The following is a 142220-nucleotide window of genomic DNA, read 5'->3' as shown; positions in this document are numbered from 1 at the left end:
GACACTGTGGCAGTGCATGGGAAGAGTAAGACACTGACTTACTTACTTTTCCTGTGGCTGTGATGGAAAACCCCTAACAAAACCATCACAAATCAGCAATAGGGGCGCTATCTAGCAGAGTCAGGCAGGGCTCAGCCTCAGCACCAGTCAGCAGGTGGGACCAAGAGGGACACCGAAAGAAGTTCTCAGTTGTGCCTCTCTCAGAGAAGCAAAGATCAGCAAAGATGGGAGACCAACAAGCATTGCTCAGCTAGCTCTGCCGGCAAGCCAGCTCAGCCTCCTTCCTGTCTGCGGAGTCCTGCCTACCGTCCCTCCAACCATCACAGGGCTCGCCTCAGTACGTGAGTCTGTCTCAGCTGACATCACTCTGTCAATCAGCCTGAGTCTGCAGAGACCGCAAGAAGCTGCAGCACACCTCCAGAAGTTTTCTTTGGTGCATTTCTCTCTATGGAGTCCTGACAAATGGAGCTCAGCTATGCAAAGTAAGGCTGACCAATACATGTGTGTCATTAGTAAAGGATCCTTCATCACATGTCCTTTCACCTGCGTCTGCTTCAGTGAAACATTCATTCACAAGTCTGCCTTAGCCTTTCACCCGTGTCCACTTCAGCGAAATGTTCCTTCATGTGTTTGCCCCAGCAAAACACCATCCAGCACAACTGACTTTCCAAAGAACCCTTAAGTTTTTACATCACTGACAGGCTGATTTAAGCTAAATAGTCCCTCAAAAATTGTGCCTGAAGACTTGTCTTCTAGGTGATTCCAGATCTTGTCAAGTTGGCACTCAACCACAACCATCACAGATATCATTGAAGGTCACCATGTATCCAACAGAAGCAGTGATGTGAACCACACATTATCATAGACTATTCACATACACAATACCCCCATACATAAACACACACATACACACACATACACACATACCTGCCTTGAGGAATGGATCTTTCCATTTTCTGGATTGGGAAACTGAGTCCAGAGATATTTTCCACTTACCCAAGCTTACCAAAGACAGAACCAGAGGAGTTTATACTCCAGAACTGACTTCTGGGGTTGAAGAGGGCAGCAGATGCCAGGTCTGCACAAAAGGTGATCCAGCCCCCTATTCCTGAAAGAGCCCTAGACACGAACAAATGCAGAGGCACATGTCTAGGCCTGGGCTGCCTCTCACAGACAGCCTTCTCTGTCACACCACTCCATCATCAGATGATATTTTTAGTCACCTGTACCATGAGGTGGCTGGCTAATCATTATGATCACTGTCCTGAGTGCCACCAAGAAGCTTAGTTCCTTTTCTATTACTGAGAAGAGACACCATGACCAAGGCAGCTTATCAGAGAAAGAGTTTATTGGGTACTTACAAGTTCAGAGGGTGAGTTCATGACCATCATGGCAGGCAGCAGGCAGCAGGCAGGCAGCAGGCAGCAGGCAGGCAGGCAGCAGGCAGGCAGGCAGCAGGCAAGCAGGCAGGCAGCAAGCAGGCAGGCAGGCAGGCAGCAGACAGGCAAGCAGGCAGGCAGCAGGCAGGCAGGCAGGCAGCAGGCAGACGGGCAGGCAGCAGGCAGGCAGGAAGGCAGGCAACAGGCAGGCAGGCAGGCAGGCAGCAGGCAGGCAGCAGGAAGGCAGACAGGCAGGCAGCAGGCAGGCAGACAGGCAGGCAGGCAGGCAGGCAACAGGCAGGCAGGCAGGCAGGCAGCAGGCAGGCAGGCAGCAGGAAGGCAGACAGGCAGGCAGGCAGGCACAGTGCTGGAGCAGTGGCTGAGAGCTTACATCCTGATATGCAAATAGGAGGCAGAGAGAGAAAGGTACCTGGGGAAATGGCATGGGCTCTTAAAAATCTCAAAGCCCACACAGCAGGGACACACCTCCTCCAACACAGCCACACCTCCTAATCCTTTCCAAACAGTTCCACCAAGTGGGGACCAAAAGTTGTTCGTTCGTAGATACAAGCCTCTGGGGGCCATTCTCACCAGCACGCTAGAGCCAGCTGCAGCCGGTCCTGAGCAGAGTGCAGGAGAGGACAGAGGAGTAGGCCTGGCAGAGCTGCTATTTGTTTAGGCTCTGGTAGAGACACTAAGTGAGTGCTTGTAAATTATAAGGCACAGTTTATAAATTAAGACATAAAAATGGAAATGCAGATTACTTTGGTTTGGTTCCAAGATCTTCAGCAGTTTGAGTGGAAAAAAATGTAATAGACAATCAGAGAGACACAATCTGTTTCCAGGAACTTGTAAGAGTTTGTGAAAATGTAAATGTCTTCATTCAGATGGACACTTGTCCTAGTGAGGCCTGGCGCTATGACTGCCCGGTCCTGTAGTGTAGGAAATGGTAGGACTCCTATTTCTTTTTCTGAAGTCTAACACTGTCTGTACTTTACATCACTGCACATGCTTCCACTTCGGAACTGCCTTCATTCATGCCCCTGCACTCAACCAGCAGTCAGCACTGACTGGGAGCTGGCAGGCCGTGATAAAGTAAGACCAAGACAGACACACGCCCTACCTCCGTTGGAGACAGGCAATAAATAAAACAATGTACAAATGGACATGCAAATACAAATAGAGGACAGGATATGGGGAGATCTAGCTCCCAGGTGAAGGAGACAAGGAGAGGCTGAGACCAACGAAGGGGGGGAGGGGTGCAGGCAGAAAGCATAGCACGTGCAAAGGCCCAGGACTGGGAAGAGCTGAGTGCCTGTGCATATATGTACCACATATGGCATATTCTGAGATAAAGGATGGGGATACCATGAGCCCTGCAAGGTAGGAACAAACAAATCACACAGGACTCTGCAAGCCAAAGCAAGGAGCTCGACCGCCATTCCCAAAATGCTGGAGGGAGCCATGGAAGGACCTGAGTCAGAGAATTGGCATGGCGTCATATACTTCCGAATAGTTGATTCTGACTGACAAGCTTATCCAGGAAAGTGACAGAGGCAGCTGGGCTCAATCTACAGCAGGAAAGAAGAAGAGTGGCGTCATTTCAAGGGGCGTCCTAAGGGAGGGAACAGCAGAGCTCGCTGTTCATTGCAGGCTGTGTGTGTGGATGGTGGCGTCGCTCCCTAAGATGGCAATGCCTGAAGAAGACGAGAACTTAGTGAGAGAGGGGTGTCAACAGTTTGGTGTCAGAGACATCAATTTTTAAATGTCCAGGAGGCATCCAAATAACGCACACACTGAGTGGGTCTTTAGCCGCCCAGTCGTACTGGTTGGGAGGCGTTTGGGAGGTAGCCTTCACATCCCCTTGTGAAGCCTCGGTCCTTTCTACATTCTCAGTGTGCTGTTGGTAAATTGCACAAATGGGAGGGAGACATTTTAGGTGTACATTTGCGAGAAGATATCTCTCAGATGTATTCAGCCAGGAACAATGCATATTACAGAGAACTGTGGAGCTAAGAATACTGCAGTTGGGGGATGTATTTTTAGATCACAAGTAATCTTCAAATCCTAAACTGACTATAATAAGTCTTTTTAGAAACTTTCTCATACAGTTACTCTCCCTCTCCGATTTGCCAACCAAACTCTTCCCATAGCCCCATCTAAGTGTCCCCACAAAACCACAAGCCTTGGAGAGCTATCCCAACACCCAATGCTCCTGACTCCCAAGCTTCTTGTAGCTTAGAGGGAAGTTGCCCATTCAGACCTCAGAGGCACTTGGTTTGAATGACTGCACTTTGATGATTCCCCAGGACTGTCCTCCCTGAAACACACACACACACATACACACTGAGTTTGCCAATCCCAGTTCCAATCTGCTACTCTGTGTTTGGCTGCTGATCAAACAAACACAGAAGCTATTACGGGCTTCCCTCCGCTGTTTTTCATCAAGAAACCCAGTGGGCCTCCCAGACTGGAACCCACTCTGGATTTCAGTCACGTCCCACAGGACTGCCTGTGGATGTCTGTCTTGCCCCTAGCCAAAAGGACCCTAGGACACAGGCAATAGCTTTTAGTGACCTTTGTCACCTCGTCCTCACCACCTTGTAGTGGAAACTTATAGATCTTTGTTACATGGTCTCACGACAACAGGACATAATTTTGAATCATAAAGAGTCACGCCTTTTTGACCACATGGCTCACTTGAAGGACAACTTCATCTTCCATTTCAGAGATCATCTCCACCAAGTTGCTCCAGAACACTCTGTTCGCCAAGCCACACAGACTGAGTAATTGATTGGTGACAGTTAGCATTAAATGTCAATTTCATACCAGGGAGGCAGGTGTTGGGGTACATCCAGGAAGACTATCTGGATAAGGTTAGCCTCTAAAAAAATGTCTGAAAGAAATTGTTTTGATATGCTACTTGACATAGGAAGACACCCCCCCACACACACACACACACACTGCGAGCGTGACCATTCCCTAAGCCAAGGATCCTGGACTATGTAAGAGTAAAAGTTGGGGCTGGAAAGATTGCTCAGTAGTTAGGAACTGCATTACAGATAAAGAACGGAGTTCAGGTGTCAGTGCTCACATTGTCTAGTTCATAACGGCTGGTAACATGAGTTCAAAGGGAATCCAGGGTGTCTGGCTGGGCTCTGTGGGCATCTGTACTAACATGCATAAACTCAAATACAAACAGAGATGCACGTAATTTTTTAAATTAAAAAAAAGGGGGGGGGAAAGGCAGGCATAGTGGTAAACACCTTTAATCCAGCACTTAGGAGAGGGAGGGAGGCAGTTTGTGAGGTCAAGGACGGCCAGAGCTGTATAGTGAAACTTTGTCTCAGAAATAATTACAACAACAGCAATAATAAACAAACATTTAAAGAAAGAGTGGTGAAAGTGAGCTGAGCACTTGTCTTACTGCAGAAAAGTCCAGTGGCTTCAAGTACTGAGCCTGGCGGCTTTCCTGGCCATGGTCAGCCACGCCTTGAACTGTGAGCTGAAATGAACCCTTCTCCTTTAAGTTGCTTTTGTCAGGCAACAAGAACAGCAACAGGAAAAGAAACCAAACATAGATTTCACAAAACCCTTGATGAGCACTCTCATGAAACAATAGGGAGCACTCTCATTTCTAATGACTAGGGATCAGGGTTACTGAGAGTAGGAGAATCCACACATCAAGAGCACAGCTCCACCTAGAAGTGGGCTGCTGTGGCATTGTAAAGATCTCAAGTCAAGCAACCCATTCAAGTGTTCAGTTATGTGAGATAATCAATATCCCCCATTGGTTAAGTACTATGAGTCAGGGTCAATCAAATGGGTCCAGCTCTTCTCTTTGGCCATTACCAACAGCAGAGGACAATCTGCGGGGACACTGAGGAGAATCCCAGAAGTGGTCAAAAACAAAAGCCAGGCTCCTGCAGTTACCTCATTTTGTCATTTGTTTGTTTTGGTGCAGGTGTGTGCACACATGTGAGCAGGTACACGTGTATGTGTATGTGTGTGAGGGTTTGCCAGGGCCAGAATTCAACTGTGGGCATCCTCATAAATGATTCTCCACCTTATATTTTGAGACCACATCATCTCTTATTGAACTGGAATTCGCCAATTTAGCTGGACTAGCTGGCCAGGAAGCCTGCGAGGACCCTCCTATCTCCACATCCCAGCACTGGGACTGCAGTACATCGTGCTCAGGTTTCTGCAGTGCTTCTCGGGATTAACGTCAGCTCCTTGCATAGCTATCACTACTGACTCCACCCCTCCAGTCTCTTCTCCCAGTTCTGTGACATCCTTTGTCAAAGAAATTTTAATCACATGGTGGTTCCATTTTTACCAAATCTGCATATTTATATTTATTGTGGCACTATTTAACAGTTGTCAAATTATAGGGCCAACTTACATGCCCATCAACAGATGAGTGGATAAAAGAAAATGTGGTTCAGATATATTGGAGTTTTATTCAGTAGAAAGAAAAGAAAAACAAATTCGGGACTGGCTCAGTAGTTAAGAGCACTGGCTGCTCTTGCTGAAGATCCATGTTCAGTTCCCAGCACCCACAAAGAGAGCTCACAAACAGCTGAGATTCCAGTTCAAGGGGATTTGTTGTTCTCTTCTGGCCTTGTACAATACTGCATACACTTGGTATGTATACCTACACTCAAGCAAAACACTCATATACGTAAAATAAAATCTTCATTTAAGGTACAATGAAATTGTATCATTTTCAGGAAAATCATCATGTTAAATGCAATAAGTCTAACTCAAAACAGCAAATATCATATGGATTTCTTCTTATATGTGGAATATTTATATGCACGTGTATATGTAGTGTATATATGTGCTTATATGTGTACTATATTTGATAAAATGAGGACAGGAGGAATAGAGGGGTGAAATAGAATAGTGGATGGAGGATATCAGCAAACTGTATAATGTGCATGCACTGAAAAGATATAAAGTTCCCATCACCTCGACAATCAATATATGCTAATATTTTTAATTTAAGTTAGAAAAAACAAATGCGCACACTCAGCAGTGCCCTCCCTCTGCTTCTGAGCAGCATTTCTATTCTGGTCATTTTCTTGGAGTGCCTTTATTGACTTGTTTTCTTCTGCTTTGTTTTTTCCAGGCTTTGACCCTATGTAAACCACCTATTCTGTCAGGGATGGCTGTATTTTTTACATCTATCTGTCTGGAATTCTGCATTTTGTAAAATACTCGACCAGTTGCAGTTGCTTTATTATTCAAGTCACCTTATCTTTGAGTTACTTTATATTTATAAGCCAGAATACCCTTGATTATATTCCTACTTCTAGGAGAACATGCTAAATCTAGTTGGGTTAAATGGGTAGAAGCACACCCAAGAGGTCATGCACAGTGGGTTCATGACCATGTCCCCTAAAACAAGCAGAGTATTCTGCATGAAAAGTGTGAAATCTCAAATTCCCGTGACAGTTTTATGGGCTATCTCTGCTCTTCGTAGTGAGCACGCTTAGGAGAAATTTTACTTTATCAGAACGAGTTGTGAAGTAGAGATTTAACTTAGATTTATAATAATGGGCCTTAAAATAGCCTCTAAGCTGTTCTCTTATCCTAAATCAAAATGAATCCTGTGCTGTACATTCTGGTCTTTTATCTTCTCAACATTCATGCTTTTGGAGTAGCCTTTGGTCCCTACTTATTTTTAATCAAATTTGAAACTTAATAATTTTTCTGTTCCACAGCATCTGAGTTACTCTGTGATTATATGCTCTTGATCAGCTGGCCCAGCCCACATCAAAACATGTTCTGAGGAAATCCTCTGAAAGGCCCCACATGTACCCCAAAGACTGCCTCTATATTGAGTCTCCTTATATTATGGTTCAGATCTAAAATGTCCCCTAAAGGCTCCTGCTATGAGCATTTGGTCTCCAGTTTGTGGAACTATTTAGAAAGCTGAGGAGCCTTTAGGAGGCTTTAGGAGTCCCACTAGGGATAGGCCTCAAAAGGCTGTAAACTACTTGTGCTTCCAGCCTAATTCTTTGCTTCCCTGACCACCCAAAATGTGAGGAGCCCAGGCACATATCCTACACCTGCCACAGATGCAGCTGCCCATTCTCAGTGCATTCTTACCACAGCTGCAGCTGCCCTACCCTTCACCACGGAGGCAGCTGTACCTCCTCACCATAGATTGTTCTGCTCCACAGTCAGACCTTTCCCATTCTAGTAAACGGAAATCCCTCTGGAGCCATGGGCCATAATAAACTTTTCTTTCTTTGCGTTGCTTCCGGCAGGTATTTTGTCACAGTGCCAAGAAAAATAGCTAATGCAAAAATATGGTACCAGGAGTGGGGTTGTTGCTGTGGTGAATCTGACTCTATGGTTAGTAGGCTTTATAAATGGTTTGCACTAGGAATGCAGAAGACTTTAGAAATGGAGGCTAGAGAAGCCTCAGAATGCTAAGAGTAGAACTCCATAGGCGATATTAGTAAGTGTTCAAGAGACTAGACTTGATTGACATGAAGAAACATAGGTCTCAGACCTAAGCCAAGAGCCATGGTGAGGCAGAAATACATTCCTGACTTCAGAAAATGGACTCCGTTTCCCACTGCTCCTAGCTGTGGTTGTCTCTTCTTGACTTCACCTATGCCTTATAGGAAGAATTCTTCAGAAGAGAAGTAGGCAAAGCTTATTTCTGGTACCCTCCACACACACAGAATCTTCATTTTCTGGGCACTTCAAAATGTAGTACTATCAGTCCAATTAAGATAATTCCCAACACACTTGCCTGCAGCATGTCTTTATGGAAAGAATTTCTGAGTTGAGATTCCCTCCCCTCAGATGACTCTAGGTCAAGGAGCACTGAATATGGGATCAGAGTTGATGGTTTGAATGCCATTTCCACTGTGTCTCTTCAAGATCTTGATTTTGTTTTGAAGGTGGGAGATGACAGTATACATACCACCTTGTTTCTAGGAGGATTCAGTAAATTCCTTATATGTGATACAAGTTAACCAAACAGCAGGTTTGTCTCTATTTGTTTAAGAGCCATAGATCATCATAGATACAGATACTATGATGTATGCACTGCCTAGTTTTATGTCAATTTGACCTAAGCTAGAGTCATCTGAGAAGAGGGAACCTCAGTTTAAAAAATTCCATCCCTAAAATGGGGCTGCAGACAAGTGTGTTTGGAATTTGCTTAATTAGGGATTGATATAGACAACTCGAGCCCACTATGGGCAGTGCCTCTCTTTCACTGCTTTAGGTTCTATAAGAAAACAGGCTGAGCACCCCATGAGGAACAAGGCAGTAAATAGCACTCCTCCACGGCCTCTGCATCAGCCCTTGACTCCAGGTTTCTGCCATGTTTGAGTTCCTACACTAATTTCCTTCAATAATGAATAGTGATACGGATGTATAAGCTTAATAAACCCTTTCCTCCCCAAGTTGCTTTTAGTTGTATTATTTCATGGCAGCAATTGTAACCCTAAGACAATGGGTAACTAGGTATAAACATTGGTTGGTATAAATCTAGACACAGATAATTTTCCTCCAGAAGCTTCAAATATCTCCAGGAAATTAAGATTCTCTTGAATCGGAACAACCCTCTGAACTCTCAGCAGCACCTTAGCTCTTTCTCATCACTATAGCTTCCAGAGATGGAATTTATGTGTCCAGCTGAAGACTATAGGGTGCCATCTTCTCTTTTCTAAGTGGCTCCTATGGGCCTGGCTCTATGCTAGACTCTGAAATCCACTGTAAACAGTGTGATGTCTGCTGCCTTCAGACTTCCTTCCGTGTCAATGAATCTAGAGGACACTTTGAAATCTGTAACTAACAGCTGTCCCACTTTCAGCCAATGGGACTATCTAAGTGTTTTACTGCTGTGAACAGACCATGATCAAGGCAACTCTCATAAGGACAACATTTAATTGCGGCTGGCTTACAGGTTCAGAGGTTCAGTCCATCATCATCAAGGCAGGAGCATGGCATCACCCAGGCAGGTATGGTGCAGGAGGAGCTGAGAGTTCTACATCTTCATATGAAGGCTTCTAGCAGAATAGTGGCTTCCAGGACGCTAGGATGAGGGTCTCAAGACCATGCCCACAATGACACACCTCCTCTAACAAAGGAACACCTCCTAATAGTGTCACTCTTTGGACCAAGCATATACAAACCATCACAGTGGCTCACAGGATCCAGTCAAAGGGCAAGATGGTAGAAGTGCAAAAAACCCCTCATCCCACCACTGCCCCCATGCCAGAGCAGCACCAGACTTGCCACTGCACAGAAACATATTTCCATCCCTTAAGCAGGACAAATCCTCCTGGTTCTGAGTCTTTTGATGACCTTGCAGCTTAGAATTTATGTGGCCGCTAAAGACTGATAATTTGTCAGGCTATCGGGTGATCCATCACTTATGGAGGGGCAAAGTGTCTTTCTATGGACCTTATACCTGTCATACAAGAGGAGGAGATAGTCGTGAATCCCATGTTTGTCCTCAGCAGGTCATCTTGGTTCATATCACACTGGGGCTAATTTTCTGTTATATGGAAAATTCTGAGACTCTATGTTAAAGCACGAAGTGTTATTGAGATATTTACCTTATCTACTCTCTTTGAAGAAGAGAAACAGCCCTTGAGGGCACAATGACAGTACCTGACACTTACATGGAGTACTTACAGTTTGTAACACCTTTTACCTTCTGATCTCAGCAGCAGCTCCTGATAACAGAGGAAGAAACCTAGGCAAGTAGTTTGTCCAGAATCAGACAACTAGAGTTGCTGTGTCAAACACTGTTCTGGCTGCTAATGCTTTCCACATCCTAGAGAAGGCAGACACCTGGCTATTCCTTCCTCCTTGCCCTGGCTATGTTGACGGCGTCTTTGATATTAAAATTTGTCCAAAAGCAAGATGAAGTATGACCATTCATAATCATCCCCAGAGAGCAATGTGGCAGGATATTTGATCACCTGTGAACTCTGAGGCTGATTGTGTTGTTTCCTGGAAAAAACTTGTTTCTAGTTGTGATGTGGCTTACCCTTAGCATACATACACCTTTTGTCTCTCTGGCTGGAAAACTGACATGCCGTGAGTACACACCTTTAATCCCAAACAATGAAGGTAAACTTAGTTTGTAAAAGGAAGTAACCATGTTTGAAAGCAATGTCTAATTGAATGGCAGACAAAGCAACAAATCAGAGAAAGATTTGACAGAATAGGATATTCCCAGCTCTCCAAGAAGGGGCAGTGCAGAGAGGAGAAGGAGGCAGTTTTATCAAGACAGTTGTACAGAGACAGGTTACAGAGAGAACAAACTAAACACAGATGAAGACAGAACAAGCCAGAGAATGAGAAAAAGCCAGAAGATTAGAACAGATTGCTAGAGTTAAGTTTGAGGCCAAGCAGAACAAAAAGTCAGAGACCGAGAAGGAGCCAGATTGAAGCAGTCAGCTTGGAGAGGAGTTTGAGCCAGAACAGCTGAGCTGAACCAGCCAGCCAGAGCTCAGAAAGTGCTAGGAAGTGCGAGCTTATTCAGCAACAAGACTCAGACACTGAACACATTCTAGACCTAGATAAGATTAGGCTGGAAGATTCCAGGACTAGGCCTAGGTTAGCAGACAGAGGCAATAAGGCTCCGAGACAGCAATTACATCAGGTGAAATAAAAAATTACTTTTACAGAGTAAGTCTTGACAACTTAGACACATGGGAACACAAGATGACCGTGCCTAAATGTCCCTGTAGGTCCCAGCTGAGTGTTTGGAAAATGGCAGAATGAATGTTCTTTACAAACTTTCTCCAGGCAACTAAGACCTGAAAAATTCTCCAAGAACCAAGACAGTGCTGCCAACAGTGGAGAAGAGCAACAGGGAAGATAGTCCTCTTGGAGATCACTCTTGGGGGGCCAGCTGGAAGGCTGCCCCAGCTGCCGTCCACAGCCCCCGTGATCCTGATGTCAGCCTAAGCACCTCCCAAGGGGCGCCATCCCAGACAGCCCTCTTTATTTTTATTTTTATCCATTAAAAGAAATAATAGAATTCATAAGTAACGTCTTGGTTTTAGGCTTGTTTGGGAAATCAGAAAATGTGCCTTGAGAATAGCATACTCTGATTGATTTTACTATATTTTGGACAATGTAATTACAGCTGGATTCCCCAGAAAGATTCTTAGCATCCTTTCTGGTCTATGGACAGGCCACTGGAAAAGACATCTGATGACCTTCAGAGAGGGTCAAAAATTGCTGCTCTTATTCCTAGATCAGTGTGGAGTATTCTTGGTGTATATAAAGCATATATATATGCTTTATATTGCATGTATATGTATAGTGGTACATGTCTCTCTCTCTCTCTCTCTCTCTCTCTCTCTCTCTCTCTCTCTCTCTCTCTCTCTCTCTCTCCCTGTGTGTGTGTGTGTGTGTGTGTGTGTGTGTGTGAAGTCAGAGGACAACTTTCAGGAGTCGGTTCTCTCTTTCCATCATATAGGTTCCAGGGATCAAATTTCAGGCCTTTGGCCTTGGCAGCAAGCATCTTCAGCCAGTGAGCCATCTCAGCAGCCCACAGCAGGATATCCTGCGCCTTCATCTGCTACAATGTGCAGCACTATAGGAGCGTCGTCTGCTCTTGAGCTCACTCCAGGCTCTCTGGGACCTCTGGTGTGCAGGGAGTGCTGTCAGACATCGCTCGGAGGCAGACCTGATCTGGACCGAGAGGGAGAGCCCCACCGGGGAGTAGAAGATGTCGAAGGAAAGGCTGAAGTAATCCGGGCAGGGAAGCCATCTATGGCAGGATAGGCATGAAGACAGTCTCCACCAGCCCATTGGAGAGCTGGACACAGAGTTGTCACAGGAGAAGCCCCACGTGTCCAGTGGAAATGGCTGGGGTTTATACTATCACCTCATTCAGTCACAGTCTGAAGAAGGATCTCAGCTCACAGACCGAGGAGGATCCCATGAAGTAAAACAGCTAGAGGCTGTCAGCTAAGCACATGGCTGGACCCCAGCAGCTAGTCCTTTGGTGGGGAGCCATCTGAAGTACCATTTTCTGGTTCTGCTGCAAATGGTGAAAGGCTTCTGGGTTGGGTCGGCGGACATACACATAAAGGGCCTCAGTGACACTACTCTAGGGCTCTCTGACTAACAGAGACATTGTTCCTGGTGCTTCACAAGGACCCCATGCTCTACAGGACTTAGTTGCTGCTTACACTTACAGAATACTAGTTGATATTTCTGCTGGCTTCACTGTTCTATAGGAATGGATCACAGGTCAAGAAAGATGGAAAAGGAGACTTAGGGTGTAGCTCAACAGTAGAGTGTTTGCCAGGCAGAAGGGCAATGAAGACCCCCATCTGTGCAGTTACAGAAAACAGGCCCTGGCACATCACAGGCCAGAGATTCAAGCTTCACCTGCCGTCTTCACCATGAAATAGGGATAAACTGAGAACAGAGGTATTTAAGGCCACCACTGAAGAAGCTACAGAGGACACCAATCCCAGTGAAGGTGGTTACAACCAGTCAAGAAGGCCACACCCAGTGAAGAAGGCCACACCCAGGTGAGTTTTAGCAGAGGAGGAGCCTGAATCAGCAGCCTCAGAGTTTGGGGTCCCCAGATGGCTCCCCAGCCAAGTGATGCCCTAACTGACCCATTAGCCATGCCTGGGGACTCTGCAGAAAAAGAGATCTCAGAAGGAAAAGCCGACTGGCCATCCTGCAGGAGAAGTGTGACAGAGGGCAGCTCCCAAGGCCACTGAGAGCTGAGCCCATAAAGTCCGGGAACTTGAAGCAAGCCATGAGCTGACTGCACAGTGGCAAGGTGTCTGCTGGGAGAGCAAGCTCAAGGCTAGATCTGCTTCTCCTGCCCCTCAGTGTGGTGGGTTGGCCTGGTGTTGTCTGCATATAAACATTAACTAAGTGATCCTGCCCCCGGTTAATTGTGGTTGGTAGCTAAAGACGCCAACAGCCAAGAGCCAAGCAGAAGAGACAGTGGTGGGCTTTATAGGTTTCGCAGGCTTGTAGTCAGAGGAAAACGAGAAAGAGAAAGAATGTGCAGGAGAGAAGGACCGATAAGCAGCCATGGTTTAAGGGGTCAATGTCGTAGCCCTAGGGCTGCCCAGCTGGAGTTCAGAGCAGCCCGGAGGGAACATATTAAAAGATACCTCGGGGACGTTGATAGGAAAGTAGATTCTAACAGCATGGAAGGTAGGCAGCTGCCCAGCTATTGTGCTGCTTATTGTAAATGTAAGAGCTGGAGTGTGTCTTCCATCCAGGAAGTCAACGATCAAGGCCTGGGGTGGGGGTGGGGGGGCCGTAGTAGAACCCACCCCCCACCTCCCGGCTCAGTACCTACCGTGCCTTTTCTGTGAGGTGCCGTGCACAGGTGTGTTCAGTACAGCATGAGCATCTCTGTACCAGAGTCAAGTGGCCACCCTGGGGGGCATGTCTGGCATGATTTCCTGATTCTCCAGGACAGCACGTTCTCTCCTGCCTGTTGACCTGCTTCCCAGAGCCAGGTGACAAGAACCCTGTGGCCCCGGAGATAATTAGTTTGTGATCCAGCAGTTTTAAGAAATGAGTCACCCCTCCCCGAACAGATGAAGGACTCTCGGGAGACAGGAGGAATGAGAGCATGTGTGTTGGGGCTTCCTTTCTGTCACTCGGTGACTGTTCCCAGCATGTCGCTATAGTCTCCAGCTAAAGGGGACATTGAGGCTCTGGGAGGGACTCCATCCGCCAGACAGTGGATGGAAATGCTAGTAAGATACAGCCTGCCATGCTGACAAAGTTTGTGCCCATGCCGATGCCAAGGACTGAGGTGCCACGAGATTCCAGTTCTGTCTCGTGGCCTGTCTCACCTTCGCTGAACATGGCCCACCCCTCGCCTTGTTCACACCACCTCTCAGGAGAGTCTCCCGATTTTAAATGGGCCTCTCCTGTCCCTGCCATCTTCTGTTCCCACCCTCATCTCTATCCGGGTACGCAGCTTCTGGTTCCTAAGTAGTTCCCATACTTGACATTTTTGTTTGTGTGATGTCTGCTGTCTCATAAGAACAGGACCCTTCTAGAAGCTGAGCCCTTGCTGTCTTGTTCTCTGCTCAGTCCTGAGAATGAGAATGTATGAATGGCATCGAGGCTGCTCCTGCAGACGTCTGAGGTAGTGGCTTTCCAAAGCCCCATCACCCAGCACAGCCCACGCTGGATCACAGCCTCGAACGTTCATTGACTGACTAAAGGAAAGAGCAAGAACTCATGTTCATCCCAGAAAGTGCTAAAGAGGGAGGACCACACAGCGAGAAGTCAGGGAGCACCACACAGTGAGAGGTCGGGGGGAGCCATGAGATCTCTAGATCGCTGCGGTCCTTCAGAACTCTGGTCTAAGAAAGGAAAGAGAAAGGAGAAGAGCTGGAAGACGGAGAAGTGGGGGTGGGGGAGAGAGGAGATAGTGTTCAGATGTAACAGGCTCATCCCTAAGCTGTCCTCAACTGGTTAAGCCCTTGAATCCTTAAGTTAATGGCTTACACTAAACTTGCAGTTGGACATAATATCATTTCCCAATAGGCTGACGGTCTTCTCTACAGTTCTGTAACTATGGTTATTTACCACAGCGCCCCCTATCAGCCTGGGGTGGGATTGCAGGAAGTCACTTCTCCCTTCTATTCCAGATCTCCTCAAGTTAACAACTGAGATAACTACCATAGATGTTAGATAACTGTAAGCAATCTATGCATGTGCAGGCCATACATCCCATAATTTTAAGCACATGTATACCTCATCATGCATACATATGAGATTGTAAATACGTTCTGTTTTGCTTTGTTTTGATTTTTAGACAGGTCACTTCAAGGCTACGCATTCTTTATGCCAGTCCCAGGGACCTCTATTCTGTGGTCCAATACCATCTTCATAAGAGACATCAACACATAAATGGGGACCTTGTTTCCCTCAGAGTCATATCCCAATGCTGTGGGTCAGACCTTTGACATATGAACTTTGAGGCGTCCCCAAATCAACGCAGATATTCACAAGATGTTTTCATTTCAATCTTCTGATCAATATGAAAATATTGAGCTACTTTATTTTCTTCATATTAAGTCATTGAAACACAGAGTTGAATTTTATACAGAGGCATCAACTTTAGCGGTGTGCTTTGCAGTTAATGACAGTTTACACTCACAGTGCTAAATTCTCCTCAGCTACATTTTATCTATGTTTGCTATTTAACACATTTCTAGCTTTAAGAAAAGAAGCATATGCCCAAAGTTTCCAAAACATGCTTCAAAGTTGTCCAGTAACTGAACTGATTACCTAATGAACCAGTTCCTTTAACTGTTCTGCACGAGAACACACAGGGTGTCTTTACCCACATAGGCTGCTACCACGTCCCCCCAAAACTACAAGCTACATAAATTGCTAGCCTTTATTAAATAGATGATCTCAGAGATTTTGTTATAGCACCTGATCATCTAAAGTAGACTTTTAGGGGAGAGAAACTATTATCTTAGCCATGGACCAGCAGGTCTGGAGACACTGGCTCCTTCCCTAGAGAACCCAGAAGGCCTATTCTCATAGAATATCCCACTAGTCTTCATTCCTTTCTCCCTGATAAGAAGTCAAGGCTCAGAGAGGTTGAACAGCTTGTCCGGGTCACACAGCACGTTTGCTTCGTAGATGCAAAGCTTGGAAGTACAGATGGCAGTCTCATAGTTTTTCAGCCTCCCAGAGGCCCACTGTAGAAATCCTGGTGATGTCTGCTTCTATCTCCCCTTGAGTTTTGTTCTGGCGTTGATATTTCTGTAGGCTTCATATCTCACAGGAAACATAAATACTCGTGCAGTGAATACGGGATCCCAGGTGAACTCACAGATGGCCTCTGGACCAGAGTGTGTTGATGGCTTTCTGGTGTAGAAGGATACCAGCTTCCTGCTTGGCTTTCTCCTCAGACCACAGGCGTTCAGCTGTGCTGGGTGAACTTAAGCACCTTCTAGCGTCCTAAGAAATGCTTTGTTCTGAACCAGGCTGAGGTTTCGAATTCCTGCTCCCCACCATACAGTTGGCAGAACCTGCGCGGACTGTTCACCCTGAGTGAGGGAGACAATAGCAGCGAGGTTTCTGGTGCTGCTGTTCCATGGTTGTAACTCAAGCAAGCACGGTTTTAAAAATTAGGGAGCAATAAACGTGTTAAAATGCGAAACATGCCTCCTCAAACTCCAAACTGGGGAAACCACTGTGGTGAGGGGCTCATTCATTTAACAGGCATTGATAGAGCACCTAATGTATGCCAACAGACATTAATAGAGCACCTAATATATGCCAGATTCCGTCCCAGACTCTGGGGCTGTGGGAAGTCAGTATTTGTGAAGAGTCACCCCTAGGTTTGGAAGCTAGCAGGTCCACACCTGCCGAGGAGTATCCCGAAGGCATACAAGGAGATGGGTGGTATTTAGGAAGCTGAGTAACTGCAGGGACGGTCGGGAAGGTCATTCTGCACAGAGGGGACAGAAGGCAACAAAGGCCTAGGGGCAGTTGAGGGCTTGGTGTGCACGCAGCCAGACAGAAGGCCGAGGCAACCAGCCCTGACTGTGGAGATCAGCAGGCTGACGTGAGAGCAGTCAGAGGGAGCTTGCAGGGCACAGGGGACAGCTTGGGGTTCATTTCAAGTACAGCAGAAGTCTCTGAAGGAGAGGAAAGAGGTGACACGCTAAGACACGCAGCCACTAACAGGCTTCCTGCGCAGGACAGACCCAGGCAAGCACGAGGAAGCAGGAAGAAGGTCAGGCTCTAGAAGGGTCCCGAGGAAAATGGCCAAGAGTTTCCAACCCACACTATCCTCCTCATTTAGTAACCACAAATCCTGGCGGTACCTAACATGTAGCTAAGTAGATACAGCACACAAGCATTGAGCTAATAGCTAAAAGCAGACAGATAGATAAATGTGCGGCTCCTGAGCTGGCTGTGTTATGCCAAGCCATTCAAACTTCAGCTCAGCTCTCTCAGGTGAGAGGGGGAGAGGGAGGGAGGGAGGGAGGGAGGACACCAAGCCGGTCAGTCTTTTCCCACCAGGAAGCACAGCGCTTCCTGGCCACAGGTACCTGGCCTGGGTGTGAGGGCCCAGGGCAACAATTCTCACGCATTAGCTCATAATGAATGAGATAAGTAGTAAACCACGGCATGCCATGAATAAATTATTATCAGGTTGAGGTGCTCTCCAAATGACAGCCAGCCAAACTGGTGTTTGTTGAAACAGCAACAGAAATAGCACTTCAAACACTTGATGCCAGACGCTTGCTCAAACCCTATCAACCTGAATGGATTTGACCTGCAAAGATTTGGCTGCTTCAGGCTGCAAAGCTGGTGAATCAGACTTCTTTAGTAAGGTTTGAGAAGCACATGAAAAGGGACGTGAGAACCAAATCAAGGACACGCCAAACCACTCTCCTAACAGAAGTCCACGCAGTTAAATCCATTACTATTCCGGGATTGCCACTATTATTAATCTGGTAGCTGGGCTGTGGTGGCGCACACCTGTAATCCCAGCACTCTGGGAGGCAGAGACAGGCAGATTTTTGAGTTCGAGGCCAGCCTGGTCTACAGAGTGAGTTCCAGGACAGCCAGGGCTACACAGAGAATCCCTGTCTCGCAAAAAAAACAAACCCAAAAAACAAAACAAAACAAAAAATCTGTAAATCCAGGGTGTTGAGGAATCTGGCTCTCTCTGTTTTTCTTTCTTCTTTTGATTTCCTTTTCCCTAGAATGGAGAAAGGAGAAAGGAAAGGGGTGTTGGAGCTATGGGACTCTGCCATTAATTAGGCTGTAGAAACTCTTGCAAACCCATGAGCCACGATGACGGGAAATACCCTTTTCATTCCCACTTCATTCATCTGAACCAAGCCGGCTGCCTTCCCTGAGAACATTCCTTTACTCCCATAAGACATTTCTCGTCACTAGCAAATAGCATCCCGGTGATGCCAAAACAGTACCAGAGCAAAGCAAGTGCCTACAGGTTAGAAAGGACATTTGTCAGGGCGCCGCGTGATTACCTGCTGAGGACAGGCAGTGGGCTGAATGCTGTCCTGTGAGTGAAAAAGCAAGCTTCTACACAAGATCAGTGTCACAACCGTGAGCACAGCCCCTTCCCCAAGACCATGCTAGAGGACAAAACTCCCCGGGTTCATGTGTGCTAGGCAGGCAGCCTACACTGAGACATGAGGCTAACCCGGGACATCTTTAAATGCATGTAGTGTGGGTTTTAATTCATTGGGCTGCAAGGCATCACCACTGTCATGGTCTTGGCCATTTGAGGTTTCCTTGGCCTCTTTTGAGGAGGAGTTGCTATCGGGAATAGATGAGAAGGAGGCGGGGCTGGATCATCGGGGCTGGAAAGCCATGCTGGTGTTTGGCCCTCCAGCTGGAAGTAGGAGAGGCACTCCTGTATTTTCTCGCCGCTATGCCGACGACCCTCCCAAGCCAGCGCTTTGCCTGTACTTCACCCTGCTATCTTTCTGCTGGCGCAGAAGGCTATGGTCAGTCCTCATCTTCTCTCTCCCCGAGAGGTTTCTGTAGGCTCCACAGGAGAACCTCTGCCTCTTTTGCATCTTCTAAAGGCTTCTGCGGTCCATGGCTGGGGGCCCTTTCTCATAGTCAAAGCCTCTTATCGTTGCTACCACCTCCTCCCTAAACCAGGCTCCTCCTGGCCCCTGCCTGCGTCAAGGCCCCAGTGACCCACCGAGCTCTAGTGACCCAGAATCATCTCTCCATCTCAAAAGCCTTCGTTTACTCTCAGATAGAAAGTGCCATCTGCCGAGGAAGGTAACCTGTTTCCAGTTCTAGGGTTTAGAGTGTATGCATGTTGGCCTGTCTGCCTCAGAGAGGGAAATAGCAGGTTAGCAGGAGCAGGGGCCTGGGCAATACCCAGAATGCCTCTCACCTTTACAACAGCTTTCCTAAAGTATGTCTTAGTGAAGGCTCCAAGTCCTGGTGGCTTTGTCCTTGATCCATCTCTTGCCTGTTTTACTGTTGTTATTGTTTTGTTGTGTTGTGTTGTGTTTAGCTCTATCCAAAGTAGCAGTTTCTGGAACTGCCCTGTCAGAAAGCTGTGGTATGTGATTAGCAAGTAAGAAGGGGGGGAGGGAGAGGGGGAGGAGAGGGGGAGGGAGAAGGAAGGGAAGAGGGGGAGGAAAGGGGGAGGACAGGGGAGGAGAGGAGGAGGGGGAAGGAGAAGGAGAGGAAGAGGGGTAGGAGGGGGGAAGGGGAGGGGAGGAGGACAAGAGGGGGAAGAGAGGGGGAGGGGAAAGGAGAGGAAGAGGGGGAGGATAGTGGGAGGAGAGGAGGAGGGGGAAGGAGAAGGAGAGGAAGAGGGGTAGGAGAGGGGGAAGGGGAGGGGAGGAGGACAAGAGGGGGAAGAGAGGGGGAGGGGAAAGGAGAGGAAGAGGGGGAGGATAGTGGGAGGGGAAGGGAGAAGGAGAGGGAGAGGGGGAGGGGGAAGGGAAGGGAGAAGGAGAGGGAGAGGGGGAGGGGGAAGGGAAGGGAGAAGGAGGACAAGAGGGTGACAGAGAGAGAACTGGCATTTCCATTCTCCTCTCATCTTGGGCTGTCACCCACTGTCCCCTGAACTCCAGCATGCCACCAAGCCACACCCACCATGGCCCCAGCTTCCTATAGACAGCCCTGACCCCTGAGCTCTGGTAATGTCGGATTGTCATGGATTCCTTCTGAAGACTGTCTTGTATTCCTGCTTTTGCTAACTTCTGAACTATCTCTCTGTGGCCTTTAGACTTCTCACCCCCACCCCCACCCCTACCCCCACCCCCACCCCTACCCCCACCCCCACCCCAGCCCCCACCCCCCACCCCCACCCTCACCCCCACCCCCATCACTAGTATGACCATTTACTTCATTAAATTCCTTCTCTTCACAAACCTAAAGTGGTTTGTTTTCCTGGGTGGATTCTGATTCTGATTCTGAGTATTCATGATACTCTCACTATCTAAATTAAAGTCCTGAAACTCCTCTCTCTGGGAATTGTCCCAGCACCAGGTTTTCAAAGCAGACAAAAAGGTTCCCAACCAGTCTGCCACCTTTTTAAACCTTTTTAGATAAATGCCCACTTAGAATCACAGAAAGGGATTCTCGGCCCTGGAGCCTAGACATCTGAAACCAAGGTGTCAACAAGGCGGTGCTCCCTCCGCCCACCCTAGGTGTGTAGCTTGGCTCCTGGAACCCTGACTAAGGGCTGCGAGGGCATGAAGCTGGCGTCAGATGGGTGGAGCACTCTCAGGTGGAAGAGCATCTGCTCCTGCAATGACCCAGAACCTCAAGGTGTTTGTTATAGGTGAAGGGCTAGGTAGTCTCCTTAGGAGGCCTCTCTAGGTAAACAGTCTCAAGCCGCGAGAAAAGAGTTCAGGAAGAGGAAGCCACAGTTGCTAGTTATTGTACACACTGACGGTGATAGTCTGGAGACACTTGTGCAAGAAGAAGGCTTTGTCAGTTCAGACCCTGACCTATATGGAGGAAGGCTTGGCCGGTTTCCCATGGATCCAAGGTGTTGGTCCTTGTCATGGCTGTGCCCATGTCTACAATGCACACTCACTCGGGACTTCACTCACCCAGGACTTCACTCACTCGGGACTTCACTCACTCGGGACTTCACTCACTCAGGACTTCACTCACTCAGGACTTCACTCACTCAGGACTTCACTCACTCAGGACTTCACTCACTCAAGACTTCACTCACTCAGGACTTCACTCACCCAGGACTTCACTCACTCGGGACTTCACTCACTCAGGACTTCACTCACTCGGGACTTCACTCACTCAGGACTTCCTCTGCTCACAGCCCAGAAAGCTCTGAGAGAAAGGACCTGTGGCTTCTTGCAGCATCTGGAGCTACAAACATCCCTTGGTCTGCTGTTGCGTCTTCTAGTCTTTACTGCCATCCTGACGGGCTTCTCCTCTTTGGTGTCTCTCTGTCTTTCTTCAGCAAAGATACGTGTGATTTACCTGGACTTTTAAAAAAAGCCCTTCAGGGTAACCCAGGATGGTCATCTTTGGAATATTCCCAACTTAATCACATCAACAAATACTCTGTCACTAGATGAGGTCACAGACCCCTGATATTAACATATAGATACGGGGGCCAGCGAGAAGGCACAGTGGCTAAGGAGCTTGCTGCCAAGCCTGAAGGCCTGAGGTCAGTTCCCACAACCCACGTGGAAGACTGAGAGAACCCACTCCCACAAGTGGGCCTCTAACCTCCACACACACTCACATAGACACACAATGAATAAGCGTGTTAAAACTTAAAGCATTTCTAAAAGATACAGACACTCATTTGTACAGAAGTACCACTCAATCCACGACAACAAGTTGACTGCTATAAGACACATTGACAATATCTATCTGTGTGTATGCGTGTGTTTATATATAGATTAGGTAAGTTTCTTTATATCTGTTTATGTCTGACTATCTCTCCATCCCTGTTTCTCTTTGTCTCTCTGCATCGTAATTATTATCTCTACTTCTTTTTCTCAATATCTCCCTCTCTCCCATCTCTGTCTCTTTCTCCTTGATCCCCAAGTAAATTCTGTCACGTCACTTCATCCACTAAACTTAGCATCTTTTACAGTTCCTGAAGGTCAGCTCTTAAAGACACACAGTTTGTGCCCAGCAGATACTGAAAAGCATTCTCTGTCCACATCCCCAGAGCTGGTCAGCGGAAGCAGGAGCCTTTGAATGCTGCCGTAGCCTTGGCCAATGCCAGTCAGCAGGAAGGGGGCTGGGGCTTCTCTGTGAAAAGTGTCAAGACTCCATCTTCACCCTTCCCTGCCCGCCCCGCAATAGCTTTTCCTCTTTTTAATCTAAATATATGCTTCCTAGTTTATTCTTGGTAAACATTAGTCTGCCAGGCGAGAGGTTGGCCATCGGTGCAAAGTTCCTCAGAGTCATCCAAAGGCTTCACACACACAGGTGCCCAGGCCAGAGTCGATGACGTAAATGAATGCCTCAGATGGCTTCTCTGAGATCAGACCCAGCTAAGGGTTCAGAGCAAACAGAGGTTCGGACTGAAATATCATTATACTGACTAATGCTCACCAAGAATAAACTGGAGAAATCATTCAGAGCAGAAATAGAACAAGTAATTGCCCTAAGTTTTTTTTTTAAAAAAATGGAAATAATGTGTTTCAAAGATGAGTCAAATTCTCTTTTTTTTCCTTTTACGTAGGAGATAAGCAAGGTCTGACACAGAACATCTGTACAAACTCTTGCAGTGAAGGAGAGATAACTACTTCCAGAGCACAGCCTAAGTCAAGAAGATCAGGAATTCAAAGCTAGCCTCAGCTACATGGTGGATTCAAGGCTAGCCTGGGTTACGTGAGATACTGTCTGAGAAAAGCAAGAAATAAAAGAAAGCAGAGTTCCCATGAGTCTGTGTGAATAAACCTGCCTTTCCCCTGTGTGTGGACCACGCCTTACACAGTGCTATGTATATATTTGCTGTTATCCTAAGGAAAGAGAACAACAGGGAAGCAAGAAGGTAACATCACTGGGAATGGACTCTAAAAAACAACACTACTGAGGTGATTTGAGTGAGCATAGCCCCACAGGCTCATGCGCCTGAGTACTTGGTCCCCAGCTGGTGGACCTGTTTGGAAAGGATTAGAAGGTGGGGCCTTGTTGGAGGAAGTGTGTCACTTGGGAGAGCTTTGAGGTTTCTAAAGCCCGTGGCATTTCCAGTTAGCTCTTCCCACCACCGGGGACTTGTGGCTCAGATGTGAGCTCTCAGCTACTGCTCCAGCACCACACCTGCCTGCCCGCTGCCGCCATGCTCCTCACCATGATGGTTTCAGTAGCCCTGAAACCATAAGTCCCCTAGAAACTCTTTTATCTCTAAGTTGCTATGCTCATAGTGTCTCCATAGCTATAGAACATTAACTAAGACAGCGCACTTCTATGTAGAAACAGATGATTATCAAACACCATCTGTGGTGGTACACACCTGTAATCCCAGCACATGAGAGGCTGAGGCAGAAGATGGACCTACAGGTCTGGGAGCCCAAGTCTCGGTGACATATAGAAACCTGACTTAAAAGCAAATAGTAAAATAATTTTAAGAAATAGACAATAATAAGGAAAGGAAAGAAAGGTTGATCATGGGAAGGAGAGAAGCTATAAGCTAGCCAACTCAAATTGTTGTTGTATTAGGGGTGACATATGACTTTGGATGCTGGGGTGGAGATGGAGAGAGGGGCAATATGCTTGACCAAAGCAACTTAAGAGAAGAATGGATGGTTTTGAGGTCACAATGTGAGAGACAGCTGGGGAAGTCATATCCACAAGTGTGAGGTTAACAGGTCACATTTCGTCCACAGCCAGGTGGCATCAAGCAATGAGTGTTGCACCCAGCCTGATTTATCCTGTTTATTCAGGTCAGGACCTCAGCCCATGACAGGAGTCATCCACAATTAAATTGTGGATGTCTTCCCGCCCAATTAACAGAATCGAGACAATCCCTCACAGGTGTATTCAGAGGTGTTTCCATGGTGATCTAAATCCCAGCAAGATGACAACCAAGAGGGACTTCTTTCTTTGGAAAGAGGATATGGCAACTAGTTAAGAGTCTGGAAAAGAAGGTATCCTGAGCCTGGAATGGATCAGAAATCACATGAAGAAGGAGACACCAGACACAGAAAAGACCATGGAGCTGAGACAGAGGCTGGAGTGACAGGTCTGTAAGTCACGGAGGCTCGGGGTGGGGGGAGTGGCTCCTTCTAGGACTGTCGAGGCAGTTGCGTGCCGCCCTTGATTTTTGACTTGTGACCTCCAGAGCCATAAGGGAGTAAGTTGTGATCTTCTCACAGCAGCTCTGGGAAAGCCATCCGATGGAGAGAGGCCGGAGTGGATGGAATGTAAGGATCAAAGGGGAGGAAGGATGGTTCCAAACAAGAGGCCCATTCCTTGCGCTAAACAGACAAACAAAACTAGAACAATCTACACTGGCAGATCTTTGCTGACTTGCTTGGTGTTCTGGGGTTGAACAGCAGCCACAATCAAAATGGAAAAAAAGAAAAGGAAAATATCACATTAAAACTTTCAAACGTTGACTGTGTGTCCAAAATGAAATGCTTTTAAATATATCGAATTGAATGCATATTAAAATAATTATATTATACCTTCTAAAATCTTCCAATATCAGTTTTTTATTCTTATTTTTCATGTGTTTCACCTGCACAGATGTATGTGTGTCATATATGTACCTGGTGCCTCCAGAGGGTGTTAGATCTCCTTGAACTCGAGTTGTAGGTCGTTGTGAGCCTCTGAGGGAATGCTGGGTTTTGAACCTGGTCCTCTGGAAGAGCAGCCAGCTCTCTCAGCTCCCTTAACCATTAAGCCATCCCTTCAGCTCCATGTCATACTATGTGATCCTTCTACTGAACAGTTTCCAGAGGCCAGCAAACATGCCCTTCCCCCACCCAGGTCAGATCCAGCTCATTGCCTAGAAGATAGTATTGCCTGTAAATAAGGTTTTGTTGGCATATATCCACAGTTTCTGGCTGCTTTAAGGATAAAGATGTACTGAGTAGACTCACCAAAAGCCACATGGCTCACAAAACTTCAGCTGTCTGCTGCCTGATCCTTTGCAGCAAATGTCAGAGAGACAGTCATTCGAGGATGGACCCACGTCTCTGGCCAGCTCTTAGATGAGGAGAGCTGTCCACCCAGCCTGGCCCATCCTCCTATACCTTAACAGCTGACTTTGAAGCCTGTATAGCTTTGGTGAGTGCCCCAAGATGAATGATTGCTGGCGGGAGACTAGAGCACAAGTCAGGAGAAAACATGCTTAAGCTGGGCTGGGGCCCAGAGGAGTGGGATGTCTCTCTGGGGTTGGTAACTGTCTTAGTCAGGGTTTCTATTCCTGCACAAACATCATGACCAAGAAGCAAGTTGGGGAGGAAAGGGTTTATTCAGCTTACACTTCTGCATTGCTGTTCATCACAAAAGAAAGTCAGGACTGGAACTCAAGCAGGTCAGGAAGCAGGAGCTGATGCAGAGGCCATGGAGGGATGTTCCTTACTGGCTTGCTTCCCCTGGCTTGCTTAGCCTACTCCCTTATAGAACCCATGAATACCAGCCCAGAGATGGTACCACCCACAAGGGGCCCTCCCCCTTGATCACTAATTGAGAAAATGCCTCACAGTTGGATCTCATGGAGACACTTCCCCAACTGAAACTCCTTTCTCTGTGGTAACTCCAGCCTGTGTCAAGTTGACACACACAACCAGCCAGTACAGTACCCCATTTGGAGAAATCCTAGTGATTATAAGGCCACACAGGTTAATCACCAGATTTTCCTAAATGCTTATACACAAAGCATTTTAAACCCCTGTAGTGGCTATTTTTGGTTGTCAACTTCGCTACATCAGGAAGTAACTAAAACACAAATGGCTGGGCACACCTGTGAGGGAATTTTTTTTTTAAGTAAATCATTTGAAGTGGGAAGACCAAATTCTAATCCAGATCTTTTGAGGTGGAAAAATCTACCTTTAATCTGACCCATGCATTCTGCTGGCTGCCTGTGTAAAGGATGTGGAGAAAAGGAAGCTTGTTCTCTTTGCCTGCTGCTCTTACTGACAAGTTCATTCCTTCACAAGAGCCTACTTCTTTGGGATTCCAACATATACTGAAGAATAGCTGAGATATCCAGTCTTGTGGACTGAATAGCTACTGGCTTCTTGGACCTTCCATTGGTAGCCATTTTGGACTAGCTAGATGACAACCTATAAGCCATTCTAATAAATCCCCTTTAGATAGGTAGGTAAGTGGGTGGGTGGATGGATGAATGAATGGGTGGGTGGGTGGATGGATAGATAGATAGATAGATAGATAGATAGATAGATAGATAGACAGATAATGGTAGATACATAATAGATCAAAAAGATAGTAGATGAAAGATAGGTAATAGATAGGTAGATAGATAGACAGATAGACAGACAGACAGACAGACAGACAGATGATAGATTCATTCTGTGTAAGTATCATTCCTGCAGAGAACCCTGACTAATACAACACTCATCATCACTGGGTTGTGGGTTGTTTAAAGCTGCTCAGAAACAGCAGCTGTCTTTGAAAACAGACCCCTAATTGTGTAGCCAGCCCTTTCTGCCAGGCTTAGCCAGGGCTGAGGAGCTAGGCCCCCAGGAGAGTATGACAAATGGAAAATGTCCAAACACATAAGCCAGGTGCTCTCTCCTCGCCCCATCTCCCAGGCCGTGAGATTCCCCTTTGCAGCCTCTGCCTCCAGCTTGGACCAGAACCTGTCCCCTTCACACCACATTTGCCATGCAGTCATTTACCTGCATCCCCAGAGACAGCAGTGCCCCAAGTCATCAATCCTGCTTTCCCCAACATGCCTGAGAAGGCATCCTCTTCAGCCCGTGGGAGAATTCACTCTGAGGTGAAGGCCTTACCAGACAGCATGCAGCCCGCAGGCCAAGCCCAGGCCCCTCCTTTTTTCTTTGTATGTAAATGATGGTGTGTGTCATCAATATTGGAACTGTTTTCTTGAGACGGGGTATACTCTGTGTGTGTGTGTGTGTGTGTGTGTGTGTGTACAACTAATTTGATTATCTACCATGATCCATCTGTTTGGAGAGGGGGATACTCTCCAAAGATAGTCACAGAAAATCCACACTTTGAGTTTGACCACTTACTGCCCTGTGTCATCTGCACAAATTCCAAGATGGCATTTCAGAGATGGGTTACAAGCAGTGGCTGCCAGGCGGCGCTGCTGGTCCCCCGGGTTGCCACATCGACCCAGCTTCCCTTCCTGGGGGCTTCATTTTTATGCCCTGAGACTGATGTGGGGGTGGGGGTGGGGGTGGGGGTGGGGGGTGTAGGTGGAGGGTGAAGGGGGGAAGGCATTCTTCCAGACTGCTTCCTCGAACTCACCACCTTAATATCGTCAGTGGGGCTTCAATTCAATGATTATTTTGTTCCACGCTTTAAGAAGGTCCAACTCTTTTCCCCAGTTCAATAAATTTTAACTTTAATCCTTCTGGAATCTATGGGTTCAAAGGGGAAAAGAATTAACTCTTCAATTATTTCAGGGGAAACGATTAGGTAAACTGGTATTTATGTTCTCTCCTGCAAAATTATTCGGTCATCGTGTTAGTCCTTTTATCATATTCCTCCAGCTAAAGTCCTCTTCTGCAGTCTCCATTTATTAACCAGCCTGGACTGGTTGCAGAGGCCAAGCTTTGGGTGTTTTTTTCTTTTCTGGAACATATCAAACCCCACAAGCACTCATCCCCTCACACGCTGTGTCTATGCGACTCCTCCCCTCACATCCCAGGAGCCCTTCTCTTACATGTCTGTGTCTGGAGGCTGTGTCCTAAAAGTCCTCCTGGCCACTCTGCACAGAGGTTCTCCTGAGAGCCATCCCCCAACCCCAGTCACCCAGCACACCCTTTGCTCCTGTGCAGAGTCACGTCACCCTTCAGTTTTCCCAACCACCAACTCCACCAGACAACTAACTCCTCACCAGGAATGTCCTGTATTTCTTACCTCTGTAACCCAGGATGCTCCGTGGTCCTTTTTCATTTGAATTGAATTAAACAGGAATCAAACGGAATCATGTTGGATGGTATTGCTAATAGTTCACCGGCTGGATGGAATTATCTCAGTTGTCTTTACTTAGCAAATTGGTGCCCCGTTTCTGGGTCAAGCCATTACTGGGTAAACAGAAACTACTCTTAAATCAGAAGGAAATGTATGCTAGAGAGTTTTAGGTCAGTTTGACACAAGCTAGAGTCATCTGTAAGGAAGGAACCTCCACTAAGAAGTTCCCTCTGTAAGATCAGGCTAAAGGACATTTTCTCAGTTAGTGATTGACAAGGGGAGGGCCAAGCGCGGTGTGGGTGGTGTCAACCCCTGGACTGATGGTCCTGGGTGCTACAAGAACAAACTGAACAAGCCATCAGCAGCACGCCAGTGAGCAGCACCCCTCCATGGCCTCTGCATCAGCTCCTGCTTGGGTTCCTGCACTCACTGGGTTTGGGATGAACTGTTCAGTGGAACTGTGAGTGAAATAAACCCTTTCCTCCCAAGTTCCTTTCCAAGTTGCTTTTAGTCATGGCATTTCATCACAGCAATGATGAAACTAACTAAGACAGAATATAATACAGGGTACTGTCTGACTAGGCCATGGAGGTGTGGCGAGGCCAAGAAGGATTGGTGCCTCTCTAGAGTGAGGCTGGAGGGAGTCACGCGAACAAAGCTCAAAGCCAGCCTGCAGCAGAAAAAAGCTCAAAGCCAATTCTGCCCATTCTGATGACAACTACAGATGAGAACTTTTCTGTTTTGTTTTGTTTTGTTTTGTTTTGCTTTGCTTTGCTTTGCTTTGCTTTGCTTTGCTTTGCTTTGCTTTGCTTTGCTTTGCTTTGCTTTGTTTTGCTTTGCTTTGATTGGTTGGTTTTTGTTCTTGTAGTTTTGGTTTGGTTTTTGGTTGGTTGGTTGGTTGGTTGGGCTTGTTTTGTTTGTTTTGACACAGGATTTCTCTGTGTACCCTTGGCTAACCCAAAACTTGTTTTTGTAGACTAGGCTGACTTCAAATTCAGAGATCTTCCTGTCTCTGCCTCCCGAGTGCTGGGATTAAAGGCATGTTCTACCACACTTGGTTTGCAGCTGAGAACTTTTTATACATATATAAGTATGGAAGATAAGTAAAGAAACATTTAACTGATAATAAATCACCAGGAAATTTCTTTTAACCAAATTCTTTCAACCATTATTAAAGAAAAAGGCAAGTTTGCAAACTAATGAAATGGGTGTGCTTGTTTATTTTTATATGAAGAACTAAATCTTGGCTGGACATTTGATGCTACAGAATTCAGGACATCCTTAATGTTTTCCAGAGCTGATGGATATTTTTATTTTATGGTCCTAGGTACTGAAAATTCTACTTCACATAAATTCAAAGCAAAGAAAGGCAGAAGGATGTTCAGAGCTATTTCAGAAATGACTGGAAATTCTGTCCTAATCCCAAGCTAAAATTCATTGAATAATGTGTGTGTGTGTGTGCGTGCGCGCATGTATGTACATAACTCAAACTAGAATTTTTAAAATCAAGCATTGTAAGATAATGTAATCCAAACATATGCTAATTTGCTGCTTCCATGCTGAGACTTGGTGGTAGAAAAATATTGAAGCCTTTGTTTTCCATAATTGAACTATTTGCTTCGTGTAAAAGCAGAAAAACTCTGTATGTACAGTTAAAACACTGGAATTCATAACATACAATGTTCTGCAATTCAAGCAGAGATGCTCAGAGTTCGGTGGTGGTTGAAGGGAAGCACATGAGCCCCTTCATGTGTGTTCAGAGCCAAGGCTGCAGCCAGGGTGCAGAAGAGGCAGACACACCTCCCATTCATTGTGTGTTTGCATTAATTTCTGATCATTGCATAGCTGACCTTTGTGACACCCCCCCATAGCCACTGATGTCCCCCCAATAGAGTCAGCACCCACAATGCAAGAAGCCAGACCCTTCAGGATCAAGGTGGATGTAGTCAATGCTGACAGCACTGACAGCCAAGGCAGGCAAGGAACATCCAGGCAACTGCCTTCTTTCCATCCCTGGCTTCCTGCCATTGCCTCCTGAAGCTAAGGCTGCTGGGGTTAACTACACAGAACCCTGTGAGCAGCCCAACCTGCCTGAAGCTTTCTCCACCCAACACAAAATAGCTCCAGAAAAGGAGTGAGTTCACCACCAATGAGGAGTCTTTTTCCTTTTGTAACTCACCAAGACCATTTCCTCTAAATGGAACAGTGAAGGAAAGTCAAGTGAAGGAAGATGAATGGAAAACAAACAAGCAAACATCAGCGGCTCCCCAGATGGGGTCCCAGCTCCAGCAGCCTGGGAATCATGGGCAGTGTAAGCAGTGTGGGGCTAGCCAGGAGGCGGAAAGGCCACCATAGGCCAACTGACACTGGAACTTCATTCAAGATGGCGGTGGGGCAGCATCTGGCCATGGACTTTGTTGGTATAAATAAGCCCCAAACTGCATCAGACATGTTTATGCAAAACTATTTTAAAGACTCAAACTGCCAGTGAGAGGACTCGGCAGACAAAGGTACTCGGCAGCTGAGCCTGAGGACCCAGCTGGAATTTCTAGGACAAGTTGTCCTCTGACCTCTCCACACGCCCCACAGTGTGCATGTGCCTCACCCCTTGCAAACCACATAAATGTACATGTTATCAGTGTTTAAAGCCTGAAATTGAACGGAGCATCCTGTGTTTTGCTTGCTGGCCTGGCCGGGCTTCGGTTCTTGAGTGAGATTATTTACCTGTGATGCGCACTGTGGAAAGCTTTCTGGCTTTTTTCCTTTTTACCGTTATGGCTGCTCTCCGTCCAACTTTGCTTTTCAGTTTCCAAGTCCCCAGATTTATGTTCTCTCTGGGCCATTTTTCTTCTGAGCCATGTTCAACGTTCTCCAAAGGTTACCCAGGCCTGCTTGCTCTGCATGTTGAGTTGCATGCTATACTGAGAAGGAGCAGAGAAGAAAGAGGGCTGAAATGCTTTTTAAAACGCACACGCACTCATTCGCTAGGAGATAGGAGAGGGTGACCTGCTGAGAAGAAATCACAGATGTCTCAAGCACAGTGAGGGGATAGCAGCTTTGCTAGACGACAGCTCTGGAGGCACCCTCTCGAACATACAGTGCAGGCTCTGAGAGGACTGTGGCAGCAGAAGATGTTAGGGTGAAGACACCAACAGGAACAAGGGCAGAGGCAGAAACATCTACCCAAGTAGAATTCCTATCAGCAGAAGGGGCGGGGCTTGGCACAAGTTTGTGTTAGTTTTCCTTTAAGGACAACTGCATATAGACAGAAGGAGACATTAAAACTAATGCTAAGTTTGCAGAAGTGAGCACTGTCTGCTTTTCCTTTAAATCGTGTGTTTCTGTTAATAGTCCGAAGGCAATGCAATGTGATAGCAATAGAGATTAATGCTGAAAACCAACGCATTGGCTATCCTCGGGGACTGAGATTGAACTCTGACTTCCAGTGGCAATCAGACACTGTGGTTCTGTGGCAGGTAAGTTCCTTAACCTCTCTGTGTTAGTCAGGGTAGGACGCCATCAGCTGCTGTAACAAAGAAGGCTCAGTTTGTTTTCTCTGGTTCTAGTTTAATACAGATGGGACACAAGTTCTTTCTGGCTCTCTCCATCTCAGTATTGGAAGCGTCTCCCATCGGCTGCCAGAGCCACCTTGAACATGTCACCTGTTGTGGAAAGAGAACAAGCTGGATGGTGCAGGGTGGGGAATGGCCAGGCTGGCAACCAGCGTGTGTCACTTTTCTCCACTGGCTAGGCCACGCTCTGGCACCCCATGGAGCCTTCATTAAAGGCTAGAGAAATGCGTCTTCCAGTGTGTCACTGAGAATGGTCTCTGCCATGGTATCTGTCTTAGTCAGGGTTTCTATTCCTGCACAAACACCATGACCAAGAAGCAAGATGGGGAGGAAAGGGTTTATTCAGCTTACACTTCTGCATTGCTGTTCATCACAAAAGGAAGTCAGGACTGGAACTCAAGCAGGTTAGGAAGCAGAAGCTGATGCAGAGATGTTCCTTACTGGCTTGCTTCCCCTGGCTTGCTCAGCCTGCTCTCTTATACAACCCAAGAATACCAGCCCAGAGATGGTACCACCCACAAGGGGCCCTCCCCTCTTGATCACTAATTGAGAAAATGCCCACAGCTGGATCTCATGGAGGCACTTCCCCCAACTGAAGCTCCTTTCTCTGTGATAACTCCAGCCTGTGTCAAGTTGACACATAACCAACCAGTACAGTGTCTGAATATCACTATGATGAGATGTGGCAGGACCTACGGAACAGTGGTTGTCACCAAAGTGGAGCTTCAGTGTTACTAGATAAGAATGCGCTGAGGATGGGCGGAGGTGAGGGATACACCACAGAGGCGGGTGGTAGGCACATGGTGCCCCTGACCTACCTGCTTCAACATGGCTGGAGGGTACTATTTGTGCTATCTACAGTTTCTACAGTTTTAGAGTTAAGTGTGTTTTAAAGCTACATCTGGATTAGCTCCCCGGTAAACCCGATTCAGGAATAGGGTGATGGTGGTCAGTTCCAGATGACCAGCTAGCTCCCTCTGTGATTTATTTATCTAGGGATTCATGGTATCGAAAGTCCTGAATTTCTAACTCAGAGTCACTTGTGATGAAAGCTTCAAGACACGAGGTTGTTTCCAGTCCTCAGCCTCCCAGACTCCTCACCTAAGCTCTCAGTCCCTCCATCTCCTGGACTCACCTAAGGCAGGGTCACCCAGCCAGCCAACCAGCCATCCCAAGCTGCACATGAGATCTACCTGGGGCAGGAGGAGCAGCTGATACCTGGGCTGCAGTACAATTCAATTAACCAGCCTCTCTGGGGTGGCTCCAGGCCCTGTGCACTCTTCGGAGCTCAAGGATGACTCTCTCGGGCAGTCTGAGGACAGCCGAAAGCAGTTTGTTCTGGGTCTCAGCTGTCTTTGCACAGACCTGTAAGAGGGGATGCTTCCAACCTGAGCAAGCTTACAGCCCACAGTGGTAGCTCCCTGCTGTGCGTCTCAAGCAGACTGCTTCACCTCTCTGATCCTCATCTTCACCTCATACCTGTCCAAGATGGCCCCTGAAAGCACGTGAGAAAAGGCATCATCGGCACCAAGTGCTTCCTGTTGGTATGAATAGTCCTTCACCACAACGTTCCACAAGCAGGATGTGCTTGCCGAAATTATTTGGTTTGCTCTTTGTAATCTGTCCCATGGAGAGCTTCGTTGCCAAAACTGAGGAAGCAGGGAGCTGGGCAGATGGCTCAGTAGATGGCTCAGTTTGCAAAATGGTTGCCTTGTAAGCCTGAGGACCCGAGTTCAATCCCCAGGGCCCAAGTAAACAAAGTCAGGCTCAGTTTGCAAAATGGTTGCCTTGCAAGCCTGAGGACTCGAATTCAATCCTCAGAACCCAAGTAAGCAAAGTCAGGTGTGGTGGCACACTCCTGCAATCGGTGCTAGGGAAGCAGAGACAGGCAGATGCCGGGGGTCAATGGTCAGTCAGCCTGGCCTGCCCAGTGAGTAGCAAGCCATGGAGGAGAGACCTTGTGTGAAAGAAAGAGAGAAAGAAAGAAGGGAGGGAAGGAGAAGACGGATGAGAGCACCTCTACCCTGCACACTCACACACAAGCACACACATGCAAATACACACCCATCCTCAAGCACACGCATGCGCACAGCTGAGGAAGGTCCAGCTAGACCTGGTGACACAAGCCTGGTGTAATCTATGTGGCTTGTATAAATACTCTAGCTATTTCGGAAGGCTGAGGCAGGAAGATCGTAAGTTCAAGGCCTGCTTGGACCTCTTAGTAAATCCCTGTCTCCAAAAAGGAAAAAGCAAAAGGAATTGGGCTGTTTGGTTTGGTGGCGTATGGGAACCCCAGTTCCACTCAAGTACTGAAACAAGATCAGGTGGAGGAGTGATTCCACTCTCCCTGAACTGCCCTCCCCGCCCTGGCCACCCACTGCTCCTTTAAGGCTTTCTCCTTTCTCTCAGCATATCTTAAATGCTATTAAGCAACCCCAAACACCAATATAAGTAATCAAATACAGATGTCTCCCTGGCATGCACCTGCCAAGAAGTTTGAGGGGCGTTTAAGTGGGCTGGGGACCAGCCTATCACCAGGCTTTCTCAAATGCCTTCAGGCAGGTCTAAACTCCGGGACTCAGCCTAGGACAGGACTGACTGACAAGCTGGTGCCAGTCTGAATTAAGCAACATTCAGTTCTTAATCTCTCCAAACAAACCCAGTGCAGGCAAGCCAAGGCTAGAGCTACACTGGGGCCAGGGCCAGCCGAGCTGGTGGGAAAGGCTCAGCTCCTGGGGATGACTGGGTGGAGGCTGAGCAGTGGGACAGAACACACAAAGAGAGGGGCCTTGAACTTAGAGTAGGCCCAGACACGAGGCTGCCAGAATCCCATGGCCCGCCAGCTTCCTCATACACAGTGCTACCCTATTTGCTACAGTAAAAGACGGGGTAATCCCTCAGGTGGTAGTGCTTTCATATGGGGGCAGCTAGACTTTATAGGAGAGGACGGGTGTCCCCAGATCTCCTTGACTCATACTGAAGAGCCCACAAGGTAAAAGTCAGGCTCCAGGTGTGTGACACAGGAAGCCAAGATGATGCTATCCCTTCCACAGTGTTCCCAGGCCAGCAGGGACTCGGGAATAAGGTTCAGGCCTTACTGCTTTCTGCCTCCTCTAAATTCTGAGAACCTGTCAAAGTTAAAGTTAAGACCTAAAGTTAAAGTTAACCTGTAAGTCCTACCTGCGCAAGGCCCAGGTAACTTCCTGGAATGCTGAGAGCTGTACTTCTTGGAAAGTGACAAAGGCACATTGGGAATTATGATAGCCGTGTGAGTTTGTCCTTATAAGGCCCTGCAACACGTGTCTCAGGGCCATTCAGCTGGAAATTCCAGGCAGGGGTCCTGACCAAAGCCCATCCTGGACTGTATTTAATTAAAGCTTGCTTTAAATTTGGTTCAAAATGGTGGAACTGGTTTTTCTTTAGTGAAATCTCAGGATTAACAACTGCCCTGCTCCTGGTCCTTAACACTTTTCTGTTACCCACCTCAGTTTTCTCAGATTTAAGAAATAACAGTGGTCTTCCTCACAAAGGAGGGACAAACCAGGAAATAGTGTGAAGCCCTTGGTGTGGCTTTTGTTATTAAAATGTACTGAATAAATGTTCATCTCTGGGGTGGTACCGGGGTGCCTCCTGCCCCCCAGCACCCAAAGCCTCCTACTCCTGTTCCAACCCTTGTCCACTCAGCTAAGTCCCCCCAGGGCTAGGCCTCTTCCTTCCTCAGGGGAATAAGAGTATTTCCGTTCAAGGTTCCAAGGCAAAAGAAGAGAAAGAGGAAAACAACCAACAGAAACAAAGAAAGCCAGCATCCTCCCTCCTAGTTGCCAAGATCAAACAAAAGGCCCTCCACGGCAGCCCAGAGCCTGGGGAAGGATGCTGTGCTGTCCTTTGACCATCTTGTGTGAGGCATCCTCTACCCGAAAGGAGCCCAAGGCTACATACCTTCACCACCATGACCAGGGATTTTGTCAAAGTGTCACTACACCCAAACTCATGAGATCAGAATCCTGGCAGGTGGGACCCAGCTGGCAGCATCTTCTCTGGAGATATGGAGTGTGAGTAGCCACGGTGAAAACCGCTGTCCTATAGGAAGGGCCAGAGAGAGTGCCAGAGCAGGGGACGTTTGTATCCGCAGATCTCAACACCCAACGTCGGGACAGTGCAGCAGCTGCAGAGACCTGGGGAGAGGTTGTGTGGCTGAGACACGGGGGTCTGCCTAGGGTTCAGTCACAGCTCCCTGTGCTTAGACACCACAGTCACCGCACATCCAAGGGGACAGTGAGTCCAACACTCGTTTCTAAAGCAGCAGGTGCCTGGTTATTGACAGTATATGACACACTGCATAATTAAATCTGTTAATGAGTATTAATAACATTGGCACGTTTTATCATTTAGATCAACACTTCTCAAGCCTCTGGGATTGTTCGGGTGGTTCCGTGGAGAGTCTGTCGGAAGCCCTGGGACGGGAAAACTGATGTGTGCGCCCCCAAAGACAATCTCATACCAGAAGAGCTCTGAGGAAGCCCGGATCGTGCCTAGACCTGAGAGGCATCCTGTACCCCACCCCACCCCCTGAAACAGCCCCTTTAGCTCTCTTCTCCGCTCTCCCTCCCGGTGTGCTGTCCCTTTTCCCAAGTAGGGGACTGTTCCCCTTCTCCTGGTACTATAATTTAAATTGTAAATGTTCACAAAGGCACAGACTCTGGGACTACTGAGACCCAGTGGACCTAGTGGGAAGAAATGAAGTCGATGAGGACCTCGCCTGAGGGAAATGTTAGGACTGCTGTATGCCTTTGTCACTTTTCACACGGTGACAAAATACTGACAGAAGCAACTTAAGGGAGGAAGGCTCATTTGGGCTCATGATTCCAGTCTCTCATAGCAGAGAAGGCCGAACAGAGCTCCTCCGAAGCAGCGTGACATGAGGTGACAGCTGCTCCATGGTGGCAGGCCTGAAAGGAGATAGCATCTGGGAGAGGAGGTAGATATAATCTTCAAAGGGAGCCTCCCTTCCCCCCACCAGTGGCCTGCTTCTGCCACCAAGACTCTCCTTCTAAGGCTCCACAACCTCTCAAAACATTGCCAACTGCTAGGGAAGCTATACCCAGACTTATATGGGGAAAACCTTAATTTCTGATTCAAACCTTAACCCAGCCCATGAGGTGGCCAATCCTCCACTGCACATGCTCACTCCATGAAGTGTCATGTCACCCCTGGCCCAAAGCGACAGGGCCAAGTAGCCACAAACCGAAACCCAGTGTGTTGGTTACTTTTCTATTGCTGAGATAAAAATGCATGACCAAAAGCAAAGGTTCATTTGGGCATCTGGTTCCAGGGAGATATGGGTCTGTGAGAACAGGGAGACATAGCAGGAAAGGGCTGATCCAATGGTAAGGACCGAAAGCTCACTGGAAACATCATGAGACCTTCAAACCTTACAGCCCACCCCCCACCCCCAGTGACAGATTTCTTCCAGCAAGGCCACACCTCCTGATCCTTCCCAAACAGTGCCATTAGCTAGGGACCAAGAATTCAAACATCTAAACCTACAGGGTTTCTCATACCAATCATCCGCAAAAGCATTAACCAGAATAGGCATCTTCTTTGTAAGTTGACTTTTTGTGGAGGCATAAAACTGATGAAGAATTGAAACAGGATTGTTTTGATCAAGCTGAACGCAGAAGCAACACTGTGGGATGTCAGAACCCCTCAGGAAGACTGAGGAGTACTACTTTCTCTAAGCTGAATCTGTGCTATAACAAGAGGAAGCCAAGGTGCTGAGCCCTGGCCAGACAAATGCATGTGGTTTGCAATCTTTTAGTATCACAATGTAGCCAGTCTTTGCTACTTTGTGGGTTCTTTCTTTTCCCAACCTTTATCCCACCAGTCTCACCTCTTACCACTAGCTAGGAGAGAAAGGATGCAGAAGGGGGAATCCCTGAATCTATTTTTTTCTTCATGTTTCTTCTTTGCTTATAGCTAGTCTTTGCTATCTTGTAGGTTCTTCCTTTTCCTACCCTTTGTCCCCCCAGTTTCACCCCCTAACACTAGAAAGAAGGATAGAGGGGAGAAAGAGAGAGAGAATCTCTAAATCTAATTTCTTTCTTCCTGTTTCTTCTTTGATCACCGCTATTAACTGACTCCCTTGAACAACCACAAACCACCAACCGCACCTCTGAGGCCTTAGCACTTATATACCATCTGAAAAGTTCCCAGAATTCCACATGTCACACAATCACAGAAACTATCTGCAACTGCCAAAACTATGCCTCTGCTAGAGGGCGAAGCAGATCATAGTCGGCTGCGACAAAGCAGCCCTGTGTCCCCACAACAGTTCCTAAAACAAAGAACACTCTTAAAATACTTCTGTGTTTTTTAAAGAAACCAAAACTGGAGAATTCTCACTACACAGCAACACCAAAACCAGCAATGAACCCTTCCTGCGGTGGGCTTTTCTCCCCATTATCTAAGCTGGGCTGGCTTGGTCTCAACAGGAACTAGCTGTGCAGCCGCTGTCAGCTTCCATATTGGAGCTCTTGTCTAGAGGGCCACGGAGCTTAAGAAGCTGTTAGGCTGGGTGGTGGGAACCTTAGCATCTTCATGTCTGTGCCCAGGAACTGAACTTTAGCATGGAATTTCATAACAAATGAAGCAACAGTCAGAGCCCATAGCGGTTTGAATGATGATGGTCCCCATAAGCCTATGAAGAGGGGCAGTATTAAGAGGTGTGGCCTTGGGCTGGAGAGATGGCTCAGTGGTTAAAAGCACTGACTGCTCTTCCAGAGGTCCTGAGTTCAATTTCCAGCAACCACGTAGTGGCTCACAGCCATCCGTAATGGGATTGGATGCCCTCTTCTGGTGTGTGTGTGTGTGTGTGTGTGTGTGTGTGTGTCTAAAGACAGCTAAGTGTACTCATATAAATAAAATAAGTCTTTAAGAAAAAAGAGGCGTGGCCTTGTTGGAGTATGTGACACATTGTTGGAGGAACTGTGTCACTAGGGACAGGCTTTGAGGTTTCAGAAGCTCAAGCCAGGCCCAGAGTCACCCTCTCTTCCTGCAGATCCAGATGTGGAATTCTCAGCTCCTTCTCTAGCACCATGTTTGCCTTCATGCCGCCATGCTTCCTGCCATGGTGATAATGCACTGTAAGCCACCCCCATTTAAATGTTTTTCATTTATAAGAGTTGCTATAGTCATAGTGTCTCTTTACAGCCATAGAAACCCTAAGGCAGAGCAGCATGAGAGGACTAGCAGATATCAAGGATGTTTTTCATCCTGTTACTGTTAGCCTTGTTTGCGATGTTTATGATGATGTGCCCATGTTATCATATAATCTGTTCCCAGTACATGATGGTACTTTAGTCTGATTGTTTTTCTCTGTAAGAGCAGAAATTTTACAAACTCCAAACTTCACTCTCAGAGGGATCCACATCCTGCAGGGCCATCCATGGCCAAGGAGAAGGATGAAGGTCGCTAGGCAGGATGTAGGTGTGGCCTCGGGTCTCTGCTGCACAAATGACCCCAGGCTCTGCTGACAAGCTTCCGAATGGCTGCCACAGCCCACACAGACATGTGTCAGCAAGACAGCCCCACGACCATTCCTACAACTTGTTCTAGAAGCAAGATCAAGGTCTGCCCCACTCTGTCTTCTCAGGAGTTGTAATGCTGTCTGGCAAGAAAGGTTCAGTGAAGGCAAATAGTTGAGCGGCACGCCTCAACCCATTAGTGACAGGAGGAATCAGGAACACTCCAAGTAGGGAGCGAGGCACCTTGATCAGAACTCTGGGAATGTCTGCAAGATCAAACTAAAAAGTTGAAGAACAACACTGAAAAAGAACGCAGCCAGTCTAACAATTATTTTGAGGGCTTCCTTCTGGCAGGCACTTTTCTAAAAGAGTCATGACTAATTCATGAAATGCCCAAGACCAGATCAGATGTGTGAGTCCACAGAGGGGGAAACAGGCTCAGAGAGCTTAAGTAACTTGCTTGATGTCACACAGCTCAAAGGACCAAACCCGAGCATGAGCCATTGCAGTGTCCTTCGAATTCTAACATGTGTGAGAACCCAGAAACTCCTAAAATCCAACACCCAGGCTACTCTCAGCAGCATACCAATGATCCAGTAAGCGCCCGACAAAGCCAGTCTCTGGGAATAGAACCAGGTAGTGATTGACCTGGTTGAAAAGGCTTCCCAGCAGGTGACTTTAACTGATAGCTAACTTTGTAAACACCCAGGCTATGGGGCTCCCTGGGTTCTTAAGCCCTGGTCCTGCAAGGGCAGGCATCCTGGGAGACAGTCCACACAAGTCTGCCCACTCCTCATCCCACAAACAATAATTGCTAGCAGATGCTGTGAGAGTCGGGAAGTTCCTGGAGTTCATATGAAATGATAGAATTCGAGGTGGTGTGTGGTCGCTTAGGTCTATAATCCCAGGGTCTGAAAGGCTGAGGCCTCCACTAGTTCCAGGCCAGCCTGAGACAGACAGACGGACAGACAGACAGGCAGACGCACACACACACACACACACACACACACACACACACATGAGGGGCAGGGCAGAGGGGAGGGACAGACAGACAGAGAGGGAGAGAGAGAGAGACTGTGTGTGTGTGTGTGTGTGTGTGTGTGTGTGTGTTAGAGGCCAGCCTGAGCTATGTGGAGAGGCCATGTCTCAAAAATAAATCCTAGGAACTGTGGCAGTCGTTTCAAAGTCAGACTTCAGACCTGTGGCCAGGTACTGGCCAGAACCACATGCATATCTCTCCAGAACACAGGAAATGCGCTGCCTTTGGGAGATGGATAAAAGCTAGCCCTACATGCTTGCCTGTTAACCAATGATAGGTTACAAAATCACAGATGCCATGGCTTGTGCCTTCTCCCCCTTCCCTCTGACATCAGACAACACTGAGCAGTCCTCTCTACCTGCCCTACGGACACCACACAAAGACCTCCAAGCACCCAGTCAATAAATGTGTGGTCCCCTGTCCCTTGCTAACCGAAGCATTTGAGAGAGCTGATTGCCAGGATTGTGGGATTGCGGGGTGAGCTGGCCCCAAGGGCATGAGAGGGAAAGCTGGCACTGCCACTTGCCTGCCCTGAGGTGGTGTCAGGGAAAGAGAGATGCCCTTTTCTCACCCCGCCCCTCCCCACCTGTGGCAGGCTAGAGAGCTGGCCCTGAGGGCATGAGAACAGGAAAGCTGGCTCTGACTGCCAGGCTGCAGCACGGGTGAGCTAGTCCCGCAGACACTGATAGAACTGGCCGCTGTGGAGAGCTGGCCCTAGTGGTGTGGGTGCAGGAGAGCTAGCAGGCTGACCAGCCCAGCTACCACCCAGCCCCAGATGCAGGGCTTCGAGTTGGCTCACCCCAGCATCTACCCCATCTGTGAACTGCTGGAGCTATGACTCAACCAGTTCTACAGATCCAGAGCTGCAGGATCTCCATGACACAGGACAGCAACAGGATATAGGAGGGGAGTCCTGGTGAGGGTCCAGTGTTGATAGTGTAACAGAAGCCAGAGGCCTGGAACCAGACCAACGCCTCATTGCCATGAACATTTGCAAGCAAAGAAGTGTGGACAAAAGGGTGCACTGTGGGACACACTGTGGCACACTACAGCTCCTACACCAAGATTTTTTTTCATCTTTTCTTTTTGGAGGGGAAGGTTTCAAGGGCAGAGAATAGGGTACAAATAGACAGGGAGATTAGAGGGATTGGGGTGCCTGATGTGAAATTCATAAAGAACGAATAAAAGCCAAATTTAAAAAAGGACATGTGGTTTTTTCACTCACAAATCTTCAATATATGATAGACTTTGGACATGACTTATCCCTTCCAGAGCCTGGTAAGGGATTAGGAGAGCAGACACCTCATGGAACCCCAGTGTCTGGAGGCAGGGTTTCCAGGCAATGAGAATTGACCAGGTGCTAGCAGGAGATCCGCCATTATCACATTCCGGTGATTGTGTACAGGGAGAGAGACAGAGAGCAGACATGCATAACCGTGTTCCATGTGTTTGCCCTGCTATTCTCTGTGCCCCTTAGGAGTCTGCCATCAAGAAGCCCATCACCAAAGCCGGGCAGTGGTGGGACACACCTTTAATCCCAACACGTGGGAGGCAGAGGCAGGCAGATTTCTGAGTTTGAGGCCAGCCTGGTCTACAAAGTGAGTTCCAGGACAGCCAGGGCTACACAGAGAAAAGAAAAGAAAAGAAAAAGAAAAAGAAAAAGAAAAAGAAAAAGAAAAAAAAGAAAAAGAAAGAGAAAGAGAAAGAGAAAGAGAAAGAGAAAGAGAAAGAGAAAGAGAAAGAGAAAAAGAAAAAGAAAAAGAAAAAGAAAAAGAAAAAGAAAAAGAAAAAGAAAAAGAAAAAGAAAAGAAAAAGAAAAAGAAAAAAGAAACCCATCACCAGATACAGCCCTTTGATCTCATCTCAGTGCCGTGAGCCCCAAATGGCCGCTTTTATTCATCTCTTGTAGGTCTATGTACAAAAGCCAAAACCAAACCAACACGAAACCTAAGGTCAGTGTCTCCTGACGGCTTGAGGCTGAGGTCAGGTTGTCTCAAGTTGTCTCTGTGTCCCCATCCTGTCAGGACTAAGAGGAGGTTGGGACTCTACCCTGTCTATAAGTTAATGTGAGCCCTCTATGCCCCATGGACACTGGTAGAACATGTTTGTCTCTTGTCTTAGGATGATGGGACTGTTTGGTAACAGCTCAGGGACTGCCTCAGAGTTGGTACTAATGTTTCCAAAATCCCACAAAGATGACACCAAGCAGGCCTGGGTAGATTCTTTGCACCACACCCTGCCAAGGGAAATAATCACTCTTTTAGGAGACAAGTAAACCCATAGACTGACCAGAGAAAAGGTCTCACTGCTACAAACAACCTGAAAGTAACCAGACCCAGCATTCTCAGTGCAAGTGGCTCTAAGAAGCAGGAATCTCATTTCTTAGGGAGGGGACAGACTATGTCCCATGGAGGGTGGGAGACTGCTTTCCCACCCCACTGCCTCCTTCACTTTCTCTTCAGCATTGCTCTCCCTAACAGACTCGTTCACAAGCTTACACACACACACACACACACACACACACAGAGTTCAGGAGTGGACAATGTTCTACCCCCCTTTTCTTATCAACCCCACATTTGGCTCCAGCCTACAGAAGACGCACTGTCCAAGGTTGGCTGAACAAACTATTAAGCCTGGCATCAACTTCAGCAGGGACCATGATAACCTTTTCCACTCCGATCAGGAAGGCCCCAAGCCATCTACAAACAGGCCTGACCTCAGAGTGTCAGCTCTCTCTTCCCAGGCCCCTACACCTCACCTCTACAAAGTCAGCTGGCTCCTCATACAGCCCTGCTGGGTCCTCTCTGAATGTCTCGTCTGCCCCTGGATTCCTTCCACTCCTGTGCTCTCTGATGTCTTTTTGTTGCTACAGAGATGTTCTGATGGACATCTTGCTAAAATGTAAATGCCCCTGGATGGGGACAAGAGAAGTGAGACCAGAGTGGCAGTAAAGAGTAGTGGTGACAGCCTTTAGGTATCTATAATGTTGCCCTGAGCTGTGTGCCCTGCAACAAGAACTTTTCTGGACCTCAGTTTTTTCATCTGCAAAATGGAAATTGGTATAGTTAATAATGATATACAGTTTGATGGAATTAAAAATCACCTAGGAGACAAGCCTCTGGATGTGTCCTGGCGGGGGTGGTTCTGGATTAATTGAGGTGGGGTGGGAACACCATTCATCAGCTGTGAGTCTCGACTGTATGAAAAACAAAGAGCTATTCAAGCTCACTGCGTCCTGGCTGAAGAGGCACTATGACAGATGCCCCGCTCCTGGAGCCGTGCCTTTGCCATTATACTTTCCCAGCTGTGATGGACTGTGAAGCCTCAACTGTTAGCCCAAATAAAACCCTCCTTTACGTTGCTTCTTGTCAGGTATTTAGTCACTGCACCTGAGCGCTAATTCAGGAAAGATGGTCACACCCACCTCCTGTTGTGGACAGGGGCAGCAAGAGAGCTTTTTGGACTTTGATAAGGTGTACTGATGTGTCTCTGGAAGCTCTTGGTGTCTACGCCCATGCCAGCACTATCTCTGGAAAGCAGACTGGAACCTTTCTCTTGTATCGCCCATTATGCATCCCTCCCTCCCTCAAGCACAGGCCTTAGGTGGAAGCTGAGAGTCTCACTCAGGCAAATGTCTGGGGACAGTGCCCCACCCCCACCCCACCATGGATTAAATGGAAGGAAGGGCAGGCAATTACACACTTGGGGTTTCTGAGCTGCAGGCAGTAAGAACCTTTCATATCAGTCCGGCTGGCCCTGCCCAGGCTGGGTCCTTCTGAACCACTATACTAAACAGAAGGTCCATGTCCCTGGAATGCGCAAAGCATCCAATTGATCGTATATCATCCTCTCCACAACTCTAAAAGGTGGGTGATTCCACCAGCTTCATGACCCACTCACTTTCCAGAAGAGGAAACCAAAGCCCAGAGGTTGCAAAGGGTAGAGGCTGAATTTGAAAGATGGGCACCCAAAGGTGTTTGTGTCCAAATCCTTGGAATCTGTGAACACGTTACCTTGTATGAGAACAGGGATTTCACAGATGTAGCATCCTAAGGATTTTGAGACAAGAAGAACCCTGGATGAAGGGTGGTCACAGGGACCACATGAAGGATGGAAGGGGGTAGGGGAGCAAAGATCTGAAGGTGCTGCTGATTGAGAGGAAGGGTCCACAAGCCCATGAATACAGGAAGTTAAACAGGCAAAACAACAACAACAACAACAACAACAACAACAACAACAAAAAAAAAAAAAAACTCCAGCCCTACCAACACCTTAGTTTCAGCCAGCACAGACCCAGTGAGGCTTTTTGACCTTGGAAAACATCAGGTCAAACATCTGTGCTAGGCTGAGCCATTGTGTGTTTAGCCTTTTGTTTCATTGGCCAAAGAAACTAATACACATCCCTAAAGGGCTGTGACACACTGTGGTGATTTCAAGAAGCACATTACCCATCTGGGAGCAGTGTGAGTCAGATGGGGCTGGAAAGGGTGTCTGTCTAGCTTAGGAGCCCTGCAGCCCCATTGGGAGGTCTGAAGGACAGAGCCTGGGTGGGCGGGACCATACTTTCCAGAGCTGGGGGCTTGCATCTGGAAACCTGGAGCCCTGAGACTTGAGCAAGCTACTTGGCCTTCCTTTGACTCTGTTTCCTTATCTGTGGATGGGGTATAAGTAGTGTGGACCCCATGGGACAAGATGATGAATCATTCTGGACAGAGGCTTAGCTGTCATCATTAAAAGACTTTCAGTTTCTGGGGAGCTGATTACATTTGAACCATGTGCTGAGTCCCCTCTGAGTATCAGGTTGTCTGGGGGACAAGTCCCCTAACTTGCTCCCGAGGCTGAGAGGCCCACAGACCCAAAGCCACACTATGGAGAAAGCAAAGTGGCAGCAAGGAAACCCAACTGTGTTGCATTTGAGTGCCCAGCCAGAACCACTCCTCTGGCCCAAGGCAGGGCAGGCAGAAATTGGATTCACCCTGCGCAGTTAGTTGATTTTCTGCCCTTCAGTTTTCTCATCTGGAGAAGGGAGCAATTAATAACCTCCTGCTAAAGCAGTTGGAAGGATCTGGAAATGGCACGCGTGAGAGCTCTCCGTGGAACAGCCCGTGCTGTTGAAATGAAAGAGATGAACACATAGAAGGTGCCTCTTGGCTACACAGGACCTGAAACCAGACAGACTGAGCCCTGCGCGAGTTTCCCTCTACCCCAGGGAACAATGTCACTTCCACCTTAGCAGAGCGCTCACCAGGAGGCGTGCCTATAACCAGCACCGTTTCTGAGGTGTGACCACAAAAGAGGCACAAAATCTCTTTGTTCTTCACCCTTTCTCAGATCAAAGGGAAATTCTTAGCAGAGATCTCAGCAAACTCTGCACGCAGTCTCCTTTCCTTATTAAGTAGACAGCTCTCATCTTTCCTCTCAACAGAAGCACTATTTGGCTTCTCGCTGGCCCCCTGGAACTGCTGGGAGCACTGCTTGTGTGACTGGGAGCATTATGAAATGAAGTAAGAATCCCTCGAACACAGCAATCTCTTTCTGCAGCTGCCTGCACCTAAGGGGAGGGCAGCGTATGCAATGTGGAGACATCAGAATGAGAGAGAGAGAGAGAGAGAGAGAGAGAGAGAGAGAGAGAGAGAGAGAGAGAGAGGAGAGAGAGAGAATTCTCATACCACAGGCAAAATGCCCAGGAGCAGTGTGAGATTTATCATCCCATTGCTCAGAAAAGCAAATAATTTAACATATTTTTGTTTTGTTTTGTTTTGTTTTGTTTTACAGGCATGCCTGTGTGCATGTTTGTGTGTGTGCATGCATGCAGAGGCCAAAGGATTGTCTTGGGTATCATCCTCAGGAACACAGTGTGGAACTCACCCACAAAGCTAGACTGGCTGGCCATGAATCTCCAGCCCCCAAGCACTGGGGTTGCAAATGGATGTCACCACACCCAGCTCTTTGGACACTGGGAGTAATTCCAGTACTGGTGTTTACACCTCAGGTGCTTAAGCAACCCAGCCATCACTCCAGGGGCAAGAACTACTTATTCCTGGGTTTTCCCACCACAGGTAATAGAAGCCTTAGACAGTAAAAGCACAGAGGAAGGGTGGACGTTGTCCGTCACTGGCTGCGTGGAGCTGAGGTGAAACAGGGGAGAGGGAGGAGAAGGGAGCCAAAACATGGAGTTAGCAGCTGGGGTGGAAACAAGGACAGAGCCAGAGGCCAGCCCCGTGGGTTTTCCTCATGTGCTCTGTGCTTGGCGGCTGAGTCTGGGCTGGACACCTCCTCCTCAGGCCGCACTGCTGCCAGCCGCAGGCAGATTCCCTCGCTCTCCCTTGCTCTTCCTTCTTGGAGAAAGAAGTGTGGCAGCTGTGAGCCTCTCCTAGTTACTGGTCCATTCCATCAGCTGAAATGCTGGCTCACTGTGTCAGCAGATGGATCTTCCAGCAGGAAATAGTTGAGCCTTGTGAGAGAGAGCTTAACAATTGCAACCTGAACCAGGAGCAGAGCAGGCGCTGGGGCTGAAGGGGGGTCTGTGTCCCAGGAAGGCAGGAAGGATGACCAATGACCCTGGTGCAGCCAGACCTGGGAAGTTTCCCAGGATATGAGACTGTCGGTGCTAGCTACATCCAGGAATGACAAACCAGCCATCCTGTCCCTGCAACTGTCTCCTGAGCCAAACAAGGCTGAGAACTTACCCGGTGTTTCCTGCACTAGGACACTTTGTCTCCCTTGCCTAAAGTGGAAACTGGCAATACAGCCAAGCCGAACTGGGACTCTGTCTCTCCACTTTACACTTTGCAAACTGATTTCACATGCAGAGACCTCAAACTCAAACAGTTGCCTCTGCTAGAAATGCTTTTGAGGAGAAGAGGCAGAACATGGATAATGCGAGCAAACAGGCTGTGTGTTTTCCTAAGGCAGAAAGGCCACTTCTAGACTCCATAACAGGATAACACCAAGAAAGTCATCAACCAATTTCCTGGTCTCCACTCATGGTATAAGACAGAGGCTATGGCGCTGGATATCTAGTTTCGTCCCTGGCAGAAAGAAGGAAGAAAATGGGATAGTACTCGCACACAGAATTATGTTTACATTTCCTGGGCCTCTTCCAGCTGCATAGCCTTCAGACAAACCAAGAGTTTAGTCTTCTGGTCTTTAGAGGGTAAAAAGCATGAAGGACTTTAGAACAAGTCACCCCTACCATCTCCCAGAGTGTGACCAAAGGATGCCCGAGTGATTAGAAACACCATAAAGCCCATGAGACTGTTCCATGACCCCGCTGATTGCTATGGATACCAAGGCCCATCACCACCATGGGCATCAGCATGTAGGAATCTGGTCTTGGGGCTGTGGAGTTTAGAGGGGCCTGGGAGAAGAGGAGTCTGTACTGAATCTCAGGCCCTTTAAATCTGACCGCACTGAGTTGATTCAGATGGGTCTTATGCAGAGGCAGTGGGAATTCCCAGGATACAAATGACTAATGGTCAGATCACACACACACACACACACACACACACCCCTGTTTCAATCCCTCTTTCCTAAGTGGTTGGCCCTGTGTCTCTCTTCTCCATCTTTAAAGCTAGGGTAACACCGATTTGCCTGCATCTCTAGGATGGCAGGGAGAACTCTGAGCCAATCTGTATAATACAGGGCTCAGAACTGTGGCCAAGCCCTGCCGCTTGCCACACCCATTAGGCCTTCAGTGCCATGGAGGAGGATTAACAGAGGGGCTCAGACATCATGTTAACCCTCTTCCCTGTGTGAAATGAGGACCCTGGCCCTTTCCAGGCCACTCCATCTGAATGATATGCTGGTGGCCTCTTGCTTAGAGGCTGTGGGAGCCAATGAAGGAGCACAGCATCTCCAGGTCTGTTCACAGAGTGTCACTGTCACCAGGCCCTTGACAGGGTGCAGCAGCTGCAGAGGGTACAGAGACAGGTGGCAGGCTCTGTGTCCCCAAGCAAATCACTCAGCCTCTGTGTGCACAGCACCAGGTCTATAAAATCGTGACAGCACACCTCTCAAGGGCATCTCATTTCCACACTGCAGGACTTTTCCCTATGGAAATCACGGTGTCTGAGTCAATGTGCTGCACCCAGTCTTCTGGTCAAGTGTCTGACCTCTCCAGGGCTCAGGGAGAATTCTCTGGCCTCTCAGGTCTGCCTCCGGTTTTGTCCTACCCACCTCAGCCCCTCTCTCCCGCCCCTCCCTCCAGTCTCCGACCAGGGTGCGCTAACATGCAAAGATGGAGCTGTGGTCAGAGCCAGGACATTCCCCTGAGGATCAGGGTGACAAGGCCTAGTGCCTTCCTCCAACAGCCCTGCTTCCCAGGGAGAGGCCTTTTCAGAGGCGACTACTTTGAGCATGGCGCAGCTGCTCCTGGCATGCTAGAGCCGGGCGTGCAGACGCGCGGCGGGTGGTAGTCATTAACCGGCTGTCAGGTTCCTCGGCTGATGCAGCTAAAAATAGCGCGCTATAGATAGCAGCCTCCCCCGCGACTGCAGCCCGCACCCCATCCCCAGATCCGCGCCGCCCGGCACCCCGAGGAGACCGCACCACCGAGCTCAGCTATTTATAGAACCCACACCTCAGCACTTTCCACCCACCATACAACCATTTCAGCTGCTCTGAGGAGAAAAAAAAGAGCAGCCTGGGCCGCCACTCACTCCGGTGTGCACTCGCATCTAGGGCCAGGGAGCCCTGATGTTATAGGAAACCTCCAGGCAGACTCAGATTAAAGATCAATGGCCACATAAAACGTAAGCAGTCAGTTTCGCGGGGAACAAGTCCTGGAATACAGGGTGTTGTTTCAGTAAATAAGCTCAGAGAGCTGTGAAGCCGCTCCCCGCCCCCCACCATGTTGCTTAGCCCCCTGGAGGAATCCAGGATGCTTAAAGTAAGGGGCAGGGCGGGGCGTGGGGCTGGAGATAGACACCGGGTGGGAGTAGAGGCGGGGAGGGGAAAGGAAGGGCAGGAGGAGGGAAGGGGAGAAGAGAAGAATTAGGAATGAGAAGAAGCCATAAAGTAGAGATGGAAAGAGATAAGAAACGGAAGGACAAGAAGGAAGATGGGTATAAGGTTGGGAGGTGGTAGAACAGTTAAGTGCACCTGCTGCTTTCCAGGATTTCCTGGGTTCGGTTCCCAGCACCCATATGGTGGCTCACAACCACCCTTAATTGTCGAGACCCTCTTCTGACATCCACAGGCACCGTACACACGCACAGGCACATATATAGATGAAACATGCACATAATTAATTTTAAAAAGACAACGGGATAGGTGGAGAGAAGAATGGAGAGAGAGGATAAGGAAAGATAGAGATATATTATGCAGAAAGAGGAAGAGAGATGGGGGGAAGAAACATTAAGATTACAAACATCTGGGGCTGGAGAGATGGCTCAGCAGTTAAGAGCACTGACTGCTCTTCTGGAGGTCCTGAGTTCAAATCCCAGCAACCACATGATGGCTCACAACCATCCGTAATGAGATCTGATGCCCTCTTCTGGTGTGTCTGAAGACAGCTACAGTGTACTTACATATAATAAATAAATAAATCTTTTAAAAAAAATTACAAACATGTCAGAGACTTGCCTAGCCCTTCTCCTATGCCCTCAACCAAATTTCTCTTTCCACATGATCATTTTACTGATACATCGAGACAAGTATAAATTATATTTCTGAATTTTGATGAGTCCAAGAGCCGGGCAGGCACTGACATCTGTCAGGGAAGAGAGCACTGGGCCTTACCACCCTGATCCTCAGGGGAATGTCTGCTCCCTAACAAGGCCTCTTCTTTGCACGCTAGTGCAACTGACTTGGAGTCAGTTCCTACTCTGCCACCCCCAGCTTTTGGAGTCTAGTACAGGTGCCTCTGCCTTCAAAAGTTTGGCTTCCTGGGCACACCGTCCTGCCCTTCTTATAGCACTGCAGTGAAGTCATAGAAGGCAGAAAAGTGCCCTGCAGGCCAACCACTGCTCAACACCATGAGCTCTGAGACCAACGTGTGTGTCATAGACATCACCCCCGTGCACAGTCTTCAAGATGCATGACACACCTTCATGTTTTCCCACGTTCTGATGTGTGCCCCATGATCCACTTCTGTGAGTCCCAGTGGCCCAAAAAGAGACCCCTGGGAAGACATCCGACACCCTGGGCAGGGTCTGGGTGATGAATGGAGACAGCCTCAGCCAAATCTTTGAAGTCTCAACACCCTTGGTTGAATCTGGACCTGTGGATATGGGTACTGGGTCAGGGAGTAGCTAGGTAATGCTGTCCCAAAACATCTGGATTCAGCATTGGCTCGCATTTCTCAGAAGTCACCTCCTGGTCATGTCCAGGAAACTGGGTGTGAATTCTTGTGCACTGAAACCCAGCTTTCATGCTTGCCTGACTTTGCCCATGACAGCTGACTGTCACTAACCAGGAAGGAGGCAGACCTCAGCTTCCCAGGGCCACTGCACTGTTCCATGTTTAACTCTCACCTGCTTTTACCCCGTGTCTAGACCCCTCATTCTCAGATTGAGGTGCCTCATATCTTCACGCCCGAGACAGGTCCCCATCTACCAAACCCTACTGTCTCTTTCCATAAGTCTACTTTCTGACAAATCTCCCAGATGATGGCACCGAAGATGGCAACCCAAGGACGTCATCCCAATCAGGAAAGATGAAGGGCAGAGGTCCTGTGATGTTTTATATGAAGTCTCCGGGCACGCATTCTCTGAAACAAAGTCAAAGTGAAATGCCAGTGTGGATGTGTGCTAGGCAGAGAACTACCACCACCACAGCTGAGAGAACGCTGGGGCTTGAAGGCACGAGGAAGATGGCGCTCAGAACAGTCACAGAAGCTGGGAACAATGACGGCCCAAGCAGCCAGGGCCCAGAGCAAGGTCTGAGGACGCACTGAACCTTAGGACTTTGCATGTTGGCTGAGTAGGAGGTGTTTAGATACCTGTGCTTGTCATCTAATGATAGCGAGATGGCTGCTTTGCACCAGACACTGTGGCTTCACTCAAAGGCAAGGAGTGAAACAGACAGAAAATCGGGATCCTAGGGTTTTTTGTTTGTTCGTTTGTTTGTTTTTGGTACTAGAGACTAAACAAACGCCTCAGGCCTCACATATGCTAGACCAATCTCCTACCTCTGAGTCATACCCTTCCCTTAGCCCTGAGAGGTGCTATAGCTCAGATCCTCAGAGTCTGCCAAGGCCTGTGGGCCTTGCACTTGGTCCTCAGGATGGTGCTCTTGGGAGATGGGGGATACTTTCCTTAAATCACTGGGATCATACTCTTGAGGGAAACTCTGAGACCTTAGCCACTTCCTCTTCCTGGCTGTGAAATGAGCAGTGTGCCCTGCTGCCTGCTGCCTCTATCACGTGCTGCTTCATCACAGGCCCAAAGGAACAGAACCAGTGAACCAGAGTGTCTTAGTCAGCATTTCTATTCCTGCACAAACATCATGACCAAGAAACAAGTTGGGGAGGAAAGGGTTTATTCAGCTCACAGTTCTGCATTGCTGTTCATCACAAAAGGAAGTCAGGACTGGAACTCAAGCAGGTCAGGAAGAAGGAGCTGATACAGAGGCCATGGAGGGATGTTTCTTACTGGCTTGCTGTCCCTGGCTTGCTCAGCCTGCTCTCTTATAGAACCCAAGAGCACTAGCCCAAAGGTGGAACCACCCACAAGGGGCCCTCCCTACTTGATCACTAATTGAGAAAATGCCCCACAGCTGGATCTCATGGAGGCACTTCCCCAACTGAAGCTCCTTTCTCTGTGATAACTCCAGCCTGTGTCAAGTTGACACACAAAACCAGCCAGTACACAGAGTCCCCGGAACCATAAGCCAGAATAAACATTTCCTCTTTATGAGTTGACTCATCTTGTTGCAGTAACAGTAAGGCAATTAACACAGTCTCTTCTTTATTGACTTTCAGAAACCAAATTCTGAGTGTGTGTGTGTGTGTGTGTGTGTCTGTGTCTTCCCCATTGACTTTTCCCTAAATCTCATTGTTCCAAAATATGAGGCTGGTAACCCCTAGCTGCAAGAGAACCCTGTAAATAAAATAGAGTGCAGAGGAAGATGGTCAGGTGGATGTCAATCAGCATCCTTCCTTCTCCAGGGTTTCTCTTACTATTTGAGGAACTCAGAACAGAGGGAGAGAGGGAGAGGGAGGGAGGGAGGGAGGAAGGCAGGGGTGGTTGCATAGACGCGGTCCTATGTTCGAGTCTTGAGAGCCTTCCTTGCCTGCCCCACTAGAACAGTGTAGGTTTCGCTTGGTCCCAGTCTCTTCACACGCAGCTCTCTGGGTCCTTAGGTCCACCCCAGGCACATGAGACCAACTCAGCAAAGATCCCCAGCTCTGCACAGACGCTGTCTCCAGCCTCTTCAGCATGTTCTTCATCCTCCTGAGGGCCTCTCCAGCCTCCTCACTGCTGATCTTCAGCAGTTCTCAAACCCCCACCCCCAACACCCTCTTCTCCAGTCATCCAGTCATCTTCTACACTCCTGGCTGAGTGCTCTGGTCTGGACCAGCTCAGAAAAGACATCTTCCCCAAGCTCTGGTCCTCAAAACACAGGATCTGGGAAGAAAGGAAGAACAGAACTTCAGAAAATGCAGTCTGACCAGGCACCTGTCTCTCCTATCTGCTGGTTCCTGGCTGTTTATTTATGTTAAACAGAGATACAGAGATATTTTTAAAAATGTTTCCTCTCTCTAGCCACCTGGATTTTTTCAGCCTGATAAAAAAAAAAAAAAAAAGCCTGGAAAATTCCAAGCTGCAAGGCTGGAAAACACCACTCAGTGTGATATCCAGGTGTGTAGAGAGAGGACTTCTGGGCCTGCAGCCTCCCCTGAGCCAAGAACACCAGCAGCAAAGTTCCCTGAGTCCAGTGCACTGAGGCCTGCCTGACATTTCTCAAGATTCCCTCTCCACCTGCAGCCTGCAGGGAACTGACGAAGGCCGCGGAGACACCTCTTAACCCAGCTCTAGTGCTTTTCTCTCCCACCAGACCTTCAGGGCCACTGGCACCCCCACCTCCTTTAATTCATTATAGCAATGTATTTGTTGTTGCTGCTGCTGCTGTTTTGTGGTACTGGAGATCAAACCCAGGACCTTGTTCAGGCTAGGCAAGTGCTTTTGCCTCTGAGCTACTCTGTAGTTCATACAGGCCTGGAACCTGGAATCCTCCTGCCTCAGCGTTCTGAGTAACTGGAATGTCAGGCCAACGCCACACTTACCTCTTCTTCTCCCTAAACCACAGTGACACCCCCCCTTTTGGTCCCCCATAGTGCCCAGTATACAGCAAGTGCTCACTAATGCTTTGTAGGGTAATGACCTCTACTCCTTGACCTGGGATTCCCTGTCCATGACCACACACACACACACACACACACACACACACACACGTGTGGGACATGTTATACCTAACAGTTGTAAAAATGGACTTTCCTCTTCCCCGACACATTCTACACACTTTGCATACTAGCTCTGCCCATCTTCCCAGCAGTATTGAGGTCCCCAAGGCTAACCAGACAATGAAGAAGACCTCACACTCTGATTGGAAGGCATTCTAAGAGAAGGGTGGTTTGCCTTTGGGGTTTGCTGAGTCTAGGAAGATTCTCAGAGGCAGAATGGATTCTGGGATGAAGGAGAGAAAGAGCGGTCTTGGTGGGCACACTCTTGGAGAAGATGGCTAGGGAGGACATCAGTGGGTTGTGCCCTCCACCTGCCTCACCTGATATAACATGTCCCACATATGGGGTATATATATCCATAACATGAAACATAGTTACATCATCCATGATCATGTAGGTGTCGTACATATACACACAGAACACAGTAACGGTCACTATCAGCTCCAACAGCAGCGTAAAGGAGACCCTGCCCTGCACAGGGCCCAGCCAGTTTACACCGGAAGTGGAGGTCTAGCCAAGGTTCTCAGAGGGCAAGCCCAGAACAGTGGGCACCTGGGTTGATGGCATGGTCTGACAATGTCGATTGTTTAGAGGAAGTGCAGGGGAATGTGAACACATCCGGGATACTGAAGAGGCTCAGGGACCCCCCTCAGCATGGCTAAAGAAACCCTGAGAGATTCTCCCAATTGTAGGCAATGCAGCCACAAGCAGGCTTCCTAGCAAGTTGTGGAGAAAGTGGCTAACTGTGGGAAGAACAGATCCACCCCAACTGGGCCAGTTCTCCACATCTCACTGGGCCAGTTCTCAGACAAAAAATGTTCACCCTTGGCAAGGGTCCTTAAGGAGCTGGAGGGGACAGATGTCTTTGCTGTTAGCCTGTCATCAGCACAATAGGAGTAATGGCCGGGTGTGGCCGTAAGGCCTGGTTGGCTGGTTTGCATAAGCCCTAATCCTATCTGCATTTCACTCTGACATCTTCAAGTGAATGTGGCCCCAAGCCAGGGTACCTGGTTTAGGAGAGTGAAGGAATTTCCTGGTTTAGCTGCCAGGGCCTGTCTCATCCCCCAGAGACATTGGTTGTGAGAACCGCAGTTCAGTTCTCATGTTGAGACTTGGGACTCTCAAATGAAGTTTGAGAAATGAGAGCCCTAAGTGGGACCCTTCCTCTTTCCTCAAATCCTCCCCTTCGAGGCTGTGGCAAGGGTCTCAGTCACAGGATGTGGCAGTGATGATTGCTTTACTGGAGCAGCTCTCATCCTTAGGGACCCCTCGAGAGTCGGCAGTGGGCTGGAGAGATAGCTCGGTGGGTCAGAGTGCTTGATGCGCAAGCGTGAGGACCAGAGTTCAAATCCCCGAATCTCACGCAACAAAATGGCTAGGATGGAGACTCGTGCCTGTAGCCTATTACTGGGGATCAGAGACAGATTCTTGGGGCACACTGGCCTGCCAGCCTAGCTGAAATGGTTAGCCTTTGGTGGGAAACTCTGTCTCAAAGGAATACAGTATAGAGATAAAACCGGGTACTGACGTCCTTCTTTGTCTCCATGTATGCCCCACCTCATCCCGCCACCACACACGCATGCACATGCATGTAGTCTGCAGTACAAGTCCTGCCCTTCATGGCTTGCAGCCTCAGTAGCTGAGGTCTACCAGGAAAGGTTTTCAAGAATTAGAGTTCTCACACCAAACCCTGGAGGCTCAGGCCACTTGCTTAGAGGTGACTCGACACTGGTATCCTTCCAGCATCTCCAAAGACTCTCAAAATACGCAGCCAGGGTCAAGAGCGGTGACACAAGGTCATGTGGGATGAAGCTCTAACTTCTTGTAAGCTGTGGGCATGGTGATACACACCTATAATCCCAGCATCCAGAAGACAGAGGCAGGAGGTTTATGAGCTGAAGGCTAACCTGAGCTACATATCAAAACCCTGCCTCAAAAAAAGCCGAAAATAAAACAAAATCTTTTGTAAATTTTTTCTGGCCACTTGCCTAAAAATCCTGTGATGGTGACCTCTCCAACTCCAAGCCTCCGGGCAGCCTGTGTTCCGGTAAGGGTGCCACCCGTGTCAGCTGTCCGCTGTCCGCTGACACAGAGGGCTCATGTGAGGATGCAGAGGCAGACACGGGTTGTACTGGACACAGAGAGCTCACTTTTTACCTGGAGCAGGTGTTGCTAACACAGACAGGCGCAGCATCCCGCTGCCCTGGGAAACTCTGAGCCATCAGCGTCTGCACTGTCAGGGCAATGTTCTGTCCACAGACTCACAAATTCCCCTGCAGTGGGAGAGGACAGGGCACCCAGCTGGCCCCATGTGCAGAGTCCACAGCAAATGACAGGGGCAGCCCTGGCTAAGATAGACCTGGCTGGGTTCTAGTGACTGGGGGAGGGAACGAGCCCCCTCCATACCCCTGACCCCTAGTGGAGGTTGATCAAATGTGGTCCTCCTTCAGAGTTCCTTCCTGATCATTCTTCTTTAGAAAAACAAAAAAAACGATACCTGCCTGAACTGTAATTTTGCCTTCATGGCTTCTCCCTGGAGATATGCTTTTATTTCAAAAGTGAAACTGTGGCACAAAGGAAGGAGGCTTGAAGTCCTCCAGAGGAGGAAGAGGAGGAGGCTGTGTCCAGAGGGTTTTGGTTCTAGTACATCTGCATCTTCTGCACAATAGGGAAAGGCCTCTCTGATTCTGCTCAAAAACGAAAGCTCCTTCACGTCTCAGGACTCTAAGCTTCTCCTGGCTAGTACAATGCCTGGCATGTCACTGACATTTTGCAAAGGCACATATATCAAAATATATGGATGCATGGATATGTGCTCGAGGATATAAATGCACATATATATGCATATTTGCATTAATATATGGATACATATATGCTCAAGTAAATACATAAGTGTATTTGTATATATTCATATACACATGTGCGCCACACACACACACAAACACACACACACACACACACACACACACACACACACACGTGTAAAGAAACAAGGGCAGAAGGATTGCCTGTCAGCCAACTAGCTTTCTTCATCAGCAAGACTCCATAAAACCTTCAATATTATGCAAAGCATGAAGTGATTACCATACTGAATTTTGATGAAATATTTCACCATTAGGGAGAAGATTTGAAGGGAAACAAAGAAGCAAATCCAAAACTGCACTCCATTGTTGTTAGCATTGGTATCTATGAGTCCAAACAAGCCAGGAAACTTCCGATTCAGAGGAGGCTTGAGAGAGAATCCTAGAGTGTGTGTGTGTTTGGGGGGGGGGGGGAGCAGGCTGTGGCTACTGAGATGACTCCGAGTACCCTCTACATCTGAAAACAAGCCAGCATTCTTGCTGCTTCTAAAGAGAAATCGGCCCACTGTGTGTGAGCCCATTTCTCCTTCCTGCCTACTGTGAGGGTCTCTGACAAACTCCCACAAGGTCAAGGTTCACGAAGCCATGAGCATTTCCCAAATCCATAGTGTGCCATGTCCAAAAAGGGGTGTGGTGGATCCAGTGTGGTTCCCTCGCTCACAGCGAATGGCCCATGTGTTTCCAGGGGGACTCTTCCCTTCTCCAAGGATGACTCAGTGGTTTAACAACTTGGTTAAAAAAAAAAATGGTAAGAGGTTGTTATCAACCCCAGGCTGCAGTTCCCACAATTCTCCCGCTTTCTGTCCTCCAAAAAGAGCCAGGAAAAGAATCCCAGCACCATTGTCTCTCTCCTACCACCCCAGTACCTCAGGTTTTCTCAAGAGCATAGGCCGTGGTTCTTGCCGAATCAGCGAAATTTTCAGCATCCTGGCGACGAGCTAGCTAAGCCTTGGGAATGGCACTAGTTTAAACGAGTCTCAAGAGCCAATGAACTTGATTCCTGAAGAAACCAGAAGCATGACTAATGTGGTCTGGGGGTTAATCCAGGCTTCCATGCCTGCTTACGCTCTGCTCAATGACAGACGCATTCTCTGAAACACTCACTTAAGCCAGGGCTCAGTGAACCAGCTTTGGAGATGAACTCACCCTGTGCAACGGGTGCCCTGAAGCAGAGGAGAGGCATGTCACTCCTCCTACGCCATGCACCTAATAAGGGCAGTAGTTATTTACACCCACATCCGAGACCATGACCCCCACACAGAACTGTCCGTTCTATGCCTGTTTTTCTGGGCTTAGGCTCTGTGCTGGGGGATGAGATGAAGGAATGGTTGTCTCTTTTTGGTTGTGTCAGATGATTTCGTTGTCTTTAAAGCCTTTACAGATGCTGCTGACAGGCAAGTCTCCATCTCTTAGCCTCTGTGGGGGTCTTCTTGGTAAAGATCATCCTCTTTACCTTCCTCAATCTTAACCCAGAAACTCAAGTAGGCTCCTGTCAGCCTTATGCCCCAACCCTGAACATACCCCTAGTCCCCACAGAGACCATAGGCCCTCCCCATTACAAAAGGATCTCTGTGGGGGTTGATGCCTCTGCCATGTACGCACAACCCCAAGTCGCACGTAGTACCTCAGAATGCGACCTTACTCTCTCTGACAGACTGCAGGTGCAGTTAGCTAAGTTGAGGCTACTACACAAGGCTGGTGGACTCCACCCAACATGACTAGTATCCTTATAAAAAGGGACCTTTAGCCGGGCAGTGGTGGTGCACGCCTTTAATCCCAGCACTTGGGAGGCAGAGGCAGGCAGATTTCTGAGTTCGAGGTCAGCCTGGTCTACAGAGTGAGTTCCAGGACAGGCAGGGCTACAGAGAAACCCTGTCTCGAAAAACAAAAACAACTAAAAAACAAAAACAAAACAAAAAAAGGAACCTTTAGACCCAGAAGCACATGTAGACAAATCACAGAAAACTGAAGATAGATGTGGGGACACCCAGCTGCAGGTCCAGGAGTCCTGAAGATGACCAGTAACCTTGAAAATCAGAGAGGCCTTGGAGGAGGCAGCCTGCAGGATCTTGTACTTACTCCCAGAACGTCAGGACTACATTGTCAAGTAACAAAGGAAAGAGAGAAGGCTCAGCAAGGGACATTTGTCATCTGTTTCCTCTCTTTCTGGAAAGCTGCCCTGGTCCCTAACCAACATTCTTCTGTGCAAAGGGCCTGGTGGAGAGAGGTCAAGGGTCAACAAGACTGCGGCAGGAGGCATCCCATGCCCTGCTTGGTTTCAAACCTCTCCAGCTCAGAATTCTCAACTCACAGCCATGGTCCTCAGAGGGGAATGCTGAGAAGCCAGCCTCTAGCCAGGATCAGTGACTCTCAGTCAGGAAGACACGTGGCCCAGCAGCCCCTGCATCCCGGCCTGCCCCAGGGTCCCATTGCACAGCAGATCAACCTCCAGCTGACTGTGACAGGTCCTGACTTGGTTTTAGCAGGAAAAGAGCAATGTGCTTAAGAGTTCCAAAGCCGCCCAAGGAAAGGAAGGAAAGGGGCCATGCAGGAAAAGCCATTCTCCATCCCAAAGGCAGAGCCAGAGGGAGCGGCCCGAGACCCACAGGGATGACGGGCAGATGAGGTTGTTGTCCAGTAAGGGGGACAGCTGGCACAGGGCTGTCATGATTGCTGGATTTCCCATGTTTTGCTCTTTGATGGCTTGTCACCATCCCTTCCACCCCCCGCCCCCCTGAGATTCAGACTGTCACTTTTGCAGCTATGGCCAGTGATGATGTCAGCAGTCCTCCGGGAAGATGCAGAATCCTGCTGACCAGAAGAACTTCAGACTGGGGGAGTGCTCACAAGGCCACTTGGGTCCCATGACTCCTGTTAGCCTCCAGGTCTGCAGACCCCGAGGTTTGAGGGTGAAGACTCTCCTGAGACACCTGGGACCCTGAGGGCTCCAGAAGCAGGTGCTGTATCACAGCTTCTGTCTCTGAAAGGTGACCAAGAACAAGCACCCAGCTAGGCCCCCATTTGCTGAGTGGACTGACGCGGAAATCTCCCGGGTCCCTGCACTGGCAGCCTCTTCTGCATACAGTCTGGACCTTCTCTACCAGCAACCACGGCCTCTGAACTTGACCCTGGCCTGGGACCGAAACCCAGGGGAGCCCGGAGCGGAGATTTCTAAAGTTCCCAGCCTCTTCATTCTTCAGGAATGGGAAGTGTGTGTGTGTGTGTGTGTGTGTGTGTATCCAAGTCAACTCCCCCACTATCAGTTTGTCCAGAAGCTGAGACGTGGGCTGAGGAGGAACTGGACACTGGAAGCACCACACTTGCTGTGGAATCCGGCCACTGCACCCAGTGCCCCCAGCACTTCCCTGTAGAAGCCGTCAGCACTCTGAATTACAGATGAGGTATAAAATTACTTCCTCATAAGGATGATACCTGCAGAGAAGAGGAGACACCTCAGGCTGGCCTGGCAAGAGTGAACTCGGTCTCTCAGTGATTGCCTCGGTCTGTGAGGCATGAGGGATGGGTCATTCTTGGAACTCATACCTAAATCTTGCTTTCATAGATGGGAACACTGAGATCATAGTGTAGCCGCTCCTTCAGTGTCAGTGGGTACACTGTGTCTCCTCACCGGGGTGTCTCTTGTACCTCAAGGTATTTTTAAAAGCTTGTTTTTGGTAAGCAAAGGCAGTCATTTCTGAGCTGAGGATATGTTGTAATGTCACCCTTGCCCTCCCATGAGCACCAGAGGTGGGAAAGACTAAGGTATCTAGAGGAGCCAGGATGTCCAATCTGTGGATTTGGGGAGGACAAACAATTCAGATGAACTAAGTGTGGTCTAAGCAGTACCACCCATACCATGGGTGAGTTACTGCTTAGTTACATCTGAGTTAACATCTTAGTTAACTTAGTTACTGCTTAGTTACATCTGAGTTAACATCTTAGTTAACTTAGTTACTGCTCAGTTACATCTGAGTTACGGTCTTTGGTTTTCCTGTCCCAGAAGTCTGAAGCAATCTGTGCTGTGCTCAGTCTTGAAGCCAAGGACCTCAAGTCAAAATCATGGGACCTGTTCAAGATGACATGCTGGACAGACAACTGAACCAGCTTAGCCCACTGGCAAGATCCAACAAGATAGATGGCCCCTGCGCTGAGAATAGGCCAGATGCTTTTAAATGACTGGAAAAGAAAATCAAGAGAAGCGTTGTATGACTTGTGAGAACCATGAACCATAAGAGATCACGTTGTGGGACTAGCTTCTCCTGGGGAGACGAAACAGTCACATCTACTCAGCTTAGACAGAGATCCCATGACAGACACAAGCATGGCCACCGTCAGAGTCCAGTTTAGTGAACCAGTGAGCTTTACTGAGGTTGCGGGAATATAGGTGAGGGCTTATTAACAGGAGCAGAAATGAATCAAAGGCCTCATGATTATCAGGACGGGGAGCACGGTAGGAGGCGGGCATGGCACTGGAGCAGTAGCTAAGAGATCACGTATGATCTGCAAAGTGCAGACAGAAAGAGTCTGGGCTGGGAAGGGACTTTTGAAACCTCCAAGCCCACCCCCAGTGACACACCTGCTCTAACAAGGCCACGCCTCCCAGTCCTTCCTAAACAGTTCACCAAGGAGGGGCTAAGCACTCAGACACACGAGCCTTTCTCATTTAAACCGCCACAAGGAGTGACTTGCCGCAGTCTTTGTTACTTACCTACTTTCGGGGAAACTAGTGAATCTGGTCAGTTTCGGGGACTTCCTGAAGTTTTTTTGCGTTGTTTGCTTCCTATTTTATCAGAGATTTCCTGCAGGATGCAGGGCTTCGCTTTCCCGTCCTAGAACATCATGTCATTTCACCGCCTCATAAAGGTCCTATCCTAAAATAGCCTGTCATTTAATTTTTTCTTTACAACCTGTCTAAAGACGTATCCCTCCACAATGGAAGGTTTTAACCTTAGAGAGAACTGCTACTCAGTGAGACCTCTTTCAGCATCCGTATCTAAAGTTTCACTGGGAGACCCTGGGCTCCTTCATCTCTAGATTGTGGCTCTCTCAGATGGTTACAGCAGGATGACCTCAAATCTGCCACCTGGCACATCTTCAGACAATAAAGGGCCAGATCCTAACCCTGTATTAAAATATTTCTAAGGGAGGTCCCAAGTCCAGAGTCAACCTGAGCCCAGGGCTCACTACTCATCATGGTATGAAAGGGGTTTGAGCCCTTTGGGAATCACAGTTAAAACATGTTAGCCTCTAGCAATCCTGGCATACAAGGTAGAAGTGGGTGCCTTCAAGAGGAGCTGTTGCCCCTTGATCTGGGAGTGCACTCTTGATCTCTAGGCCTGGGTGAGTGAGCACAGAGCCAGCTACTCTAAAGCAAGCGACATGCTGCCTCTCTGGTCATGGATAGAAGTGCCAAGTCAGGCTGGTGCTGTGCTTACCCTGAGATACTCCCATCTTTAGATCCGGGCCAAACTCTTTCTAATGAATTACCCAGTCTTGGGTATTTCTTTATAGCAACTGAAAACAGGATAGCACAGCCTCTACCCTTGGCATGAGTCTGAACGAGTCATCTCAGTCACCTAACATCTCTGCAAAATTAAGATGATTCTCCCAGCCAAGCCCACCACAGGTCCCAAGATGTCAGAGGTGCAAGTGTGGGAAGGGCTTAACTCAGAGAAGAAATGAGGCAGCTGGAGAGGTGAGTGAGTGCTGCCCTGTTTTTGTACGGCATGTCAGTAAAACAGACCATGGCGGAGGATATTGTCAACGAGACCTGGGAGACAACCTTCTAAACACGACCACGAGGAAGTTTCAAGATTGAGCTGGGAAGACCCCTCCTAATACATTCCATGGGCTGTGGGCCCCAAACTGAAGGAAAGGAAACAACTAGCTGGCTGTATTAGTTACTTTCCTGTAGCTGTTACAAAACACCGTGCCCAGGGTGATTCATAGAAGGAAGAGTTTATTTGGGCTTCCAGGTCCACGGGGATAGAGTCCACGGTGGCAGAGTGAAGGCTGACGCTGAGGGCTCACATCTGGCACCACAAGCATGAAGCAAAAGGCAAGCTAGAAATAGTACAAGTCAACAAACAAACAAGCAAACAAACATGCTCAGGGACACACTTTCCCTAGCAAGGTCACATTCCTAAACCTATCTGAACAGTGCCACCAACTGGGGACCAAGCATTCAAGTGCTCTAGACAATGGAAACCATCTCATTTAAACCACAGGGTCTGAGTACCAGCACTCACCTCCATTCTCCCTCCACGATGCACTGCTTCTTCAGCCTCTGACGCTTGGGATCAATGTCCCCCCTCCCCCATCTCCAACCCGGAAGTGACCTGGAGTGTGTCCCCCAACCCTGGCCTTCTTTCAGGGCGTGGGCTTCTTCCCTCAGGTGAGTTTTTTAAATTTCCTAAAGCAGAGCTGGATTTAAGATATTTTAATATAGATTCAAGTATCAGGTTAATAGAGAGAGGAGGGTGCTGAGGCTGGGGGTGAGGGGAGTATAAGACACACCCACGTATGGGTGTAGGTTTCTCAATGGAGACTTACTCCTGAGGTGACCCTAAGGGACTAGGAAGGGTCTCTGACTCAAGTCACCCTGCTCTTTCTGCTCAGAGTCACAGAATGTCATTCTGTTGTTTCCAACGTGGTAAAGGTTACTTCCGGAGTAAGCTTCTAGCAATAGTGGGAAGAACATTAATTGCTGAGATCTCGCAAAAATGGAGTGGAGCAATGGACCACAGGAAGGCAGCAATCTGAGGGACAGGTGGGAGTGGGAGGTGGCATCTGGTTTGGCGGGCACCGCCATGCTTCGAGATGCTCAAGATATGAAAGAAGCAGCACACCCCAAGTTCCCAGGAGTGTTTGGGGGAATCTGTTTGCAAGGATTGGGGTGGGGGGGAGACTCTCTAAAACCTACAAGTCACATGTCATGGAGACAGGTTTTGATCCTGTGAGGGGGAAATCCCAGATGCTGAGGTGAAGTCCCCTAAACACAGGGGAGTCTGCAGTGACACCTTCCCTCCTGAAGAACAGAGGTGCTCTGCTCCTCTCCACCCCACCCCACCCCCTGCTGGCACCACGAATGTCTGACACTCAGCTGATCTTTTAAAAGGGAGACAAACAAAGCTGTGTGCCCAGTTGTATGTTTATCCCTACCATCTGTGTGGCGGTATAAGTTCAGGTTGTAATGGCATCCGCTCTCCATCAGTATTAGGGAGCCATTTAAACATCCAGAGCCATTTACCGATTATAAACACAGTGGAAAAAAAAAAAAGGCAGCCAGTGGCACGCGTCCCCACACCTGCTGCCTCCCCGCGTCAGTCCATTTCATGCCCAGGAAGCGCTAGGCTTCATGGGTACGGCTCTGTGCGCAGTGTGGTTGATGAGTTCTACTTTATTTTCCTCCTTCTCCCCCGTAGGGACTGGTGCAAACCAACTTGGCCCCCAAACCCAGAGGCTGCAAATAGATGGAAATAAACAGAAAATAGACAACAATCATAAATGCACACCCAAAATGCTGATTTCCTAGTGTTAAAAGGTCCATTGGCTTTGAGTTAGTAAATAAAAGCAGGCACAATTTCACTGGGTTCCAACAACAGAAGTCGGTGTTCAAAAGGCTTCTGCCCTCCCCTGCCCCACTGCATCCGGTCCCCTAGGAAGAGATGAGTCTCCAGGCATGTGGACAGTGGGTTGGGCAAATGGCGACAGCAGAAGCTGAAGAGCACACAGAAAGGATGCATTTCACAGGGAAGAAAAGGCCACGGCCAGAGAGATGTTCTGGGTTTCTCACCCTCTCAGGCCCCAGACATGATCCGAGAGTAGCTCCAGCCTCCGGAACCAGTCTCAGTTCCCAACTCCCATGCGGGCAGCTATAAGCAGTTCTTCACGTCTGGGTGGTGCCAGGAGGCTCACCTGGAAAATGCCAGGAGGCTCACAGATATTCAAGGATCCTGAATTCAGATTTCCAGGCAAACTGTTCCAAAAAAGAGGTTCTGATTTGGTTCTCTTCTGCTCTTATTCTCCCTCTGTCCCTCCCTCTGTCCCTCCTTCTGTCCCTCCCTCTATCCCTCCTCCTGCTGTGCACGGGTAGTTGGTGCACATAGAAATCAGAAGACAACTGTCAGGATCATTCCACTGTAACAGCCCACTCCTTTTGATTTGGAGGTATCCCACCTCACCAAGGACTCAGCAGGTAGACTATAGTGGCTGGCTGGCGAGCCTCGGGGCTCCTCCTGTCTCTGGCTTCCCGGTGCTGAGTTACAGGCATGTGGTTCCACACTCCGCTTTTTGTGAGGATCCTGAATTCCAGTCCTCTGGCTTCTGTCATAGGTCAGGCCTATGAGCGAGTTTTTGAAGGGAGTGGAGAATATCAGTTTGGTCTATCAGAGGCTCCCCAGCTCCACTTCTACATTCCTGTCTCTCTAGTTTGACCAGGAGACACCAGGAAGGGTTCTTTCCCCAGGCTAGCCCTCTCCCTGCTCTCATGTTTCCTCAGGCATACCTTTCTGCTTCTCTTTCCCTCTGAACAACTGTTAAGATGCACAGCTTCCACTGACCATGAAGCCTGACACAGCTCCAGTCACCCTCCAACCATTTCAGAATGAAGGCCATCTCTGTAGCTAGGACAGCTGCTGCCACACAGCCTTTAGAGCCCAGGCCTACAGGGATTCTATGAGGAGAACTGACATTGACAGTCCACAGTTACCCACGAGCTTGGATGTTAAGTTCAAGGTCCTGAGCAGAATGGGGGGCAGAATGAATTCAAGTCCAGCCTGGGCAACTTAGCCAGACTCTGTCTCAAAATAACAAGAGTGCTGGAGTGCTCAGTAACAAAGCATTTGTTGACTGCACACAAGACCCTAGGTTCATCCTGGGGGTGGGGGACAGTATTCCCTCACGTGGGGGCCACGTCTGGTTGGGTCTGATTCCCACCCACAAATATCTCAGAAGTACTTTGCAACCAGAGGTGTGGTTAGTGGGACCAGTGAACCGAAGTGGGGGTTGGTGAGGTGCCAATTCCACAGGCAGGAAGTGCTACTGGGCACTTGGTGCAGCAGGCACTAGACAACTTTCTGGGAGATTTTGAAAGTTTCTATGCTAAAGTTTGGCTTTTTTTTTTTTCTTTTTAAAGCCTATTCTTCAGGAACATCTGATAAACTCTCCCCAACTAAGAAGTCCTTAACTGATAAGAATAAGCAGTTATCTGTTTCCGGAGGCATCTGTGCTTTTAACAGCACAAATAAATAAATAAATAAATAAAAATAATTAAAAAAAAAAAGCCTTAAGACAAAGAAGAAAATCCAGCGGTAGGAGGCAAGATGGGAGGAAGGGCAGCTCCAAGACTGACCGAGGCTCATCTCCCGTAGCTGCAGTCTCAGTTTTTATTGCGATAGATAGGACGTGATAAATACCAAGCCAACACAGCTGCACCACATAAAGCCCATTTCCGCTGCTATTTCATTAAAGATCTTTTCCATTTTGGTGTGTTGTGTTAACAACCATTCAGTGGTAGCTACTATCAGACCAGGGGCTACACAGCCATCGTCCCCTGGCCACTTCACACACATAAAATTTCACTGGATGTTTATCTCAGTCCCGGGAGGTCTTGTTATCCTCTCAGATGAGTCGAGAGCCGGCTTGCGGAAGGTCAGGTCGCTTAGTGATCTAGTTTGCTTTTCTGCTGTGGTGATAAAAACCCTCTGACCTAAAGCAATCTACGGGAAGAGTTTATTTCATCTTATGCTTCCACCACAGTCTGTCATGGAGGGCAGACAGGGCAGCGATTGGAGCAGAAACCACAGAGGAATGGTAGTTACTAGCTCACTCTCTGTTCACTTGCTAATATAGCCCAGGCCCACCCACCTACAGGTGGTGCTACCCACAGTGGCCTGAGCCCTCCAGCATCAAGGCAGCCCCTCACAGCCACGGCCACACACCAATCTGATGGAGACAATTCTATAATTAAAGTGCCCTCTTGCCAGGTGGTTCTAGGTTGTATCAAGTTGACAATAAAACCCAAGCAAGCCGCAAGCCACTCTGTCACTATGTGGCAGGTTAAGGATGAAGGTGGGCTCTCACTTTGTAGCTATTATTTGACTGTGACAGAAAGTCTTTGTAGAGATTCTCCATTGGATGATTTATCTCTCATTCGGGGTCTATGGGTCACTTATAAAAAATGTGTTAAACCTCAAGTCTTGACACATGTTTGAAAATAGCAATTGGGATTTAAAAATCATAACTTACAGAATGATACCAAACTGGGGGCTGGGAAATGGCTGAGTAATAATGTATTTGCTGTGCAAGCACGCGGACCCGACTTCAGATCCCTAGAACCTACATAACCGCTGAGCATGGTAGCACAGAGAGGAAGACGGGAGAGGGTACCAAGGGCTAGCTGGCCAGCCAGTCCAGTCAAAATAGCAAGCTACAGATTCAGGAACAGGCCCCGCCTTGAACGTAAGATGGAGTGTGATAAAGATATCGAAAACCGATCTCTGACTCCCACACATGCACATGAGCACACGCGCGCGCGCACACACACACACACACACACTGCTGTGAGACTAAAACAATGTCATAATCTGCAATGGCTACCAAATGAAATTCACCCAGCTAAAGAACTGTATACATTAGCATTATTTGAGTACTGCAAGTGGGTATAAACCCAGGACTGGTTTAGAGCAGAGAGGCAAGAGAAGAAAAAGGTGTGTGTGGGGGGGGTGGCCACAGGTAATATGTGTGTGTGTGTCAAATCCTGTGAGCAGTTGAGGCGGCCATGTTAGAGAAGAAAAGGTTTACTACAGAGCAATGCCTGTCAAACAAACAAACAAACAGGAAAAGCAGGCCAGGGCAGAGGAGTCACCAGACTGATGTGGTGTGCTTGACAGCCAGGTGAACGTCTCCAAGCAAAGTCTGCAGCCTGTTAGGAGGTGTACACAGCAGGGTGGGGTACAGCCTGTTAGGAAGTGTGCACAGCAGGGTGGGGTGCAGCCTGTTAGGTGTGCACAGCAGGGTGGGGTGCAGCCTGTTAGGTGTGCACAGCAGGGGGGGGGTGGTCTTATAACACAGCCATGTTTAGACTCTGGCCAGTGACTTTGACTTTGGCTGGCCAGGCTACAGCTGCCCTGGAAGATAAGAAAGAGGCAAGGGGGCTGTCGGGTGAGGGGCTGTAGGGTGAGGCTGCTCCTTGCAGCTGGCAGGGAGGTGCGTGTGAGGTTCCCCCTTGCACGAGTAGAGCAGGACCTCTGCATATGCACCTCAAGGAAAGATTCTGGGATGTATTAGAGGTGGAACTATTGGAGTTTCAATCAGACATGATGGGATTCACGGCTGCATAAATATTTAATCCCTCTTCCATCTTTCATACAATAAATAGCTGAGTGTCCTGTGGCAGCTGCTGTTTAGCTGCTTGGAGTGTGAGTGAACAGTACGCTACTCTGGTGGTACGGACGGCCTACCCAGGGGCACAGGGGAAAACACTCGCACCAACCTGTACATTGCATGCTGTGTTAAGACCTCTACTCCTCAGCATGAGGCATGGCCAATAGGTTAGGAGCACTAGGACGGACGGCTATCACGGAGGCACGTGCTGCACACAGCATACGCCCTGACATACTGAATCGTAATCTGCTCTACATAAAGTTCCAGGTGGCCCGCAGGACACCAACAGAGTCCACTGGAGGCAAGGGTGCGACGGCAGCTCTAGCTCTTTAGAGGTCATGGGAGTAGACTTCTCACAAGGAGATTTAATAAAATCACGAGCAAAGTGAGTTAACCGAGGGCCTCAGCTGGCATTCCCTGGCAGAGCGGAGCCAGAGGCAAGGCTCTGAAGCAGTGTGTTCCGGGGACAGCAGCAGCTGACCAGATGACCAGCTTGGCTGGACAGGAATAAGACCAAAGGGGAGAGTCGGAAGGATGGAGGGGAAGGGGGTAAGGAAAGGTGTGGTAGGGCCTCTTTTAGAGGAGCAGGAAGTAGGTCCTCTAATAATATAAGCAAAAACACAGGCAGTCAAACCTGTTACAGAGAAGGGCACAGGCTTGATTCTGGGGAAGTTTGTAAAAGTAGGTACATGACTATTATTTATTTCTTTGACTGATTGACAGAGTCACATCACTTTGTAGGGTGGTTCTGAACTCACAATCCTCCAGTCCCAGTGTCCTGATTGTGAAGATTGCAGGAATGCATAACCATGCCTGACTTTGCATGACCTCTTAATATAAACACAGTGTTGAGGCTCCCAGACTTTTGGCCTCACAGTGGGAAGGAGAATGAATAATTGAGGAGGGAAGGCTGAGGGTGAACACATTTTGAGGAGAAAGATCTAAGAATTGCCTTAAAGAACCATACATCCAAAAGATGTGTACTAGAGTCAGGTACAGGAAGGCCTGCTACATGTGTAAATGTAGGAGCATGACCGTGGAAGGCCTTCCACGGTAAAGTTATATGGAAACCGACTATATGCACTGCATAAATCATGTTTGTAATCCTCCTGCCAATACCAAAACCAGCGGTAGGCTAACACATCCCTGCAGAAGTCACTGTGACATGAACTTGTTCTGAACATCTCTCTTAAGCTACAATCTGTAACTTCAGATGCAAAAAATAGTCAGCACACTTTAATATGGTTTTTTTTTAATTCTCAAATGTAATTGTAAAACCAAAGGAAACTCATTAAAAGTCAAAATAGACAGATCCTGAAAATTAAAAAAAAAAAAAAAGAGGTCATCTAAAATCAAATTAGTTTTTGGAATTTCCACTAGAAAATGTGTAAAATTCACCAATAACCTGCCTCACAACACATTTTCATTTAAATGTAGCACAAATGAATATGGCTTATCAAGAATGCCGCTGCTTCCTTACAGGCTCATGCTGTTTCTGACCCTGAAACCTTTATTAAATCTTTGCATTTATTACCCACTTGATCCTCATTGCTTAGGGTGGTCTCTATTCCACACCCGATGAGACCAAGATTTGGAGATGTTCTATCACTAGTTCAGAGGGAAGACTTGCACTTCCACTTACTGGCAAATGCCTAATTCTAGAAAGTACAGGACAACAATAAAATATGAAGTTGACAGGTATATCTTATTTTCAAATAAATGACAGGTTTTTAAAAGAACTTTTTATTTTCTGTGTGTACATGTACAATGGTGTGTGTGTGTGTGTGTGTGTGTGTGTGTGCGCGCGCGCGCGCGTGCATATATTAGGAGTCAGTTCTCTCTTTCCATCATGTGGGTAGACAGGTATATCAGACTGGGTGGGAAGTCCCTTCTCCCACTGGGCCACCTTGTCTGCCTGAGTGTTTCTTTTAAAAATGACTAATTACCCATAAGTATCAACCTTAACAGTCAATAGCCATGACTCATGATTCTCATCCCAAGGCAGACTTGCCTTTCTGACTTCTGGGCAAGCAGTGATGATGAAACTAAAGAGTGCAAGAAGACTTCAGTGTAGGTTCTTTGCCCTTCCAGATTTTATCTGTAGTCAGGATTCAGCAGAATAACATAAGGAACTGTCAATGATTTATTAAAATTTTATTTCATGTAATAAATTATACAATTTGTTTTTTATTTTAAACAGTCTATACGAAAATATTTCTGGAATTGTTTCTCCCTTTTGGTAATATGCAGGTCAGGAGGCTGACAGCCACATTACAAGTCTCCTAGTGTAAGCCCACCCCCAGTTACACGGTCAAACTTAGCCTTCCTTCACCTCTTCCCAAAGGCTCCTGTGGGTAGTATTTGATTTAAAAGAAAAAAAGGAAGATGGTATAAACCCAACCTGACTTTGTCCAAGGCCTTAGCTTGAACTGAAGAATATTAGCTGGTTAGTTACAAAATAATATTCCTTAGCTGTAAAATCACCATCTTATGTCACAAAGACCACGAGGCCAATATGAAAGTCAGATGCAAGGCATGAAGGAGGCATCAGTCAGACCTGCAGACGAAGGCTGGCCAAAGAGCAGAACCAGCATGAACACACGGAAGCACCTAGCGTCTGTCCCATGATTCCCCGATGCACACATGCCTGCGCATGCGCACACACATGCACTTCTGCTACTAGCATGGCCAATTGGTTACCAAATTATTCAGAGATTATGAAATATCTGAAATTAACCAGCTTCTGTGCATATAAAACTAGGTTTATTCCAACTCAATATATAAAGTCAATCTTATCAATGCAAAACAAAACCATTTTCCAGCTTGGCAGAAACTAGATTGGAAGGCAAAGGAAATCCAATTTTTATCTGCACCAAATGTGGATGTATTTCAAATTTTTCTCTGAGGACAATCTGAGTGAGATTCATCATTGTTTTTCATTGTTGTTCTTTCAACTGTTGATTGCCTACTTCAGTGAAAAGACTCAAAACTGAACTTGTCAGGAGGAGGTCACTTACTCAATATTATCATCTGTTTAAAACATGAGAATATTTGTCTAAGTTCTACTATGGAAGTCATAGCATGGACATATTCTATATCTAGGGCCTCAGTGACAGTTCTTACTGTCCTGTGGTTAAAGAAATAGAATCAGTGAATAATCATGTGCTGGGTCAAAACATTAGAAAAAATATTTATTTAAATGATACTTAAATTTACCATTTGTATATCAAAGGTCTATTGGTAGAACAGAACTGTATTATATAACTCATCTTGTATAACTGAATTCAATTATCACCACAAGCCAGTAGGAAGATTCATGGTTAACACTGTCTTACAAGGCTCTGTCATATCTCCCTAACAGTGAGAACACATCAGCAGGGATCTAGGGGAAACTGAGACTCAACTGAAAACACCTCTCCCTGCAATGTAAGATGCATTAGTGACCAAACAACCTGTGATTCAGTTTTCTTCTCTAGGCAGACTACTCCAGCCCAGCCCAGTGACTGCAAAAAAGTCTACTTTATGGCCTTATTTATTGTAAGAGGAGTTGGGCCACAAAGAGAGTAGCAGTGTCTTAGGCATGCCTGTACTGTGTCCTCCACAGCCATAGCCTGAGGGCAACACAGGCAAATCAGGAAGCATCCCAGGTAATGTCAGTGCTTTACGCAGAGTCAGGAACATTAGGTTAAGTTATACAGGTCTGGGGGAGACAAAACCTGACCTTAGGGTCAAGCATGGAGCCAGGAGGAACAGAGCTGGAATTTAAAAGTGCGTAAAAAGGAAAGGGTTAATAACCAAAACTGCAGCAGATTTTATGCACCAGCAATAAAATGTTCTACCATATCTATCATTCACATGTGGGTTCATGTAATTTATCTTCAATTAAAATTATTCTCTATTCAGCAGCTGAAGCCCAAGAACTGCTGATACTCGGCAGATGAGGAAGCATCTCCAGTCTCTGGACTCTGGCCGTTCTTAAGCAAAATGATGATCACACAATATAGATCACTTATTCTAGAAAATCATTTTGGCCTGATGCATAGGAGGCTGCACTGCCAGCACTTCCACTGGCGGCATCATCTGACGCTCCTAGGCTCCAGAGACTGGGCCTCTGTGGTTTCATCTCACTACGGTGCAGCCCCGAATCCACAGGGAAACCAGAACAGAACTTTACACCCCAGGATTTACTCCCATGTAACGAGTTACTATAGCTACCTAAGAGCCACGTTAGTGTCTGGTCCCGAAAGGGAGAATACACTTAGATATCTGCGAGTGAGTTCTTCATCCGGCCTTGACATGCAGGTGCATCAGCGGCTCACACAACCCAGCTTACACACTCAAAACAGCTTCTCAATGGTACACCTCTAATGTACACAAGGAAGACTTCCTTGTCATATACAGCTCAGTGGCACACCAGTACAAGCGTAGAATCAGAGGTTAACACATTTGACCCCTTGTGCTGGGAAAACATGTCCAAGGAGTGTTTCACTTCAGAGAACTGGCTTTTCTTTGGAAAAACAGGCCAATTTTACTAAAGAAATCCTCTTGTAACATTTAATACAGCATGAACAAATTTACAAAGGCATTTCCCCAAATTATTTCTCCATGGACCCTTTCCCCATGAATATATTTTGGGTAGAGTGACACTCCACAGAGCAGGTCTAAGAAACACGGTTGTTTCCACGACCCTTCACTAAGCCCCCAGTCTAGTTTTCTTTTTTATTTGGTTAGTTTTTTTTGTTTGTTTGTTTGTTTTGTTCTGTATAACTAACAAAAATCACAGTTAGAGGCACTGGGCCTAGAATTTCAGTCATTCACATATATATGCAGTCACAAAGACTGTTTAAAGCCTAGACTGTGGAATAACGTTTTCAGTTGCCCAAATGGAAAAACAAACAGGTACTATATGAAACAATTTGTAACAACTTCTTTGAAACTAGTGACTCTTATTGTCACTAACATTCTCTATGAAGTAGCCTTAGTAACAGTCACAGAGTAACAGTCACAGAGCTGTTAATTTTTACAGTCACATATCACTGAGATATCATCTAAAACTATATACTCAGCTGATTTACTGGGTATCAGGGCAGCATAGCACATACTTGGACAAGCAGGACACCCATCACCTCGCTAGGCACTACTCTCATGGGGCCTCTGACTTCTATGCAGCCCACACACTGCAATGCCATCAGGCAGCACATGTGGAAACTCCCCTTTAACTGAAGAGTACACGTCCTTAAAACCCATCACCGCTGACATTCTGGACTGGAGACTTCTTTTGCGGAAGCATGTGCTGGGCAGTAGTGAGGTGCTGAGCAGAACTGCTGGGGTCTCCCATTCACTGCCACTAGCACCCACTGTGAGGCTTTCTATGTTGCTCATATATAATGAAGCCAGTCCAGCTAAGAACAACTGCTCTTAAGCTTATGACTTGGCTCTGTTTCCCTCTGAATGTCCCTTCAATGGGTACAGAGACAGCTAAATAAACATCTAGTATTTAGCAGCATTAGAAACAGCTCTTTCTCAATTCTATGTGATTGGAAACAAAAAAATTTTTTTAAATGCTGAAAAATGGCTAAGAAGTTCTCTGTAGTTGAATGAGAATTACACGTAGCTTTAAAATTTATATTATTAAGAATCGTCTGAATTGTGTTCACTGCAACTATATATAACTTAACATGTTTTATAACATGTTAAGAATCATAGACTGAGGCTATCTAAGGATAAAAAATCAGTCACCAATGGCTACCCTCAGACCAGTCTCTTCCTAGACAGAATATTCTCTATAAAAATCTTGATTCAAAAACTTTACACATATTGTTTCGACTGCTTGTATGAACTGTGAAGAGCCAGCCCTGTGTCATAAAGCAGGGCCCTGGCCCACGTCCCCAAGCACATCATCTAGTCTCAAAGCCATTTCCTCAACGTCCGCAGCTTCAGCTTTGTCATCAGACACAGCACTTGCTCTATTCTGTTCTTTTCTTACTGTGTTTAAGCACTTGTCAAGTCTCTTTATGAACAGGTCCACGTCCTGCATCTTCATGCCGATGGCTGCGGCCGCATTGAGGTAAGGACAGGGGTAATCATCCGTGTGGGACATGAAGCCTCGGAAAGTATGGCCACTCACAGTTTGCACATTCCTAACAGGCACAGCCCTGAAAGGGAAAAGATTTATCAACCTAATGCGCCTGGTGATGTTCATTGATACCACCCACCCAGAAACAAGGCAAGTGCCTCACTAAGCTATACAGCCACCAGTTAAGAAGCCGAGAAACCGGAATAAACTGTGGCCAGTGCAAACAAACAGTCAGCTTAAATGAAACTGTAAAATGTAACTGCAAAGTCCTGCCCAGTGACGCCGTTGACTCAGCTCTACAGTGGAGAGCAAGAGGCTCTTCCCCATAGCTTCTTCAAAGAAGAAAGAAGAAATTTACATCCTCGCAAACCTAGAATCTGACTTCAGCTGTAGAAGCCAAAAGGCTTCGGTTCATTGTCGCCTACCAACAACAAATGAACATTTCAATCATGCAACCAGCATGGCAATGAAAGGGCTCCCAGCAGGACCAGGTAACTGCTTCTGAGGAAGGGGCCCAAGACAGCAACAGCCACCAATGGCATGCTTTACTTAAGGCTGACTTCCACAGTTTCCTTAGATACAAGCAGATTTCTAATCTTTCACTTTTCAAGAAACCAATTAAAGGCTGGGTGTGGAGGCACACACCTTTAGTCATAGCACTAAGAAGGGAAAGCTTTGTGAGTTGAGGTCAACCTGGTCTACAAAACAAGTTCCAGGACAGCCAGGGATACTACTAAACCCTGTCTGGGGGAATGGGGGGAGGGAGGGGAAGGTAGGTTTGACAACAAACAAACAAACAAACAAATAAACCAAAAGCATCAAAACTATGTGGCATACAGACAGTTTCTCAAATTAAAAGCTCAACTGACCTAAGTTTTAGTTTTTTTCTTTGTCATTAGCCAGGTGTGGCAATAGAACACTGATGAAGACAATGTAATTCAGAATAAAATGCTTTCACAGAGATGTATACGATGAAAAGTATTTAGAGTAAGATATCACATTTTTCTCTAAAATACCTGATTGTAGCGCCAGGCAAACGTGAGTGGAAAGTATGCTTCTCAGTAACAGTTGCCAAGACCGGCATGACCCTAGTTCAGTGTGCTGCTTGTCTGCTTGCTTGTGTGGTCAGCGCAACCTGAAGACCCTGGAAGATGGAACGTCCACCTAGACTGGTCTCTGGGCTTATCTTATGGTGATGTTAACTGATACAGGAGGGCCTAGCCCACGGTGGGCTGTACTACTGTCTCTAAGCAGTGGTCCTGGACAGTTTTAAAAAGCTAGCTGAACACACGTGAATGAGCCAGCCAATTTCCCTCAATGGTTTCCACTGCAGTTCCTGCTTGAGTTGCTACCATGACTTCCCTTGAGGATGGACTATGATCTGGAGTTAAGTTAAAGAAATGCTCTTCCCTTCCCAACTTGCTTTGTATCAGAGGATTTTAATTACAGCAATATAAATCTAAGTAGAACAATTAGAAAACAGTATTTTATTAGCAACCTTTCCACTTCAAATTGGTAGGAAAGATGCCATATTTCTACTGTCATAATATGAAGTACTTAAGATCATCTAAGAAAGAATTAGACAAAAATCTACATAGAACCTGGGCCTATGTGGGAAGCTGAGACAGGAGACTTGCAAGTTCGAGGCCTAAGTGGGTCATATAGTAAGTTCAAGTCCAGTTTGGATACTTTAGACCCTGTCTGAAAACCAAGAGTTGGGCATGTATCTGTGGTCATGTGCTTACCACCTTGCCTTGGGCCCTAGGTTCAGTCTCAGAACCCTTGCAGCAGCAGCAGCAATCTTTCTAGAGAGGCTCCTGTCTTCCTATACTTTGCCCACAGTGCAGAGGTAGGGCATTAACAGCCTCATAGAGTTGTTACCTTATTGTTCTTCAACCACAGTGAATTCTCACCACAGGTCAGTATACAGTGAAGGTCTACTGATGAGAATTCTTGATTAAACTTTTTTTTTTAAAGAAAAGCCAACACAAGCACTTTTATTATAATAAAACTTGAAACTCATTATGTGGGGTGAGGTGGCGTAAAGGAGTCACACAAAAAGAATAATTTATCTCAACTAAACCGGGGCTGGTGAAGGAAAAGGCAAAAAGCTGGAATCAGCAGGAAGCCAAGCACTAACACCCAGGACATACTGAGGCCAACCCGATGGCCTTGTCTTCGAACAGCTGCACAGCCGGGCTTTCGCCTTCCATTGGGACCAGTGAGCTCTTAAAAGTGTAGGGGGTGGAGCTTGGAAGTTACAGGCTTACACAACTCCTGTCAGCCCATGAGAAAACCACAGGATGGAAACAGACAGGGCTCAAAAGTTCCTCCTGGAGGAGGAACAGACACATGGTGTCCTACAGGTGACATTGAAAGCGGAGAGACTCACCTCTTAAATTGACTTACCTGGCTCCAGACACTTGTCTGGTAAAAAGCATTGAGCCAAGCTGAGTGACAGCTTTGTCACCGTGTCCATCTAGGGTCTTAAGTGTCATGGCTAGGAGAGAAAAGACATTCAGCAAGATTCTGGATTACAAAACCACTCAAAACAAATAACAATAAGGAAACTACGTTCATGCACTGTCCCACGGCACAACAGCACTTTACTGTACTTGGTAAATTATAGCAAATATTGTTTCCATATCGGATAAATTTAATTCTGAGAAAACTTGTTTACAAACACAGACAAAATTCCTGTATCTCCCTTTTAGAAAGTTAATTTTCCAGCTAAATACAAGGAACAATGAAGTGACCAATGGAGCTTGCTAACTGAAGTCAACTAAGTTGGAAGAACTTAAGCAACCAGAATGAGGAGTCTTCTGTCTCAGTCCACATAAGACCAAGATCAGCTTCCGCACACACAGACGTAAAAGTGTTACTCTGACACTGCGTACTAAGCTGCACCCTGGCACCCACCACTGCCACAGCCATTGTTTACTGAAGACTCACTTGTCATGCTGTACTGGTGGCAAATACCTCCACCAACCTTAAGCAGGTTTTTTTTGCATGATTTTTTTTTTTTTTTGCATGATGGATTATGATCTCCATCAGAGGGAGAGAAAAGGGACTGGCAACGAAAACATGGTAAGACTGATGCTCCAGCTGCCCAGCACGGCCTGCTATGTGAGCAAAGGATTAGGGGCTATGTTTTAGGTATTGGGGTCCACTTCTCCATAGATGCCCATTCCAAAAAGGCTTTAGTAATAAATGATTAATTTCCTCAACCGAATGAGAAATATAAAACATATTCTACTTTATATATTCATAAACTAATTATGAAGCTTTTAAGTTACTTGACTATGTAAAAGTCAAGTATTCACTTGCTTTGTTTCTTTGAGGCAGGGTTTCTCTGTGTATCCCTGGCTGTCTTGTAGGTCATGCTGGTCTGTTCAAGGCTGCCTCTGGAACAAAAGCCATGTGCTAACACAGCCTGGCTCAATTATTCACCTTCTAAAACTGCTTTCTATTTATGTATTTGTTTGCAGACATGCGCATGTGTGTTTAGGGGCCTCGGAAGCCAGAAGAGGACGTTAGACTCCCTAGAGCTGGAGCTAGGGGCAGTTGTGTGCTGGCCTTGCTGAAGCGAGGGACTGAACTTACGCCCTCCGGAAGAGGAGCAAGCGTTCTTAACTACCAGGGATCTCTTTAGCCCACTATATTCATTTCAATAGTTCCGAACTGCATGACAGAAATACTAGTCCTTATATTAGCAGATCAGTTCACAATACAGTTCTTCCTAGCATGCAGAAGCTGAGAAAACCAAGCAAAGGGCACTAAAAATGCTCTACTGTTGATTTGTTAACTGAGCAAACTGTCATGGTAAAAAGCATGCCCTAAATTTATATAGATATATTCATATATATACATATATATATTCATTATATTTACTACCAATCTGATTCCCTCAGTTGATAGGTTTTTACCTTAGAGAAACATAAAAGTGTTTTAAAGGCTAAGTAAACCAAATTACCAATTAATACTGGGATGGATTTAAAATTATCAGCATACTATTTTTATAAATGATAATGTCCTTCTAAGAATATCTCAAACATTTTTTTATTAAAAGAAGAAAATTACCTAAGGATATGGGGTTGTGAGGTGTCTGGAGTAGTCTTTCATTGTGGGCCTCGGCCAACTTCTTTAGTTGGGTAGATAAATAGACAAACATTTCCTGAAATAACAAAATATCACATTTAAAAGTGATATCCAACTCAAACCATAATAAAAATCTGGCTGGTATGAAGTGCATGCTACCTATCATCTCATCCACGACTCTCTTTTACCACAGCACAGTGAGATTCAGAGCCACTGCAAGCAGCAGAACCATAGGACTTGGGGAAAGGCAGCCCCAGCCTACTTCTGGTCTTGGGCTATAATATAGCTCATCTCTGTGGAACTTTTAGAGCTAACACTTCAGAATTATTCTGGTTGGAAGGGTAGCATATTGAAAGTTGCCCAGGCTACAGATCCTCCAGTCTCAGCTTCCCAAGTAGCTGGGATTATACATATGTACTGACACACCAGGCCAAGAGCAAGCTCTCCACCTAAATACCCATCCATTTCTGGACACAATACCAGCACAACAGATGACTTCTCTTCCAACTCTTCAGCACTCTGCACTATCCTACACAGGGGCCAGAGTGGCTCTTCCACACCATAATCAGTTCCTGTCCTTCTCAGCAGACTTCCTTTTGTAACTACTGAACAACCTCTTCAAAGCTAAGATGTATATTCATTTAGCATTCAAGTTACACAGTAAGTGGTAGTTTAAAAATTGCACTGTCATGTATGTGTGTGTGCATGTGTACACTCCCAAGTCAAACCAGGGCCTTGTGTGTGCCAGGGGAGGGTTCTGTCTCTCAGCTATATCCCCAGCCCCAAGTCTATTCTGCCTAAGGTGCAACAGCTAAAATTAATAATTCTTTTAATTCAAAGACTACAATATCCAAAACTAAAACTTGTACTACTTTGCCAATAGTGTAAAAATGTAATAAATGTCTCTAAGTCTGAAATGTCATACGTATAGATATGGCAGTATAACTGAGACAGCAGCTATTAAACTGTATTTTCTTCTGTGTCTATTTTTGAAATAATGTAGAATTTGTAATCGACCAAGTCCACACCAGAAAAGCAAGACTTTGATTTAAAATCATATCTCATGATGATGATACAGAGCTTTAAGAAGGAGATAAATAACTCCCTTAAAGAAATGCAGGAGAACACAGGTAAACAGGTAGAAGCCCTTAAAGAGGAAACACAAAAATCCCTTAAAGAATTATAGGAAAATATAACCAAATAGGTGAAGGAACTAAACAAAACCATCAGGATCTAAAAATAGAACTAGAAACAATAAAGAAATCTCAAAGGGAGACAACCCTGGAGATAGAAAACCTAGAAAAGAGATCAGGAGTCATAGATACAAGCATCGCCAACAGAATACAAGAGATAGAAGAGAATCTCAGGTGCAGAAGATATCACAGAAAACATTGGCACAACAGTCAAAGAAAATGCAAAATGCAAAAAGCTCCTAACCCAAAACATCCAGGAAATCTAGGACACAATGAGAAGACCAAACCTAAGGATAATAGGTATAGAAGAGAGTGAAAAGTCCCAACTTAAAGGGCCAGTAAATATCAACAAAATTATAGAAGAAAACTTCCATAATCTAAAGAAAGAGATGCCCATAAACATACATGAAGCCTACAGAACTCCAAATAGATTGTACTAGAAAAGAAATTCCTTCTATCACACAACAGTCAAAACACCAAATGCACAAAACAAAGAAAGAATATTAAAAGCAGTAAGGGAAAAAGATCAAGTAACAGATAAAGGCAGACCTATCAGAATTACACACCAGAGACCATGAAAGCTAGAAGATCCTGGGCAGATGTTATACAGACCCTAAGAGAACACAAATGCCAGCCCAGACTACTGTATCCAGAAAAACTCTCAATTACCATAGATGGAGAAACCAAGATAGTCCATGACAAAACCAAATTTACACAATATCTTTCCACAAATCCAGTCCTACAAAGGATAATGAATGGAAAACACCAACAAAGGGAGGGAAACTACACCCTAGCAAAAAAGTAAACTTCTTTCAACAAACACAAAAGAAGATAGCCACACAAACACAAAAATAACATCAAAAATAACAGGAAGCAACAATCACTACTCCTTAATATCTCTTAACATCAAGGGACCTAATTCCCTAATAAAAAGACATAGACTAACAGACTGGATATATAAATAGGACCCAGCATTTTGCTGCATATATCCAATATATACAAAGAACTCAAGAAGTTAGATTCCAGAGAACCAAATAATCCTATTAAAAAATGAGGAACAAAGATAAACAGAATTCTCAACTGAGGAAACTCAATGGCCAAGAAGCACCTAAAGAAATGTTCAGCATCCTTATTCATCGGGGAAATGCAAATCAAAACGACCCTGAGATTCCACCTCACACCAGTCAGAATGACTAAGATCAAAAGCTCAGGTGAGAGCAGATGCTGGCGAGGATGTGGAGACAGAGGAACACCCCTCCATTGCTAGTGGGACTGCAAACTGGTACAACTACTCTGGAAATCAGTCTGCCAGTTCCTCGGAAAATTACACATAGTACTACCTGAGGACCCAGCTATATCACTCGTGGGCATAACACCCAGAAGATGCTCCAACATGTAATAAGGACACATGCTCCACTATGTTCATAGCAGCCCTATTTATAATAGCCAGAAGCTGGAAACAACCCAGATGTCCCTTAGCAGAGCAATGGATACAGAAAATGTGGTACATTTACACAATGAAATACTACCCAGCTATTATAAACAATGACTTCATGAAATTCGCAAGCAAATGGATGGAACTTGAAAATATCATCCTGAGTGAGGTAACTCGGTCACAAAAGAACACACCCCGAATGCACTCACTGATAAGTGGATATTAGCCATCCCATATACAGTCACCAAACCCAGATACTATTGTGGATGTCAGGAAGTGCTTGCTGACAGGCGCCTGATATGGTTGTCTCCTGAGAAGTTCTGCCAGAACCTGACAAATAGAGGGGGATGCTTGCAGCCAACCATTGGACTGAGCATGGGGTCTCTGATGGAGAAGTTAGAGAAAGGACTAAAGGAGCTGAGGGGGTTTGCAGCCCCATGGAAGGAGGAACAGTGTCAACTGGCCAGACTCCTGGCGCTCCCAGGGACTGGATCACCAACCAAAGAGTACACATGGAGGGACCCATGGCTCTGGCCACATATGTAGCAGAGGATGGCCTTGTTGGACATCAGTGGGAGGAGAGGCCCTTGGGCCTGAGGGTGTTCGATGACTCAGTGTAGAGGAATGCCAGGGTGGGAAGAAGGGAGTAGGTGGGTGGATGGGGGAGCACCCTCGTAGAGGCAGGGAGAGCGGGATGGGATGGGAGGGTCCAAAGGGGAGACCTGGAAAGGGAAAGACATCTGAAATGCAAATAAAGAAAATATCCAATTACAAAAAAGGAGAAAATTATTTTTAATATTTAAAAAAATGTTACATATGGGTGTTTTGCCTTCGTGTGTGTGTGTGTGTGTGTGTGTGTGTCCGCATACACCACAATGTGAGTGCTGGGAACCAAACCCCTGTCCCCTGGAAGAGCATCCTTCCAAGCCTATTTTCAAGTCTTTCATTGTTCAGGTTTGCTTTCAGCAGTGCCTGTGTTCTCAGAGCTGTGCAGAGCAGTGACTCCTCTAGCAGCTAACATCTTCCATGAACTATTTTTCCCAGCACACTTATTAACATTCAATACTTACCTATATCTCAAAATGCATCCCTATGTGACAGCCACAACTGTCATACACAACCAAAAAAATTCCACCCGGTGTTCAAGAATTAGTATTCTACTTAAGTTTCTACTTACATCTTTTACATCTTTTATCCTGTATAATTCATAACTTCATTAAACCATAAACACAATTTGAATAAATTTTTGAGAAATACTTGACAACTATGGTCATTTTCAGAATTGGGATGGAAAAATTATGTGAAAAGCTATCTTTTCTTGTACATGTTATATAAAGATTTTCTTAGATCATCTCCAAACCACTATTCTAATACTCCTTCAAAATTAGAACATGTAAGAATCATATAGAAGAAAAATATCAAGAATTTTATGGCAATTAGAACAACTCAGAATCTCTTACTACTGTATCAGTACCTAAAAGTAGAATTCATGAATTTCATGTGTGTATTTTCGTCTCTTACAAAGTACACAGGTTGCTAATTTTAAATGCTCTGCACTTTTTATTTTTTTAAAAAAAAACCCTTATTTCCACATAGATATGAGATACTAATGTTTCATTATTTGTACTCTGTACTAAAATCCTAACTTTCATCAGTAGTCTAACACTTCCAAACTCTTGTTAGGAGAAATAAACCTGGTAGTCAAGAAATGTCTTTTATGGATCCCTATGTTGCCCTAGCAACAAGGTTTGTTCACTGTTCACTTCTTATAAAGTGTATATTAAAGAAACAAAGTTCTTTAGTTTATGTACTTCAGTGTTGAAAGCCAATTTAAAATAATCTTCTATCTAGTGTGGCTGCCACACCTGCAGAGTGGACCCTAATGAGTACTTATTTGTACCGGACCCTAATTTGTACCGGAGCTAGAGTTTTTTTCCTGAAAAAGAGGAATGTTTCCTCAGTAACATCCCTAGAGATTGCCTACAAATGTGACCATACATATATGGTTATTGGAAAACTGAATTTGCACGTGTTCAACCCTAATCCATTAATAAATTACTATAAACCAGTTCTATCAATCACTGGCTAATGACAGCAAAATTGAGAGGTTCGGATTTGTTGAGACTTGGTCTCACATGTAGCCTAGATGGTCCTGCCCTTCTGAAGGCTGGGGTTACAGGTACCTAGCTCCATTCCTAGCCAGAATTCAGTTTTAACAGTAACTAACATTAGTATGGAAATCTTTATAAAGTAAATCTAATGTATCATTAGTATTAAAGTAACACAATTTTTAAAAATTATTTTCAAATGATGTGAAAATAATGTGAAAATATTTTCACACCCAACAGCAAATATTTTCGGTATCTTTACTGAGTGTAGAGGTTGTAATAGGTAAACAAATAGCTCAAAGTGCAATATTGAACTGTACAATAGTCCACGTATTAGGGTACTAAATGTCCTATTAATATCACCACACTTTAAAAATACCTTTCAGGATACTGTATGGCTATCGTACACCAACACTGAGCTAAGCAGTTTCTACCTGATGCATGAAGGTGCTACAGAACGGGCACTATTTTCTGCTACGGTTAAATCTATAACTGACATTTATTATAAAATACTTCTGTAACAGAAGAAATTTATAAGCAGCCCAAGCAAATGTGTATAGAAAGATCTTACTTCAAGAAATGAAATAATATTGATTTTCTATGCCCTTTGTGCTGTATTTAACTTCATTTTGGAAGACTTTCACTACAGATAAACTGAACTGTATACCTGAATGCTAATGTCAGCTATATTTCTAGAACAAAACCACAAAACCTTACCCCATAGTTCATGCTGTTAATGAAAAAGGAGCTGAATTAGGCATTATATTTGGTATGTCCTTTGGATTGCAGAATGATCTGCACTCACGAAACCCAGCAGCCATACTATCCCTCACCACAGTCCAGATGTGCGTCGTTCACTGAACTTAGAAAAGAAGGTCTCGGGCTGCGTGAAACATGCTGCTCCATGACAGGGGGTGGTCAGAAATGGTGATCCACATCTGTCTCAAAAAGTGTGTAAGGAACTGAAGCATGGACAGATGGGCAATGGCACGAATACATACCCACGCACAAAACTACAGAAAATGGCACTAAATATTGTGGTCCCCACTGTGGCTGGCACCAAGGATCTACACACACTCAGTAAGGCTTGCCTAAGTAGAAAAACACTGCCTTCAAGGTGCTGAGGCCCCACATCCAGGCCCCAAATGGGACATCTGCAAGAGTCAAGAATCCCACTTTTGGGCAGGACTGAAGCACTGCTTCTGGAACTACTATAGCTCTGCTATAGGACACCAAGTCCCGAATCTGGTGTTCTCCTAGAACACGGTTTGTCCTCTAAGCTTCAGCTCATAACAGCCACGCCACTACATTCCTCTTCTGTGCTTGTCTAATCCAGCAGACACTGGCAACAATAAATGATCATCCGCCACCCTGCTCAGCAAAGCATTCTTCTCTAAGGAGAACAGAATAATGGGCTTCTCTGGAAGCAAAGCAGAAGTGAGGACAAACTTCTAAGGCTGATCTTTCTTTTTGCATAAAGAAACTCAGAGAAACAGCTCTTGTATTTTAACCTCTTTTTTTAAAGGCGTCTTCCGCTTGAGTCCTGGTCATTCCTGCCCACTAGGAAGCAGATGCACTGATCAGGAAGGGGCTAAGGGCAAAGAGGCTCAATTCACACACAAAGTTCCACTCTCTGATCCTTGCACCCTTCAAAAAGGAAAGCTTGAGGAAGGGAATGGCTTCAAGCTGAGTTCTTGTCTGCTTCTACTGTGACAAAGGTAAAGCCTTTTCTGAAGAGATATAGCTGGGAGAAACAACCTCTAAAAATACCATTGTGGGGAATAAGGGCACAGAATAAAAAGAAATCCTAAGTTTTCCTTTAACTCTCCTTTTTTTAGTACACATAACAGCTATAACAAAAAAAGCTCTTTCAGTGATGGTTTATAAATAGCTCCGGCTGGAGCAAAATAGCTTTGCCTCAGCTTCTCCACAGCTGAACCAATAAACTACCATGATGAAATGTTCACGGCAGAGAGAAGGCCATTTAGACAAAGCCTACTACATCTCTGCATCAAATCCAATAAGAAAACAATGCTTATGCTACAGATACGCAACTGTGGTTATGAGGAGATCCCCAGTCCCCTCAGGAAGGCCTACTGGGTGAGAACATTAAAGAACAACTTTACTTTCATGCAATGTCAGAGTTCTCAGAACAGCATTTTACTATTCTGAAAATTACTCCATTACACAGCTTTTGTTCTATGTAAATTCTGCACAAGGAATTTTAAATAAATCAATGAGTGCCTATGGGAGCCTCTGGAGTTTGAAATACCTCCACTAGATAGCACGGGAGGATCATAGGATCAATCATCATCTTTATGGCTCAAATGCCTGGCATGACGGTGTCCGTCACTCCACTCCCTCAGTGTTGTGTGAATAACTGCAAGGAAGAGAAGAAAGTGCTAAGAGAGAATACAGAGGGGCCTGGGGCACCCCGACTCGGTCTGCTGGGACTTGCAAATGGCCAGCCAGTCCCTGGGCTAGTACATCTTCCCAGATCACAATTTCATATGTAAAATGGAGCCGACTCCTACCACGTGATGAAGACAACACTGAAGAACGGATAGAAGGAACCTAGCAGGGCACCAGTGACATGGCTTAGTAGGCCGCACAGGCCTGACCACCTGCCCAATCCTGGAACTCACAGTGGAAGGCGAGAACCAACTCCTGAGTTGTCATCTAGCACCCACAGGCATGAACCTATCACCTGAGGACCTGCTTGTCTATAACACTGATGCTTTCATGGCATCTATAAAACTACAGGTTTATTCTACGTGCAAAAGCTTGTTGTCTGGTTTAGCCAAGTACAATGTATACATGTAAAACTTCAAGTACATGCTTTCCAAATGTTCATAGTCTCTGAACTTTGAAAAACATACAGAGCCACAAAACCACTTCCACTAAGGACATAATTGTAAGGCATCTCGCGGCCCCCAAAGGTGCCTCCCTGATCCTAGCCTCCAGCACTCATGTGTTTCCTGTCCCTGTCTCTTCTAGCTTTCCCAGGTGGCATAGAGATGAGCCCACATGAGAGGCTTATGAGTCAGCTGCATGTCAGTTATTATAATGCACTGGAGTTGTCATTTGTTGTATACCTGGAGTCCGATCCTTTCCATTGCTAAGGAAAGATGTACCAGTGTGTTCCTCTATTCATCAGATGATGAATACTTCCATGTTTAGGCAATTATAAACTGAGTCATTATAAGCATCCAACTATAGGTTTTCATACAAACTCAAGCTTTCATTCTCTTGAATAAGCAGCCAGAAGCAGAAGAGCTGCTTTGGGTGCTTCGGGTGATTGTAGGGCACGGCCACAGTGGGTTCCAAAGCTGCATTAACATATCTAGCATTCCTATCAACAGTGTCAGCTTGTTTCAGCTCTGTGACAGGATTCAGTTGTGTGTGTGTGTGTGTGTGTGTGTGTATAAGTTTTCTGTGATTTTAATTTGCACATTTCTAATAAATGACCATGCAAATCTTAATATCCTCACAATTTCGACAATAAATAACTACTTGCCCATGGATTAAATTATTAGGAAAAGGAAGATTGGAGTAAAATGCCACAAAAACTCTAATCATCAATTCTGTGTGAGGAATACCACTGTCCAAGGGTCTGTGAGGTGACAGCCATGTGCATGTGCTTTACCGCGTGTGCCGAGCATATGAAGGCCCCCTCTTCTAGCTGTGGCCAGAGGCTGCTTACGTACAAGCGCCACGCCAGTGCTCCTGCGCTCCTGTGCAGATGGACCATCGCTTCACTCTGCCCTAACCAGCAACAATTATGGAACTGCCTCAAAGGAAGAGTTTCTGTTTTAGTTTGTTTTAAAAAAGATTGGTTCTCACTATGTTGTTCACAAGTCCTGGGCTCAAGTGATCCTCCTGCCTTAGCCTCCTGAGCAGCTGGGACTACTTCAGGCCAACACCACCAAGTTTATCACTTTCTTCCCCCACAGCCAACATAAGCAATGAGTCCAGGGTTTCAGCCACAATGAAGGAGGGATTTATTCTTTTACTGTAAGAAGGTGGCCAACCCCTACTGGTTCTTCCCTCCGGGACTAATCTTCAGGCTTCCAACCCAGCTCTGCTGTGGTGTTTTGAACAGGGTCTTGCTGTGTTGCCATGGCTGGCCTGGCAACTCATTCAAAAGAAAACTTTTCATTTGTTTTTCAAGAGCCTCTATGCCAGAAGTGATGGTAGATGCTTGTAGCCCCAGCACTTAGGAGGCAGAGGCAGGAGGAGTACCCCAAGTTTGAGGCCTGCCTGTCTACATAAGCAATCTCCAGGTCAGCCACGGCAACACAGCAAGACCTTGTTCAGAAACACCACAGCAGAGCTGGGGGTACTGCAAAGCAGATCAAAGGCCTCCCTCTTACGCCTGATGACCGGCACTCAGTCCCTGCTGCCGCAGGCTGTCCTCTGACGTCCACACACGCCATGGCACATGTGCACTCAAATACATGTAAAGAAAACTGTTTAATATGTTTCATGTTAAAACAAAAAAAAAGGGGAGCTCCTTTACCTTAAGTTGACAAATGAATAATTCCCAATACAGAGGTTTCTTAACAAATACTAACAGTAAAGTAATGCCTGTGAACTATGCCTCAGCATCTGGACAGACAGGATGACTATCGGCTACACTGGACAGGACAAACACCGTCGATGGCTCCCATGTGAGTGAACTGCAGGCTAGAAGATCAGCACTCAGCACACAGGCAGACCTCACCTTTCTCTCCTTCAACAGCTTCTTGTAGCCATTGCAGCCGAGTGACAGCAAGGTGATGAGGACATCTAAGGACGGCGAAGCTGAAGCTCTTCCTGGGAACAGACAAGACAGGGTAGGTGAAGGAAGGCTGACAGGGAGGCCCTAGACAATGCGGCATCACAGAAGGCTATGGGCACGTGCAGTTTGTCCATTAGTTACTGTCCCCCAAAACCAAGCTATCTACTTACCTGGATACATCTTGCTGATTTCCTGAATGAAGGGATCATTAAAGCCAGCAATTATAGCACCACCTACTGGAACCATAAAATTTTTGTCCAAGCTCTGAACGAAAGCATCAATTCTACCAACCCGAGCCCCCTAGAATCAAATAATATGTGGGTCACATGTTAGTCACTATGAGGACAGACAATTGCTATTAACAAGTAAAGGCCACAAGAACAACAAAATCATGTTCTACAAAATGATACAGATTTAATTTCTTTCCCACATTTGCAAAGGCTGCTACTAATGTTACCTTAATTATAAAGTAAAAATGAGTAACCCTAAAACAGTGCATAGCTGTTTTTTCAAAAGCAGGTGAAGGGCTGTAATTGGCTTTGCAGCAGGGCAAGTCCGGGGTTTACAGGACTAATCCACAGCTCTGAGCGGTGCTCATTATAAGCGGAACATTGGCACTCTGCAGTGACAACTGCTTTCACAGATTAATCACCAACTCATAACCTCTGGAAAGCAGGTGGGATTTCATTACCAGTATGAGTAGGAATTCCTGTGTAACAGCTTTTTACCTTAAAACTGAGAAAGAGACAAAGCATTTCTCCATGTCCTGCACCTGTGTCCTTTATTTGACAATAAGGTCTGCAGTGATTAAGTAGTTTAAACACTGGCATCACAGTCTAATAAACTACAGCTGCCCAAAGTGCCAAGCAGCTAGAAAATTCAGTGCTTCTCTCTGATACTTAGGCTGATCTACTTTTTTCTTTTTTAGGTTTGTTTGTTTGTTTGTTTCTCAGTGCTGAGGACTGACCCCAGGACCAGGCAAGCAATGACTCGAAGCTTAGACTCTAAACAACAAGCTCTACTTGCATAATGACTCTGATCACAAAAGAGAAGCCAAATTTTATGTTTATCATCCACGAACGACAATTTCATTTGTATATTCCTGGCAGTACCAGGCGATGCTTCTCCATAACTTGTGGTCCTTACCATTGTAACCCTAGACAGTCTCATTCCATGGCAAATGAACTTCAAACGAGGTCTAATATCCCAGCACAGAGCGGAACAGCACCCACTAGAAACGTGGAACCAAGTTCTGCTTCCCATTCGACACAGCTGTGACCTTCTGTCTAATGTGGTGCAATTTTCTCCTCTTAAAAATGGAGATACTATCTAAATTTTAACTCACATAGTTTTTTCTTTATCTGAAGCCACAGATTTCCAATCTCTATTCACAATCTACATTCCTATTAATATTATAACCACATTTGACCTTCGTTCTCACACTTCCTGCCCACCTCTGTATCTCAGAGAGAATGGAAATCGTAGATAGCTGCTCTAATCTGACACACCAGATGTGAGCAACAGGTAGAGGCGGCAGGAGCTGGGGAGGGGGCAGGCCACTCCGAAACCATCACGGTCTTATTCTTGCTGTGACTCTTATTTCTTAACAAACTATGAACAGAGGAAAAGCCACCTCGCCTCAGGAAGAGGAAGCAGCACACAATCCAACAGAATAAATGATAGGAAAGCCCAGCAAGCTGTCCCTCGTAAACCATGGCCGGAAATAACTGCCTAGGATTTCTGAGAGGAACCTGAACCTAAACTGGGAGTGGGAAGCTGAGAGGAGGAGGGCTCAGCACTCCAGACTGCTACAGCACCCTCTCGCCGTGAAGACTGCACACTCCACCACAAGAAAACAAGCAGGCCATACCAGAACTCAGAGATGTTCAAGGGTCATACTCCCCACACTAACAAAATGCTGCCACAAAGGAAGAAAAAGAGAAAGCAGCAGAGCAGAGGCCGGCGGGGACAGGACACCGCGGTGTGTTTTGTGTGATGTAGTTTGGTAGCTCACACACTGACGGGAACCCAGAAGCCCAGAGGATCTACTGAATGAAATGACAATCAGGCATGAGCTAAAGTAGCAGTAACACTCTTTGCTCCAATTCTTAACAAGTGAAGTCACTGCTTCCCACACTTTGGAAACAATCAATCCCACACATATTTTTAATGCTCTACTATGTACCTCTATTAATCTGTCCTAACAGCTCAAATTAGGCATTTCAGGAAATACAATGAACGAAAAGTGTACTTCTTGAGAGTTCTTATACAGAATATCCTATCTGCACAGAACTAAGTCATTCTGGGGCATCTTTTGAAAGTGCTATACTTCAGCTATGATGGTTTTCTTCCCTGACCACATGGGTACTGTGATACTGTTTTCTAAGACTGGTGGTTTTAGCGTGTTGTGTTTAAGGGGGAAATCTGGGCCCCGGTGTTGACTGTGCTATACAAGCTGTTCGGCAGCTATGAGACCTCAGGCCAGTCACTTAGACTGCTTGGCTTGTTTGCTCATATATGAACAGGAACAATAAATACTATACTTTATTAGGATAAGGTTAGAACATTAAGAGCCTAACTGATGGCCAATACACGTGGCGGGTCCCTGCATTAGCACAGCTTTGAGTGAAAGTTAACTTTATAATGTCATGAACTAGCAGTCAGTACTCAGCAAGACCCATGTATTTATGTGGTTAAACCAACAATGCCATGACCTCTCCTCATGTAGGCCAATTTGCAGAAATGTTTGTTTACTACTTAAAGACAAATCCATTATAGAAGGCAATATAACACCTACAAGACAGAACCTGCATCTGAGAAACATCTCACACACATGGATGATGAAGTGGGGCGGCAGGAGGAGAAGTCCCAAGGACACCTTTCCCATCAGCTCCACAGTTCCCTTCTCTAGTATTCAAAAGTATGTTGTGAGCCCCAGAACACTGAGCACTTTTCAATTAGGGAATGATAATGTCTAAATAGATGACTCATTCGGTGCTGCAGAGACCTCAGCAATTAGAACAATTGCTGCTCTAGCATGAAGACCAGAAGTCTGCCCCTGGCACCCTGTGGCAGCTCACAAAACACCCTGAACTGCAACTCCAAGGCCATCTGTCTTCCACTAGCTCTCTCACACACATTCAATAAATAAATCAAAATAAACCTTTAAAATTATGTGTATGAAAACAACATAACCATGTAGAAAGTATAAACATAACTAACAAGGCCTGGAGTATTTTGTAAAATGTACACAACAACTACACTATGTGAAGACTGTATGTTCACAAGAACAGGAACTGTTCGTTATAGATGACTAAAGGTGCTTATAAGGCAGCTGTAATCACCTGCTCCTTCCTTTTGTAAACCTTTAGAGATGATAATGCATTCTGAATGTCAAAAGCATTAAAGATATAAGGGGCGAGGCAGTGAGATGCCCCATGGTTTAAAACATTCGCCACTCGCCCCAATAGCTTGAGTTCAGTCTCCAGGACCCACGTGGTAGAAGCAAAGAATTGGCTCCTACAAGTCACCCTCTGACCTCCATATACATGTTATAGCACACATGTGTGTGCATGAACACACACACACAGTAACTTTTAAGTATTAAACATTAAAGGGATGAACACGAGGAAGGAGGGGCACAGAAGCGAGTCATCGTGCAGCGTTTTCACAAGCTCCATCTCAGACCCCTGTGCACTGTTCTTCCGCTCTAGATGACTCATACCTGAGCCAACGGACGGATCTGTGAGGCAGCCTCGAAAAGTTAAGAAATGATGAAAAGACACCAAAGGGAGTGGATAAGGAGAGATCAGAGGGCAGCAGATACTAAAGGATTTTTAAGATCCTGGAAAATGTTTAAATTTTTTTTAAGATTTGAAAATATATTTTTATGTATTCACATGGTTCCTTCTTACTCTTCCTGTTTTCTTTTTCCTCTATATAAAATATAATCATCAGTATAGTTTTTGAAATATTATAATTCAATACATTAGAAAAATGAACATCCTGGGTTAAAAAATTTCTCAGAAGAATGCCACTGAAATATTTCTATGTTGATTCAGGACCATCAAAGCTGTTCCACAGGACCTGAGAAATGTCTCATCCACTAAGAATACTCATCATGCAGTGCAACCATGAGGATCAGAGTGTGGCTCCCAGACCCACATGCTTCACATACACAGAAAACCCCAGCTCCAAGGAGGACTGAGACAGAGCATCAACAGGGCTTGCTGCCTTCCAGCCTGAGAAAATCCAACCCACAGGTTCAGGAGAGACCCTGCCTCAGGGGAAAACAGAAGGGCACTCAACACCCTCTTTTGACCCCCAACTGTACAAACTAGCATACTCACACAGACACATAGGTGTGCACACACTTACATACAGAGATACATGCATACACATAAAATATATGCATAAACAAATATTTAAAAGCTACTATCCAATTACCATCATACTACCTAGGAACAACAATTTTACTAATAAAATACTGCATACAAGTTTACTAATGAAATACTGCATACAAGTTTCTAATTCAAGTTCCCTGAATAGAGAGAACTAAATAATGTTTACTGTATTGGGTTATAGAAAAAAGTCATAATCCTACAGTATATAATAATATAATAATTCACCTGCTGAATGAGATGCATGCACTTTGAAGACTGCAATCCATAAGCGTTGTTGACTACATGTGGAATGTCATAATTAGCACAAATCACAGCCAGTTCTTCTAATCTATAAACATAAACATTTACAGAAAGACATACTCATACTGTGCTTTATAAATAGTTATGGAAAGTTTTTATTAATAGCCAGTCTTAAGGTCTACCACGGAAAGGGAGACGGGATGACAGACTGAATAAACCTCTGTAGTGTCTTTATATGTAATTCACCAGCCTGGAAATACAGAGCAAGCACTTTAGGAAACCTAGAATACGTTTTAATGTTACTAATAAATGAGAAAAATGTATTTATAAAAGTTTATGATTTGAGAGGCAGAAGCAGGAAGATCTCTGTGAGTTTGAGGTCAGCTGAGTCTACATAGTGAGTTCCAAGCCAGATCTACACAGCAAATTCCAGGCCAGCCAGGCTACATAGTGAGACCCTATCTAAAAGGAAAAAGCAATAACAACAACAACAAAAACCTCATGATGGTAACTTTTAACTAACTTCCAAACTTTTTACAAACAAGACAAAGATGCTACGACTCTCACAGAGAGCTGGGACTCGGTTCTTACTGCTCTGACTGCTCACAATATCAAAGTTAGTGCTGGCAAAGCAATGAGCATGTCTGGAACCCTTAGGAGAGCTCACAGAAGGAAAATGACAATATTCCTGTGCCAAAGTCACTGACCACTGGCATTGCCTAACAGCCGGGATATATCCTTTTAAAAATTGCTGGCTTAAAATCTACATTTCTTCACTGTTCATTTGACACTCCTCATATAAAGACAATTTGAGTCTAATGTATGTTAAATATGGTATGAACCACAACATAGCAGAGGTCCTTGTGACTAAAACCACCTGTAAAAATGTCAGCACACTGCAAAACTGCAACTAAATCCTATGATGCAATTAAGGTGATTTTTTAATGTTTTGTTTCACAGAATAGAACAATTTGGAAATAAAGCATTTTAAATGTTCTTTCCAAAGGGAGGTATTTAAATGCATAGCATCAGGAGGCAAGCAAATCTCTATGAGTTTGAGGCCACCCTGTTCTACACAGTAAATTTCAGGCCAGTCAGGAGATATACAAGATCTTGTCTCAAGTAAATCATGAGTGGTATGGACTTATTACTAAGCTATACATGATGTATCTTTTTTTCTAGATGTGAGCAAGTATGTTTTAAAACTATAAATGGAAATAAGATCATGTTCATTTATCAGAACTTTTAATTTGCTTCCTTCAAGTATTATAAATTGTGGTGGTGGTTTAGGTAATAATGGTCGACATACACTCAGATATTTCAGGGCTTAGCCATGAGGGAGTACCACTACTTAATAAGGAACAGGACAGGACGTGTGGCCTTGTTGGAGATGTGTCATGGAGGAAGACTTTTAGGATTCAAAAGTCCAAGCCAGACCAGTGTCTATTCCTGCTGCCTGCAGATCTTGACATAGAACTCTCAACTTACTGTTCCTGCACCATGTCTAGCTATGTGACACTAAGCTCCCTGCGCTGGTGACTAAACCTCTAATACCATAAGGCAGCCCCAATCAAATGCTTTCCTTTGAAAGAGTTGCCATGATCGTGCTATTAACAGCAATAGACCACTGATTAAGACATGAATAAAATCTAATTTTTAGGGCTGGAGAGATGGATTATTCAGCCAGTAAAGTGCTTGCCTTACAATCGAGGACCTGAGTCTAATTCCTCAGAATCACAGAAAAAGTCAGATGTGGCAGCATGTGCCTGGAATCCCAGCAACAGACATGCAAAGACGGGACAAACACTGGGGCTCAAGAGCTACCCAGGCTGATGGAAACAGGGTGCTCCAGGGAGAGCCCCTGTCGCAAAACAACAAAGCGAAGAGGGAAATAAAAAGACATCCAAAATCAGTTGTTGGGCCACATGCACACAAGAATGTACATAAGCACACACAAGAACACACACAAGCACACACAACACACCTGATTCACAATCAATACCAAAATGTCTTCTGCTACTAACAAAATAGACTTGGAACACACATACATATATTCTTTGGAAGATAAAAAGCACCTTTTTCATATGTCTGTGCTCTAGAGAAAGAATTCTCTAATAACCTCCTTGAAAATAAAGTATAATATTAAACTTATTTAGACAAACAAATAAAACTTGTAAGTAACTTTAAATGATCCATATTAATCAGACGTTTAACAGGACATAAAAATACACTAAATGTAAGGCAAAAAAAAAGCAGAAAACAGATTTTCTATGTGAACCCCACTGTATTCTAAATCAGAAGTTTAATAGCCATCAGAAATGTCATTCTTTTAACATTTTTTACACAGATTTCCTATTACATACTCCATAAATGACCAATAAAAACAAAATAAATGATATACCACTAAAAGACTATAAAATCAGAAATTCAAATATACTACTTACTTTACACCTCCATTTTCCTAAGCTCCACTAGTCAAAAAACATTCATTACATCATACAAATAAAAAGTAACAAATGGCAATTCACTGACTGTTAAACCCTCCTGACTTTTTGTAGCAGGTCTACATATAAACCACTGCAGCCCCACATACACTGAAACCATGGCTCAAGATAAAGCAAAGCTCCCCAGGGAGAAATAATTCAGCTAATACAAATACTCACAAGCTGTCTTGGGAAATGAGGTTTACTTCTATTCCATTAAAATTTTCTAGATATCAAAATTATGAAAGAATACCATTTCTTTCATATTTTGATAGAAATTTTAAATGATTGGTCATTAATAAACTACCACAGCATATGCAACATAATTTTAAAACAGAATTCATGAAAAATGAGCAAGGTAATTTTTCAAGAGCACAGCTTCAATATGATCTTTTAAAATTTGCCTATGAGATAATAAAAGCTAACATGTGGCCATCACTGCCAAACAAAGTGAGTGCACAAACACCAAAGATTAGCATCCAGAGTCCAAAGTCAACATGATTCTTAGTCATTAGGACTTCTATTAAAAATACTAAAATGAGACCAAACTCAAGCTTCTGGCAAAAACAGAAAATTCTGTTAATAAACCTAAGCCCTATGACATTTTCAAAATAAAATATTTATGGCTGTCTTTTAGAAAAGTGAACATCTGCCTCTCCCGTGGCTTTAATTTTCTAATTTATATTATCTCCAAAAACGTGGATAAGCACCATAAATAACTAGTTTAATCTCCCCATCAAAGAAATGTAAATAATCCTAAACTATTTTATTTATAGTCTGTTAATGACTATAGTTCTTACTTAGCAAATGAACTGCAAGGCCAAAGGAGAGATGGGGAAAATGTAAGCCCAGCAGTGCACTTGGAAAAGCTTTAACAATGAATAAAACACTCCGGAGAGGCTTGTACCAGCAAGAGCAGGGAAGCAGACAAATAAGATGGACTAAGATTTGGATAGACGAATGTCCGCCTCTGCATCAGCTGCTTTTCCTCCAGTATCACACTTCTCCAGCGCGCCTCAATACCTGTCTAGGACTGGCCAGTAGACGCACTACTCACCACCAAACATCATCTCAGCGTGCTCGAGACTCAGTGGACAGCCTGTTAGTTAAAAGCCTGCTGAGCGAGCATCTAAAGACCACGTCAGTTACCTATCAGGCACCCTGGGGGCAAAGCAGGCTGTGGTGGAATGAAGGCACAGGACATGCTCAGGCCCGAGCTCCTGGATTTTAGCCTCCACGGCTTTCAGGTCTGTGCGCAGCTCATCGCCTTCCAATACATTTTCTATCACCACAGGTTCAAAACCTATTCAAGTCAACCAGAGAGCTAAGCATTAGTGTCAACTAAATGTGAGATGATTCCAGAACTTTGAGAACCAATGCAATGGCATACAGAAATCTAAGTACTTATTAAACTAACAAGCATTTCCTGTAGTAATAAAGATGGTGGCTCAGAGCTAACACTAGTCAGAAACAAGTCAAAAGGGTGTGAAGAACAAGTAGACAACTAGGACTGGATCTTAATGCTTTGAAATAATACGGAAAGGATTTTATACTGTAAGGAAAACACATATTAACCAGAGGTCTACAGAAGTTAATTGTTCAGATGCTGATAATCAAAATGAAACCTGCTCAGGGCTGGAGAGATGGCTCAGCAGTTAAGAGCACCAACTGCTCTTCCAGAGGTCCTGAGTTCAATTCCCAGCAACCACATGATGGCTCACAACTATCTGCAATAGGATCTGATACCTTCTGGTGTGTCTGAAGACAGCTACAGTGTACTCATATAAATAAATAAATATATGTGTGTGTGTATGTGTGTGTGTATATGTATATATACATATACATGTATGTGTGTATATATACAAATATATACATATATAATGTATATAAATAAATCTATTTATATACATTTATTTATAAATAAAGAACCCTGATCATTCTCTAGAAACATTTCAATTTTATTTGAGTTTATTACAGAGATAGCTATAAATAATAATTTTGTTTTGCCACATACACACACATACCAAAAAAACCCTACAATTATTTTAGTAGCGTGAAGATCACTAACCTATCTTATGGCCCAGGAGTTTTTATTTGAAAACTCTTTTTTATTTTATTTAATTTAATTTTATTTATTTTTATTTTATTTTTAATTGAAATATTGTACTTAACTAGCATATAATTAAAGATCACCTCACAAATAATTATACAAACTTTAATGGTAAAGCTAAGTAACCTTTAAGTAAATTTAAAAGTTGCATAAAACAAAATATATACTAAGTTTTATGAATACTTTACTACAGTTTCTTTAAAGCATGAAAATGGAGTACATTTAATTTTTCATTTACCTATATCTACATAAAAATCAGAATTTTTCCATTGGATGTCTAAAATATCACATATGCTCCATGTCTTCTTTTACCTGCAGTGACCATGGACTTAAAGCAGGACTTCTGGTCTATCCGTGGCCATATGATATACTTGGCCTTCGGCCTTTTGTGTCGCAGTGTTAGGAAACATAAGGTTAGACTCATCCCAGTTGCCATGGGAACTACAAAGCAACTGGCCACTGAATGAACACCTAGAAATAAGAAATAAAACAATTTATGATCCCATTAAAATTTTCTGGAAGAAATTATACATTTCCTTTATCAAATAGCATGGACTGTAACCCTGATGTTTCTTCTTTGCTCTCATGAAACTCATTGTTGAAGCCAGAGGGTAGTGGCACACACCTTTAATCTTAGTACTTGGGAGGCAGAGAGGCAGGTGGATCTCTGTGATTTTAAAGGCCAGCCTGGTCTACAGTGAGTCCCAGAAGAGCTGGAGCTACATAGTGAGACCCTGTCTCAGGGGAAAAAAAAAAAAGGCAGAAACATTGTACTTTGCCCAGTGATGGGCCTGGTCTACAGAGAAGTTTCCAGGGCAGTCAGGGAGTCACAGAGACCCTCCAAAAACCAAACAAAAAAAAAATTATCATTCCTGGGGCTATAGCTCTCGTTTTCTGTCTTATTCCTGAAACAGGTTTACACGTGTGTCCTTTTAAAAGCCATTTATACTGTTTTTGAAGACACAAAAATGTAAGAAACCTGTGTGCTCTCTACTCAGTCACATTTTGATTGACACAATACTTACCAGCCAGCTTTATAACATTAAGCACCAAAGAATTAGTAATTTTGTTCAGGAGGCTGGAGCCTGCAGCTTTTGGTTGCACAGCAGAAATATCACCAGATCGTCCAATTCCATGGATGAACCTAAGCAAAACGTAGGCCAAAACCCACACAACTACATCAGTGTGCAAGTAGCCAGTGCAATACGCAGGTTTACAAATAAATAACCAAAAACTAGCAGAGGCGGTTTTCTGTTGTTGTCGGTATACTTCATAAATGACTAATGTGGAAATAAGTTGAAACATGTGACTTAAGTTGAAACAGTTTCAATATGTTGTAGTAGCTAATCTCCAAAGTCCATCATTATCAAATTCTTTTATCATTTTGGTCCACACCAAAAAATACGGTTTAATTCTCTCCCATATCTACATCTGGATTGGGGGGTTGTCCTTACTGACTTACTTTTGACTGAACATAGAAACTGATCGTCTGGAGCCTCTGAGTTCTAAAAAGATCTTAAGAAGTGCTAAAGTCTACTTGGCTTCTTGAAGAGTCTGCTAGTGTGCACTGCCTTTCAAAATCCAGCTGCTCACTTGGAGGAGCTGACATAACAAGATGGGACCTGAGCCCTTGGCCATGTAAACAAGTCATCTTTAATAGAATGCCCACTCTCACCTTCAATGAGACTACAGTCTCAGCTGACATTTGACAATACACTGGAAATATAAGACACTCTCTCAGCTGAGCTCAGCTAACACACAGAACCAGGAGGAATAATGATCATTTTAAGCCATTAGCCTTTGGAGTGATCTGTTTAAAACCATGGCACAGGTGACATTCTATTCCCTTGTTTCCGCCAACCAGAGCAGTGGGACAGATTCCAATCTGAATGAGCTGATGCTTTAGAAATTGTTCTAATTAGTTGGTGGCAGTGACAGTGGTCTTTTGAGACAGACTCTCACTAAGTAGTCCTGGATGACCCTATACTTTGGACGCTCCCCCGTTTCTGCTAAGTGCTGGATGTTAAAAGCAACATCAAAAATAACAGGAAGCAATAATCACTATTCCTTAATATCTCTGAACAACAATGGACTCAATTCCCCAATAAAAAGACATAGACAAACGAAATATTTCTCATGTAAATCTTCAATTTTATCAGAAAAGGTTTGTAATTCCCCTTTTAATTAATTTAGTAATGTTTTTATGTCTATCATTTTATCTGCATTATTTTTCATGATAGTCTTCAATTTTAATGTCTTTCAATATACTTCCTCTATTTTATCAGATGTTTTCTATGTAAATCTTTGATTTTATCACAAATGTTTCTAATTCCTTCAATTAACTTAGAAAGAGTTTTTATATCTACCATTTTATATGTAAAAATTTCCATGAAATAGTCAATTTTAACATGTTTGTCTATATGGTTAATGAATTTTACCAGAAATATTTTCCATGTAAATCTTCAATTTTATCTGAAAATGTTTATAATTCCACCTTCAATCAAATTAAAATTATCTTTATTCCTATCATCCTTTGTAGGGCTGGATTTGTGGGCAGATATTGTGTAAATTTGGTTTTATCATGGAATATCTTGGTTTCTCCACCTATGGTGATTGAGAGTTTTGCTGGGTATAGTAGTCTGGGCTGGCATGTGTGTTCTCTTCGGGTGTGTATGAGGTCTGCCCAGGGTGAACACCTTTAATCACATGAGTCAGGAGGCAGAGTCACGTGAATCAATCTCTCTAAGTCTGAGGCCAGCATGAGCTAGTAAGTTCTAGGCCAGACAGTTACAAAGTGAGACTGTCTTAAAAACAAGAAAGGAAGGAAGGAAGGAAGGAAGGAAGGAAGGAAGGAAGGAAGGAAGGAAGGAAGGAAGGAAGGAAGAAAAGGAAAACAAGAATGCAACACACAACTATGGTGTACATCAACTGAAGTTTAAAAAGAAAAGAGGCCACACCCGTGTTCTACACACATTCTACAAAGCTGGCTGAACTTCTATGGCTAAGTCAGCAAGTTGCCAGAATCAAAACATTTCCCTCGGTGTGGCCTCTCACCTCTGTGACTATTAGGTAAATCCTTCTGGAATTGACAGAAAACTCCTAGCTTCACCTACCTGAACACTAAGAATGTCATCAGACAACACCTGAGGCCTTCGACAGGATTTCTCTGCTTTCCTGAAATGTGCCTACCTCTATGTTTCCACTAGTGTATTCAAAAGTGTCTTGGCCTAGGATTTTGTTCTGCGACTATTTTATATAAAAATTTCATGAAACTGTTACCAATCCAGAACATGATATTTGGGATCACCTGTCACCTATATGTATTAAAAGAATAACTCTTATTCCTCTTGAAGTGAACTGTGATTTTTGTAAGACTTATTTATTTTATATATATGAGTACACTGTTGCTGTCTTCAGACACCAGAAGACATCAGATCCCATTGCAGATGGTTGTGAGCCACCATGTGGTTGCTGGGATTTGAACTCAGGACCTCTAGAAGAGCAGTCAGTGCTCTTAACCGCTGAGCCATCACTCCAGCCTGAACTATGTTTTTTTTTTTCCATTAAGCTTTCAGAACAGATGTACTTGTTTAAATATTATCAGAACACAGCACTTGTGCTGTTGACCAGCCAGCATCTCATAGGGAAACCAGAGCATATCAGCACCCCAGGTCTACTGTCATGAAAAGCACCGGCTCCAAGTGTTTCCTTCGCTCAGTTCCGTTTGATTTCCATACCCATTTGATGAGGGAAGGGATTATTTCTGAGTGGAAACTTCGTAATTTAGTAGGAATACCACCACCGTCATTTTAAGTTCCTTCCACTCCCATTCCCAGAAAAATAAATGAATAAATGTTTTCACAAGTAGTTTAAGAATCATACCTGTAATGACGACGAGCGACCAAAGCAGAGGCCACTCTTCCTTCCCTTTCTCCCACACCACAATTACCCAAGAAATTGTTGCTATCCATGACTGCAAGCTCCTGCAGAAAGAGTTCGAGTGTACTTTCATCCCAGCCATCCTCTGGACACTTGCCCTTAAAAAAAATTAGTAATGGTATTTATATTCAGGAAAATTATCGGTCCCTAAAACTCCACATCGATGTACTTCGATTCTTTTTAGTGCGTTTTAATGACCCTTGATTCCTCACATCAGAAATAAACTCAGCAGCTATGAAGGAACTGCCAATTGGCCAAACGCTCGCATTCTACTTCACTACAACTAGAAGTTGTGAATAAGTGTAATACAGCCACTGAAGTTTGCGAGGACTCTCAAACCTCAGTTGACTTGGGGAAACTGAAAAGCTGACGTCCTCAGTTGAGTTTTCAAACTAGGGGCTGGCAAAATCTCGAGGGCACTAAAGTTCAGGACTGCTGTCAAGGAGCGAGGCCGGACAGGTCCGGCGGAGAGCGGCCCGGGCGCCGGAGAAGGTTTCCGGACAGCACGCGCCCCCTGGGTGGCGCAGGCGACCAAACCCTTGGACTTTGACAGTTCCACACACAGCGAGGAGCGCGCTGCCCCTCCCCTCCCTGCAGACGCAGAGCCGAGTGCCGAGGCAGCAGAATACCTGCTCTAGAAGCAGCCGGATGAGGTGCTCGTGTGCGCGCCGAGCCTCGCAGCCCTGCCTCACGTAAGCCGGAGACACCCTCCGCTCGCCAGCCGCGAAGCTCTCGGGGTTCATGACGGCGCCCACTAAGTACACGCCGAGGCCCAGGATGCAGCGCGCCGCCCAGACGGTACGGGGCGGCGGTGGACCCAAAATACCCTAGGCCTCCGCCTTCGGCTTCCGGGCATGCGCAGAGCCATCTTGGTTGCCCTTCACTCCCCCACCATACCCTCACCCCAACCCCAGCACCACAACCATCTAGGAAGAAGTTGAAAACTCTGAGTATTCATGAGAGAGATGGCAAGATTAGCGGGTTTCTGGCATAGGAAAGGGGCGTTGGCTTGGGCTAGGTAAACTCTTATAATCATGAACACTAGTCCTTCAAGAGAGGGCAGAGAAGGCTTAAGGGCCATTATGTGGGCTTCTCAAGAAATGATGATTTATGATCTGCTCCAGTCATGTTGTTTGAGTCTTCCTCAGATTGTGTCAGATTCCACAACCTTACATCCATACCTTGATATATTTCAGCATTTCCTACTCCTGACAACCTTATTAACGGATAGAGTCCTCCCTGCTACTGTGGCAAATTTATTTCAAGATAGTTAATCTCTTTCTTTTTCTTATTTTTTTTCCCAGACAGGGTTTCTCTGTGTAGCCCTGGCAATCCTGGAACTCACTCTGTAGACCAGGCTGGCCTCTAACTCAGAAACCCGCCTGCCTCTGCCTCCTGAGTGCTGGGATTAAAGGTGTGTGCCACCACTGCCCAATGATAGTTACTGTTTTTATTTCAAATTATGAAGTAATTTGCAATAATTCAACTCATCAGTGTACTATGGGAAGAGGAACCTTATGCATATCTTACCTGAGATCTAGAGTTTTCTGTACTTCATTTAGATTTATAGAATTCCTTTAAGAACTTTGTACTAATACTTGTCCATGAATAGTGTATCTTTAGAATATAGTGGTAATCTACCAAATAGAGGAATTCACCAATGGCAGAACATATGCACTTGCATGTCAGAAAACGTGGCCTGCAAGTTCTATATGACTTTGAAATGTTTGACAGAAGAGTTCCTCATCTTTTTTGGGTGCCACAACAAAAATAGACAAGAAGTTAAAGGATTCTGCGCTATTTCATAGGTTCGTGGCCATGTGAAAATAAAGGCTCATGTGAAAAGAGGGGAGATGTGAAAAGAGGGGAAGAAAAATGCTCCAAGAGAGCCCTGCCTAGCCAGCATCCTCAGCCATTAACAATCCCTTTGCATGCAAAGGTCACGGTCCTTCAGCTATAAAGGCACTGTTGTCCAATACCGGCACTTAGTCCCTGCCTTTGAAAAGAAAAGATGGGGGAAATGGTTGGACCTTTTGCTCAGCTAATCTCCGGGACATTTGCTCAGGGCTATCAGATATCTTCAAAAGGATATCACGAGTCTTCCTGGAGCCACTCATTGCAACACAGGCAAGCTGGTTCCTCTCCCAAGTCAACAGGAGCTGTGAAGCTTTCCAAAGATCACTGAGGTTAACTGAGGATCACTGTAACCTGCCTGCGCCGTAGTCTGGGGAAAATCCACAAACGTGGGCTGAACCATGACCTCAGTGGGCATGTCACCATTTTTAGATTGATTTTTAAAATGCCTCTTAGGTAGTGTATGTCCATTTTCAGGGTGGTCTATGGTATTTCCTTGCCAAAAGATACGGCCTGTATAGTCTCTGAAAGTTCTGATTTTATTTTAACCTGAGTCAAAAAAAAAAAATCCGAACAGTGACCAAGTCACTCATTTCTATCAAGAAGATCAAATTCTAGTCAAATGGCCTCAGCAAGAATAGGAGGAGGAAGGACCTCTGCACTGTCTGGCCCTGTCACAGATGTGGAAAGGAGGGTAACAAAGTGCATGCTCACATGCAGTGCAAACTGGGAACACTGGGAGGTGGGGTGGAGGAAAGGAGCAAGGGGATGGAGGAAGGGAGGAAGGGGATGAGAAAAGGGAGGGGAGGGAGGGAGGAAGAGGATGGAGGAGGACCAAATCCAAAGTATGTATGGAACCCACTGCTTTGTGTACTAGTGGTGTTTTTTAACTGAAAAGAGAACAGATCAAAATTCTGTCAGCATGAAAAGTTAACCCAAGAAGATACTACAAACTGAGGGTTTTTAAGAGATCTTTCAGAAACAGCCCATCTTCTAAAGCTGTAGGCTGACTGGGACCTTCAGACCAAGCCAATGGCCTCAGAGTAGGCCACTCCCTTTCCAGGCAAGGTCCCCGTCTACTTGCACTCACTATAAAATCCTCTCCCGTCCTTCCCATTTTAGGTGGAGCCGCTTTGGGCCCCTTTCACTCTTGTGTTGGTGTAGGCCAGGACATACTCTCTATAATGCCGCTCACTTCCCTCGCTCGGCACAGTGGCTGCCACAGGACATCTGTCACTGTCCCTATCTCTCAACTGGTGCCCCCCACTTGCAATTATATGAGCAAATGATCATAAACAATTCAGCATCATCACTTCACTGGTGTCCATCCCCCTCGGGGGGCGTGGGGGGGGAAGACTATTACAATATTGATCAGACCAACAGTGTTTCTGAATTTGAATTCAATCACCTTCGTAGGGTAATGGGCCAAATCCTTGCCACCTGGAAATGACTAGTTGAGATCCAAATGTGTATCCCAGCTAATATAAAGCCTTGGTTTCTACCTCGTGTCATGAGTCACACACAGTCCCCACCATCTATCTCCCTGTGTCCCCCAGTGAATCCACCTTCCACTTGGAGAGGACACCTAATCCAATTTGCTTCAAGCTGATACTTCCTGTACTTTAGGACTATGATTCCAAGACATGTCTGTACAATTTTTGCCCCTACTCAACTCAGGATGGCCTCTTCCCAAATCAGTTACATGAGATGTCCCATGTCTAATTAGCTGCCTTCAGCTTCCCAAGGCCATCATCATTAGTCCCAGTCCTGGCACACCTAAAACATTTCCTACTATACTTTCCCACTCCCCTGCATACATTTCTACAGAAATTGGGCATCAGCGCAGACAGAAAGAAAATTGGCTGGTATTCTGATTGGCCCGAACAGTGGTTGTCATAGTCATATCTGCATGTATCTGCTAGGTGCTTGTGAAACATACAGTGTAACCCCCCCCCCCAGAATTCCCCATCTTCCTGGGGCTTGGCATTCCCTCCCCCCCTCTCTCTGACAAGTGGGCTTAGTCATAGAGCAAGCTGTAATTTTCCATTCTTTTTTAAAGAGTTTTTATTTGTGTGGATATGACTTTGTCTATGTGAATGTATGGCATGCCTGTACGGGTGCCCCAAGGGGTCAGAAGAGTCTAATCATGGCGTTACATGTACAGGTGCCCCCAGGGGTCAGAAGAGTTTAATCCATGGCATTACAGGGGATTGGAACTGACCATGTTGGATAGTGGAAACTAAAATAAGTTCCTCTGAAAGAGCAGTGAGCACTTTTTAACTCTGCGCCGAGTCTCCACCTAAGCTAACCTAACAGCACAGGGGGCAGGCACGCCTCCAGCTTCTTTGTGATGCAGTAAACGTAGGTCTATTAAGTCATCTTTGGTTTTGGAAATAGACCATTTCCATTTTATTGTTTACATTCATCAGCCCTTTGTTTTCTTTTTGAGCCCTTTGAAATGCTGGTTGTAGAGACTCAATTCAAGTGAGCCTGCCGGATTTCTAAAGGACCCCAGGAAAGCCTGCGTCTGTTCCCTGACAACTACAGAATCACTTCAGGCCTTAGGTGAAGTAGCCTAAGGTTAGGGCCTGTCATAGAGCAACTTTCCATACAAAGTACCAGGGAAACCAGAAGAAAGACTAAGGAACCGCCTAACGAAGCCGGGAAGGGAGGGGGGTTAAGGATAATACACTGTGCTAGAAGGGATGCGCTAGAAGGGACTGACTGGAGGAGAACTCAGAATGAGCCCCCTCGAGTCTTTGGCCATTGAGGCATTTGTTAAAACTAAAACTAACTGTGCAATGGGCAATAGCAAAAAATTGTGCCCAGCTTTCTCCAATCAACCAAAGAATAAGTATTTAGCCACATTCTATTACTGCTGGAGTCAGCTATAGGCTCTCCTGTGGTTCCAAACTAGGTGTCTGACATGAGAGCACACTTATGGCTGTATGTTTTACCTTTTAGTTTTGGTGGGCTTGGCGCAGGGAGGCTAATTACATATTTGTTGTCATCAGTGTTGGGGTTCAGACTTGGGGTAAACTGATGGCTGAAGTGCATATTTTACATACTAAAGCGGGCATGACTCCAGGTTCTCCAAGCATCGCTCAGTTCCTGTCAGTTACAGGCACAGCAGGCAGACTCTACCCTCTGCCCTGAACTTTCCAGCCGAGGGCTGGGCTTCCTTCCCTTCTTCCAAAAGCTCTTCCTCATATAATCCAGACTTTTTGATCGTGTGTTGTCCCTCCACCCCCCACCCCACCCCCAAACCCACTCCGAATCTCTCTCTTCCTGTCTGTGCTCACTTTCTCTTCCCCTTCCCCAGGGCCACTTCCCTGCCCTTCCTTGGGAGCAGTAAACCTGTCCTACAGTGGCTTCCCAATGAATCTGCCTTTATATACTTTAATTGGGCTTAAATTGGTTCCTTTCATCCTTGGGGAATAACTTCAATCAGTTTCTTTTAGCTCAAAGGCCAGTTTAAAATCTTAAGCTATGCCCCTTTTTATTTTGTGTTTTTTTATTTTTTATTTTATTTTATTTCATTTATTTATTTTTGGGTGGTGGTGGTGGTGGTGTGTGTGTGTGTGTGCTCACATATGCGTGAGTGTGTCTGTTTCTCTTTCAGACAGGGTCTCACTTTGTACTCTTGGCTGGCCTAGAATTCACTATATATACCAGGCTGTCCTGGAACTCTTAGAGCCTGGAATACACCAGCCTCTGCTTCTTATGTGCTGAGATTAAGATGTGCCCCATCATATCCAGCCAGAACTGCTTGCAAATTAGCATTTGAAAAGTTTTTAACACCTATTTGAAACTTTGTCTCCCAATCTCTTAACTACTTTACCCTAATTAAACTATTAATCTTAGTGCAAAATCTGAGGTTGAGGCAGTAATTCCCTGCCCTCTGATTGTCTTCTACTCCCACAAAGCCAGACTTACAGTCAAAACATGCATAAAAGCACTCTTACTTAGCTATACATGGCTTAATCGAAAACAATTATTTTCATTCAACTAGCTGCCTAACTGAAACAGCCAGGCTCAAGGTCAAAAGGTGGAGAGTTCAAAAGATGATCTTGAGGAAGTGATTTCACTTCTCTGTGTTTCAGTTCCCCGTCCTTTAAAGGAATCAGTAGGAATAGCCTTTTTTATACAGAGTTTAAAATGCATAAAATAACAGGCCTATATAAATAGTGGGGATTTGTTCTTGACTACTCTAGCAGTACCAAGTATGGGTTCCATCTAGTGGAGTAGGCCTTAAATCCATGTAAAAAGTGGTTGGTTACTGTTATGGGACTTGTGACCCCTGGGAAAAGACCACAGACTTGGTCTAATTATAATGAAAAGATTTATCGATCAGCTGCTAGCTGAAGGAACAATCTGTGAGCCAAATTTGTGATTGCCGTGAGAAGCAGGGTAAGGAAAAGATTCTTACAAGGGAATACAAGAAGACCTTCAGTGTCTACACTGAAGCCAGCAAAAACTGGTCTGTTTTGCCAAGTTAACTGATGCAAAACGACCACTGGTATCTGTGTAAACAAGTTACAGAAGCCAAAAGAGCAGCCAGTCATATCATAGCAAGTAGATAGATAGTCATAGCTGTCATTTTGGGGGGAGGGTCATTAAGTCAGAGTAACTGGGAACTTATCTTCCAGGGGCTGGAGTCAGAGACAAAAGACTAGTGGATACCAAGATGGATCCTAGCACAAAATGGAATTTCTTCGGCCATCACTGTTACTCCCATAATGTTTGTGCCATTATTGTACCAGTATATTCTGCAAGCAGGTCGCTGTTGAAGGCCACAGGTTTTGTTTCTGGCTGATATTGATGATTACACACCCCCTCTGGTAGCATGCAGAGTACCTTCCAGCACTAGTCGGGGTGAAGGTTCTAATAGGCACCAGTTCAACTTGACCATGTGAAGGACATAAGTGTATATTGTCTTTAGCAATAGGGCCTTACCATCAGGCCAAGAACCTAAGACCAGACAGGTCATAGGCCCTAGGGGAACACCTAAGACTATTATTCTGCTAAGGGACATAGCAACAAAGTGACTCCTAATGACATACTGCTAGACCATAGATCAGCGCCTCGATCAACCGTCATCAGAGACACTTCTTTTTGCATCATATGGGAATTAACACAGAGTCCCGTAACTGGACAGTGTGCAGAGTGAGAAACCTTAGAACACTCAATCCTAAATGGAAGGTCTTCATCAGACCCCTCCCCTTGAGGCTCCAGGATCTATGTGGAGGAGGAGGCACAAGAATTGTGAAGAGCCACAGGTGATGGATGACTCCAAGGAAGAAAGTCTTCCAGACACAGCAGAAGAGATAGACATGTGAACTCAGCATGCACAAACCCGGCAGAGGTCCACGCCAGAGAGAAGGAAATGAACATGGAGTCCCACCCTTATCCTTAACCCACATGCTATTTGCAATCAATATCTGCTGGCAAAAAGGAAATCCATTTTCTTCTATGGAGCCTCACCAGGTATATCAACCACACTTCGGGGGAGGCCCCCATGCTCAGGTATAGGAACAACATAAAATGAACTCCATGGTAGGTTTTGTGGTGGTGGTGGTGGTTGTGATGGTGGTGGTGGTGGTGGTGGTGGTGGTGGTGGTGATGGTGGTGGTGATGGTGGTGGTGGTGGTGGTGGTGATGGTGGTAGGTATTTAATTTTGTTTTGTAAACTTTCTGCTGTGTTTTGCCATTTCTTGTCTTACTGATTTTTTGTTTGTTTTGATTTTCTTGTTTTGTTTTGTTTCTTGAAACAGGGTTTCTCTGTGTAGCCCTGGCTGTCCTGGAACTCACTCACAAGACCAAGCTGGCCTCGAACTCAGAAATCTGCCTGCCTTTGCCTCCCAAGTGCTGGGATTAAAGGCCTGTGCCACCACCGCCTGGCATGTTTTGATTTTCATTCTTAGGGTTTTGGTTTGTTTTTGTTTTTGTTTTTCTTAGACATGGTTTCTTTATAGCCTTAGTCCTGGGACTAAGATCAGGCTGGTCTCAACCTCAGAGATCTGAACTGATTGATTCTGCCCGCCAAGTGCTGGGATTAAATGCATGCACTACCACACCTGCATGTAGTTTGTTTTATTTATTTATTTTTTTTAAGAGATAGAGGAGACCAAAGTTGGGTTTGTAAGGAAGTGAAGAGGTTGTTGTGGGGGATTGGAGAAGTGAGAAAAACCTGATTAAAATACATTGTGTGGAAAAAAAATACAACCCAGTAGTAATTAGTATTTGCTTGACCTTCCAGGTATGCAAAATGAGCAAAACCCTTGAGAAATAGCTGGTCTCCTGTGGGAAAAGAAATGTAGGGAGCTCACAAGGTCTGAGTAAAGCGTCGTGGCACATGACTAAAAACCTTCATCCAGTATAAAGGAAGCATTTCTAAACACACGAGGGGTCTGGCCAAAGACTGGGGGAGGGGGGGAAGTTCCAGCAAGAGGGAAGCGAAAGAGCCAGGGCGTGTGGCACCAAGGAGCCTGACAGACCTTTCCCGGCAGCTTCAAAGGCCAACTTGAACTGTGTCCTCAGATTTCAAAGCCAGTGTGGCAAGCGCTTCCTGCTTCTCATCTATGTCCTTAGGCAAGTCTGTTCCCCGTGCCACTCAGTCACTGGCACTGGCCAGGCCATTGTGTCTGACCAACAAGATGAAAGTGGAATCAAACAAAGAGCTTGCGCGTAAGGGTAGACGCTGACCCACTTGAAATCTTTGTGCCATCGTGGGAACAAACCTGCTCTAGACAGTTGAATGATGGGAAACATATGCCCCCCCCCACACACACACACACTTTTGTAATGTCTCAGTCAACAGGTAGCACTGACAGTCACAGCACCCTAGTTTCCTAGAGCTGACCTCAGACGCACTGGTGAGTCTGGTCAGGAGCAGTAAAAAAAAAAAAAAAAAGCAGAATGGAGCCCAGGCCAGAGCTGTGACCAAAATGAAAGGTGGTCATTATTTTTAAGCCACTGTATTTTAGGGTAGTCTTAGGTTTCAAACCCGGGACAAATGGCTGAGTTGCCTACATCACATACCATGGTGGTCCAGGGCTCTGGGGTGCTCTTCCCAAGCATTTTGGTTACCTGTTCTCTTTGTATCTTTGGGTCTCCTGGCTGCTGCACCAGGCTCCCCTTTCTCCCTTCTCCCCTCTCCCCTCTCCCCTCTCCCCTTCTTTACATGGCACAGTGCAGTCTGGTCATGGGCTCATCTGGACTCTCCCAAATGTCCCTGACTCTAACTGTGCTCTCTCACATATCTGCAATAAACTTTCTCCTCTACCTTACCTAGGAGCAGGCCTGTTTCCTTTCCTTTTCCTTTTCTTTTCCCTTTTCCTCTTTCTTTCTTTCTCTTTCTTTCCTTCTTTTTTTTCTTTCTTTCTTTCTTTCAAATTCAGGTACCTTTTAAAAATGCTGAGAGCTTGCTGGTGGGCCTTGGGTGATGTCTCAGTGCATGAAGTGCTTGCCAGGCCAACATGAGAACCTAAGCGCTCCAGCACTGTTAAAGCTGGGTGTGCTGGCTAGCCTCTGTCATCTCAGAGCGCTGGAGGCAGAAACAGGAACCCTGGGGCTGGCCGGCCAGAGTTGGTCTAGATGAGCCCATTGCTATCCCACGGGGGAGGGGGGTGCTGGCTAGGAAAAGGATGGAAATGAGTGAGGAGCTGGAACAAGACAGGGAAGCTGTGTGTGTGTGTGTGTGTGTGTGTGTGTGTGTGTGTGTGTGTGTGTGCTTAACCGGAAGTGCTAGAATCTGCCCGTGCAGCTCAGCACGCACTTGCCTGTGGTTTGATCTCCAGCATCAGCACCACCAAAGTCAACAACTAAATAAAGTACAAGGATTTCAAGGTGTGTCGTGGGTGGCGGCAACCATAAGGATGCATCCTGGAAAATTCTAAGCATCTCTGTTGCTTAGAATTTTCTTGAGAGCAACATTGTTTAGAAACCCTCTTGTGGAAGCCAGGTTCTCGATGGGAACTTCTGCTGAAATGAAAACTGCAGATTGTCCTCATCTGTAGGTTTTAAAAGTAATATTAGAGTTTGTGATGAAAGCTAATGATAACTGCTATGGTCCAAATGGCCCCACTGTCATTCATATTTAAAATGTAATCCCTATTGTTAGGTATTAAGAGGTAGACCCATTAAGAGAGGATTAGGATGGGAGGGCTCTGCTCTTCATCAATGGATTAATCCATTTGAAGATTAGTGGATTAGTGGGTTAATGGGTTAATGGGTTATCAGTGTGGGGTCTGTTTTAAACCAACTTCGCTCTATCTCTTGTATGCATCCCACTGCCCATGCAGTACTGTTTGTCATGTCTGGACTTCAGTGTGTCAACACCAGCCCCTGCTACACCTGGCTTCTCAACCTTTGACTTCCCAGCCTCTAGAGTCACTGGCTAAACTACACCTCATTCTATGTATGGTCTCTGATATTCTGTCATTGTAACAAAAATGGACTACATCGATAACCAGGAACATGTGTGGAAGTTCATAAACAAAAATAGCATTTTTAAAAACTGCTTACAATGACTGGGCAGAGTCGCGTGACAGTAAATTCAGCATAGGAAATGGAAGCAGAAAAATTAGGAGATCGAGGCCAGCCCCAGCTACGCAGCAAGTGTGCAGTGAGATCTTGACTTCAAAATTGAAAAAGTTAGATGGGTGGTGGTGGCACATGCCTTTTCATCCCAGCACTCGAGAGACAGAAGCAAGTCCACCCTCGAGTTCCCAGCCAGCCTGGTCTACAGATATAGTTCCAAGGCAGCCAAGGCTATACAAAGTAAACCCTGTCAAAAACAAACAAACAAACAAACAAACAAAATAAAGGAAGACAAAATGCTTGCTAAACATTTTCCTTCAATTCTTCTGAGGAAAAAAAACTAACCTTTTGTTCGAGCTGCCGTGTGAATATTTCTCCTGTGACACAGAATTGATAGGGTTGAAAACCACACACTCAGCAAAATTATACATCAAGGAAGAACACTTTTAGGAGTTATAGTTTGACCACTAAAATTTTTATGCAACTTTGTAACGAGTGTTAACAAAAACCGTAATTGGTATCTTGAGAGATGCTTGGATGGTCCGGGCAGGCAGCACTGCTTGGTTGGAGTTTGCCTCAAGGCTATTAAAATGCTATTAAAATGATTGTGTGGAGTTACAGGGATGGAAAATAGATTAGACTGTGCTAAGCAGGGGGGGGGGGTGGAAATGAAAGGGCGAGGGTAGGAAGCAGACCTTTGGTGGTTCCCCTCATCTACAACTTTGATAAAATTGCGAAGAACACACCACACATATGTGCACACAACACTGGTAAAAACTAATACTCCATGTAGCTCATTCTAATGACCGGTATCTGTTTCCTGACTTTGACATGATATGACAATCACACCAATTTCTATTGAGGAAGATGGAGATCTCTACAAATCTATAATTACACAAAATAAGAAGATTAAAAAAAGAGCATTAGAGGATTGAATGATAGCAGTTCAGTACTTGTGAGGACCTAGTTCAGTCCCTATGAACTTATATAAAAAGCCAGTCATGGTCGCACAAGCTCCAGCACTGGGGACATATTCACAGGGACATGTGAATATATAGGACTTGCTAGGCAGCTAAGATGCCCTGTCTAAACAAACAAGCAAACAAACAAACCCCCCCAAAACAGCACTCCCCCCCTCTCTCTCTCTCTTTCTCTCTCTCTCTCACACACACATACACACACACACACACACACTGGTTGACTGGTTGAACTGAATTGTGGCTGTGGTTGGGAGAAAAGTTCTGAGCAAGAGGCTGGCATCTAAGGAAGCAGAGGGCAGAGCAACGTGCCCTGCTTGGACCCGGAGTCCACTTCATCCCAGAAGGAAGATCCTAGCAGGACATTGTTTGTGTTTTCTTAATATCCATCAGGAAAGGTCTCCATTCCCCAAATTGAAAGGTTTTTTTCTCTTGCTGTTGAAGATTACACATAATTTAGTTCTCACTATTCAAACTTGTCTTCTTTCGGAATACATTTACCTTTGGAGTATGGTTGCTTTCAGGATCTACCTAGTCCTTTAGGGAGACATGATTTGACTGTACAGGGTTTTATTTAAAGGGAGAAGTGTTGGGAGGAAGGTTTACATCGGATGACTGTGCCTTCCCTGTGGACACACTGGCAACTGGCGTCTGAAGATTGTTGATGACACATGTGCAAACAGAGACAGATGAGTCAGCCAAGCAGGGGTGCTGAGCGTGGAAACCCTCAACTCAGGCATCAGGCCCATCAGGGCAGAGGGGTCACCATGGGACCTTGTTTCAAGTGCAGTTCACCTGAGTCTGTTTCCAGAGTTTCAGAGTCCATTGGTCTGCAGATGAGGCACTGGAATCTACCCTCTACTGTGACACCCCCCCACCCCCCCCCAGGGGATGTTGATGCTGTTTCTTTGAGAAACACTTTGGAAAGCAGAGGCTTAAATCTTCAACAAGGAAAAGGACTGTCCCGCTAGCTTTTAAGTAGTTAGCTGACTTCCTGCTGAAATAGTGCAATTTGCCTGAACAGTGAGCTGTGGAAGAGACAGCCCAGCCGTGCTTCAGAGACATGCTGAGTAAACCAGAAGCACGATGACACATGGCTTCCAAAGCTGGGGACTGACAGCACCTGACAGCCGAGCTGGTCCTGGTGTCACCTTCAAATACAAAGAACACTGGGTGTTTTGGCTTACTCCAGCAGACATAAAATGTTAGAAGGAAAACATTCCCCTAACTAGCTTCCTCCTCTGAAGTAGCACTATGCAATAACAACTTCGGGGGCTGGCACATCAGCTTTCCAGGTACCCACTTATCATGGGGAGAGCTTTAAATCATCTGCCCCTAGGCAAATGGTGGGGGAGGGGGACAGGGAGGGGGCACAACATTTCTTGAACATCGGAAAATGTACTTTTGAAAAATACATCCCAATTTCTTTAGAGCTTAGGAACACCTCACGATGTTGGGAGCAATAGAGTTGAAGTATGAGGGAGCAGGCGAATGGCTGGTGATAAAAACATCAAAGAAAATTCCAAGCCCAGGTGAAACAATGTTGTATTTGGGTTCTTAAAAACCATACACTTCTGAATGATGCATCTTTATATATACTGTGTATTCAGGAAAACATTGTAATAACATCTGTATAGGGTAAACCTTTCTAGTGTTCTCCAACCTATTGCCCTTGGACAGAGGACACAGCAGATAAGAAGCAGGGAGGACACTTGTGTTTGGGCTTAACAATCCCAAGACCTGGGCTAAAGAGTTGGCTCAGAAGTTAAGACCACGTACTGCTCGTGCAAAGGACCAGAAAGTGCAACCCCAGCATCCGCATGGAAGGTTACAACCATCTGAGACTCCAAGTAGGCAGGGGGTACACAGACAGACAGACAGACAGACAGACGGACAGACAGGTAAAACACGCATACATACAAAATTAATACACTTTTTTAAAAAAAATCGTGAGACCTAAACAATGTTTCCCAATACCAAGGGAAAGAACAGCTTTGGTCTAAGAAAGTTTGAGGTCTGACAGGGCCATTTTCAGAATTAGAATTCAGAATGTTCCCCTCCTTCTTTTTGCTTTGAAAATGCAGAGATTTGATCACGGTTGAGGTGTGAAGAGTTACCTGAGCTAGATGAGGATGGGGAAAGTAGCAGAACGGAAGACCCGGCAGTCCCACAGCTACCTCAGAGCTAGAGATCTTCAACAAACAAGACCAAGTGCCAGTCATCTTGCTGTAACTGGACATTTGGATCTTAAACAGGGTTTAAGGCTAGTAATAAAGCTAACTGCTATAGGAGACCCTATATTGAATTAGTGCCTTCTACCCATGTAACAATTCAACAAAAGGAAATTGATAACTGAAAGGGATCATGATCCTGCTGGCTTGCCATTATATTCCCAGCTGCTGTCACCTAGAGGAGGAACAAATAATAGTGGTTCATTAAGTGAAGGCGTACGTGAGTCCCCACGTTGACAGGTAAGTAAGCTGCCACTCAAGTCTGAAAGGGAGCCATGTCTGAACAGCTGTTTGTGTTGTTGAATGTGCTGACAGGCACATAAGCTCCTGTTTCTTACTTGTGATGCTTTGTCTTTTTCCGCATTCAGAGTCACCTCTAAGCCCTGCCTTGTGAGAAGATTAGCAACCAGTAGGTGACGTCCTTATTTACAACCGACAATACAGGCTTCCCAACTTCCAAACCGAAGACCACCACTCTTTAAGTAAGCTAGGTAGCTCTTCGCCAGTAAGATGCTTAAGTCATCCTCAGATAAACAGGGAGTTCTAGATCAGCTTGGGCTGGGAACCATGTCTCAAAAAAAAAAAAAATTGACTACTGATAGAGGGGTGAATTGTGGCCCTCAAACTACGTTTACATCAGCATAACCTCACTTGGAAAAAACCCAACTCTTTACAAACATAATTAAGTGTCTCGAGATTAGGTCACTCTGTGCTATTCCGATAATTACCTTAGTCCAATGCCAAGTATCCCTGTGAGAACAGAAGAGGAGAAAGTCCTGTAAAACATAAATACTAGAGTGATGCTGTCATAGGCCAAAGACTGTCTGAAGTCACCAAAGCTGGAAAAGAATCTCTTAGAACCTTCATGGGATGAGACAGACTGTTGGCACCTTGATTTTTGATCTCTGGCCTCCAGAATTGTGAAAGGACAGTTTGCTTGTTTGTTTCTTTGAGTGTACACGTATGTGTGAGTATCTGCCACGGGTGGGTAGTTGCCCTTCAGCAGACGCTAGAGGAGAGTATGGAGCTGCTCCACCGAGATGTTGGGAACTGAACTCAGGCCCACAAAGCGTTCTTGATGCTGAGCCATCCCTGCAGCCCCAGAGACTAGGTCTTTAACTACCAAACTTGTGGCATTCTTTTTATAGCAGGCCGTGGAAATGGATTTTTAATCTGTTCAGTCAAAATAAGGCAAAGGGGTTAAGGAAACCACAAAATTGTAAACTCTCGTACTTATGTAAATATTCAATCTGCTAGGACATATACCTTCTATGCATGTGTCACTTGAACACCAGTGTTCATATCGCTGAGAGGCAGCATCACACCAAAGAGTTGTGTTTTGATTTCCTCGCAGATAATAAACCTTGTCTCCTTCCTGAGAACGCACCACTCCCATACATCAGTCAGGAACGATGAGGTGTTCAATTGCCCATGACAATTTTTCTAAGTGCAGTTTTAGAAGCAAAGCAGGGATTACATAGAGATAAATGCACACTGCAGCTGTCCCTGAATAAGCCATTCTTGTCTTATTTATTATGACCTTGCAGGAGCACTCATTCAAGTCCAGTCAGCAAACACTGGGCATGGAGCAGGTGCCTGGGACTCCACCAGGTGCTGAGTGGACAAAGAGGAATCCAAGCTCTTGTTGTCTGGTTCGCTGAAACAAGTAGGACTCAGGCATTGTGCACCTGATAGAGGAGAAAGAACAGGTGGGAGACACCTTCACCCAGAGTGCAGTAAGAGAAGATGGGGCTGGGTGTGTGTCTGGAAGTCTTAGCTAGCAGAATGAGGGTTAGGGGCATAGTGTAGGGGGAACAGCTGCTTGGAACATAGAGATCCAGTATGATCTTTAGTCTCTGGTGTCAGCTGAATGAAATCTGGAATCACCTGGGAGGCAAGCCTCCAGACATGCCTTCAGGGATTATCGTGATTAGGTTCCTGGAATGAGAAGGTTTGCTCACTGCCACCGCGTACTGCCTGCCATTCCCTAGGCTGCAAGTAAACCAGAAAATGAGCTGAGCACTTGCTCTCTGCTTCTTGACCTAAGTAGCTGCCTGGAGCTCCTGACAATGTGACTTCCCCTTGATGATGGACTGTGACATTGAGTTGTGAGCCAGAAGAGACTCATTCTCCCTTAAGTTGTTTTTGTCAAGATATTTTATTATGGCAACAGGAAAAGAAGCTAATACACCTAGAAACCAGCAAGAGGATGCCTGGATTAGAGAACTCCACTATGGGCAGGCTGGGGCAGCCAGCAGGGTGAAGAAGTGAAGGGCCTTAGTAAGGAGCTTGAGTTAAAACCAGAGGGAAACATCTTCCTACCAGTTAACATGATAGATTGTATTGCTTTTAGGAAGGAACATCTGCTGGGGTTCACTTCTAGATAAGAACAGGACAAGAAGACCTGGGATGCAGTTCAGCTGTATACCCAGGGTCTGCAAGGCTGATTCGATCCTCAGTGCTAAAAAACAGAAAATGAGGCAGGATTAGTCCAGGTAGCAGGGAAGAGGCACCAGCCTGGGGATTCATTAAGGAGGTCTGGAGGATTCATTAAGGGTTGCTTTTCAGGACCTGCTGAGAACAAAGCAAGAAAAATCAGAACTTGAGAGTCTCTCCAGTTTTGATCTCCTAAGAATCAACTCCAGTCTTTCTATTCATCCCTGTGCCAGCCTAGCCACTTGTATATAATAAGTCCTCAATTTATTAGCAGTAGAATCAAATTTCCCAGGGTGCTATTGGAGACTGGAGTTCCGGGTACTTTCTACATACTCCTGGAATACCCTTCACTTTCAAACACACAAAGATGCCAGGAGGAATGACCGACGGCTCTCACAGGTTCCTGGTTTTGTTCTGTCTGTCCAGTGGTTCCTTACTGGATTAATGGCCTGGCACATGAATCACAGTGGCTGTCAGAGGAGGATGGCGTGCTAGCTGGAGGTTTGTTTTTTGCTCTTTCCTGACTCTGTGGCTATCCTGAGCTCCAGGCAAGGGTCAGATACTGGTGAAATTGCAAATATCACCACCCCTGCTCGAAGCTCTCTCACAGGCAGCATACATACATACATACGTACATACAACACACACACACACACACACAGAGAGCGAGAGAGAGAGAGAGAGAGAGAGAGAGAGAGAGAGAGAGAAGAGCCACTGTTTATTTCTCTCTCCGATATAACTTCTAAGGGAATCTAAACAGCTCAACCAACTAAATCTTTTTTTTATTTTTTATTTATTTTATTTTATTTATTTATTTATTTATTTATTTATTTATTTATTTATTTTGCACTGGGTGGCTCAGCAAATGCAGCACTGTGCTCTTGCAATGCTGGATAGAGTTCACCTGCAGACTTGCTTCCCAAGGCCCAAGTACCTCCAGAGTTCCCTGACAGGCTTTTATACCAAGAAGAGAAGGAAGGCAGGCAAACAGAAGTGCCTTCTGCAGAGAGGTGACCTGAGGCTGGGGCACCCCGAGTCTTGCCAACTTGGGGTTCCAGGCACCATTGTACAGGAGGCTGGGCTCGAAGGAATGAAGCTTAGCTGGGCAGGCGGGTGAGACAGGAACTTGGTCTGTGTGAGTACGGAACAGCCTTCTCCAAAGATGGTTTTCAGTGAAACAGTTCTTTATCAGTGGTGAACAAGGAGAACACCTTGGGAGGTATGTAGGGGTTTGGGGCTGAGCTTACATTATTGGCTGGGGCTGAGGTGCTGGGGATGCTTCATTTGCATGAAGAGGAATTCCAAGTTCGTGTTGGACATGTCCTTATAGGGAAAGAGGACGTTCAGCCTGGAAGCTGGCCACCGGGTTATGTGAGCACCTCAAGGGTGGCAGAGATGGGGGTCACGAGGCTTATGTGCACTGGGTCATGCAGGCCCAGAGCAAGGAGGAAGCAGTCCTACTCCTGCAGACAAGGTTTTCCAGGACTGGACATGTCTGAACTCCATTCTTGCTCCAGCCTGACTCCCACAGTCTAACTACTTTCTGACCCCACAAAGTCTAGAGGAGGAGTCAAGTTGAAATGGGTCTAGAGATAATCAGGATTCAGTCAACATTTTGGAGGGAGAACTCCTGGCAGCCAGATCTGTAAGATTTATCCTAAGGGTCTTGCAGGGTTTCTTTTCTTTTCTTTTTTCTTCATTGAGTCTTGCCCACCCAGGACCAGTTGGTATAAACTGTACCTCTCCACCCATGCATTTTCAAATCCTTCTGGAGGTCTGTACTTCACTAGGTATGAGCCACTAATGGAGAGAAAAGAGGAAAGTAATAAATGATGTGACTGAGGAGTACAGGCGTCAGAGGCACCCGAGGCTCAGCGCATCACCACTGACAGCATCACTCTCCAGGTAGAGAGAGCCACAGATCATAGCATGTTCAAAGTCCAGGTTAAATGTCAAGTCCAACTGTAAAGTTAGGAAGGGTGGTGTGTAAAGTTAGGAAGGGTGGTGGGCGTCGAACTCTGTCTAAGGACCTAAGTCTCAGCACTAGCCAGCCACCCCACCCCCACCCCCACCACCGCCCCCGGGCACATTGGTCCTATACTCTCATCAAGCTTCATCTTAACAGGACAAACAGGACAACAACCCCCAAGAGCTGATGCAATGTGTACCAAGTGGCATCATGGGACTCTGAGGGCAGCGCGAGGATCTGTATCAATAATAACTGGGGGGTCTTGACTAATAGTTGGAACAGGAGGAAAATGAACAGGAGGATGATTTTGGATCATTTTCCAAGGATGTGCTAAAATCAAAGATGATGTTGATTGAACTGATTATTCAAAACCTACTGTGTGACAAATTCTATTGACTTATTTAACTCAATGTTTACTCTCAGAGGCAGATTTGCAAGCCTTTGCAGATATGTAAATGAGACACACACAGTAAATAAAGTGCTTGGGCTGGGTTAGAATTCACTACTCAACCCCTATTTCACATTAGTCACCAACAGTAATTGGAGATTAAACATATACCCAAACAGAATTATAGTACTTTAGAAAATAAGGTAGGACAATGGCTTTCTAACCTTGGGGCAGGCAAATTTTCTTACCAAATACACAAAGCACCAATTTTAAAAGAAAAAAATTACACCCCAGACTCCATCACAATTAATACTGTGATCACCAAGTGCTTTTAAGAAAGTGTCTTCCTTTGGGGGTTGAGAATGGCTCAAGAGTGCTTCCTCCTCTTTCCAGAAGACCGGAAAGTTCCTAACACCCATGTCAGGCAGCTCACAACCACCCGGAGCTCTAGATCTGATGGCGCGTGTGCACACATACACACACAAACACACAAAGAGTAAACATTTCTTTTAAAGAAAATAACTCATTTTCGACAGGACACCAAAAGTATTAAGGGTAAAATTAGCCTGTTTTATTTGCCTGTTTCACGATTCTAAACACCTACTCTTAAAAAACACAACTAAGGAAATGAACAGGAAGCCACAGTCTGGAGAAAATTGCATAACACTTATCTCTAACAAAGACTTGTATGCAGAAGTGTGAAGACCTCCAGTATGACATTCAGAATGGGAAGCTGCAGTGGGAGAACTTGTCTGTCATTCAGTCATAGGTGTCTCTGTTCTTGTGGATATGGAGAAAAAGTGGTCGCATATATGGGAAGAAGAAGAAAAACCTAGAGAGCATGATGGCCTGTGCCAGCATTTGGGGGCAGGAGCAGGAGGATCATGAGTTCAAAGCCAACCTAGGCTATATGTCAAGATCCTGTCTGAAAACAGTAAACACAACAAAATCCCTACAGGTCACTGGTGTCAGATGCATGTCACTATTCTTCGCCTCAGATAGAAAACCAGCTCATCTTGATTACTGTTCATGTTTTTCCCATCTAGTCCATAAAATCAAAGGTTTTCTTTTAAAATTTTGTTTTTTGAAGGTTAAATAAATGGAGTCAAGACTGAAGAAAATGAGGGATTTTTGTGGTTCCAATACAAATACAAATTTTGAAAAATTTGGTATTTTTCCTAAAAAGATAGGCCTACAAGTAAATGTGGCACATACCTAACTCATAATTACCTTCTATGAAAATTCATAATTTTAGCTGCCCAAAACAAACTGTACTTGCCAGAATTTGTAAATATCTTTATACATATGCAGAAAAACTGAATCAAAAGCTATTGTGACAGTGCTGATGTTGCATACAAAAAATATATACTTCAGGGCCGGCAAGATGCCTCAAACAGGTAAAGTCACATGTCACCAGAAATGCTCACCTGAATTTAATCTCCAAAGCCCACATAGTGGAAGGAGAGAACCTAATGTGACCTCCACACATTTATGAACACACACACACACACACACACACACTTGTTAATTAATACTTCAGCAAAAAAAAATCCAAATTGGAAGAAACTTTGCTCCTATCAGTATATCTATGGATCTAGTCAGTCCCTCAAAGGTTCATGTATTAAATGTTTGGTTCCTAGCTATTGGAAGATGAGAGAGAGAGAGAGAGAGAGAGAGAGAGAGAGAGAGAGAGAGAGAGAGAGAGAGAGAGAGAGAGAGAGAGAGAAAGGACGCTGCCTGAGGGGAATAGAGTCCTTTTTACAGCAGCTAAATAAAGTTACCTGTCATTGATTCCCAGGCTTTGTACTTGAAGTAGGCAGCTTCTCTTGTCAGGTAGTAAAGTTTCTGACACCATTTGTCTTTCCTGAGACTGGCCATTTGGAGTGAGGCACTAGGAAAATCAGTTTTAATTGATCCTACAGGGATCAGACCCAGTCAGGGTCAGATTACCAGAGATTGGAGGGGTTTGCTTCGTATTTTTGGCCTTATATTTTCTTCAGAATCCTTAAAAAAAAAAAAAAATGAAACCTCATAAAAGGTTTTAGGTCATTGGGGAAATGTTCTCAAAGGGAATTGTGGGATGTCTTCCCTTCATCTTTGTTCTCTTGCTCCCAGCCACGTGCAGTGGCCGATCGTATTGGACCCTCCCATACTGTGAGCCTCGAATGCTTACTCTTCATAATTTATCTCTAGCACCTGATGCAGTAACAAAAAACTGACTAGAAGAAATTTAGTCTCCTGACTTCGGCTGAGGGCAACCACTGATCTGCTCTTTGCTATCATAAGTTTTTGTTTTGTTTTGTTTTGTTTTGTTTTGTTTGAGACAGGGTTTCTCTGTGTAGCCCTGGCTGTCCTGGAACTCACTTTGTAGACCAGGCTGGCCTCGAACTCAGAAATCCACCTGCCTCTGCCTCCCAAGTGCTGGGCTTAAAGGCGTGCGCCACCAATGCCTGGCCGCTATCATAGGTTTTTATTTGTTTGTTCGAAGGCTTGATTTAATTTTGAGACAGGGTCTTATGTATCCCCAGCAGCTCTCAAAGTCACGATGTAGCTGAAGATAACCTTGAACTCCTAATTCTCCTGCCTCCACCTCCAATGTATCACCATATCCAGCTATTGTAGCTTTACATATAAAGACTTACGCTGTACAGAATTTTTTTCTGATTGAGTTTTCTCTTAAAGTCATACCTTTGAGATATATTGGTTTTTATCTATGTCAACACAGCTTTTATTTATTTATTTATTTATTTATTTATTTATTTTTTATGAGAGGACTTCTTGCTGTCAGTTTGTTTGCAGTTCTGGCCTTGGAGCCTGGCATTTCTGGGCATTTGCTCAGCCACTGAGCTGTTCTGTGCTTCTGATAGGTGGTTTTGCATGGTGTGGATCTGTTACACTTCGTTTACCTGTGCAACAGTGATGGACATTTAGTTATTTCCACTTGGGGCTGTGATAATAAAGTTGCTATGCATGCATTCCTGTTGAGCTAGTTTTTATCTCCTGTGTGTAGATAACTGGAAGTAGAATTTCAGGACTGCATAGCAACAAATCTAACTTTTAAAGATAATGTCAGAGCTGAGGATGTAGCTTGGTGCTAGCTCACCGCACATGAGGCTCTGGGTTCAATCCCCAGGCCAAAACCAACAGACGAAACCGGATGTCATCCAGTTTGATAGTCACTGCCATTTCTGTATTCTCACCAGCAACGTGCGACAGATTTCAGTTGTACTGTATCCTTGTCAACATTTAGAAGTGTCAGTCAGTCTTCTCGACTTGTCCATTACTGTGTAGTGAATTGTCATTTTCCTGATAAGTAACAGCATTTGACACCTTTTCCTAGCAATTACACAGCAAATGAAGTGCCAAAATAGCCAATCAAACATGGTTTGTAAACAGGAAAACAAGCTGCATCCTGGTGGCATAGCCAGGATGAAGCTTGTTTATATATTTATAGTGACTACCTAAAATCTCAAGGCATCACTCAAAAATAACATGATGCCACCATTATATATACCGGTTGAAGAGTCACCATTTAATTTGTTCTGCATTTCCTGTACCAATATTGGGCAAGCCTGGACTTATTTCTTTTATTATTTTTATTTTTATTTTTATTTTTGAGTGCTCTTAAACCACTCAGCCATCTTTCCAGCCCTAAAGATACTTGTTGAAGAAAGGTATTTGGAATGAAGAAGAGACACCATTTGTGACAATGATTTGGCTGAAATATTTCCACATTTCAACAGACAAAAGTTGAAGATAGTAAATATCTTTGTATTTGTGTCCTATGTCCTACAACAACTGTGACAAAATATTGCAGCCCAGGTGGCTTTAACTAGGGAAATGTACTTCCTACAGTTCTCCAGGTTTGAAGGCCAAGGTTAAGGTATCAGCCTGTTTGATGTCCTTTCTATTGGCTAGTAGATGGCTGTCTTACCCTCATGGTCTCCAGTTGCTTTTGTTCTTGGGTCTTCTTGTCTTTCTAAACTTAAAAGTACTTGTCAGATTGGATGAGGGATTGTTCTAATGAACTAACATCTCTTTCAAGTCCATCTCAATGGTTGTGGGCCAGCTTGGTCTACAAAGTAGGTTCTAGGAGGACCAGAGCAAAACAGAGAAACCCTATCTAAAAGAAATAAATAAAAATAAAATAATAATAATAATAGACTGTCTCCTGAGCAGGAGAGATGGCTCACAGTTAAGAGTCAGCATGAAGAGTGGGGTAGGCAGAGACAAGTGATCCCTGAGTTTAAGGCTAGTGAGGTCTACACAAAGAAATCCTATTTCAAAAACAAACAAAAGTGCTCTTCTAGAAGGGTCATTAGGCAGTTTACAACTGCCTCAACTCTAGCCTTAGGGGAAATCCAACTCCCCTCTGATCTCCTCAGGCTCCTGTACTCATGTCTCTGGTTCACAAGTACACACATGTACACACACACACAAATAAAAACAGATATCTATCGCCATATAGAATCATATTCTAAGAGTGAGAGATGGAATCCTTAACAATCCATGAGGCAATTCAGGATTAAGAATCCCCACAAGCCTGGCGGTAATGGCGCACGCCTGTAATCCCAGCACTTGGGAGGCAGAGGCAGGTGGAGTTCTGAGTTCGAGGCCAGCTTGGTCTATAGAGTGAGTTCCAGGACAGTCGGGGCTATACAGAGAAACCCTATCTCGAAAAAACCAAAAAAAAAAAAAAAAGAAGAAGAAGAAGAAGAAGAAGAAGAATCCCCATGAATTCTATGTAACACAGGAAACCTCGGCACCAGGATCTAACTAACTAGGCCAATCAGAGCAGGAAGTAAGCATGGCCAGCCCTGCTATTTGAGGTAACCTTTGTACTATGTGATTTGCCTATGTCATGGATAACCTACTACTACCAGGCTCTAAAGTCCATCTCTCTAGACTGATGATCTTTCTGCATATTTTCAAATCATCATTAAAAATATTTCTTTCTTCTATTCATAAAATTAATACATGCCCACTGCAGAAAAATCAAATATAAATAATGTATATACAAGAAAACAAACATCTTGGAAAGCTCTACCCAATGAGTAATGTCCTCTGTTAGTACTCTTTATCTTCACAATGTTTTTTCTATGCAAATACTTGTACCTTGTCATGAGTGTCCAGATAGTATTTGATCTCAAGGTTTATTCACTACAATGACAAGCATCAGTCCACAACACACACATACCTGACACAGAAACAGGCAAGGCTCACAGGCAAGGCTCACAATCTGTCCATCAGTGGGCATATCCTTGGCGCTGGCTCCTTCCTCTAGATCTTCTATCTTGACACAGCCAGGGCAGCATGATCAGTCATCCTCTGTCAGAGAGCAAGACAGCGCAACCCTCTTCCCTGCTGCAGCATCAGGACCTCTGCCTGCCTGCTGAGGACCTCTGCTTTTATTATCTACAAGGGGCAGTCACACTCCAGCCAATCACACTCTAGCATTACATCATTACTTCATTCTTATATGCCACACGCAGCTGACATGAGCTGGCTGCTCACCCAACTCTTATCTACTATATACAGTGGACATGAGCTTACTGTTCCTTGCTATAACATCCAACTCAGTCCTGTTCTTATTTCTTATTTACATGCTCCTTGCATACCATCCTTTGAATCCTCAAGGCACTCGGACTCTCAGGGATTCACAAGGGCACACAGGCCAGGGGTACCAGAGTCATGCATCACAGTTTCTATAATATTCAGGTTGACAAAGCTTGTATCATGGTCTAATCTTAAAGATAGACTCTCCAGTCTTGGTAGAAAGTTACACCTTTTGCACTTGTTAAATTGTGACTGGAAGCTGGGCATGGTGGCGCATGCTTGTAATCCCAGCACTTGGGAAGCAGGGGCAGGTGGATTTCTGAGTTCGAGGCCAGCCTGGTCTAGAGAGTGAGTTCTAGGACAGCCAGGACTATACAGAGAAACCCTGTCTCAAAAATAAATAAATAAATAAAAATAAAATAAAAAAAAATTGTGACTGGAGGGTTTTCCATGTAATATAAGCATTAAGCTGGACCAGGCTTTCCTCTAGAAATGGTTTTACCAATTGTCTGCTACAATCTGCTTCTAACATTTTTGGATCATATGGCAGTATGGGAGATTTAGCTCCATACCAGTTTCCATGGAGCAAGGCTTTTGTGGATTCACCATCATGTATGATTTGCAAAGATCATAGTGAAAATGGCTGTCTTCGTTTATATAGGCTGCTTGTCTAACTGGTTCCTTATATAGAGGGTATCTGGTCACTGGCAAGTGGAAATAAACAAGGTTTACTAACATATAAAGTAAAAGTCTTCCTCCAGTGGGCCCTGGAGGTTCATCATGATTAATGAGGATGTACAATAAATACAATTTGGGGGAGTTGCAAATGAATATATGCAATCTGCTAAACAGATCTTTCTATGGCTCCATAGTTTTATGGAAACAATTAATAAAAATGTATCTGGCTGCGGAGCAGTTTTCCAGGTCGCATTGACATCCCTAAGTACACTATTAGAAATTCTTGCTTTTCTTAATTGCAGACATGTCTAAAAAGAAACAAACTTATTCTTATGGTTAGTACAAGAAAAATGCAAAATATCTCAAACCAAAATACTTCTTTCAACCAATGAAACCAATTATATACAGGATAGCACACAAAATCAAACTGAGCAATCCTAGCTAATTGGTACCACATGCCACATTTTTCTCAATTCCTTATTCCAGTCCTTACAAATGTAGGCATCAGCTATGAGTAGGCCTACCATATTGTACAATTCTGCTGTCTTATGCACCAATGATTTTTCTTGGTTCAAGATTGTTTGATGTATGCTCTGTAGTTGTGTCTCATTGTACTCTGCCTTCTCGTTGATTTCCCTAATGGTTTTAACAAATTTACCCATGTGGCCTTTCTCCATTTCCAAATCAAATTGTGTGTCTGACAAGAAATAATTTTTTCCCTTGGTAATTTACTGTGGTTATTTTCGGCTGATTGTGTGCTGCCATCTGGGAACAATTATGTACTAGATAGCATCCTCTAGTTTTATTCCATTCTCCGAGATTATCATCCATGCTTGTTTCATTTAAATAATTGCATCTATCTATAGTTTCATTATTGGTGCAAGAATTTATAGTTACCCAGGGTTTGTACAGTCTGAGGCATAGTGGTATATGCCAATGCTGTTTATTCTATGGGTACATGTGGACATACATGTGTGTTGGGTCCTAGTCTGTAAGGTTGCTCTAAAGGGATGTATGGTGGTGTGTTATTAACATTTATCCATACGAAGTGGTCAATTGGTGCCTCTCAGGTTTCCTCCTGTGTATATGGTGTTTTATACAATATATGTTTACCCATGTATCTATTCTGTGCATTATCTAAAAATATTTGTGCTCAGTTTACTTCACATGCCCTCAGCACAATGAAAGACATTCTTTCAGTGTCCAAAATAGTTTGAAATCCAGTTTGTCTGCCCATTCCTAATTCTTTTGTTATATTTACTTTTTAGAATTATAAACTTGGCACATAATCAGGTTATGATGAGATTTAATGCCCTTTTATATTCCTAACTGTGTGTTTCCTGGAATACCTGTATCTCTGTTTCCATGGCATTAACTATTGTATGTAATGCATCAATTGGTTGTGATGCTGTATGTAATGCCTTGGCTGTTTCTGGATTAACTTTTTGTATATACTAGAGTTCAGTTTTAATAGGTTTAATAATGGCTGCCGCTACTCCTCCACCCATAATGCCTCTGAGGATTGCTCCAACCACAAAAGCTCCTACTGCTACTGTTTGTAGGGGTTTTCTTCTGAATTTATTCATTGAGGAATATTGTAACTCATAACAAAATCCATCCGAGCAATATGTCTTAGGCAGTTGTAATGCCATTAAATTAATTTTTCACTGGATGGTTCTAACTCTTGGCAAGAGAGTGATTTGTGCTGGTAATGTTGTATTTGGTTCAATAAAAGGAGCTCTTTCTAGTTTTGGTCTATCTGGTGGTGGTATAATCCATCCCATAGGATAGTGGGCTGTTTTAAATTTAATCCATATAGTATCATTATATTTTATGTTGCCTTTATTTGCTAGACATGGTATATTAAGTGGTTTGAATTGTGTCATAATTTTCTAGTCATGGGCAAATAATAAATAATATCCATGATCCCCCAATCATATGATGCATATTTGTTTTGGGCTTGTAGGCTGTCCAATCTGACATCATCCATTCTTTATATTGTGGACTTTGTAGTTAATAATAAAATAATATGGTAAGTTATCATGTCTAATTTTTGAAATGTACTTCACATAGAAATTCTGAGTTTTCCACCATTGGACTATCTTACTCTGAATTGCTGGGATGGAACACAATATTCTATAATCCTTTAATTGTTGTGGTATGCCTACCTTTTGTATATTTTGTAGGATAATATGTAGTTTAATATATTCAGCCTATGTTCACCCTGAAAATTTGAAGGCTGGTATTTGTTGTGTCTCCTTCAATATAGTAACATTTTTGGCTGGTTTTGTTTTTGTAGTGTCATTTCCTTTAATGTCCTATGATATAGGGAAATTCAACCTTTGGGTGTCTAGTATTGTTGTATCACAGATTGATCTCACCAACTGTAGGACTTCATTCTACTACCAGTGTCCCAAAAGGTCTCACTGCCTCAGTTACACAGTATGCATGTACTCAGTTACATAGTATGTATGAGGACTATGTAACTGTCCATTAAGTCCTCTTTTACAAAGGAAATGTTTGCCAGGGTCCTGCTGTGTTTGCTATTCTTGATGTGTCAGCTTCATTATAAGTATCAAGCTTGAACGGTATCATTCTCATTGGGTTTCCAAATAGTACTGGGATATTCTACTTATTAATATATGACATAGCTAATTGCCTTATTTTGTTCTTAATGTTCTATCCAAACTTTTCTGTGTTCATGATTTTAAAGGCTGAAGAGATACAGCTTAAATGTTTGTGAAGTGGGCGCATGAGATTCTAACCTACAAAGCCTGTTGTTACATTTGGTATTGCTGTTTTACTCGGTTATAAGCTTCATTAGGGGTCTGTGTCCTTGTAATGCTGCCTTCTCCTACCAGGTAGCAGGTATGTGTTAAGTACTATATGTGCAAGATTGTGGTTTTCTCTCTGGTGTCACTGTTGCTGGCCATGGTTGTAGAATGGGATCAGGAAGTACTAACGACTGACTGTAATGCTGTATGCTCAAAGCTACTGTTTTCAACTATTGTTTTAGGTCTGGAAATTTTTTAGTTCTAATATCATAGTTTTATGGTGCATTGTATGGCGTTAAGTTGCTGTACCATGGCAAATTAGGGAATTCTTCTCTACATAACCAATTCATTGTGTTCCATTTCTGTCTTAGAGTTTCATCTAGTTTTGCTTTCAAGGAATTGAGGCATCTGTTCCCATATGACCTGGACAGAGGTGGCATCCCTGATCACAGGGGCCAGGGTTGAACTGGTATCCTTGGGCAGTGTGTCCAATTCATCAGTTTGCATGGATTTCTTGGGGTTGTAGTGGTTGGGGGTTGTGTGGTTGACACTGTTTTATCAGAAACATTTCTCCTCAACCTCTTCATAATCATATTCCTCATGATATTCATAAATTCATTCTTCCAGTGCCAAAGTTGTGTAGTTATGCTGATAACCAATTTCCTCCAGAGCATCTTTGGTTTGGATGCAAAGTGTAACTTTAAGAATATGGAACTGATAGCCATATCACAGTCAAAGGTTGCTTATGTTTCTGTGCCTATAAAGGTGGTTGTGTAATCCTTTGACTTTTATAGGTTTATAGGTTTTATAGATGTGAGGGTTTTCTCCAATGGTTATTGAATGTACCACTACCATTAGATACATTGGTATACAATTCATTAAAATGTCATTTTAATCGATTTTGCTCATGAATGTTAGTATTATTTCCCTCTGTAGCCACAAGACATAGGTCTTCACAGGATGGGCTAGTTTGGTTGCACATCCTTTAATCCATCCATAATTTAAACAATAAGCATATTTCTTCCAAAAGGAGTGGATGCTACCAATGAACCACATCCAGTATGTCTCATCTGTCCAATAACCTGGTAATCACCAGGAATAACCTGGTAATTTCCTATCTGGTCCTACAATGATGGGGTAGTTGGTGGCATTAAAATTCCTGGGAGGTCCAATATTTGGTGTGGTGGTGGTTTGTTTTGTTGAGGGAGTACTAGCACTACTGGTTTCTGTGGATCCTGGGCAGGCCACTGTGCCCGAACTTGTGGTGCTAGGTATTGTGCTGGTGGCTCCTGTATTCACTGGTGCACTAGTTGGGGTGATTCCAGTTGTATTGTTTCCTGATGTTCCTTGACATAATCCCAAAACAGTAAGAGGCACAAGCAAATGGCACTAATATGCTTGCGGCCAGAATCGCTCATGGGGAGGCCATAGTAATTATGGCTTTTCCTGCTATTGCTCCCAGGAACCTATACAGGAGAGGCAGGCTGAGATGCTCGACATTTAGGTTATAATTAGTATGGCTGCTATCCAGTGTGGTGTTTGTGAAGTCAGTACCATTACCCAGAGGTTTGCCAGGGTACCTTAACATGTATGGTGATGTAGGAACCTAGTCCAACCAATAGTCCAATTGGCAAATTTTGTTCCTGCCAACTTCTTACGGGTTATGTTTAGCCCTTGACTTGTTATTTGGTCATACCAGTGTGTTGCAAAATTTACCACTGGCACTACAATATAAATAACTATAATTATTGCTAGGCATGTAGAATAGAGGCTTTTGCATAAAGATGTATCTATAATGTGTCATGCAATATCCTCCAGTCTGAACAGTTTTAGGTAAGCTTTACCTTGTGTAATCCAGACAGTTTTCCCTGTCCTTGGGTAATCTCTTCTGCTGCTTCAAGTGCTGCTTCTTATCCCCGTGAATGTATTTATAGTCCCTACTTAGTACCTTATCCTGTGCCATTGGGTAATCTATACCTATGTTATATTTTATTGCCCCATATATCGAGGATTTCCTATTCAATCTTGGCCTAATGTTTAGTCCATGAATCCATTTCATTAGTTCTTGGGCCAGAGTGCTACTCTTATCTCTCCTTGCTAACTTAATTTTTAGCAGGCCATTAACTCTTACAAAGGCTCCAGCTGCTGTTGACTGATAAGCCAAGTGATATTGCCATTGTATATTCAAAACCTTACAAATGCTTTAAACTTGTTCCCCATGAAAAGCATTCCTTGATCAGATTGTATAATGTTTGGGGTCCCATAATGGAAAATACAGTCCCATAATGTGAGTATGGTTAAAGATTGATTTGGGTGTGGCCCGCTTTTGGCAGATCCTAATCTAGTGTATATGTCTACCAAGGTGCCTGCAGTACCAGAGGGAAGGAGCCCCACTAAGCACCATTTCCACTGTAGTACTTTCCCTTCCATGGCTAGACTCACGGTGCCTTGATCCAGCCTAGGGTCGGGATGGTGGTTCTGAATATTACTTGGCTGTTCTGCAGCACGTGGTGGCACGTTTGTAAGGCCTCATATGCTGTCCAAATTGTTTTCTCAAATAAAGGAAATTTGTTTTCTGACCATAGAAGTGTTTACAATAGAAGCCTACTGGCCATTCTCTTCCATTTCAAAGGGCAAAGATACTCCAGTTTCCATACTGTTTTAGGTGTAGTATGTCTAAATATACTGTGTCATCTGGTTGGATGTATTGTAGTTTAGAATATTCCTTTATATAGTCTAGCACTGTTTTCACAGCTAGAATATATAAACGTTATTCTTGGGGTTTATCCCAAATAAAATATTTGCTTTCCTTATTATATTATACAATGGCTGCAGAATGACTTTTAAATATGGTATGTGTTGTCTCCAATATCCAAATAATCCTATAAGATACTGTACCTCTGTTTTATTGGTTGGTGTTGTAGCTGTTCTAACATACTTATGACTTCTATAGATATTTATGGTCCAGTAGTAGACTACATTACTCCCAAGACCTTGACCTTTATATCTGGTCTTGATGCCTTATCCTTACTGATGGACCAACCATCATCTCTTAAACTTCAAATGGTTTGTCTACTGTTTCCTGTATATTTTTATTTTTTGACCTATTAGCAAAAGGTCAACAACATATAAATTCAACATATAAACATATACTACAGTTAGATGCTGGCATGACCCTATCCAGTGACCATCTTAGAACATTGTGGGCAATTATTGTGCTGTTATGGTAGTCTTAAAAATTGGTAGTCTTCCTTACCAAATGAATATGGCACATTCTGTGCTTTGTGGGCACAATGGTATGCCAAAGAACATGTCTGACAAATCTATAATTGTCAGTCATTTTGGTGCTGTTTTCTTTTTTTGTTTGTTTGTTTGTTTTTGTTTTTTGAGACAGGGTTTCTCTGTGTAGCCCTGGCTGTCCTGAAACTCACTCTGTAGACCAGGCTGGCCTCGAACTCAGAAATCCACCTGCCTTTGCCTCCCAAGTGCTGGGATTAAAGGCGTGCGCCACCACTGCCCGGCTTGGTGCTGTTTTCTTAATCCCCATGAAAATATCTTCTACACCTGGTAAAGTCCTGGCAGTTTAGGAGACAATTAATTAAGTCTCCTATAATCTACTGCCATTCGCCATTTACCATTTGGTTTTTTAACTGGCCAAATCAGACTGTTGAAATGGAAGCTTTGAGTTGGTTCAATTCCTCCTTCCTTAGTAGGGTTTAATGCCTTCAGATATCTTGCTTCCTCCTTTCATTGGATAAATAAGGCTTTAATTGGTGGTAGTCTTATAAGTCCTATTTTTACTTCTGCTAGACTACATTTTATTTTGGCAACCTTTTCAAAAAATTTATTAAATCAGTAAAAAAAAAAAGTTAAAATAATTAGGAAGTCTAAAATATTTTCTGGTGCACTGTAACATGCAAAATCCAGAGAATTATTTTGTCATATGCCATTAATTCTAACTTACATACTGGTATTATAGATTCTCCTGCCACTCCTTGTATAATTATTTTTTCCTTACTTGGTATAGTCTCTGTGATATATATTAACATCACTGCCTGTGTCAATTAGCCATCTAACATTTATCTTATTCTTAATTTGTAGGGGCAACATTGGCACCTGACTTGATTCCTGTTGAAAGGTACACACGTTTGCCTTCTTTTAAGTGGGCACTGATCATTCCTTTGTACTGGTAGCCACCCTTGATGTGGACTTCTGTTCCCTTAAAAAGGCTTAGATTTGTTCCTTCAAAAAAAAATCCTATTTAGTGTACCCCTCTGTGGGGTTCTGTTTATAAATGGCATTCCAGGTTTATCTAATGTTTATGAAGGGTATGAAAAACCTGGGTGTCTTCCTTAATTTAAATGGCTTTCTTCTTATATTTAATGTTACTACTTTTTCTTGGTCTGACTCCCTGTAGTCTTTAAAGAAATCAAGTCCCACAGAAATGGTTCTGCAGTTTTGAACCGATCCTGCCAAATTAATGTGTGGTGGTGCCTCCTTAATTGCAATTCTTTTGTATTGTGGTATAAATGGAGCAGCCTGTGGTGTAGCTTCTTGTTATAAATAAACCTCAGCTCTAGTTTTCTCACTAGCTGAATGGCTTCTAGGAAAGTGTTCCATTTTGCTGCTGCTGCTTCAAATTGTGTAAGGACTAAAGACGGAAATGCGGAAATGCGGAAATGCGTATCCCCAGGCTGTTTATCCCTTGCTGGAGAGGGCGTGTATCACCTCTGAAATGCATATCCCCAGGCTGCGTTTATCTGGTCCTGGAGAGGGCGTGTATCACCTCCAGTAGTGCCTGGGACTTGCTCTGTAGCTTCATACACTGCTGGGTTCTCTCCTATATCCTTAATTTTCCCCATCACTGTCTAATTCTGACAGCGTGGCTGTGGCTGTCCTCTTTCCCCGGAGCTTTTTCAGCCTCCATTCCGTTCTGGGCATCTTCTTGTCTCGGCTGACTTATCCCTTGAGGAGTGTATTGTCTCATTTCTATTTGTTGCTTGAGCTGGTCCCCATCATTATTACCGAGTACTGTGAATCTTCCGTGTGTATTGACCTTGGAAGATGTCACTGGGAGGATATGGCTGCCTTGCCCGGGCCCTGGGTTGTCAGCATCTTTAAAGAGATTGCTTGCCCCCATTTCTTAGTTGTATTAGTGGCTAGCCCGTTGCCCATTAGTCTGTCTGTATGTCCGCTACGGTCCTCACCAGTATTGCAGGGACTTCTTTACTAGCTCCGTACTCTAGCAGTGCCTTCACCACTTGTGGATTTGATAGCGATTCCTCAATCTTCACCTCTTCAAACCCGACTTTCCTTTTGACCTCATTCTTTGTCCCAAGCCATTTCCTCACTGTGGGGCCTGTGACATCTGGATTCCCTTTCACGGTTTTGAAGCCACTAATTAGTTTCCTTATTGTGGTCTTATTATATGTGCTAGAGAGTATAGAGCTTTTATAGTTTTCTTTTCATATACCACCCAAAGGTAGCTTGGTGTGGGTTTCTCATTACTTTTTTTCAATAATTTATCTGCCCTTCTCACCAGGCATTTGGCTAACCATTCTCTAGTGGCTTTACCTGCACCTTTAGCTCTTCCTGCAGCCTAAGCAGCGGTTGGCATTAGGTGTTAGTAATTCCCCTTCTCTGGGGTGCCTTTCCCTTCACCTGCTCTACCTAGGCAGCAGTTTGTTTCAAGGTGGTGGTAACCAGCCTGTGCCTTTCCCTTGGAGCTCTGGCTAGCTCTGTGCCTGGGCTGCAATTAATTTTCTATGACCAGAGGCTTATTGCCAAATTAATGAAATTTAGAATGGTCAGGACAGCTATAGTCCTCAGAGGGTCCAGTTTCCATCTCAGAATCCCACCTTGAAGGTGGAGTCCCACCGACTACACCAACTATCTTAAGTCACGTCCAGCTCAAGGCTGAAAGGAAAGATGGAGTCCAGACACCAGTTGATCTCAAGGTTTATTCACTACAATGACAAGCATCAGTCCACAACACACACATACCTGACACAGAAGCAAGAGAGGCTCACAGGCAAGGCTCACAATCTGTCCATCATTGGGCATATCTTGGGCACTGGCTCCTTCCTCTAGATCTTCTATCTTGATATAGCATGGTCAGTCGTCCTCTGGTCAGAGAGCAAGACAGCACAACCCTCTTCCCTGCTGCAGCATCAGGACCTCTGCCTGCCTGCTGCGGACCTCTGCTTTTATTATCTACAAGGGGCAGTCACACTCCAGCCAATCACACTCTATCTAGCATTACGTCATCACATAGTACTTCATTCTTATCTGCCTCACACAGCTGGCTGCCCATCCCACTCTTATCTATAACACACAGCTGACATGAGCTAACTGTTCAATGCTATAACATCCAATTCAGTCCTGTTCTTCTTATTTACATGCTCTTTACTTACCTTCTTACTTACATGCTAATTTATGTTCCTTTAGAAGTCAACGAGATGTGTTCAAAGTATTGACATTGCAATATAACATCCTTTACAAAATTTGTGCATAAGAACTGTAAAATTAATACAACAGAAAAACAAAACAAAACAGAAAAACAAAACATAACAAAAACCAAATAAAAACCGAAACAAAACCTCGATATTTTTGATAAGTTTACAGTTTTATGTTTATTTACAACTAACCTGGGGCTTGTGTGCAATAGATACTATTTTTAGCCCTTTGAGTTGTAAATATTTTAGGCGTACAATGTAATGTTTTAACAAAAAACATAACAAAATAATTTCTACAAATTAACACCATGCATCTCCTTATTTTTATACTTATTACCGACATCTTTACCTTTCTACAAACACTTTGAGTTAGTCTACTTGGTGTTGCTATAGCAAACTACTAGAAGCTAGGTACTTTGTAAAACAAAGAATCTGGAGGTCCAAAACCACGCATCAACATTTGTTTGACTCTGGTGAGGACCGCACAGAGGATAGCATCACATATCAGAGACATGTTAGAAGTAGTATCCTATGGAGTTACCAGGCCTGCTTATAACAGTCTATCTTATCAGTAACTAAAATACAGACCCACAAAGACTAACCCATTCCCACAAGAAAGCATTATTTCTTTTATTGAGGGTAGAAGCCCCTGACTTACCCTCACTCAGACCCGTCTCCCAAAGGTCGCACCCGCTCCTCACTGCTACCCCAGAGGCAAGCTTCCAGCATCATGGACCTTTAGACAACAAGCTACAGCATGGACCTGTTATCAGCCTGGCCACCTCCACACTCATCACAAGGCTCTGTTTTCCTTAGACTCATTGCAATGTAGGATCAAAAGGCAATAACACTCAGTTCTACATAGGATTAAAAACATCCTTCAGTCCAAAAGATTTCCAAACATTTGTCACTTCTTCTCCCAGTGATTTGGGTGTATTTTCTGTGTGGGGAAACTCCTCATGTTCTACAGATGTTTTGGAAGACCTTGGGGGCTGGCCTTTCCTTTGATGAGGGAACCACTTTACTGTTTCCAGGGACTTCCCTCCAGGGTGAAACTGAACTCCATCACCCCTCTGTGACTGTTCTCTTCTCTCTCTTAGGAAACACAGGGACTTCTTTGTTCCCTCAGTTTTCAAAGGGAAACATCCAGGCAACTCAGCAAGGCCTCTGACAAAGAACAGTCTAGACAGAATGGGCAACATCACACATTCTCCTCTGTCACTTCAAGTACGGAGTTCACCTTTTGTGGCTCTACCAACCTTATTCACCCAGCCAGAGAGTTCCCAGGGGCAAAGAGGGGAAATGAAGGCGAGGAGGAGCAAGATGCTACAAAAGAGGATCTGTCATTTGCCATTTCTTCCCTCCAAATAGTTAGCAAGAGTGAGATGTAGTATTGCCGACCTGACACCAGCTGTCAATCACTATCCTCCGGCACTGGAACTGGCAGGCTCAGCTTCAGCTCTGTCCTCATTATTTTCATCTAGAGTAGATATCTTTTCCAGGAAATTCTGAAAAGGTTCCAATATGGTGTTTGATTTTTTTGTGTGTGTTTATGTTTGCTTTATTCCTGCTGAATTTGCTAAGATTAAGTGCTCATAGGTATCATGTCAGAACTAGGGATTGGCTTATTTGAGAATGGGGCCAAGAGAGAGAAAAACAGTCAAGGCAGGATACATGTAAACTAATCGTTCTAGATCAGTGGTTCTCAACCTGTGGGTCGTGACCCCTCGGGTGGGGGTTGTCAAATGATTCTTTCATAGAGGTCACATAAGACCATCAGAAAACACAGATATTTACATTATGATTTTTTTAAAAGATAATTTATTTACTTAATCAATAAGAGTACTCTATCTGTACATGCACTTGCACACCAGAAAAGGGCATTAGAACTCATCATAGATGGTTACGAGCCACCATGTGGTTGTTGGGAATTGAACTCAGGCCTTCTTGAAGAACAGCCAGTGCTCTCAACAGCTGAACCACCTCTCCAGTCACTACGTTGCGATTCTTAACAGTAGCAAAATTACAGTTCTAAAGTAGCAAGGAAATAATTGTGTGGCCAGGGTCATCATAACGTGAGAGATTGTATTAACAGGCTGTAGCACTAGGAAGGTTGAGACTCTCTTCTCTAGACCTAGCCATATCTAAAGTTAACATGACCTAGATAAACATTTTGGTTGTTGGGGTCAATCAATTCTCTTTTTATAGTAAAGAAATTAAGCTGAGTTCCTAATGTTGAAACCCCAGAGGCAGAGCTCCCAATGACCTAACTGCCTCCTACCAAGCTTCACTCTCTAAAGAGCCAGTCACCACCAAGCTTCCAGCACATGAAACTCCACTTCATAAACCAGATCAATGACTGTAACCTTTCAAATCTGTGTCTTTCTAGGAGATAAAGGACTTAGCTACCATTGCTAAATATTCACATGTTCTGTGACCCACATATCATATGCCCTTTTAATGTTCCCAAACCAAAAATAACCACCATGTACCTTACACAGGAGAGGGAAAAGATTTATATAGAAGAAATGAGACTCAAACTCATTAGGGATGCTACTGATTCCCCAGGCCTTAAGTCCTGAACCAATCGTCCCTTCCACCAACACTCACACCCACACTCGTCAGAAGCAGGAGAAATCAGCAAGCAGGAGGGGCAGAGAGACAACTGCACACTAAGTCTCCTATTGCTCCACTAGCAATATTTCATACTAGAAAGCCACCATTGTCTCATGTACCTCCAATTCATTACAGCCATAAAAAGCAGCACCGTATTCTCAGGAACTATTAAAACAAACAGATAAAAACAAAGCCCATTTAATATCCAATATCCTTTGCCCAGTTATATTTTTTTGTCTATGTGTGGAGCAGCACAGTTTGGCTAAGTGCAATCGATCTCCCTATAACCGACTCAAATGCCCACATTCTCTCTGGCATCCTGGACGGATAAACTGCTATCTTCTCTGCCATATCGATGATAAGTGCATTCTCTGTAAATGAATTCTCTGTCTGTTTTTTGCTTTTTTCCACTGGCCTCTTGCTTAAGCTGTTCTTAGTGAAATCTCTACCAAGATGGCACACCATGAGTGTAGGATGAGTATCAAGAAAGAGCGTTGGCTTTTACTGACACCTATGATGTGCCCCTACACCCAAGGTTAATCATTTCATTTAATGCCAACTCTAGTCTTCAAAGCAAATGGAAACTGTCTCTGGTTTTCTGATAGGAAGGCTGCAACTGGAAAAAAATTACTTATCCAAGTTTAAGATGTTTTCAACAGCTTTGGCAGGCATTGTAGTTGCAGATTGATAACAATTTTCCTTACTCTCTCCAGGCTTCATGTGCTTCTAACTCAGGACATCCAAAATGCTGGTCTGCTGTCTTGGACAAGCTGAGTTAGAAGCACACGAAACCTGGAGAGAGTAAGGAAAGCCTGTAGTGAAGTTTCTCTTACAGAAAGCCTGTAAGAGATCCTTGAGAAAGCTCTCGATTCTGTGAACATCCTGTCCTGCAGTGTGTGTTTATGCACAGGGCTTACCTAGTAGGCAAGAAAGGGATGGTATGCAAAGGCAGTAATTTCAGGATTCGTAATAGTGAAAAGCTGGACCCTGCCTTGCAATGTAGATCTTGAAATCCCAGCACCCAGAGGCTCAGGCAAGGGAATCAGAAGTCTGAGGTCATTTTGGATACATAGGCAGTTCAAGGCCATCTTGGACTAAGTAAGACCCTGTACAGTGGTGAGTTTCGATTTAAACAGTTTGACATAAACTGCTAGTCATCTGAGAAGAAGGAGCCTTACTCAATTGAAAAAAAAAATGCCTCCATAAGATTTGGCTATAAGCAAGCCTATAAGGGTATTTCATTTTATCTTATTTTCGTTTCATTTTTCCTTTCTTTCAGTTTTTTGAAACAGGGTTTGTTTGGATAGCCCTGGCTGTCGTGGAACTTACTTTATAGACCAAAATTGGTCTATAACTCAAACTGGTCTATATCTGGCCTTGAAATCAAAGATATGCCTGCCTCTGCCTCCCTAGTGCTGGGATTAAAGGCATGCACCACCACCACCACCTAGATTGGCACTTTCTTAATCATTGATTGATGTGGAAGGGTCCAGTCCATTGCAGGTGGAGCCACCTCTGGGCTGGGGATCTTGGGTACCAAAAGAAAGCAGGATGCAGGCCAGGTATGAGGGCAGCCTGGTCTATGTAGCAAGCTCTGGGACAACCAGGAATACATACAGATCCTGAGGGGGAAGGAAGGAAGGAAGGAAGGAAGGAAGGAAGGAAGGAAGGAAGGAAGGAAGGAAGGGAGGAAGAAGGGAGGAAGGGAGGAAGGAAGGAAGGAAGGAAGGAAGGGAGGGAGGAAGGAAGGAAGGAAGGAAGGAAGGGAGGAAGAAGGGAGGAAGGGAGGAAGGAAGGAAGGAAGGAAGGAAGGAAGGAAGGAAGGAAGGGAGGAAGGGAGGAAGGGAGGAAGGAAGGAAGAAAGGAAGGAAGGGAGGAAGGGAGGAAGGGAGGAAGGGAGGAAGGGAGGAAGGAAGGAAGGAAGGAAGGAAGGAAGGAAGGAAGGAAGGGAGGGAGGGAAGGAGGGAGGAACGAAGGAAGGGGGCTAGAGGGAGGGAAGGGGAAGGGAGGGAGGGAGGGGGCTAGAGGGAGGGAAGGGGAAGGGAGGGAGGGAGGCAGGAAGGAAGGGAGGGATAGAGGGAGGGAAGAAGGGAGGGAGGGAGGAAGGGAGGGAAGAAGGGAGGGAGGGAGGGAGGGAGGGGGCTAGAGGGAGGGAAAGGCGAGGGAGGGAAGGAGAAAAGCAATCAAAGCCGAAAGAGCAATCCATAAGGAACAAGCCTCTAAGCAGCGCCCTCCATGGCCTCTGCATCAGCTCCTGCCTCCAGGTTCCTGCCCTGTGTGCGTTCCTGCCCTGACAGCTCAATAATGAACTGTGATGTGGAAGTTTAAGTGAAATAATCCCTTTCCTCTCCAAGTTGCTTTTGGTCATGGTGTTTCTTCATAGGCACAGAAACTTCAAGACACCCCATATCGACAAACAAAACAACAAAACAGAACACAGTCCTGAAGAACAACACTGGAACCTTACAGGTCAACATGAAAAGCCTGAAGTTGGAGGTCTGGATAGAGAACCTTCCAGCAGTGTTTTTCTCTGTTGGAGATTAAGTTTGCAAGTGGGAAGAAAGGTTGGTATAGGAGCAGAGGTAGGGAAGGATGGGAAGTTTCATGATTTTGCTTTACACACGCCTTATCTGATTACTTATTTCTGAGTATTTTATTTACTCTTTGAGACGTTCATTGAGGTGCACAGGGTATCTTGGTCATATTGACTGTGAGCTACTTCATCCCAACTTTGTGTCCCTTTAACCCATTGAACTGAGTCCAACTACTGTTGGCTAGGTGCACATGGGTGTGGGGCCCACATTGGTCACCCCCAGCAGACAAGCCCCCCCAAGAAAAATGACCCTCCCCAAGTAGCAGTCAACCTTCTCAGCCAGGGTGGGACTTCAGGAGCCCTTGCTCCACTGAGGCTAGGATGTTGACTGGCTTTATTTTGTGTAGGTTTTACAACAGTAACAGCTGCTGTGAATTCCTAAGAGTCCCGTCTTGTCCAGAAGCGTGGTCCCCAGCCTCCAGTGCTTCCTTTCTGTCCTCTATTCTGAGATGCTCTCCAGCCTCCCAGAGTTGGACATAGATGTCTCTTTTAGGGATAGGCCCTCCACCTCAGCACTTGCAGCAGTTAGGAATCTCTGCCCTGACTGTCGCCTACTGTAGAAGACATTTCTCTGACCCACGCTGAAAGCATGGGTCCTGAAAGCAGCCCTAGGGTCTGGACATAGACACACATATTTATAAGGCAGTTTGTCAAAATATCCACTTGGCAAAACAATAGTCATAGGTCCTCCTCTAGAGGACCGTCGATCTTTTTAACCTTGTACCTTTTACAGTACCAGGCAAGAATTCCCTACTGTTTAACAGACCTCTAACCTGATTAGAAAGTGGTTGGTTACCCCCATGACTTTCATGGCAATATTGAACCAGTGGGATCACCTTGCTTGACAGGACAGTATTGTACCACTTGGGGTCCACTGCTGGGCAAGACCAGGGAGAACTTTTCTCCCCAAGTGGTCTACATGGTACCGTCCAACACCAGCTGGACAAGCCAAGCCAGAAGGAAGTGGCCATGCTAGCTCCAGCTTGTTTCTCTGTGTTCTGCAGCCCAACTATGTTGGTCTTCAGTAATGTGTTCAGTAATTTGGACTTTGTTTTACAATACACAATGTTTACGAACACATCATTTTATGGCAATTTTTAATCAATTGTAGACTGGAATTGTATAAAATATTAAGTATGATTGGTTTGGGGGATAAAAATTTTGAGGGTTTTTTTATTATTATTATTAATGAGGTTGGGGGTATTGAGACAGGGTTTCTCTGTGTAGCCCTGGTTGTCCTGAAATTCGATGTATAGTCCAGGCTGACCTCAAACTCGAGTTAGTGCTGGGTTTAAGAGCCAGAGTTCTTGGTACATCATTTAGGCTGGCTCTGAACTCCTGGGCTTCTTCCTTCTTCCCCAACCTCCTGCGGGGATCCTGTTGGACCTTCCTCCCTCCTAGGCCTTCTTCTATCCCTGGGATAAGCACCGTTTGTTTTCATCTGCAGTCACAGGCACATACACTTACTTCAAGGAGATGATGCTCTGGAAGGCACTCTGTACCCTGAGAAGCACACAAGTGTAAAAGTGATTTTATTACAACTGTAAAAGATATTAAATGCTGGCTGTGCCATTTCGCAGTGGCAGAGGGTGGATCCGCTAGCCACCTGCCAAAGGACCCAGCTCACGCGCCACTGGCACCTTCCAGAAAGTGGGAGGGAAGCTCGGTGAACCACCACCACCCACTCGGGGCAGCCGTCATGCTCACCTGGCAGAACTCCAAGGCCCAGCTGGAAAAGCATTTCTTGAGGCTTCACTTTTTGACCCTGGCTGTACTTCAGAATCCTTGAGGGAGTCTCATTCTTTTAAGGCCCGGCCCAGACATTACAACACAGTTACCTCAGGTAAGACCCAATGCGTGGGTGGGGTCCGTTTTTTTAAATGCTTAGTTAGTGCCAATACTTCAGCCTGGTGGGAAGCGAAGACTTGAGTTGATGCTGTGGATAAATGCTCTAGGAAGCAACAGGAGAATTTCTAAACTTCACTGGGAAAGTTAAACTCTTGAACCAAAAAAGGATTGTTTTTCCATCTCCTTGAATCGGACTAAGCTGTTTTCTTCACTTCCTCCCTCCCTTCCTTTCTCCTTTCTCCTTCTCCTTTTCTTTTAGATAGAAAGAATTCTGCAGAGCGTAATGGTGAACACCTTTAATCTCAGCACTTGGGAGGCAGAAGCAGGTGAGTATCTGTGAGTTCTGGGCCAACCTGGTAAAGATGACCAGAGCTGTCTTTTAAAAAAAAAAAGTCATAACCAGTAGATCCTGAGCCAGAAGCAACGTGACAGGAGACATGGGGAATGGAGGCCTCAGGTGGCAGGTAAGCATTATGAGAACAGACTGTCTAGAGGCAAGCTTCAGCTACCACTAGTCATCAGTCTACATGACCGATGCTACATGATCTCCTCCGAGGGGTGAAGGTGGGGGCTCCGGAATGCATGGGCCAGGACACGCAGGCCAGGGCCAGGGGGGGACCAACCCTGCTCCTGCTGGTCTCAGAACAAGATTTCAGGGTTTGGACACGCCTTGACCCCACTCT

The 142220-nt window shown here is 45.1% G+C and overlaps 1 protein-coding gene across 2 annotated transcripts; it reads right to left on the bottom strand.

The window, feature by feature from the left end:
• Positions 1-69893: 69893 nt before the first annotated feature.
• Sepsecs (Sep (O-phosphoserine) tRNA:Sec (selenocysteine) tRNA synthase) lies at positions 69894-134315 on the bottom strand. 2 transcript variants are annotated; one of them, XM_052199346.1, is made up of 11 exons: positions 134029-134315; positions 100565-100719; positions 97708-97826; positions 96995-97153; positions 95722-95875; positions 92075-92177; positions 87617-87746; positions 87390-87481; positions 77913-78006; positions 76242-76332; positions 69894-73911 (listed from the first exon to the last, which is right to left on the bottom strand). In XM_052199346.1, exons 1-11 carry the CDS (start codon positions 134086-134088, stop codon positions 73617-73619), a joined length of 1452 nt encoding a protein of 483 aa, XP_052055306.1. In that variant the 5' UTR covers positions 134089-134315; the 3' UTR covers positions 69894-73616. The 2 variants fall into 2 exon arrangements, with proteins under 2 accessions (XP_052055306.1, XP_052055305.1); XM_052199345.1 differs by lacking the exon at positions 134029-134315 and adding an exon at positions 101251-101409.
• Positions 134316-142220: the final 7905 nt, after the last annotated feature.

Source organism: Apodemus sylvaticus, chromosome 11 (assembly GCF_947179515.1).
Source record: "Apodemus sylvaticus chromosome 11, mApoSyl1.1, whole genome shotgun sequence".
Taxonomy (NCBI): Eukaryota; Metazoa; Chordata; class Mammalia; order Rodentia; family Muridae; genus Apodemus; species Apodemus sylvaticus.
Note: the sequence above shows the minus strand (reverse complement) of the source record. Positions and strands in the feature narration are given on the sequence as shown.

Coding starts and splice junctions, on each gene's coding strand:
- Sepsecs (XM_052199345.1), bottom strand. CDS start 101,364: ATGAACCCCGAGAGCTTCGCGGCTGGCGAGCGGAGGGTGTCTCCGGCT. Junction 95,876..96,994: donor TAAGTCCATGGTCACTGCAG/GTAAAAGAAGAC, acceptor TGACTTGAATAG/GTTTTGAACCTGTGGTGATA. Junction 78,007..87,389: donor AGCTGTTGAAGGAGAGAAAG/GTGAGGTCTGCC, acceptor TTGTTATTTCAG/GAAATGTTTGTCTATTTATC.